At 40.8% G+C, this 117092-nt stretch overlaps 27 protein-coding genes across 27 annotated transcripts; 15 read left to right on the forward strand and 12 right to left on the reverse strand.

Moving 5' to 3' along the window:
- Positions 1-629: 629 nt before the first annotated feature.
- On the reverse strand, positions 630-1094 carry EAE97_004113 (uncharacterized protein; the record flags this gene model as incomplete). The annotated part of the gene is made up of 1 exon (XM_038874625.1): positions 630-1094. The coding sequence occupies one exon, from the start codon at positions 1092-1094 to the stop codon at positions 630-632; it is 465 nt and encodes a 154-aa protein (XP_038734069.1).
- Positions 1095-12917: 11823 nt separating this feature from the next.
- Positions 12918-16145, forward strand: EAE97_004114 (uncharacterized protein). Its single transcript, XM_038874626.1, has 4 exons — positions 12918-13091; positions 13294-13524; positions 13637-13997; positions 14076-16145. Exon 4 carries the CDS (start codon positions 14595-14597, stop codon positions 16089-16091), a length of 1497 nt encoding a protein of 498 aa, XP_038734070.1. The 5' UTR covers positions 12918-13091; positions 13294-13524; positions 13637-13997; positions 14076-14594; the 3' UTR covers positions 16092-16145.
- A 1414-nt stretch (positions 16146-17559) lies between these two features.
- On the forward strand, positions 17560-18872 carry EAE97_004115 (uncharacterized protein). The gene is made up of 3 exons (XM_038874627.1): positions 17560-17890; positions 17948-18163; positions 18218-18872. The coding sequence occupies exons 1-3, from the start codon at positions 17713-17715 to the stop codon at positions 18712-18714; spliced, it is 891 nt and encodes a 296-aa protein (XP_038734071.1). The 5' UTR covers positions 17560-17712; the 3' UTR covers positions 18715-18872.
- Positions 18873-19732: 860 nt separating this feature from the next.
- EAE97_004116 (uncharacterized protein) lies at positions 19733-21953 on the forward strand (the record flags this gene model as incomplete). The annotated part of the gene is made up of 5 exons (XM_038874628.1): positions 19733-19875; positions 19943-20673; positions 20733-20859; positions 20905-21066; positions 21116-21953. The coding sequence occupies 5 exons, from the start codon at positions 19733-19735 to the stop codon at positions 21951-21953; spliced, it is 2001 nt and encodes a 666-aa protein (XP_038734072.1).
- Positions 21954-22012: 59 nt separating this feature from the next.
- EAE97_004117 (uncharacterized protein) lies at positions 22013-23763 on the reverse strand (the record flags this gene model as incomplete). The annotated part of the gene is made up of 4 exons (XM_038874629.1): positions 22013-22216; positions 22276-23231; positions 23291-23405; positions 23494-23763. 4 exons carry the CDS (start codon positions 23761-23763, stop codon positions 22013-22015), a joined length of 1545 nt encoding a protein of 514 aa, XP_038734073.1.
- Positions 23764-24227: 464 nt separating this feature from the next.
- Positions 24228-25308, forward strand: EAE97_004118 (uncharacterized protein; the record flags this gene model as incomplete). Its single annotated transcript, XM_038874630.1, has 4 exons — positions 24228-24412; positions 24472-24769; positions 24833-24914; positions 24968-25308. 4 exons carry the CDS (start codon positions 24228-24230, stop codon positions 25306-25308), a joined length of 906 nt encoding a protein of 301 aa, XP_038734074.1.
- A 2799-nt stretch (positions 25309-28107) lies between these two features.
- Positions 28108-29586, forward strand: EAE97_004119 (uncharacterized protein; the record flags this gene model as incomplete). Its single annotated transcript, XM_038874631.1, has 1 exon — positions 28108-29586. The coding sequence occupies one exon, from the start codon at positions 28108-28110 to the stop codon at positions 29584-29586; it is 1479 nt and encodes a 492-aa protein (XP_038734075.1).
- Positions 29587-29755: 169 nt separating this feature from the next.
- On the reverse strand, positions 29756-31555 carry EAE97_004120 (uncharacterized protein; the record flags this gene model as incomplete). The annotated part of the gene is made up of 4 exons (XM_038874632.1): positions 29756-29920; positions 29975-30766; positions 30817-31156; positions 31284-31555. 4 exons carry the CDS (start codon positions 31553-31555, stop codon positions 29756-29758), a joined length of 1569 nt encoding a protein of 522 aa, XP_038734076.1.
- A 485-nt stretch (positions 31556-32040) lies between these two features.
- Positions 32041-36469, reverse strand: EAE97_004121 (uncharacterized protein). Its single transcript, XM_038874633.1, has 9 exons — positions 36252-36469; positions 36150-36179; positions 36006-36078; positions 35879-35950; positions 35111-35823; positions 33812-35054; positions 33529-33758; positions 32856-33421; positions 32041-32805 (listed from the first exon to the last, which is right to left on the reverse strand). Exons 1-9 carry the CDS (start codon positions 36315-36317, stop codon positions 32565-32567), a joined length of 3234 nt encoding a protein of 1077 aa, XP_038734077.1. The 5' UTR covers positions 36318-36469; the 3' UTR covers positions 32041-32564.
- A 2998-nt stretch (positions 36470-39467) lies between these two features.
- EAE97_004122 (uncharacterized protein) lies at positions 39468-40758 on the reverse strand (the record flags this gene model as incomplete). Its single annotated transcript, XM_038874634.1, has 3 exons — positions 39468-39910; positions 39965-40590; positions 40670-40758. 3 exons carry the CDS (start codon positions 40756-40758, stop codon positions 39468-39470), a joined length of 1158 nt encoding a protein of 385 aa, XP_038734078.1.
- Positions 40759-41676: 918 nt separating this feature from the next.
- Positions 41677-42751, reverse strand: EAE97_004123 (uncharacterized protein; the record flags this gene model as incomplete). The annotated part of the gene is made up of 2 exons (XM_038874635.1): positions 41677-42110; positions 42286-42751. The coding sequence occupies 2 exons, from the start codon at positions 42749-42751 to the stop codon at positions 41677-41679; spliced, it is 900 nt and encodes a 299-aa protein (XP_038734079.1).
- Positions 42752-44037: 1286 nt separating this feature from the next.
- On the reverse strand, positions 44038-45180 carry EAE97_004124 (uncharacterized protein; the record flags this gene model as incomplete). Its single annotated transcript, XM_038874636.1, has 1 exon — positions 44038-45180. One exon carries the CDS (start codon positions 45178-45180, stop codon positions 44038-44040), a length of 1143 nt encoding a protein of 380 aa, XP_038734080.1.
- Positions 45181-49241: 4061 nt separating this feature from the next.
- On the forward strand, positions 49242-50280 carry EAE97_004125 (uncharacterized protein; the record flags this gene model as incomplete). The annotated part of the gene is made up of 2 exons (XM_038874637.1): positions 49242-49352; positions 49408-50280. The coding sequence occupies 2 exons, from the start codon at positions 49242-49244 to the stop codon at positions 50278-50280; spliced, it is 984 nt and encodes a 327-aa protein (XP_038734081.1).
- A 3397-nt stretch (positions 50281-53677) lies between these two features.
- On the reverse strand, positions 53678-55713 carry EAE97_004126 (uncharacterized protein; the record flags this gene model as incomplete). Its single annotated transcript, XM_038874638.1, has 3 exons — positions 53678-54828; positions 54897-55198; positions 55259-55713. 3 exons carry the CDS (start codon positions 55711-55713, stop codon positions 53678-53680), a joined length of 1908 nt encoding a protein of 635 aa, XP_038734082.1.
- An 818-nt stretch (positions 55714-56531) lies between these two features.
- On the forward strand, positions 56532-57474 carry EAE97_004127 (uncharacterized protein; the record flags this gene model as incomplete). Its single annotated transcript, XM_038874639.1, has 2 exons — positions 56532-56751; positions 56848-57474. The coding sequence occupies 2 exons, from the start codon at positions 56532-56534 to the stop codon at positions 57102-57104; spliced, it is 477 nt and encodes a 158-aa protein (XP_038734083.1). The 3' UTR covers positions 57105-57474.
- Positions 57475-59941: 2467 nt separating this feature from the next.
- EAE97_004128 (uncharacterized protein) lies at positions 59942-63119 on the reverse strand (the record flags this gene model as incomplete). The annotated part of the gene is made up of 2 exons (XM_038874640.1): positions 59942-62854; positions 62949-63119. 2 exons carry the CDS (start codon positions 63117-63119, stop codon positions 59942-59944), a joined length of 3084 nt encoding a protein of 1027 aa, XP_038734084.1.
- A 5340-nt stretch (positions 63120-68459) lies between these two features.
- EAE97_004129 (uncharacterized protein) lies at positions 68460-71543 on the forward strand (the record flags this gene model as incomplete). The annotated part of the gene is made up of 4 exons (XM_038874641.1): positions 68460-68607; positions 68659-69034; positions 69086-71280; positions 71332-71543. The coding sequence occupies 4 exons, from the start codon at positions 68460-68462 to the stop codon at positions 71541-71543; spliced, it is 2931 nt and encodes a 976-aa protein (XP_038734085.1).
- A 929-nt stretch (positions 71544-72472) lies between these two features.
- Positions 72473-73316, reverse strand: EAE97_004130 (uncharacterized protein; the record flags this gene model as incomplete). The annotated part of the gene is made up of 4 exons (XM_038874642.1): positions 72473-72633; positions 72729-72802; positions 72942-73110; positions 73202-73316. The coding sequence occupies 4 exons, from the start codon at positions 73314-73316 to the stop codon at positions 72473-72475; spliced, it is 519 nt and encodes a 172-aa protein (XP_038734086.1).
- Positions 73317-74632: 1316 nt separating this feature from the next.
- EAE97_004131 (uncharacterized protein) lies at positions 74633-76439 on the forward strand (the record flags this gene model as incomplete). The annotated part of the gene is made up of 3 exons (XM_038874643.1): positions 74633-74691; positions 74774-76032; positions 76156-76439. The coding sequence occupies 3 exons, from the start codon at positions 74633-74635 to the stop codon at positions 76437-76439; spliced, it is 1602 nt and encodes a 533-aa protein (XP_038734087.1).
- A 1344-nt stretch (positions 76440-77783) lies between these two features.
- On the forward strand, positions 77784-79181 carry EAE97_004132 (uncharacterized protein; the record flags this gene model as incomplete). Its single annotated transcript, XM_038874644.1, has 1 exon — positions 77784-79181. One exon carries the CDS (start codon positions 77784-77786, stop codon positions 79179-79181), a length of 1398 nt encoding a protein of 465 aa, XP_038734088.1.
- Positions 79182-80507: 1326 nt separating this feature from the next.
- On the forward strand, positions 80508-81659 carry EAE97_004133 (uncharacterized protein; the record flags this gene model as incomplete). The annotated part of the gene is made up of 2 exons (XM_038874645.1): positions 80508-81499; positions 81560-81659. The coding sequence occupies 2 exons, from the start codon at positions 80508-80510 to the stop codon at positions 81657-81659; spliced, it is 1092 nt and encodes a 363-aa protein (XP_038734089.1).
- Positions 81660-83362: 1703 nt separating this feature from the next.
- EAE97_004134 (uncharacterized protein) lies at positions 83363-84039 on the forward strand (the record flags this gene model as incomplete). Its single annotated transcript, XM_038874646.1, has 2 exons — positions 83363-83627; positions 83768-84039. The coding sequence occupies 2 exons, from the start codon at positions 83363-83365 to the stop codon at positions 84037-84039; spliced, it is 537 nt and encodes a 178-aa protein (XP_038734090.1).
- Positions 84040-85968: 1929 nt separating this feature from the next.
- Positions 85969-87067, forward strand: EAE97_004135 (uncharacterized protein; the record flags this gene model as incomplete). The annotated part of the gene is made up of 3 exons (XM_038874647.1): positions 85969-86031; positions 86063-86662; positions 86717-87067. 3 exons carry the CDS (start codon positions 85969-85971, stop codon positions 87065-87067), a joined length of 1014 nt encoding a protein of 337 aa, XP_038734091.1.
- A 1567-nt stretch (positions 87068-88634) lies between these two features.
- On the forward strand, positions 88635-90084 carry EAE97_004136 (uncharacterized protein; the record flags this gene model as incomplete). The annotated part of the gene is made up of 3 exons (XM_038874648.1): positions 88635-88904; positions 88928-89197; positions 89456-90084. 3 exons carry the CDS (start codon positions 88635-88637, stop codon positions 89810-89812), a joined length of 897 nt encoding a protein of 298 aa, XP_038734092.1. The 3' UTR covers positions 89813-90084.
- A 122-nt stretch (positions 90085-90206) lies between these two features.
- Positions 90207-91634, reverse strand: EAE97_004137 (uncharacterized protein; the record flags this gene model as incomplete). The annotated part of the gene is made up of 1 exon (XM_038874649.1): positions 90207-91634. One exon carries the CDS (start codon positions 91632-91634, stop codon positions 90207-90209), a length of 1428 nt encoding a protein of 475 aa, XP_038734093.1.
- A 629-nt stretch (positions 91635-92263) lies between these two features.
- On the reverse strand, positions 92264-95965 carry EAE97_004138 (uncharacterized protein; the record flags this gene model as incomplete). Its single annotated transcript, XM_038874650.1, has 6 exons — positions 92264-93283; positions 93370-93705; positions 93751-94279; positions 94827-94834; positions 94988-95477; positions 95616-95965. The coding sequence occupies 6 exons, from the start codon at positions 95963-95965 to the stop codon at positions 92264-92266; spliced, it is 2733 nt and encodes a 910-aa protein (XP_038734094.1).
- A 9221-nt stretch (positions 95966-105186) lies between these two features.
- Positions 105187-108351, forward strand: EAE97_004139 (uncharacterized protein). Its single transcript, XM_038874651.1, has 2 exons — positions 105187-108089; positions 108144-108351. Exons 1-2 carry the CDS (start codon positions 105781-105783, stop codon positions 108175-108177), a joined length of 2343 nt encoding a protein of 780 aa, XP_038734095.1. The 5' UTR covers positions 105187-105780; the 3' UTR covers positions 108178-108351.
- Positions 108352-117092: the final 8741 nt, after the last annotated feature.

Raw genomic sequence — 117092 nt, forward strand, 5'->3', positions numbered from 1 at the left:
GATCCATCCATTCATACCGTGTGGTATATTCTCCTCCCAATCCAAACTATCGCTAACAAGAGATGAATTTGCTGATCAAGCGAGAAATAATCGAGAGAAAAAGGGCGCCCCTTCACCATAAAGTGAATCATTCCTTCCTTTCCAACAAATGAAATTGAATTGCTCCAACGCTGCCTATCCCATTGCTCCCATGCTTTCCCATAGTCTGAAATGACATCTTATATCCGTCCCATTCCTTCCTTATGCCCATGATGTATTAGAAAGAAAAAAAAGTGTAGTGTCGATATGATAATAAGAATGCGAGCTCCGCTCCTCGCTATTCTGAATGCTCCGATGCAAATGATGAACAACGACTGGACCCAAGGAAATTTTTTAAATGCCGAAGATTGATGAGAGATGTGAATTGTGTGAACGTATGATGTGATCCGAATGCCCAAATGATAACACTTTTGTACAACAACCGATTTTAGATCGTATATTGTGAGAAAACGCCAACTCCGCTGTAAGGATTTTAGAGATGAGATATGGGTATTTGTATCATGATGAGAGAAAATTTGTGCGGTCTGAAATAACGCCAATAAATGCCTGAAGTTGAGATGATATTGTAGTAAAGTTTAGGAGGTAGTCGTTTAATGGCTCCCAGATTGTCGTCTGTTGTTACGAGATTGATCGAATGAGCTAGCATATGCCCTCAATGCCCGTTTTGATTCCGCAGATAATTGTGCTGGTTCTGATGAGGTCGAGGAAGTGCTTTGCATGGAGAAAAGACTAGATTGAGAGCTCGAAGGAGTCAAGGTAGACTTCGCAGCTGGAGATGATCTCGAGGCTTGGTAGAAGGATGCAGTACTAGAGGGTGTTGTGCCGTATGGTTGTGCATTGCTGAAGTTGTATGCTGGCTCCATGTAGAAACCATTCGACTTTGAAGGCCAAGCAGCCCCATGAAGTGACGATGGTGAGGAGGGTGCTGAGCTGTCGCTGGAGGAAGCCTTTTCGTATTCTGCCAAACGGCAAGCCTCTGAACAGTAAACACTGCCATCTGTTTGCCTGTCACAGGCGAGGCAGAAATCTGGAGACCATTCCATATCGAAAGACATTTTTTATGTTGATTGCTTGATAGTAGTAGAGTGTGTAGAAGGAATTGGGAACGGTTGATGAGGATCGAATTAATTGAGGAAGTGAAATTTCCAAAATGCGAAGGATGAGTCTTCCTTTATGGATCTTTTCGTAGTAAGGAATAATGCTGTGTTGTCTGATTTTATGTCGTAGACAAAAGCTCGGTCAAGTATGCTATGGTGTGACTCGACGAAAGGCTCCACTCGCTACTAAGTGGAGGAGATCTTGTGCGATGAAGACTACTGCCGTAATTTCTAAAGTGGATGAGGTGATTTATGAATAAATAATAGTTGACGAATATGAGTTATTGTATGGTATCATTCCCTTATTTCGCTCAATTGTCTTGCTTGTTTCGAAAAGTAGATGTTTTAAAAGTCCTTGAAGTTCTGATATTGGTCAAAACTATGAGGGCGGAGGTCGAAGTATATACAGATTTGAGTAGCGAGTTGGGGTTGACTGGGAGTTGGCCTGTCTGGGTCCTGCAGATAGAATGCCTGTCTTGTGCAGATGGCTTTTTTTTTCGCTTTTTTGGCCACTTCCCCTAGAATGGTAAAGCGCAGAGATCAATTACAATTTGGGGGTAGAGGGCAGTGAAAATAGGCTGCTAGACGCTAGCCTAATGGTAGTCATGCGAAAATCAGTATCGTTACTAAGGAAAAGGTGTGTGTGCGCTTCACAATTACTGATTGGTTGTACAGACATGTATCGAAAGGGCAAGAATTTTCGGTGGCCTGCGGGAATTTTGATTTTTTTTCTTTCTTTCTCTACTGATATGGTGTGTTCAAGTGGTGTGAGTGGGTGATTTTGGTGGTGTTATCATGAGTACAAAGATAATCAGACTAATTACCGATTAGCGTCTAGTTGTTCATCATGCCACTTTCTGCTGACCCCTTTTGGTTAAAGTTAATCCTCAAATATGTACATATGCACTGTAACTATAGCAGCAATCAAGATATGGCCATCTCACAAAATGGCACAATTAATCCTTGAATATTCATTAGAAAGCTAGATACTAGCCGTGATGACTTTTAGCTGTACCATTTGAACTTATGACTGGTAGCAGCTGCATAGAAGTTCCCCACCTTTTGAACAGTCTTGGCTTTATACCATCCAGGTTCATGGCCGCTCTTCAGTCTTGAAGCAAATACTTCAACTAAAACAGCGACGTGGGATGGTGTTTGACTAGGCAAGACAAAATAGTTAGTGGTATACAGGGTCCAAGTTATCTTTCTCGCCCTAGTGAAGACCGCATTTGTGTCCCTGCAGTGTGTAGGGTTACTAGTAAATTTTATAGCAAGGCTTTGATGCTGGGGTATTGATTGGGATGAGAATAAAAGAATGGTGTGAGTGGAGAATTAGATTTTGAAAGGAATCGCGCACAAGGCGTTGAACGATGGCGTATGTTTTCTCAAACCCGTGCATCCATAAAAGGAGTGTTTGTGAAAACTTGCACAGGGCTCATTCCAAGCGTTCAAAGTATTGTTGCTCCATAAAATAAGGCTCATGATGGGATAATTTTGTGTTCAAACACCAGAAATATCGTCATTTTTAGAACCCAAAGATACCTAAATCAAGTCTAGCTCCCGATTTATCCTCAATTGTACCAGGTACAGGGCACATGATTAACTTGTCAAATCTCAATAGTAACCCAATTCAAGGCCTTGGTAACGAGTGAAGAAATGTAAATAATCAAAGATCCAAGGCAGGATCGTGAAAGGAAATTAATCATCGCGAACTTCGCGCGAAAGAATTAGATTCAGGAAGGGAAATGACTGATATTGGTAAAGTACTAGTGAGTGAGCACTGTGACTGTTGAAGCAATAGTTCACTCATCCAAGTAAGCAGAAGGCCTTACAGCCAAGACATCGCGAAATGGAAGCGAGGGAAATAAAACAAAAAAGCCATGATCAATCACCTGAGCTGGGCGACGAGTAAATCATCATTCTCAAGCTAATTTCATGTGATTGGTTACTGGCCGTGGCTCTGCCCGCTCTGCCCGCTCTGATAGAGAAATTTATAAAATGATGTGCGCTGAACAAAATGATGATGACAACTTCGGTTAATGAAGGAGTCACGAATGAATGGTCTCATCTGCCTATCCTGTTGCAATGGTACAGCGGCAATGGAAATGCAAGTGATTCATCAATCATGATTAAATTTCGCAATCTTTACCCAGCCTTAAAATCTTTTCGGAACATCAACATCGTCCTTCATACAAAATCCTACATGATTCGTCGATGATCATTGTCATAAAGTGATGTGCGTTCTATGCTTCTCTTGGCCGCTTCTACAGCAACGGACATCGATATCTAGTGGATCCTTGAGATTTCCCCTCATTTCATGATAATTGTATTGGGACAGCGAAGAACCTCGAGTGTCCCAAACTATTGACTTCCCGCTCGGCACCATCCGTTTTCTATTATGGCCGTATCTCCAAGAAACCCGCCAAAAAGAAAGATCGGCATTATCTCTCCATCACCACATTAGGTCACAGTAGAATGGTCTGAACCATGTTACACCACAAGGTAGACTGGGTTGACAGGTACTAAGATACTCTCCGAAAGCTGCGGATAGTATTTTTTTTTTTAGCATCTATATGCTCATGTACAATCGGATGTGGCTTTTGATGTTGGGACTATAGCCGTTGCCTTCGTCATCTCCATTGACAACGATTAACCGGATAGCCACGGCTTCACGGAAGCTCCTCGACGAGAGACCTTCAAACACGACATTACAAGTTTGTAACATTTTTTACGGATGAGCTTTACGGAGTACGTCACGGAATCTGGGCTGCTTCAAAACATCCAGGACAAGATTCCAAGAGCCACAGCCTCATGGGCCAAGATCTAGGGTATAGTTTCCATGACCGTGTTAGTACGTATTTCTCCACACTGGAGTCATTAGGCACGAAACGTGCTCCAAGATTAGGTCTTTTCAGCTCCTCGGCGCTTCAATATAACTGATGGCTTTCTATATGAAATAGCTTGTGAACTATGTTAGTAAAGTCAAGTAATAGATAGGTATGATAACAGTTAAAACGCTTGATGAGCCAGCCAGAAACCTTCTGAGACGGAGCCATGTAATTCTTATCGTTTTGTTGAGTGACGATTGATTGACAATTGATTGATCTGTTCCTTTACATCTAGTTAATGCCTCAATCTCCCTGTTCATGGATATTCACGAAAGGTTTAATAAATATAAACATTTTCATGGTCTTGAATTCGCTTTCTCGCTCCTAGGACTTATCCCGAACAAAGCGGCGTTGTAGATATTATCCACTTTAAACATGGGAGGCATTGTCCACTATCTGACCCCGAATAAAAATAGGTTTCAGTAGTGACAACTACGGGAATTGCGAAAACGGAGAAAAGTTGCGGAGATTATCCCAATCTCACTTCTTCGAACCGTGGTTCAATCATTTGATATCTGAGCTTCATTGATCCAATCAATTTCTCTTATCTTATAGCATTGGAACTACAAATGCATGAGAAGTACAAAGCGCTCACAAGCTTGATATGAAGACCAAATCCAGAGATTGTGAGAGGCGGCTGCTTGCTACGCCTTCTGCGCCCCTGCGTTGCAACGTCGTTGGGTCATGTCGCCGGTGCTTTCACGACAGTAATTCGTGGGGTTGTGGTTGCACATGGCTTGTATCCGTCTTATATTCAACGTCACCAAGTCATGTTATTAACCTCCTGCCACTATGAAGCAATACATAATTCGGGGTACAGCGACAACCAATTTGACGGTATGCACTTTTGAGTGCAGTCTTACATAGGCAAACTGGCCGTTATGACAATGTTCTGGTATGTAATTACAACATGCCATCTCCTATGAAGCAACGTACTGCATCTCTGGTACTTACCAAGAGACTGCAGACCCATGGAAGTACTATAACCCCATGTTCAAGATCCTCATTCAAAACAATATATCTCCCACAAACCAGCTGTCTCTTGAGAAATTATATCTATTCCACCCAACAATATGGCAATACTCATCGATCTTTTTGGTCTAGTCTCTCATGAGGCTGAAGAGAGCGATCTCGAGATTCATTTACGGTAGCCAATCTTCTCTCCGATACTTTATTTGAAGCGGGTATACAGAGTAAATGTGGTTACAAGATTTTGAACTAAACAAAAGGAATCTCATGCTAGTTGGTGATCACACTAAGGGCTGAGAAGTGAGTGGGGGTTCACAAGACTATCTCTAACCGACGACATAAGACGGCTTCGTGGACTCTTCATCGGACGGCTTTGGAGAAGCTTCGGAATTCCAATGATGGAAAAGTCTCAGCCCTAGTCGGTCGTACCGATGCCGTCTCTTACCAAAGAGCTGACTTTCAGCTCGTATCACCGTTATCACGAGAATTTACGTACTCTAGACTGGAATGTCATGTGGATCACTCATCAATTACTATTCATCGAAATGGCATGATAGTCATCATAAGCACACCATGAAATTTTACCAAAATGATGCTATCCTAATATTTCTCGAACAATCTTCATTATCCGTGCATAAAATCTTCTTTCCTTATTTTTTCTTGTTCAGCATTCCACGCATCCTGTGCAATAATCATCAATATCAGATTGCCTCCTCCAATTCCAAAACAGGGGGCGGACTAAAGGAACTATAATTCCACATAAACCATGCCTCTTTAGTTATCTCGCATAGCAACTCCGCATCATCAGTAATTGAGCTAGACCATTTTCGATTTATTGCGGTTAATGCGCCATAGTTGCAAAATTCCTCAATCCTGTCACACCTTCGAAGCCTCCTGAACGTCTCATATGTAGACTCACTAGATTGAGTTTTTTTGATTACTCGAATTAGTTTCAGAGGTATCTATCTAACCCATCACTTGAACACATAAAGTCATAGATAGCTAGATCTATGAACACATGGCTCGTAGCAAAGCCTCTCCACTTGCTGAAGGTGCCCATCTCGTTTAGCTAATCCGGTCATGGATTGTCTCCATATCGTTCTATTCGTACTAGTCTGAGCGTTTTTGGACATTAGTAGCAGCTGCTCTTCCAAATTCGATTTTACAACCGTTCATTCAAATCTTTACTTTTTCCCCACACCCACAATCCAATTGACAAGGGAAAATGATCGAATGCTAATGCAAGCACACAGACTAGAAAATGACCAGACCCCATCGCTAATCTGATAGAATTCACAGACGATTGCGATTCGTTATATCGCGGATCAACTGCACCATATTCTGTATTACTATTGGCTATAACTAGGATAACGCATATATCCCCTGCGCTTCTGCCTGTATCGACAAGGAACACGCAGCCCTCCCACGGTGTTCTATTCATTTGACTCTCCGTTCCAACTTTCGACTTCCTATCGCCTGGAATATGCAAAACTCCCCACTCAACGTGAAGTCGTCGTCGCCCCATCACAAGCTGACATACAATGGCTTCAACAGCGTTGCGGGGTCACCCTTCTCATTGGTTTACTTACTAAGAGGTGAATTTCCTTCATCGACGCGAAATCTTGCCGTTGAATTGCACTCATAGTCTCAGACATCCTTCATTCTTTTCAACTCCATCGCTAATATGCAGCCGTATCCATATTTGACACACATTGTTGCATTGAACGATCCTGATCGAAAATACACAACCTTTTGGGGCCTCAGAGTTTCATTCATTTTCGAAATCGGCAGTTTGAATCCCGATGGATGATCTATTCAAGCATCACCAGCCCCCTGGTACTGTTCCGGCATAGAATCATCTCTGGTTGACCTTTCACATGTTCCCAAAACACACAGCGGCATGAGAAACACCAGTCGTAATCGATATCAAGCATCTGTTTGAATACAACTTCATGGCGATCTCCGATCTCGAATTATCTGCACCCATGAGGCGCAAATTTTCTACCGTTCATTTCATAGTAGAGAAACAAGGTCTTGATGAATGGGAGAGGACGATTTGTTGAAAGTCAATCTCTTTCCAACCTGCAGGAAGTGCAGGAACCAAATCACATCTAGGTAGTTAGTAGACCAGGATTCTTCAAGATTTTGATGCATTTGCATCTTCTTGAGTTGCTTTGGATCCTTGCTGGCGTTTCTTGAACATCGCAACGATTTTCAAGCTTAGGTCCTGCAGCATTGTCCAATGATACTTTTCAGTGAGCCTATATAGGCATTATTGGTGACGACACGATAGGCCTCCAGAGTAAGCAATCTTTTTCAATTTTTATGATTGAATCATGACGCCTACCATGCAGGTGAAGACGAAAGTCGAATAAAGACGCACCTTGAACTGTTTCCCCGCATTCCAACCCCAACTTGCGTGTCACACATAGCGCTTTGCTCGTATAAAATAGAATGACAACCATAAACATGGATGGGAGTTAGCGCTCAAAATTTCACTGGTCAATATGTTCTATCAACGCAAGACCCTGGCACAGCAGCTTTTATTGACACATACATTGATGTTATTATCATCCGCTGCTTTGAAGATGTGGTTTCTGTGGTTGCCCCCAATTGACCAGCTATTGCATAACCTTACTGAAACGCAGCTCAATTTACCAGGTATGTTTAAGCGGCAGGTAGGCACACTCATTCGGTTGTCTTCCGTGAAAGGATCAATAGTGTCAAGATAGTAGTGATGAAACTAAATTAATTGTGCGAATTGACTTGCCGATAGCCTAATTCTATAAAACGAGGCTTTTCATAGATCGACGCAGACAAAAAAAGAAAATAAGGAAAACATGGTTGCTAATTGGTATGGCTGCAGGCTACTAGTGTACAACCGTTGCCAATGGTGTCGTAGTTGCCAGATGTTATCAAATCGCACATGAACTACTTACATCAATATCATTCATGCATTTCAGCAAGGATATCAAATGTTCTCACTGGATGATTCCAGTCTAGTGAGGCCTTCAAGGTGCTACTGCGGCTAGAATAAACTAGGGTGCCCGTCGATGGATGAATCAATAGGCATGTTTAGAGTGCATACAATGCCAAATTGGTAAAATCGTGCATAGAGGGTGGGATTGCAAGAGGTGGCGACCTCTCAAAGTTCGAAAGTCTGCCACCCTTTAATTACACCACAGGCCAGTGGCTTTCTTCTGTCTGAAGTTCGAATAAGCAAGGTATTTCGAAACCGCCCACGGCTTTCTCGCCACATACTTGCTTCGTCTCGTCCCGTTGACGATCGCAATGAATATGGACGGACAAGAGAATGAACAGTGCAAAGGGGCGCGTCGACTTGCTTGGATATGAAGCAAATCAAGCTTAACTCAACACCTGAACGCGAAATGTTCGTGGGGATAAACATCCGAGGCAAAGAAGTTTTTGCATTTTCGTTGCTACCACGTTGCACCACAGCCTGCATTTCGAGGTTTCGTTCATGGATGGTGCTCGAGAATATTCTTTCTATCTATCTTTCCCGGCTGATTCATATAGCCTATGCTGCCCGTACTGGGGACTATGCTGTGTTCATCTATCAAAATCTTTTCTGATCATGGTTGAGGCCATGGCTGAGGTCAATGCTACCAGAAATGCTTGGGTAAATGTTCACCGGTATCTAGTGCACGATATACAACATTTGCATACGAATCGGGGACACTCCAAGTAATTCCTATTTTGCCTTCAAGAACTCCGCGCCCTGCAGACTGTACATCCGGGGAGCCGGAGCGGCTCATGGGTGGTACGTGGATGCTGTATATTATCAAAGGTCAGTTCTAGGCTTCAGATAATAAGGGATTGAATTGGGGCATCATGCAGGGTGTCGTAGTCGGCTTGTCTTGATTTCGAAGCATTTGGAAGTTGAGGATAAATCACACATACTTACCTGCTTGTTTGTGTTACGGCAGGATGGTGATGAGTGTTGGATAACAAGAGATGCATAAGGGTTGAGATGATACGCTACAAAACCTGTGGTAACACTCATTTATTTTATTTGATGCTTTGCATTAGCTCCATATCTCGGTCCCGACATGGAGGATTGATGGAGATGAAGGTGAAAATGTGGCGAGGAATGTCTTCGGCTGTAACCGCATCTGTTCAATTTATCACGGCATCATCATCAATTTATCTGTGTTTCGCATAGTTAGCAATCTTGGTTAAATTCCTCCGAAAAGACGTCTGTATCGTGGGTATCTTTTGGTGGGGCACAGTTGAGAAGTATGACTATCTAGGTTTGAGATATGTCATATAGCACAGCACTGGCATATTGACTTGTTGAACTATATAGCGATGCACATAGCAAGATCATAGATTTCATGCTGGATTTTACTAATGCGTTGATCAAATCTCTTTTTCCCTCACATGAGATTATCGTTGCAGTGGGTTTGAATGCCGTTTTGGGATACCCCTTTCTCAAAGGCACAGGAGATGCATATTCTCATAATATCTCATCTCAACCTGCTGAACTTAGAATCATAAACTATAAGCTATCTAACAAATGCTCAAATACTAATATTTACACCCCCCCCACGTGGCAATCCATTTCTCCTCCCCCGTGCCTGTTTCCTTTGTTTGTGTAACGCATGGTGGCACAGTTATCTTTAATCCATAATCCTACAAGTATCCACCAACTCGTTGGTGACCCTCCGCATTCGAGCACATGTTTCCATCATATATCAATATTCTCCTCATATTTTCCCTTGTATATTACTTGAAAATTTGTGCAGAAAGTAATCCAATCTCGCTTACTTTCATTTCCCATCTCGTATATTTGTGCGAAGCTACCTAGGTATTCATCCAAAAACTAGGAGAAAGCGAGCGGAGCGGGGGTGATTAGGAGGTTTGATCTAAGGGTGGCAATGGGTCCGGGACGGTATATGGAGCACACGTGTTGATATTGGAGAAGACATGGGTGCCGAACGAGAAACGGCATAAATCCATTAGGGCAGCGGGCTCAATTGAGACACAAGCATACATATATCTTGTCGCAGTGCAAGTTTTATATGTATATATAGATTGACGGAGCATTGCACTTAGGTATCTTTGGACCTGTGGACAGCACGTGTTCGGCATGTTGAGAAGGGCGGGGTACAGAATATGAGATTAGTCTTAGACATTACCGTGTGCTAAAAATTCATATGTACTTCGACAAGTTCGATGCTTTCTACTTGGCATAGAAAGTGTTAATATTCGGCAACGGTATACCGAAAAAGTAGGGATTCTTAGACATTTCCGCGTTTTGTATGTACATTTTGACATTTGCAGTTGAAACCGGCATTGCGACTATTGTGAAAGCAAGTTTTACGATCAATGGCGATGGTGATTAAGATGAGAATCATCTATTTCTCGTGTTAGCAGATTCGTGCCGTTACAATTTACCAGGTAGTTTCCCGTGAATGGGTGTGCTGCAGTGATCACCAGATCACGAGATTGACGCTCCACTCCACCTTCAAATACCGCTCGTCTCGTATCCCATCTTCGGATACTTCTTCATATCTGGGAACTTGTCATCACACAAACCTTTCTGCTTATCTTTCGCAGCAGTAGCGAAGCTTCTACGTCACGAGGAAGAGTACCTTATCGCGCGATCCATTTCATCTGTCTGGAGTGGGTAGCCTCTCATACATTCATGGATATTTCTCCGAGACATCAAAAAGTTGATACCCGGTCTTGGTAAAGCAAGACATACATCGCTAGCTTGAAGGAGTAGGGTAGTAGTACTACTGTATGAGATCAGTCGAAGAAACATGGATTCTGATTTTATTATTCTCTAACATTTCGGGACTTGATCCTCCCCCACTTATGTCGTTTCGGCATTTGAAAACTAGATGAAAAATTGAAGTTTGATCATATCGCATGCTCCCCTTTTCACTCACAAGTCCACTATGGTCATTTATTTGGGTCGTATTGGTTCGCGAATTTGGCCGCGTGATTGATATTTAACTGTGTCCATGATTGCGATTTGTCACATTTAGCTTCAGCCACAGAGTTGTGGCTGTACTCGGAAGTGATGAGATGAGGATGAAAGAACAAATGGAAGAATCAAGAAGGAGATAGGAAGGGGTTTGTTGCATGTCTGGAATTCGATGGGCTTGAAATCGGTGAGACCAGATGAGTGTGAATAATAGTTTGGGTGGAGGACAGATGACAGATGACAGGCATTGTTATATGGAAGTAAGGTATTGGGATGGACAACTTGGCTTGGAAATTTAGAGAACTATTGATTTAGCATGAGTCGCCAATGCACCCTTAGACAACAGCTAGATTCTGATAATCCTCGTCAACTTCCTAGGATGAATTCGCAGCGAATGTCTAGACTGTTTTTGTCATCTACTCTTTGCATCATTGCTACCGTCAATCGCTGACACTTTAATCTCGTGTTGTTTAATCTTGTTTCACAACTATATCTAATACCTGTGTGAGCGTTACACATATTTTCAAGAAATCATCGTGAACATAGATTGAAAGTTCATGCGCCACTGCGCATGAACTCCTATTGTCTTTCGGTTCTTTATCTTCTAGGCTCCATGTTGGCATTGTCAAATTGACCGGTAAGTTAAGCCATGATTTACATCTCCATCTCGTGCGGAGTGATGACTACGTACGCGAACACTTGGATGCGCACACGGTATACCCCAAAGTTATGGCCTTTGAGCCTAATCCTCCGTGCTCACTGGTGTGATCTCAGGTCATTTTCGCTGGTATCTCCTGTTTACGCGATGCTCGAGTCAAACGAATCCCTGACATCATGAAGACTCACTGTCTTTTTAGTGTCCTTCTCATGGGTACTGATTGCAAACCTCGGCTTTGAAGTTACGCTCTTTGCAGAATCAGCTTGCTGAAAGATACTCCAGATATCCGGGAAGATAAGCTGTCAGCATCCGCTGACATACAATCCTGGGCACATTGTTTCAACAACTGCGCACTTCTCAAATCATCTCATCACAGCTAGACTCTGCGATCGATCTCTTGATTCCTATTGTGCCCCAATTAGGGGCTGTTTTCTCGTATGGTACTTGTTGCTAGTAGTTATCGATATCACTACTTGATAATCTTTCGTTGGAAGTAAATGCACTTCCTTTTGAACTCGTGTTTCGTCCAGCATATTGAACTACACACCCTCGTCTTAAACCATGTACCAAGTAGCTGATTGTTAGAAAGGCTGTTGGGCAATGTTTCATGATTTGAGATGACACCCACGAATGCAATATTAGCCAAGGAGCTCCTGGAGCCGTCCAGAATTTCTTTGATTTGCGATTGTTCTAAAGCTTTCTCTCAATGTATGTCCACAAAAAGTGGATTTTGTGATGCATTGAAGACCGTTGTCCTCGTCGGGCATGTTCACGATATTCACATGGCCAATGTGTAAAATTTTGGAGCCAACACTGTGGTACATTTCCTCAGATTGTGTTTGAAAATAATCGTTCATATTTGGTGAGGCCGAGTAGGTTCATTACAATGAGCAGGCTTATATTAGTAGAACTTCCTGACTAGACGAACGGATTCTCACATCGTTTGAGTTTTTCAATTCCAGTCTCACAGAAGTTTCAAATATACTTAACTGAATATTCTTCGCTTGACATAAAATTCGTTGTCTTGATAGATGTCATCCAATCATATCAAGATAAATATAGATATGGCTGTTATGCATAGCCGTAACGCCAAGGAATCCTTTTTCCTCAGCTACCCTTGGACCTATGCTTACATTTCAACCTCAGTCTAGTTTATACTCCCCTCACCACCATTAACTTGTTGGCGGGCCTGATCAAAAATTTGACCTCTTTTGCTTCCTGTCTTTTCTTATTCTTGCGCTCATCCAACTTTCCACCTCTCCGCTCTCCGTTCCGCTCCGCTTGCGCACTTTGTCCAAACTATCTCTTGTATAATAGTGCAAGCCCACCCCACTCAATGTCTCTAGATCAATGGGCTGCGACATGAATCCCTCTGTTCTCGTCACTCTCTGGTCTATACAGATACCCCTCGGAGCCTACAATACCTATATCGACATCAGCCATTTCGTAGACCTTTCGCTACGCCAACATATAATGCCACTGTCTTTGTACGTTTCATTTTGTCCCCAACTACATGTATATCACGTCACATGGTGATAAAACGTTCTTATTCTCACCTCACTTATTCCGCCTTTTCTTCAGTCTATGATCCCGCCCCATTCTGCCATCTTCTACATACTCCCACCTCAATCCCCCAGTCTCTCTACTCACCGTCATCTTCCTCACTTTCCCCACTAACAATAATTCTAGTAGTTTTCGCATAGTCTCTGTCACATCCATCATTGGCTTTATTCTCCTCGTCCGCAAACCTTATTTCCACTTCATATCCGTTAACCGCTTGCGGCCCCCTTATTATGCCCTATCCAATCTCTTCCGAGCCATCCATGTGGCTTTTCATTTATCAGTTATTTTTGTCACTTTACAGAGCGGCCGATGGTACCCTTCTGCATATTCTGCAAGGGCACGACTGATAATTTTGCTGTACGTACCTATTCATCTTGCCAATCGATCCCACAGACAAATAGGATCATCGCCCCCTCCTGTCCCTTTAATTGTCTTGTCATATCAGAACACTGATGTATGTGTATAAAAGATTTTCATACTGCACATCATTAGCGTACGGCTCATGGACCTGGTATCTGCTGTGGCGAAATCGTCGTGATAGCAGTGACAACGAGGATGACGATGAGGGTTCTATCGAACCGGGAATGAATCTTGTACCGCGCAAGATTCTCAGTCCATCTGATCTCACCTCCAGGAATAATTTCGTTATTAAAACAATGCTTTGGATTCATGCGCCGCTTCACATAATATCAAACGATCTTACCTCCGACTTCGAGGAAAGAAAAGTCTGGGGAAAGTTGGCGGTGATAGTCGTTTGGGGATCGAAAGTTCTTGGGTTTGGTTATATGTTTTTAAAAAGTCTCATTGGGACGCCCGCTCTTCTATTCCTAGTATGTATTTCCAGTCTCTGTTACTTTGCTAGAAATCAGACTGTGTGAGTGATTCTGCCGATTTAACTAATCTCATAGCTCTCTTTACACCCACGATTTCCCGGCGAACCCTCAGTTCAAATCACACAAAGTTCCCGCAATAAATGGATCTACAACCGCCCAAAACTAGGACGTCATGACCAAGTTAAAATACCTTCACAAGGCCGACAACCCTTTCTTGCTTCATTAAGAGAAGGCTCATTGCCCACAGATATCAATCACTTCGGCGAAGAAGCTAACCACTCTACTGATATTATGAGTCTTCACAGCATCGCTGATTACAGCGAGGTTCCCTCTCATCATCCATCTACATCGCTTAATACAAACGATGTTATGGACCGACAACTCGGCCCCTCTTACCTCTGTTTCTTAGACCCTTCCTCATCTACCGGCTACACCACTCGTCACGTATCTACTTGGGCTTAGTCACATGGAAACAGTTACCCTAACTCCATATTCATATCTTATACACGTCTTCAATTCTTTACCATCATTTCCGGAGACCCCAGTTTGCCATCTTCTATCAATGCTCGTCGACAGGCTGCAGCGGAGCAGGACATGAGAATGCTCATTCAGTTCGCGATACGTGCTACGAAGACCGCAAATATTGATGCTTTTTGGATAGATTATGAGTGTATACGTCCCGAAGAAGACGAAGATCCGGATAAAAGCATAGGAGAAGTATATCGAATATGTGATATCGTACGGGCATGTCACTCGATGGCTATAGTTGTTGGACCACGATTTAATTTTACCAATTACACTCATGATGCCACGGAGGACGGGTTAGACGATCTTTCAAATACAAAAACACAATGGCTACGAGACTGGGGAAGTCGTCTCTGGACTGTTCCTGAAGCTCTTCTATGCCCAGGCGAACACCGCATTTCAATTTACACACCTGGTACTGCTGAGCCCGAATTAGTCGCAAAACGAAATCTTCCAGGTCGTGTTTGGGATGATGCTATTGCTTTACGCCAATTGATTGATCACTATGAATCTTCAATCCATCTCACGAAGTTGGAATTGATCTCCATTGCCCTTGAATGTCTCAAGCGGCGCCAAACGGAGAAACGCATGGCTGGCGACGTAGCATATGCTCTGCAAGGATTGCTTCGTCAACGTCCTCGAGTTCTTCAATCGGATAGTGATTTCCAGGCTTTTGCAAGACTTTCTCTTGCCAACGATAGTGATATGCTTCTTGAACGACTTCTCTGCCTCAAATTGAAGGATAATCGGGCACCATCGCATGAGATGCAAGATGTTTGGGGAGCAAAATTATGGGATATCACGCCAATATGTCAGGTTTCTGAAGTGGTCGAGAATAACACTGTGATATTAGGAGATGCGAAAGGTGCGATGATCAATTGGGAGTTTCTTGAAGCAATTTATTATGAGTCTACACGTCCACAGAGATTTGGTTGGGGACTGCTGAGAGCATGTTCATATTTCAGTATGGTGTTTATAATCTCTGTGGTGGTGATGTCTGGTTTTTGGTCTCAGAGATCTGGCAGAAGGTTCGATACATTTTTCTCGAACTTCTGGAAGGCAGCTTTGGGTGTATTCGTGGCGAATGCCATTATAGTACCGTGGGTAGTCCGATACCTTTACAGGAGTTCCGAAGTCCATCAAGCGCAGGCTAGACTCTATGGCGTAGCTGGGCGTCCGGATTTGGGGAGGGTGGAAGAGCTGATGTTTGGATCTGATCAAGGTCGCTTACAGTGGATGGAAGGAGGGGATAGTGTGACTGATCATCCCGATGGTGAGGAGTATAGCTATGAAAGTGCACTGAGATCGTTCACACTCATAGATACATGCACACTATCAGCGATTCAATTCGAAGCCGAGCTTCCGCCATCAGTAGTTTTGGCAGGCGCGCGCGCTCGTGGACTAGTACGGATGCTTTTGTGTTCTTACGATGCAAAAACGGCGACATTGTGTAAAGAGGCGGTTGTGCGGATGGAAACTGTCGTACTTGACCGGATGCTAAAGTTGAATCGGGTGCGATTCGCTTTGAAGCAGACGAGGGATGATGTGATAGCAGATAGTAGATAAGCCGGCTTCTTCACTTTGTCTTGCCCAGATTTGTCTGGAGATAAAAGTCTGTTTAGCACTAGTGGAATATAAATGCTACTCTTACTTTCGCTCAATATACAATTTTTGACAACCGATTTTTATCACACGTAGCAGTTCAACAAGACTCTGATACTTAGACTGAATAATAGGAACACCAAAACTGTTCTTATAGACCTTCCACTCCCTCAAAAGAAGAGACATACTGACAGCTCCACCTAAGACAATCGACATATTGAGGCTGCTGAATTTAGTGAAGTGCCACTTTGGTATCCGAATATAGAGCAATCACCTCATTCTGTATGGTGAAATATTAGGATTGTCGACCGAGTACTTCATAGCCCCGTGTTTAGATTCGGCACAAAAGAAGTCTTATCGAGGGTCACAAGACTCTTTGTTGTATTCGTCACCTTTGTTTTGATTGACTCGTAACTGCATAGCCATGTAATACAATGGACTTCCTTTGTGTTTGTGTTGTTAACTTGGCGGTCCTACAACTTTTGAATAGTACATATTTTTAAAATCAGTCATCACTCACAATAATTGACGGATTATCTTCGCTCCTTTAGCTCAGTGGTAGAGCGGAAGATTGCAGTTTCGTACAAATATCTTCAGGTCAATCGTTCGAACCGGTTAGGGAGCTTCAATTGCTCTGTGTGAAGAGTCTGATTATTTTTGCAAAATTTTCCCATCAAGTATTATGGTTTCATCGCAACATCCTTCTTTTTTTCTCCAAGAAAAACTTGTCCTTCTCGTTCTTTCCGTAGGTACCGAATGATTCACGAAGCTTAGTCAGTCAGGTGGATATAGCCTTCGAAATGGTATTAGCTTCTGATCGTCTTAGCTAAACACGTGGAGATCCGGACGGAGATAATCATCTGATAAGTGGAAGCGAGATAACCCCTTCGTCTCTCCACTTTCACCGCATCACCAAGCAAAATTCACATCAACAAAGAACGTTAAATGTGATCCTTATCATCGTACCAATTGGAGTTTTCAGATGCTTAAACACGTCTAGTAATTACGGTAATAATAAGATCAGACTCTCGGCTTGAAGTTCACCGTGCGACTGTTGGGCATTGGCTGCCAATTGATGGTACGAAAGATGGTTATTTAACCACACCATCGGAGCAATATCTTCTTCCGGAAGGCACTTCTTCAAAGCCAGGGATTACACCGCGGCATACTACAGCTCTACTTTACTGGGAGATGGCGGTACTCTACAAGATACAAGCTCACAAGCTTTGTTCCCCTCTTGTCCATCTGAACTATACTCGATCTAATCACGAACACCTTACATTTTTTCACGTGCGCATGGAAAAACAATTGCTTGGCCTCACAGAAGGTGAAAAGTGACAGGTACCGTGCATGGGTCACATTCTTGTAATCTCCGCAATTCCACTTCACAAGGTACCAAGTCGACCCCGCTTTTTTGAGGTGAGGTGAATGGACAGTTACATTTCTCTTCTAGGAGTTTTTGTATATAATGGTTTGATTAATCCGGCGATAGGAGGATACAGAAGTTCCTCTCGCTGTCGCTTTCTAGGTCTCCAAGTCAATTGTTGAACCGTACACTCTTCAGTTCTGCACCGAGCCATTAATCATGCGTTTCGCAACTGCATCTTTAGCATTGCTTCCAGCTGTTGCGCAAGCGGTTAACATTGTTTCTGCAAACGATGATGGTTGGGCTGAGATCAATATCAGAACTCTGTACAATTCTCTGACCACTGCGGGACATGATGTTCTCGTTTCTGCCCCTGCAGAGAACAAGAGTGGTGCAGGTATGAAAGATAGCTTCCTTTAGCATCCTACGGAATAAATCTAATTATTACGAAAAGGTTCTCTGACTGGCACACCCACTGTCCTCACCGAGGCATGCGAATTTAATTCCTGTCCAAGTGGGAGTCCAGCAGTAGGCTATAATAGCTCAGCTCCTCAATTTAACTACGTCAACTCTTACCCTGCGACTGCGATGGAGTATGGTATCGAAACGTTGGCTCCAGGATACTTTGGAGGTGCCCCTGACCTTGCTGTTACTGGACCAAACGTCGGAGGTATGTATTTGATTGCAATTGAGGTTAATGAAAATGAAGACTAATGACTGATAGTCAACACTGGTGTTATTTCTTTCGTCTCCGGTACTGTTGGAGCAGCGATTGAGGCCGTAGAGCTCGGTGTACCAGCAATTGCCTTCAGTGGAGCCGAAGGATCCGCAACCGCCTGGAATGTTGCGGCACCGGCCTATGCCACTATCTATGGCGAATTAGGTGCAAAAGTAGTCGATGCCATCGTTGCTTCTGGTACTCCATATCTCCCAGACGAAACATTCTTGAATGTCAACTTCCCTGAAACTACCGATTGCACATCAGCGTCTGATTTCAGCTTCGTTCTTTCCAGGATTTATACTGCAGTTCCATTGATTAGTGGTACTGATGTTGTAACTTGCAACAATGGAGGTAGACTTCCTACTGAGACTAAAGTTGTTGGAACCGATGGATGCTATGTCAGTATCAGTCTTGGTGGAACAAACAAGAGGGATAGTAGTGCTGCCAACCAAGCAGTTGTTTTGAGCAAGCTCTCCAGTATTCTTACATGCTTACCTTAATTGAGAGGGATATTGGATCAACATCATGGGCGAGGAAATCAAAAAGACATTCCATCTGGATTTATTAAAATAGATATCCTAATTGAAACTCATAACGAATCAAACTCCTGTTTTGTAAGCTGTGCTGAGCGTGAAAGTGAACAGCCTGTTGTTAGTGGACATGAAATGATTGAAAAAGAATGGTACCTGATCTATTTGCAGCTCTTGTGTCTAGTCTCTACCACTCATGGTCCACATTAGGCCAGTGACTGTTCGTCGAAGCTAGAAGGTTCCTCCATAAACCTGTGCATGTATAATTCGGCAGCAAATGCGTACTGATCAAAGTTCTTAGTACAATGAAATACAATTGACGAGTCGTACCCCAGTAGTAAGATACAATTTCTGCAGGCCGGATAGTGTTGACAGCCGTACCTACTCTCCTTCCCTCGGTTATAAAATTCGAACGCTGCTGAGCTTTCATCCTAACCATAATATGGAGGACTTTTGCAGAATGTGATCCTGGAGTCTTCATTGGCTAACGCTTTGGTTAAAATATCTTAGTATTTTGGCTTGTGACTGCACGGAGGCTTGTGAAGATCGCAATGCATGAACCGCGACTTCGTTGGAGGCCAAATGGCAGGTCGTTCAAAATTAACATTAAAGACAACGGTCAATTGTGGATGGAAGGTTGACTGCTAAGTCAAGTTGGTATATGGTATCGTTTGATCTGTACACCACTGTCTCTGTGTGGGTACGCACATTACATGTTTCGGGATGGTACAAAGAATGGTCGTGCAATTCAAAAGAGATCACACAAAAGACTACGACACATCATGAGCATCGGTAAGGTCACGTGCTGTGCTTATCTTATCTTATCTAATCATCATGCGAGCCATTGAACAACTTCCATCACAAACAATCAAACTGTAGGCCAATTGACTTGCAGCATTTGAATCTGACAGCTCTGAATTCTGTCCGCAAATTTACTAATTATTTGATTGCACTCGAAAATTTCCGATCTCCCTGCCGAATCTCTCGCATGGATCACACCAAAAGAATCGACCTTGCCTGTGTTGAATGCCGACGAAGGAAGCGCAAATGCGACGGGAGAAAACCACAATGTTCCTCATGCCAGGCCCGGGAAAGAGAGTGTGTTTACGACCATGAACGAAGCAATCGAAAGTGAGAATGAACTTTGATCTAGTAATGTCAGGGCAGATTTAGAGCTTGCTAATCTATTTCTGCTCAGACGCAAGAGAGACCCAGAAGAGGTTGAACAACTCGAAGAACAGATTGAGATCCTTACACAAAGGGTAAAAGAATTAGAGAATGAAGCTTCTTCTGGTAGTTCAACGCGTAATAATACTTCAGGATCAGCATCTTCGCCCACAAGGCTAGGAATGGATGGGCTTTCTGGAGCTCCTTCTGACCAAGAAACACGATCGGCTTCTGCAGTCGACGAGGTAGGAAACTTGATGTGGAAGCTGAAGATAGATAGCAATGGAGATACTTCATTTATTGGCCCGTCGTCTAACCTCCAGTTTATATCTGCTGCTCAGGAATCAAGAAGCGATAGCCAGCTTCGAAGCAATCCGATAATCACGGCATCTGATATGCCTTCCTTAGACCAGTGTCTTGCGGATAAGGCGTTGCAACAGGAGCTCTTTGATGTCTTTAACTCTGTTGTAAACCCAAACAATCAATTTCTTGATCCGTTTTCTCTCAACAACTTCGATATTCTTTCTGCTGGAGCTGACTTGGATGAGATTTTGTTACGAACTGCAATGTTTGCTCTTGCAACTTGTTTTTCTACGCGAGAAAATGCTACTCATATTGGCGATTTGTTTTACAAGAGCGCTGAGAATATTGTCCAACGGTGTTGTCGAAGCTGTCCATCGCTTGTTACCGTTCGGGCGTTGGCAATGCTGTGCTGGCGGGATCTCACCTTAGACAATGAAAATTCGGCTTGGATGTATAATTGTTAGTCTCATTAAAAGTCTCAAGAGCATTGATCATTAACCAGTATCTTCTTTTAATAGGTATGGGCGCAGCTCTAACAACACAACTTGGCCTGCATGTGGTGGATCTGCAGAACATCGCAGGTATCTCACCTGAAAGCAAAGACTCACGTATCCGAACATTCTGGCTTTGGTTTCGTATTGACCGGTAAGGTTGGCAAACATATTCATGGATATCGACTGATTTTCAAAGAATTGCTACATTCAGCTTAGGACGACAATGCTGTATACCATGGACTCGTGTCAGAACTCCATGGTTGGAGAGTATTTTAACATCATCAGCGACGCTCCCAGAGCTCGTTTTCAATTACGAGTGTCAGCTCCTTTTTTTGTTCGACAAATATATGGATCAAATGTATGGCTAGCTAGGTATAGCATACAAGTTTTATTGCTAATAAGTGTAGTTACTCATTCCAGTTCCATGAATTGGCCAGCCAAAGCCGCAATAAACTTTTATTCGATGCCCGCGAAGCCTTATGCACCTTTTATAATGAAATGAATAAACAGCTATCGAGCGAATGGAATGGACAGTCTAGCACCACTATCAGTCTTCGAATGACATATCACATGTGCCTCATATTGGTGCAGCGACCTCTATTGCGCGAGGACTCCAATGGTGCTCTTTACCGCATGGCTGTTCAATCTTCAAACTCTTCAGCTGTCGCTATTACGAATTCACTCCGAGACTATCGAAAAGCCGGATGCCTCCGAACCGCTCCTTTTGTCGTAGTACACAATGTTCTTACAGCAGCCATTATGCATCTGCTTAGTGTAACCTCCTCGGATGGTACTTTGCGTAAGCGGTCAATTACTCGATTCAGAGAGTGTATAGAAGCACTGGGAGAAATGAAATATGCTTGGAAGCGATTACGAAAGGCCATCGCGTTGCTTCAAGAACTTGCGCATAGATGGTCTGTAGTATTTGCATTGCCAATGCGACTGAGCTATCCTCTACCCGCGCACTCCCAAAATGATATTGCAAGCCAACCTAAAGATCAGTCATCGATGGAATACCATATTACAGCTGCTTCGGGAGCACACAACGAAGACGACTATTTTGCAAATTCCTACTCGGCCGACAGGCTCGAAAATCTTCCTTCGAAGGAAGATCTTCGTGCAACGGAAATTAATGAAGGTAAACGTTTTGCAAGTTCTGACTTCACATTGGGAATTTATGAGATGGGTGACCCGTTTCAATTGAACGATATGAATTGGTTATTCCCTCCTATAGATCAACCTTAAACGACTATTTTTCTATATTTACGAGTATATACCTCGCTCTTTTCCAACAAAAATATACCTCATTTAGGTCCAGAGAAAGTTAACGCAGTTGTGGTATCCGCCCATGATCGTATTCTTTTTCCGAATATATACATTGGGACTGTCATCAGCATGATACCTAAAGTCAACGCCGTGAAAGTTGAGAAAAATACAAGAGGGCCGGCTGCAGTATAATAATCATTGAATACGAACGTGAGACCGAAAGCAAAGGCGCTTTTAATAATCTAAAATAAACATTAGACGATTGCTTCCTCATCTTGTCTTCAACGAAAAGATAGCTTACCATAGCAAGACCAAAGGCTTCACCAGATCGCCGACCGCATACATCGTTGGTGTAAGCAACAACGCCGGTGCACCCAGCACCAACCGCAAAATTCAAAATCGCCATAAACACACCGCACGTAATTGGTGAGAGGCCTTTATCAATGGCAGCTGCAAGGCCAAATCCACCAATAGCCATTGTGATAAATGCCGGTATAATGATAAGAAGACGAAACTCTGGCTCGTACATGCCACGATTGCGTAGTGCCAGATACCCGACTACCTTGTCGCAAGCCCACCCCGCTGTGAGTGTTCCTATTGTGGATCCAATCAAAGGTGCGATTCCTGCAAGGTTTCCGACTGCAGTTGTGCTCATGTTATATGGTTCTGCTCCGAAGATTTGAGAGACCACAGCACCGATTAGAATGATCCATGTAAAAATTACTGACCACATCAGACATCCCCAAAGAATTGCAGGGTGTGCTAAGAGGATAATCGGATCTACACAGAGTTTGAAGACGCGGCTTTGGTTGCGAAACTTTACAGCGCCAAGCCCAAAATGATATTTCCAACTCGATACTTGAGAATGACTCTCAACGTCTGAGCTTCTGATCTCATTATTTGGCGAACTTATTGTCGGCGCCAGTTGATCAGATTTCTCTTTTGGGGAAGCCGAGTTATCTCCGGAGGTATCGACTTCAACGGAGTTATCTAAGCTTGCGTTGCGGTAGAAAGTCGTCTCGGGGAAGCAGACGAAGGTTGCTGCCAGAATCACAACCCAAAGAATTGCCAGAAGCCAAAAGCTCCAGTGCCAGGACACACTAGAGATTAAATATCCACTCACAATTGGTGTGAGATTGTTTGAGATCATGACGCTGAAATTCCAAAGTCCAATACGTCTCCCACGCTGGTGCACAAAGAATATATCAGTAATCGAAGCGGTACCCGCCATTGCAAAAAAGCCGCCCATTCCAAGTCCTACGGCGATAAGTCAGCAGTGCTCAAATTCTTCCAGAAAGACTTTTGCGAGAACTCACCTTGTATTGCGCGTGCCGCCAACAGGGAATTGTAGGAATTTGCTGCGCCAGCCCAGCAACATCCAGCCACAATGATAACCGTCGTTATAAGGTACACCAATTCGCTTTCCGTATACTTCGGCTATGCAGGGGCAAAGGTACGCGCTCATACCAAGAGTCATGATCAAGCTGCCATTCAGAAGGGCCATATCAGTCAACTGCACATCGAGTAACATGGCGACTGTAGTGAAACCAGGCACAAGAACTGGCCCGAGTGACCCTGCTGCACATGCCCCGAAGACAATAGTCGCGAAGAGGAGTTCTTTTTTATATCGAGGCCAGTTCAATGGATCTAATGGCGACTCGGAGGGCTTTGGGATAAGGATGAGTCGCGTGTCGACTCCCTCAGGGTCTGATGCATTGCGCAAATTCTCTAGAAGATTCGTTCCAGATGGAACTGTGCTTGACACTGGCTCCAGAATTCCGAAAGCCATTTCGATTTTAAGTTTGAGGAATAGATATGGCTAAATGCCCAAAAGGGAAGCTGCTTCAACTTTCTTTCCAATAATGAAGATGATGAAAAGGAATGGATGCATGTTTCTAGAGCAAACCATTGTGGCTCCTTATATCTTAAATTCAGCCCAGTATATCTAGACTTCTGGTATCTGATACATGCCATTACTTTCATCTTATCAAGTGGCTTGATTGATGTGATCTTAGTCTTATCAAACAGTTAGGCGGCTTCAACATGCCGCCGCGATAGCTTCATGACTTGGCATTATCCGAGGTTCAGCCGATTTACAACTAATCATCCAACTCATCAGAGTCACCAATAAGTTACCATAGGGTAATATCTTCATATCTTTTACAACTCAGCATCTGACCCCGAGAAAAGATAGATAGCCAACTATTCATCTTTCCTCAAAAGTTTTGTATTCTCAGAAATAACACAGCAACAATGACCCAAACATCGATTCCACCCAGATATGTCCGAGTCGCAGTGACAGAATTTGAGCCTATTTGGCTCGATTTGCAAAAGACGGTCGATAAAACATGTCTTCTTATCAAGGAGGCGTCTGTGAATGGAGCACAGCTGGTCTCATTCCCAGAATGCTGGATCCCAGGGTATCCATCATGGATATGGTAGCAATCCCTTCAGTCTTACATCCTAAGTTCTCGCTAACAATGGATACCCCTTCAAGGACTCGAAGTGTTGATTTTGATCTCTCTACTACCTACATCAAAAACTCATTACGTATCGATTCACCCGAGATGGGTCGCATATGTGCAGCAGCGAAAGAAGGCAATATATCAGTCGTCTTGGGTTTTAGCGAGAATTGGAATCACTCTCTTTACATCTCTCAAGCAATTATCGATCATGAAGGCATCATACGAGTGAAATGTCGAAAGCTCAAGGCTACACACATGGAGAGAACTGTATTTGGTGAGGCATCAGGATCATCGTTGACGAACGTAGTTGATCTCGATGGCATTGGACGAGTGGGAACCTTAGCATGATGGGAACATGCACTTCCTCTACTCAAATACCACAGTTATAGCCAGCGCGAAACTATTCACGTCTCCCAGTGGCCACCGATATGGGAACATAGTGGAGGGCCTGATCTTTGGTCCATGTCCAGAGACGGTATGTCATTATGTTGTAATTTGGAGATGATTGAGCTAATAGAGTTTCTTTAGGAAGCCGAACCCTTTCGCAGGCACATGCCATAGAATCACAATCATTCGTCTTGCATACTACAGCAGTGCTTAGTCAGGACGGAATCGATAAAATGGATACTAGTAATGGTCTGGTTATGAACGCGCCTGGTGGAGGCACTTCTGCCATTTTCGGCCCAGATGGTCGAAAATTGTCCGAAGATTTGCCAGATACAGTTGAGGGTTTCTTATATGCAGATCTCGATCTGGATGTAATTCTGAAATCGAGGAGTTTCTTGGATGTCTGTGGTCATTATAGTCGACCCGATTTGCTCGCTATAAGTGTTGACGATATAGAAAGGGTTTTGGTGAACAGTGCGTAATATTAGTTGATAGACGATGTGTAATAGTTCATTACCTTTTACTTCTGCGCTGTCTCGGAAAAATATAAGTGTCTTGATGTGAACTTCAGTATACCCAATTTCATAACCTCAGATTCGCATTATTGTCTTAATTTACAAGAAAAATGCCGCCTCGTACAAGTTTCTCAATCATAAAGTCAATTTGATCGCTACTGGTAGCCGCGGGCAGATATTTCGTGCATCTCGTCATTTTGCACAACTATTATCGTTTCATTAGCTTTTTTCATCTATCACTAGAATTGAAAATCTGTATCAACAAATTTCTTAATCAATCATACTGTAATTAATTCTGTAGCCACACAGGATTTATCGCTGCGGTTCCAAGTCCTCCGATCATGATAGAATCCGAGCTCCTGAATGATCTGTCTAGTATCTTTCTCAAACGTACTCCGCATATGGAGTAAAAAGCCTGTCAAAACGATACTTTCCAGATAGAACAGTTAGCTTCTAGATTTTAATACATTGTCCATCTAAAGGGTGGGGTCTGCAGTATTCGCACTTGTTTTTTGTTATCCAGGCGGCTCCAACTTACCGCCTCCAAAGGCTAACTTTAAGCGAGAAGGGGATCCCTATGTATTGCTACTGACTATTACGATGGTTTATCAAAATGCTAATCAATGAAGATAAGATAAGGAGTTATAAATATTGCTAACGATCAAGATTGCAATCTGTAGATATGTGAAGAATATGTCTGTTTGATTTGACCGTACATATTGGAGCTTAAGGTATTACTCAATAAATCATCTAAAGACAAATGGGCTTACACTCATCCAAAAGTAGTTTAGCAAGGACTTTTTACTTCATTTCAAAGTTTAGTCTAGAATCGAACATCGTATGCTTATATTTCCACTCCCGTATCAATGTCGAAGTACTGTCATCCCAAACAATTAGATATTGATTCCTCAATTCAGCACTGAATCATCTCGTCTAGTAGATCCGAAAGTAAATTATCTATCTGCAATGTGTAGCTTGAATTCCAATATTTTTCATTCGGTGTTGAGGTCTAGATCAAACGTGGAAGGGAGAATTATCGCTTATAACATTAAGAGTTAGTCACTCACTCTACTTTCATCCTCGCTAAGCTATTGAATCATCTCGTCTGGCATCTGCGGATAACATTGCCCCCATCCGACTTGGAAGCTGAACTGTCTAGTCTGGTTTTCCGGATTATACCCATCCAAACCACGTTTCATATCGTCTATGGGAACTTGGAAATTTTCAGCGTTCTCATGAGCTTTTCTTGAACATTTTACCGGCATTTCATGAAATTCCGTGAGTTTTGTGTGCCATTTGGGATATCTCAATATGCCTACATGCCTCAAAACCCCGAAATAGCTGTATACAGCAACTGGAAGCTCATTTTAAGGTCACATGATGTGTCTTTATTCATGTAGACCAGGTCATACCTGTATCGTACAGATTTGAGATTTTTTTTGGTATAATTTCGTATTCTAAAAGCCCAGTGTCATGGGCCCGAGTACCAAAAGTTCGGTCTCGTGGATTTTTTCAAGTAAGTTTTGATTAATTTGGTTTCATTCGAAATTAGAATGCCATTCCTGGGTGCTTTCAGCTCATGCAAAGGTCATCGTAGCTCGCAAAAATATGATAAGGTACCCAGAAGTTCCTTTCTAAGGATTTCCAAAATATTTCCGACTCATTTTGACCAAAGCATACCTGAAAATCTATTCTTCAGCACCATACAGTGTATTGCTAGAGTCATCAAAGTTCAGAAGTGAATTTCTCAGTGACTTAAAACCCCCAATGATTCGAAGAACATCTTTAAGATGCTTTTGGATTACCCCCATTCAGTGACTGGGAGCCCCTAATGACTTGAAAAGTCCTACGTACTCGCCAATGTTACACCTCTTTTTAAGCAAAATAAGTGAATGAATGGCATCTCGAGGTTATTTCGACTCAAAGTATCCCATAATAATTATTTATAACCTTAGATCACTCATACAAATTAATATGAGTGTGAAAACACCACATTCTGAGGTGTTGTGATTCGAAAAGTCAACAGAACAATTATTCATTGCCCTGTATCACCCTCATTTTGTATTTGAGGTATGAATTTATTCTATTTCGAGGGCATTCTGACTCAAAAATGTACAGAATGCCACGGATATAGGGGTATATAGATGATTGTACGCTGTTTCGAAGTGTTTTTTTGACTCGAAATGTTTATCAAGTGACACAGGAATTCCTTGAATGACACAACATAAGAAATGTCTTATGAATTTTTATGACTTCCAGGCAATTTTGACTCGAATTAAATGATTCTCAGCCTCTATTTCCAGTCCCCAATTGTGCTCAAATAGGGCTGGCTTCCCCTCTTCGGTACCTTTTCTTCTCCCCTCTATATCCGGCATCATAATCTACTTACGGAAGAAGGCATATTCTTCACCAGGCAAGCTCTAAATACACCAGCGTGAAACATATTCTTCTCAAATTCACACCAAGAATCTTACCATCGCTTGAAAACCTCTCACTACATCTCCTCGCACGGATTCTTAAAGCTCCTTATCACATCGGGTGACCTCGTACACGCACGACTTATCCTTCTCCCTGTTGCAGAAAGCTTAGGTATTTTTGATTCTTTTTGACTTATGAGTTTGGTGGCTAAATAGAGACAGTTTCTGATCCCTCAAGGGTTGATATTACATCATACAATAAAAGGAGTCTAAATCCCACACTTATAAAGTATGTTCGCATGTGCAGCCCTCAGCCCAGGACGAGTAAATACTTACCAGTACGAGTAGTATGTCTGATCACAGGTGGCCCAAAGAATCCTTCGACGAAAATGGCAAGAGGTATATGAAATTTTGGGCTGATGGAGCATGGCATGACAGTCGTAATGTCCTTCAAGACTCATCCTCTACTTCTCAATCACCACAATACACTCGGCCCATACCTAACCCAGGCCAACCTACCGACTCATCGCCTTCTTATAATCAGGGATACTCAACTTCTCAGTCCTATTCCACAGGACAGAACCAGCCTACCCATTTTCCTGCCTCTACTCAAGGCTACTATGACACTAATCAGGGCTACTCTGGCGCAAGCCAAGACTATCATACCCAGCCCGCCCCTGAGGGTTGGATGTCTAGTATGAATGTCGACACATCATACACGCAAGGCCGCGCTTCAATCCCATCAGACAGCGATAGAAGAGATACAAGCTATGCTTCAGGCTCGGCTCCAATACAACACCAAGCCGGTTACACTTCCTCGCTTACGGGCAGTACCCAGATGTTTGAAGAGCCCGAAGAAATGGATTGGAGCACAAGCGCAGTTCGCTCGGAAGCAATCTTCGCAAGTAGGCGATCAGGCTCTGGTTCCGGTTCGGTCAGCTCACCGAGGCGCTTTAACTTTGATTATCAGAGTTCCATGGACAGTAACATACTTCGCTGTCCCTATAAATTACCGGTTGTTGATCCTATAACCCATGTATCTGACGGCAGTGGAGCAGAACGAACATGCAATGCAGTAGCGGAAAAAGGTATAAGATACTGCACAACGCATAGGGACGGTATGTCACTTCCGATGTATTGCCAGTCACTTTTAAGAGAGGAACAGGAGTATACTGAAGACTCTGCTGGAAATTTTATAGGCTTGGAACCAAGGCTCAAGACAATGGTAAGGCTACCATCGGGTGCTTTTGATAACCCACGATGCGGTAACCCAATGATCACCGAGCAGTTCTACTGTCTAAGCTGTCGGCCTCGTTTACTAAACTGTTCTTTTCAAGTTGCAAATCCAACTGTACCTCTATGCGACAGAGTAGGTCAACCAGAACATGATCCAGTTCACACGTCGGTGTGGCCTCGCGTTTACCAGAATTTTTGGAACTGTCCAGATCACAAAACGCGTCTTAATCAGGGGCCATACCCTTCTGCTCTTGCTCGAAGACCCTCATCTACTTCATTCGGAGATCCAGAGCCGAGTTTATATATGGAGGGAGTTGCGCCACTTCAACCACCCCCAAGCTCACGAAGGTCTGGAGCCGCTCGGGCAGAGTACTCTGGAGGAAAGTTTATGCACAAGAGTAGAAAAAGCGATTCAACAGAATATACCAAAGAGCAATGGAAGGAAGAACGAGACAATGAGAAAGCGGAAAATGCGAGGTTAGGAAGGGAGCGCGAGCACGGAAAACGAGAATCGGGACAACATAGGCAACCAAGTAGAGGGCAGGGTGGAGAGGCAAGTACGAGGAAGCATCGTCATCGACCTTCGAAATAAAATACCAGGCAAAATTGTAAGCTAGCTTGTGCATATTAGTCCGTTGCTTTACCAAATACAAAAAAATCGTTGCTTTTTAACTCTTTTCCCCTCTTTGAATAACACTCTATCGTATCACCCGACCCGAGAAACCACTTCCTTCTTTCAAACTCGCCTTCTAACTCCCCTTTCAAGCCCCATACTTTTCAGTCAACCCACCGACCGGAATCTTCACCTTGAACACCAGTGCCTGATTATCAAGATTATATCCACTCCCATCACTATACGTGAACTTTCCTCCCTCCAAATACCCATCTTGCGTGATAAAGTCGTTATCACTCAGACTGAAAATATACTATATCGTTCCTTCATTAGCAATTCTTCCTCTCTCCAAGAAATGAAAACATACCCATTCCCCGTCCGCGCCCTCTTTCCCATCAACAGGCACTACAGCAATACTTTCCCACTTCTCATTCAACAATCCTTTATCCGTCTTTCCCCCATTGTGTACTCCAAACCTCTTCAACTCATCATTATCATTGACATCCAACCACGCACAATAGGTCGCCGTTTTGATTCCGCTCCCTAGAACCCCCGTCGAGCTCGCAATCGCGCAAGTAGCACAATCGTATTTCGTCCCCTTAACATTCGTCGCGTTGCTAATATCGAAAATATCTATCTGTCTATAAATACTCTCCGTGCTATCCTGACCATTCCCTGACCCCGAATCTCTCGCCAGAATCAAGAATTGTCCATTAGGTAAGGCATGAATTTCAGACTGCGCAGCTACTTTTGGGTTTTTACTAGCTTTAGCCGTTGGGTCTGTCCATAAAGGAAGAGGGACCACATATTCACTCAAATATAATGGTTTTCCCGGGTTTGAGATATCGTATGAGAGAAAACGACTATAGCGTTCTGTTTGAGACTTCAGACCGCCTTCTTGATTATTTGCTGCTTGGAGAAGTGTGTAGAGAGTTTTTCCATCGGCAGATATACTGAGACCTTCGAATCCATGGTTGTTATCTCTACCAGTAGGGTTATCGGCGGGTGAGACGTCATCGCCAGAACCTTGGTCGGGATAATGGTATGGAGAGTCAGCGGAGAAAGATTCGCTGCCATTACGCATGGGAATGAAGGCATCTGGTGGTCGTATGGCGGATGTCATTGTGCCGGTAGAGTTAAAGTGATAAATATAAGGACCCTGGTGGATAGTTAGACAAGGTGAAACATTAGGAGACTGGGGAAACATACATATTCATCACTAACCCACCATCCTCCAGCTCCATCCAACACCAATCCCTCAGCATCAACCGATACCCTTCTTCCTCCCGTCCCGTTTCCTCCAAATCCATCGCCCGTATACGTCGCCACGGGCAAATCGGGGAACCCCGAATAACTCAAATGACCCGATCCATCCGCGTCCAGCCCTGTTGTTGGTGTCCCATCCGGTCCAGAAAACAGAACCGTATCACTATATTTGAACCACAAATTATTTACCGAAGGACTTTTCACTGTCGCATTAGCCGCTGGTGTAAAAATTATGTCGAATTTATGAACCCGTGTTTGAAAGTTTAGGGTGCCTTCTGTATTCCTATTATGTCCGTTAGAACCCTCAATTAACCTCCTTCCCCAAATAACTCAAGTATTCTAGCCGTATATCCAGGAATGGTAGATAAGTGGTAGATTGAGGGGGAAAAGGGAACTGAAATGCAACAAACCATCCCCTATCAGGCAAAGCCCACAAAATCCCCGTATAACTGCCATTCTCTAACTTCTCCCAACTCTTTGTGTCAATCGCGATCGCACTCCCAATCCCTCCAATTGTGTCCCCGAATTTATCACGTGCAGTACCTGGAATATATCCATAGCCTCCTAGTGCCTGATACGTATATGTCTTTCCATTACATGTAGTTTGATTAACGTATAAACTACTTTGAGCTGCTGCCAGCCCAAAGAGAGGGGCCATTGTGAGGAACGTTCTTAAAGACATCACTAGAAATCTTATAAACAGTACCAATGCCAACAATAAAAGAAGTAAAGGTACACAGGAACATTGTAGAGATCGCGGGGTAACATGGAGAACATATATTCCTTGCTTCGGGTGAAGCGGGTGCCAATATACACGAAATATATTGACGATTAAAGGATCCGTATTGCCACCGGAAGACTGACCAATGAATGATGCAACGTGCCTGAAGTTGAAGATGCGGAAGCTTCCTAGCTTTCTTACCCCAGGTACAATTTTGCAGTATGTTGCACTGAAGGATGAACTAATGACGAAGATTATGCAAGAAGGGAAGGTCACCATGACTTGTGGTTAAATACATGCACGTTGTAGTGTTGAGATTCTTGATTGGTCAGCTCACTCTGACTGGGATATTTGGCATGGAGTAAGTAATCTGTGCAATGCATGTCAATATGAAAAGTACCTACTAGGTACTTTATGAAGAATCGTCACATTAGAAAAATTCATAATTCCTTGATGCCATATTTATTGTGATATCTGAAAATGCTTTTGCATTTCTTTCATATGTCGTATCTCATTCCCATTTCATTTCGCCCAATGCCTTAAAAATTGCTCAGACTTCCTCCACCAACTAGCACATGCATAATGTGCCTCCTAAATTCAAAGGTATCGAGAAATGAAAAATTGCCTCGCAAATGCCTATTGTGTATCGCCTCACGATGTTCATCGGAGAATTGAATCTAAACAGAAAATTACTTTTTTAGATAACAATATCATTCTGATCCTTCGTAGTAACTCCACGTAGGTAGCGACATTGCTCCTAAGTATGTGATATCATTGGGCGAAAAAGTAAAAGAAAAAATCATTATCCAGATCGGACACCAGTTTGTCCTGCTAGATGTATATGGAAAGTTGTTCAGAGATCATAAACATCCCAACCATCAAGTTTATTGGCATTGTAGTTGATTCGGCGTTTTTGATCCGAGGGTGGGTTTTCCGGTCGTGCAAAGTCGATCCGTAGCTCCTCATCAAGTCACAACTCATCTTCATCGTCGAGTTCCGCAGGTTTAATGAGTCCTCCGACCTTGGACAGACGTTCACGTTCTGCGGCCTTGGCATCTCTTTCAGCTGTCTCTTTTTCCTCAGCATATAGCTCGGTATTGTCCCCAGCAAACTCCTTCAACGAAATTAAGAAATCCCGTAAGTTAAGTCTGAATCGATCTGCAGAATGGTTCAGAGTGAAGAGACCCTCAACAAATGCTTGAATTTGGGGTCTGAAATAGATTAGTAAGGTATATTGATAGAAGAAGTGGTAATGACTTACGCTTGAAGGTTAGGGAAAGCATTCTGCAACAAACTAGCCACAAAGTTTGTAAGGAAATCCTTGTTGCTTGTGTTTGGTGGCGCTTGGTCCTGGACATAGATAGGCATTTGAATCTTTGGCGCGGTACCATCAGCTGGGTGAACAAAGTAGAACATTCTTGCCAACAAAGTTGCTTGTGACTTGAATCCAGCTTTGTGATCGGTATCGGTGAGTACGAAGAAGACATCCTGGAGAATTGGAACGAAGAATTGCTGGAAGAAAGCACTGGAAGTGGCGGGGTCAGTTTCTGCGATGTTGGTGATCAACTCCAAACACATGTTGAGACCGGCATGTTCAACCTCTCTATTGTCGTGCTTACTAGCCCACATGCAAGAATCGATGACAAACTTGAACTGTCGGTTATCGAGTTTGAGGAGAGCTGGGAAGCAGTGAAGGTTGATTGCTCGGAGAAGGCTGAAGAATTCAACACGATGTTCTGGGAATTCCGAGAAATCCTTGTTAATCATTTCCAAGGTGCATTCGAATACATTTGACATAATGTTTGGCACTTGATCTTCCATGAGGCCCTATATTAGATGTTAGTAAGTGCTGGATGTATCTCCAAGGTAGGGAGGCTAAGATAAGAAAGGGTATGCACCACTGAATATTTCGAGCGATATGGGGTCCAACGTACAGAAAGTTTGGTTATAATAACAGACATGACCTTGAGAACTTCGGCATCACGTGCACCTGGAACATTGCGGTTGTAATCGATCAAGACTGCTTCAAGAAGGTTTGGAACAATGTTTGTTCGAACCATCTCAAGATCATCGGATTTCTCAACGAACGTTTCAATGAGCTTGAGAATCTCCTTCTTGATAGTTCTTAGACCTCGAACTCTAGGCATTTTGGTGGCAATTTCACCTGTCAAAATTTAGTATTACAAATCGTAAAAGCATTATGAGAGAACTACTTACCCTCACTTGCAACGGCCTCAGAAATCATCGTGCTGGTAGCTTTGTACATAGACAACATGTCAAGGTAAATGCGTCCAATTTGAGGATAGAAGTAGCTTCCGATAGAGGAACAAGCAGATACGTTGGTCTTCATGACATTACCAATGACCTTGATGGTATCTGCATCTTGAAGAATTTGGGGATTGGTGTTTGCTTGGGCAATAATGGCATCCCAAGCAGCGTTTGGATATGACATCAGTTCAGCAATGAGTCTTTCTTGGGAATTCTTTTGTGGTTGAGCGGCAATCATGTAGCCACATGCCTCGTAGAAAGTGTGCACTTGCTGTGGGGATAGATCGCAAGTAATCTTGCGCATGGTTCTGACAATCTCCTCGATGAATGGTTCAGACTCGCCAGGTTGTAAAGCAACAAAATGACGCTTACACTGTCTTGCAATCTTGATGAATGTATCACAAGCCATGTCTTGAACACCTTCGTGGGACTCGTGCATGAACTCGAACAGCTTGTTGACGACGGTCTTCAAGAATTTCCAGTGAGCCTTCAAGAAACGTGGATATTGACCAACAATATACATGATGTTACTGGCAACCACGGCTTTGTTGTCCTTTCCTCGTTTCATTTCAGTCAAGCCAAGCAAATCCTTGATGACAGTAACCAAGAAACGTTTCTCAGTCTCTTCGTTCATAGCAAGGGAGATGGAACCGATAGCCCAGCACAATGTGTTACAGTTGGCCCACGACCATTCGGTACCATCAACTTGTCGGGATAGCTTCTCAGTCATGATGTTCTCGGTATCGACTACGTCCAAATGAGTAAGATAGACCAAGCACTCTCTGGTTGTCTTGTACAACTGAATGGTGTCGCTCTCCTTGACGAATTCACGAACGATCTCACCCTCATCGTTCTCAACGATCAAGACTTCCTCTGGTCTGACCATCTTTTCAATCATAACCACTCGCAAGTTCGAAAGTACTTCGTTGTACTTGTGCTTTCTGAGAGGATAATTGGCGAGCAGACTTGGGTTGGGGGCACCGGGACTCGAGATGCCGCCGACGCCCATTCCGACAAGAGGGTTGACGTCTCCAATAGGTAGTGACTGCTGTTCATCATACAATTCTTGAACCAATCTAGTCCAGTACTCTAAGCAAATCTTAAAGATCTCTCGGTCCTCAATTTGGGAAATTCGGATAAGGTAGAAGTGACCGTGTGTGAGGAAATCACGGTTCGGTAGGTTCTCTATGAGCTGTTGGGATAATCAGAATGCATCGAGGAAGACTGAACGAGTAACAGGAAACTTACAGTAAGATGGGAAGAGAAAAAGTTACACAGGAAGAGGGCCAAATTCTGGATGAACTCCTGGTCCTTAGAGTTACTCGAGTTGTAAGTACTCTTGAGGTCGAGCGTCAAAGGAATAATCTTGGAAATTGTGGTCAAAACTTCGGTGAACATTTGAACTAGTTTCTCGTCGTAGTTGTTCCCAGTACCAGTTTGGAGTCCTCCAATCTCTGTCAAACACTTTAATGTGACATTTCTGAATTCGGGCATCTCCAAAAATCGTTCTCTAAGGGTATCGATAACGGTCGTCTCGAAGATATAACCAAGCGGAATCCAGTTAAAGAATCGGAGAAGGGTCTCGAGGGTAGCCTTGATCAAACTTTCTTGGGTGGCGCTATTCAGTACTTCGTTGCAAAGCTGGAAGATGGACGAAAACTCTGCACACATCGTCGTCTTCAAGTTCTTTGTCTTTGCAGAAGTCATCTGGTCCGCCGAGTAATCGAAAACTTCCTCCGATAACAATCTCAAAATCGACATATTATTCTCGCATATCGATAAACTTGTGTGGCAGGAGGATATGATCTCGTTGATGAAAGTGGGCCAGTTGTGAGGCCATTCTTGCTTCAAGATGGAAACGAGGACGAGGTTCAGCTTGTTCAAGAGGACTCTTTGGGACCTTAGAGACTCTTCCGATCCGGAACATTGTATGATGAAACCAACGACGAAATTTCGAATGCCTGGAACAAGTCAATATGGCATACTTTATTAAGGAAAGTAACAGAATCTATTTACCTTGGCACTGCTCTCTGGGCAGAACCTTCCACCTTGTCATGATAACATGATCTAGTACTTGCAAACCCAAATCTGATAATTTGTCAGCGAAACAGCATAGAGAGGGCGTTAAGGAACCTTGACCGACATTTGGCTTGCGGATATGTAGACTCTTGTAATATCTTATCAACTAACAACCACGCATCCGGATCCTCCTTGAACTATATAGTATATCAGTATCGATGGCGATATGGAACGAGAGAAAGATTTTCGGCGCATAAGGAAGTCGTACCTGGTTCATTGCAGCCTGAGCGGCTTTTTGCTACGGAACAAACGCGTCAGTAAGGATCTTCCGGTATGAATAGATTCATTTGGATATATGATATATACTCACAGCCTCACCGCGACCTTCATAGAAAGTCTTGACGGTCGCGTCAAGCTCTTCAATGGTGACAGCCATCTTTGCAGCTTGATTTAGGTATAATACCCTATCCTGCTCTCAATAGATAAGCAATACGCTTTAATACCCTTTTGTGCAGCTTGCGCTGTTACAAGAAACTTTATTAAAAGAAGTTGATGGTATGTTTGAAGAAGTTGTTCGAAAATGTCAAGTTGAAGATTGTTGGACCCAGCCGCATGTTCAAAGTGCTTTGTGCCCCACTAAGAGGAGGGATTCTCTCAGCGGGCCTTCAATACCGATCGGTAAGCCAGCAGGTCAGGTGATCATACCCAAATTATCTCACTCGGAAGATTTATCCGTAAGTGAATTCCTCTGATGTGAGTTAATTCAAAGCTTCAAGGGTGTTCAATCAAATTCCATTCAATTCATGACCTTGTTTCAATACGATATACCGCTGTTCTTTTCCTTGTTAGGAACAGATTGATCCACTGTGGACTATGATTACTTTATAAGCAATTACAGCAGAGTCATGGATGAGAAAACTGCATATACTCATCATACCCCTCGATTTTCTGTGCGTGGCGAACGAGGGAGCTGTATAAATCCAATTCTCTTCCATCATCTCTATCTTTGGCGGTTAATTTTCTACGTTTAATCTACCCACTCTTCAATACTCCTGCGTAAACTCTGCACGATCCGCAATTCTCTACATCAATGGCGAATGAGAAATTTACATCTAGTCGATGTGCCCCTCGACCCTCTCCGTCCTGGGACTACATCCGTCATTCTGCTCCTTGGTCCCTTGTCCTGAGACTAAGCATACCTCTTAATATACTCATCTCCTGTTTGTATCAATACTTCAACTCTTCATCTCGTATATACTCAGTAGTATGTACTCGCATACTCCTCATTCTCTCATACAGTCCCAGTCATTGCTCAGGTCTATGTCATATATCTCATTTTGCTCACAGCTATTCATACCTGCATCATGATAGCATTCATTAAATCAAGTGATCCAACATTATGAATTTGATATCATATTTAGGCATAGATTACCAGATCTCCCAGAGAGCTTCTTCCCCAAACACATTCATAAATCGAAATTTGATATATCACATTCTTGCCTATAATAAGTACCGATATCTACCTATCTATTGAATGCAGGATCTCGTGGAAAGCTGAGGCTTCCATACAATCTTCCGTGTTCCTTCTACCGAGTTGGATCTAAATTTCCGAACCAATGAGTTTGCGTTTGTTACACATGAATGTACTATCCAATAGGGTGTCGAGGCAAGATGGGTTATTTGTACGACCATGAAAGCTCGGGGGCCTAGAAGTTTCTTCTTTCAGTTGCTTTACCTTTCATGTTGAATCTTGGAATTACCAGTACTACACCAATCTAATGTCAGAGCAGAGTATCAGCAGCATTGCTTTACGAGCAGCGGGTCAAGAGAGATGAGAGATACGTCAATCACAAGCAAAACAAATTTGGATGCTTAGCAAACAACGAAAATTGACAAACTGATATAGTATAACGATCAAATGAACATAATAACAAGACTACAGCTCTACGCTCATGGCTATTATAATCTCTTTCAATGAGATGTGTATATCCACACGACCAAAGGTTACACTAGAGCCCAATGTACAGATCAACGCAGACCTAACTGCCAAAGAAAAAGCAGTCAATACCTACATGGCAATATACAGGCCTTTCAAGCTTATTAAAGATAAATTTCCTAAGACAAGACCAATCGATACCTATGAGGCCTAAGACTAGACAAATCTAGAAACATAGGTAATGTCAGCGGGACTTCTAATTACGTATTGACTTGAGGACAATTAATCAAGGACATGCATGAATATGATTTACAACCAAAACCAATCCTCCACTTCAACAACCTAAATTCTAAATCCAAACCCAGCTTCTTACTAATAAAAAACAAATGCAAACTCCCGAACACCAATACTTCTCCCAGAATTTCCCCCTCGCTTGTATAACCACATCTCCTCGCATTGCTTCTCAATTTCTACCACCCATACATCCAACCCCATACACAAGCCCCCTCAGAACTACACTTGCAATCTCTGATTTTTTGCTATACACATTACATATATATTTCCATATCATTTCGGGAAACAAACAATCACCATACTCCATACTCCATATCCCATCATCTTAGGTATAACGACTTCCCAAAAGTATTTTAAGGCTTAATCAAACACATCCCAAGAAAATTCACTCTCTTGAATACATCTCCCAACCCCAAATAATCACTATCTAGATACCTACATATGCACTTATCACCTCTACCGTATCCCCATCCCCATGCCTGTATTTCCACTCACACATCTCCCACTCAAATGTTCCGAATCAATCCGCGAAGCGAAGAGAGCTTATTCTACTCCTCCCCTCTCTCAGCTTCAATTCTACGATCCCTAGCAATAAACTAATATTGTGTATTTTCCATCCCCATCCCCTCTCCATCCCCTTTCCCTTCCGATTATCCATTCCCAGCATCCTCATCACAACATCCCCCTCACATCCACCCTCCCTCCCAAGAAACAAAAAAACAAAGAAACAAAGAAGAGAGAGGCAGAAGAGAGAGGCAGAAGAAAGAGACAGAAACTCAATAAATCAATACTCACATTACATTTATAACATCTACACACCTATCTACACACCTATCTACACACCTATCTACACACCTATCTACACACCTATCTACACACCTATCTACACACCTACACAAGAACTCCCATGCAACCCACCAAAAAGTCAACACCACCCATCAACCCCAAACCTTTGATTCCCAGACTAGGCAATCCATCTATCCATCTATTTCCTATACATCTAAGATATCTGTTTCTCACCTTATTGCCACATTCAAAAGTTCAAACATACGTATGTATGAAGTTCCTTCGTTTATTCATTCATTTATGTACCTAGTATATATATGCATTCATCCGTATTCGTCCATTCATTTTATGTAACCACCTAGAGAATAATTTTTGACCTCTCCAACCTATCTGCATTTTCCCACCCCCACCTAAGAGTGATTTTGAGTTCCCCTAAACCATTCCAAATATATCCACGATAATTTTTGAACAATGCTGATCTCTGCCCATAGCAATATAGAAATTACACATCACTCCGTCTCATTCCATTCAACACCGCTCCCACCCTTTGCATTTCTTCAAAGAACGCAACTAAGCCTTTTCATACCCTGCCTCCTTCAATCCAGTATCAAGTGCCTCAATAGCCTTCTCTACATCCCCTCTGCCCTCATCCATAACACTAACTCCCATGTGTCCCACCCTAACATACTTTGTCGCAATCTCTTTATGCAAGCCACCTGCAAAAATAACTCCCTTCTTCACCAAATTTGGCAATAACTCTGCGGCTTTGACGCCTTCAGGAAGATAAATAGCAGTCATACCATTTGCCTGATCGGCAGGATTAGGTGCCAATTGTTTGAGCCCTAGATCTGCGACTGCCTTTTTGATCTTTTGTGATGTAGCTTTGTGTTTAGCGAAACGTTCAGAGAGAGGAATAGAGAGAATTTGGGTGAGAGAGGTGTGTAAAGCGTGGACTAGTTGAGGAGATGGAGTGGCGAAGTAGGATGGCTTTTTAGCTTCGTAGTTTTGCATTACTATTTCCATTAGCATCATATCCTATACACCAAAAATGCAAATGTCAAACTTACTTGGCAACCAATTCTTGAATGAAGCAAAATACGATCCTGGAGGAGTCTTCCTTGCCTTGAATGTCTCAATCGCTCTACCACTATAGTACGAAATTGAAAGACCAGCTGGACAACCAATCGCCTTCTGACTCGCCGTGATGACAGCATCCAAACCCCAGCTATCAAATTCAATCTCCTCACATCCCACACTACAAACACCATCTACCACAACCAATGTCTCAGGAGAAACGCGATGAACAAGCTCACTCAATTTCTTCAACTCACTCAAAACTCCCGTCGAAGTATCCACATGAGTGACCGTGATCAACTTATATTTCTTCTCCTTCAATGCCTTTTCAATCTCGTCCAATTGAGGTCTTTCCCCAATCTTCGCCTTCAATTGTGTGGGTTTGACTCCATAAGTTTCAAAACAATCCGCGAACGAATCTGCAAAATAGCCAGTATGGAGGACCAATACCTCATCACCTGGTTCTGCCAAATTTGCAGCCACAAGATCCCATCCAAGAGTACCGGAACCAGAAATGACGAGGGGTTGGGAAGTGGGATCGGTAGATTGGAAGAGCTTGCGCAGCATAGAGAGAGTTTCGCCGAAAACTGCTACGAATGGAGCGCTGACGTGACTTTCACTGTTTTATTTGAGGATTGGTCAGTGATTTATCCTATTTCAAGACTCAAATCAAATTGCTAGTAATGATAGGTAAATACCTATAATGGCTCATAGACTGCAAGACAGCATCGTCAAACTCAATTGGGCCCGGAATGAGCAAAGTAGGGTGAGCTTGTTGAGTCGACATCTTGATATTATTTTCTTGAAGCTGTGTAGAATTGCTGAAGCTTCTCGATGGTGTTGTAGATACCGAATTGGTAGAGTTGTCAAGTAAATTGGGATTTATCTGTCGTGCAATAGCAGACAGTCTAGCTTGAGGAGCCACGATTTGAGGAATGGCGGGGTAAAACACCCGCCTGAAAGCCAGCTTGGAAATGGTTCCGTCCCGTTATTATCCGATTGGACCAATAATTGATGCTCTATTAGACAAGAATGAATAGTCTTGGTAAGAAAATGCTTAGGTTTGGGTGCTACAATCACTCGGAGTAATGAGAATGAGGGATGACATTGGGATTTATTTACCAAAAGAAGCGGTGATGACCGTCAATTGTTGCATAAATATTAACAGTTCGTTTCATAACTTCATAAACTTCATAAAAACGCACACCTAACCTCACTATTGTACTCCGAGGTCGGGGATTTCTTCGGGGACTTCCTACAATAAACTACCTAGACTCCATCAATGCCTTTACCCTTTACAAACCCCCAGCAATTTTACTTCTTAACCTCAAAATATGTATTACCATCATACAATAAGAGAAGAATATTCGATTTGATATCGCTTTCCCCTTCCAATCCAAAAGAACCTATCAATTGCTATCTATGCGTGCTGTGTAGCTTGTGATATATGGATAAAACACGATGAACTCCTTCCAATGCTTTTTCTCTTTTCACCATACCATACACTACCATGCTATGCTAATCGTAACATTCGTTCTCCATTCCCGTTCCATTTCAATCATGTCCTCTTCTTCCACTGTGCCACTTTCACGTACCCGTACCATTTTTCTTCATACATAATTACAGTAGAGTGAGATTCCCCGAACATATGTACCATACCCATATATACACTTCATTCCTTCAAATCATACCTTCCCTATGCTCTCTACTTCTTCTTCGTCTGAAAGACCTTCTTAACCTTCGTCCTAAGAGGTTTCGCCGGTTGAGCCGCATGTTTCACCGCTGCGATCTTCTTTGCCTCCTTGGTCGTTCTCTTTCCGATATCCCATCCCCAACCCCTCAGCGTCCTCACAACCTTCGGGGTCACTGCCGCCGTCAACGGCACTCTAATAAAAATAAACGATTTATGGATCGCGTAAGCGAGAGCCAGTTGAGTACCTAGACTAGCATCCCTTTTATTGCGCTCTTCTGCTTCTTCTACGCCCCATCCTGCCATTTCTACTCCGTCGCCGAGCTTGTCGGATCCGGTAACATCGTGCGAAGCTTTTTGCATGGCGACACGCCATTCGTGGAAAGTGGTTTTGATGGATTCGGGGATTATGGATTTTATGGAGGAGGTTATTGTATGTTCCCATTCACCTATGATAGTGTGTTAGCCGGCCACTTGGATTAAGCTTTGGAAAATGTTAGACAGAGGATAGAGCTCCGTCTGAACTATTCATGCATGGGATATAAAATCAAACTCCCGCGCATATGCAATTCCCAATATAAACATCCGACTCAATTCGAAAGAAAAAAGCGACATTTCACTTACCAATTCTATCCGTTCCCAGCGTCCTCACTAACAAATAGCAAAATGGAAAATCTGCCGCAGATAAAAATATATAAACTCCCACCACACTCCATCCGTATTCTCTGCTCAATTTCTTCATTCTCCCTGATAAACTGGTATCATCCCCCAAATTTTCAGGCTTTGCTTCTCCATTCCTCCTCGGTCTTGAATTGTGAAAGTACCTATTTGTTCTTGCGCGAAGACGTTGGAACAATGTTTCCGAAGACGATCTCGGATTCGAGGAGAATGTAAAATTGGCAGTCTGCGGACGGGATTTTGAGCGAAGAGAGTTTATGGGAGTAGAGGTAGATGTAGTTATAGGTCGCTGTGGCAGCTTTCGCAAAATAGCTGATCTTGTAGATGTCGTATTTTGAGTCGTAGTTCGATAAGCTGTGATGAACTGGCGCATTCCCCCAGCCCTCAGTCCTAATATCGTTGCGCGGAACATATTTGCGCTTTGGTGATTCCTCCTACCACAATGTGAATCGGATGTTATGTCGTTTTTTCTTTCACCCTTTTATAACTACCTCCTGAATTCCAAACTCGTACTCAATCGCGTTCGTTCTTCCTCGTCAAATATCCTCGCAATCTCAAAATGAGGGGTCCCAACAACCGGATTCGTTTACTATGTCCGGAAAATCCGTTCGCAAGTGCTGATTCCTGTATAGTTAATTGACTTCGTGATAAGCTGACAGGTCAATTAATAATCTCAGACTCTCATTCCTTCCTACAGTTCAGTAGTTCATCGCAATGTTTCAATTGACATGCGCTCTTCGAATCGTAGTTCATTCAATTGTCGACATATTCCACTAAAGTTTTGATGAGGGACTAGACTACCAAAATTTGAGACGGCAAATTCCTTCCACGCTTTTGACAAGGGAAGCTCCCGAATGAGCGCATGATGATGTAAAAGAATTACACATTACGGTGTTCTAAGAGAACTAGTTGTGCAATAAGTGGCTCAATTCTGTCTCTTATGAAATTTGTACATAATGACTTACGAAATTATTCTCGTCCCAACGTATTTTACTAGATGAGCATTTCATACCAACGGTTGTAAATACCTTGTATGTATCCTGTCTTTAACTAATGAAGTAGCAAACGCCGCGCCGGCTCTCCGGAGATTCATGGTTGGTGGGCGGGAGAGGTGAAGACAGAATGTCTAGAATGTTGCACGCTGGGTAATTCAAACATTCGAGCGCAGCGAGCCATGAGGGCTTGGGGGCCTGCCCCTAAATTGTTCTCTAAAGAGATGAACGGCATTCGGCAATAGGGGAGTCGAAGTGGTGAGGAAAATGTGTTGATAGTATATTGAAACACTCCTACCCCGCAACGTTAGCAAGCAACAACAAAGTCTCGACGTTTTTATGATCTGATCGTCGAAGTGAGCAAACCGGGGTAAGCTGGAGAATGGTGAGTTTGACTTCATGATAAACGGACTTTCGAACAGGATAAGGAAGTGATTATAGAAGGTAGAGTTTCAACAGTAAGAAATAGAAAAGATATCACTGGAACAAGAAACATTCACTGAAGAGCATGGTTGAAGATTAAAGTTTTGAAGGTAATCAAATCAATTCGATTACGATGGTTTAAACAGTCGATATGGACAACAGAAGCTATATTTACAAAGAACCCGAACACTGAGCGCAATCTCCTCCAACACCGTCCCCTTCCCCCTTCTATATTGTTCGAAAAAACCCTTTGCAGGGCTTATTCATCATGGTGTTAAGATGCTTAACACTTGACACCAGATGGGAGACCAGCGCACTTGGAGGAGGTCTTACCACCGGAAACGCTGACGTCCCAGGTCCATCCAGAGCACTTGGCGCAAAGAACGTAGACGTTGGTACCACTGGAAGTGACGGTACCCTTAACGTTGGAGAAAGTAACATCGGTAATGGGGACACCGGCAGTTGGCTTTCCGGTTGGGGAACCGTTTTGGTAATCTTGTTGAACAACAACACCGTAGGATGTAATGCCGGAGAGAGTGATGTCCTTGTAGGTAACGCCGGAGACAGATCCAGTAGCACCAGAAACGGTCTTGATGCGGACACCGTTGGCAGAGTTCTTGACAGTGGAGGATTCAATGGTGATGTCGGAGACAACGTTGTCGGAACGTCCACCGACAGATCCGATGGAGAGACCGTGACCACCGGAGCAGGTTCCACCGGTGAAGGTGATACCAGTACCGGAGTTGATAGCGAGACAGTCATCTTGGTTTTGAACGTTGGCACCGGAGATGGTGATGTCGCTGGAGGAACCAACATCGAAAGCATCAGTGTTGTGTCCGAGGGAGGTACCGGCAGAGTTGTCAATGTGGATGTTGGAGAGAGTAAGACCGGAAGCACCGTTGATGGAGAAGACTTGAACTGGAGAGTTCAAGATGTTGATACCATCGATGACGGATTTGCCCTTCAAGGAGTGGGCGTAGAAGAACTTTGGCTTGGTCTTTCCACCGTTGGTTCCCTTACCATCCCAGTACTTGGCTCCTTGACCATCAAGCGTGCTGCCGGCAGCACCCTTGACAGTGATGTCAGTTCCGGAGACAGAGAAGAGAGGACCGGACCATTCTTCGTAACCGAAGGTGGTGGTACCCTCGAAGATGACCTGGGTACCCGAGTTGAGGCCAGTCAAGTCAAGAGTGGTACCGGATGGGACAGAGAGGGCGCTGAGGACAATGGTTGCGCAGGAAGCCTTGGACTTGGAAGCGGCGGCGGCACCATTAGCTCCGGAGAAGGTACAGGCGGCAGCACGGTTCTCGATAGCAGCGAGAGCATCAGCTGGGTTTGGTGCTGCGGTTGGTGCTGGTGCTGGAGCAGCAGCGACGAATGCGCTCAGCGCAAGGAGGCTCGAGGCCATGGAGAGAATTTGAACCATATTGGCTAGTAGTGTAAAAGAATGTAAGTTTAAAGAGTGAATGTACTAGACAGTATGGAAAAGAATGTAAGTGATGATGAGATGAGGAATGAAAAGAAGGTGTTTGAAGCTTCCTTATATATGTAAAATACATAATGTTGAAATTCGGAGAAGCATCGAAGTGGAACCTGGTTGAATGGCGCCGTCGGCTGTTGATGCGAAATGTCCACAGCAGTAAACCTAACCCGCAGTGAGCCAAAGTATCTATCATGCTATGGTCCGCTTTTGACTCTGCAATGTAAGATCAAGGTCCGCATTTTGATCACAGCAATCCTTGGAACATCTTCCAACATAAGCTTTAAAAAAAGGAGAGATTGCCCGGTGGAGTACAAAATCTCACCACTTTCTTATTGAATGGCACATACAACAAGGGGGAACAAAAGTCTTGGAACATGAAACGAAGCAAAAGAAGCTTTAAACAAGCATAACAATCAATCTTGGCTAGACCCTCCGATATATTAAAATATCATCCCGAGGTAATTTCGAAGTACCGTTACTCCATAATTACTTGTCAAGGAGATGAAATTGAAGCTCTTCTAGACTATTGCCAGAATACAACAGCTCAATCAGTGTGATTAATAAAAAGCTAACCCAAAAAGCGATGCGGCGAAGTTGTTGGATGTTTTGAGTTGATGAAATGTCAACAAACGACGGGATGCACTAGAAATTTGATGGAAGTTTAGAAGGATGTGATTGGTGTGGTTAGCAACCCCTGAGATTCTGATTATTGCTTTTGCGAGGTAGTACCCTTCAATACGGCGTAACGTAGGGATTATGCTTTTGGAATTTCAATCTGACTGTTGAAAAAAGGTGGATCATCTGATGGCATTACAGAAGATAAGATGACTACCAGGCGAGCCTGGGTGGCTTTTTCCATCCCACAAAGTTCTTCCGTCCAATGATTGAGATGAAAGTGGACAGGTGCATTAATTCACGTTTCATCATTACAGGGAATCATTCTCCATTTGCTGGTACATCAGCCACACTTCCCATACTAAACACACCATTCGGACTTTGCTAACCATGTTCACTAAGATTAAGGTACGATCCGCGAACGGAAGCGTAACATTTTGAACTTTAAGGCCTGGTTATTGAGTAGTTAAGGTTAATTCTTAGTTTTATATGCAAACACGTGAGCGATACGGCCAGATATTGACTAGGTGACTAGGTTCAACGGTCATTAGAATTGTGATTGGAATGTCACTCATAGTATCCGATACGGCCCACGGCTGATGTTCGATAGAATGTTAATTTATATGAACTTTATCTATACCAAAGTTTAAACATTCCGTGATGTGCTATCTAAACCTTCCGTATTCTGAAGTGATATCGCAATTGTAAACTTTACCCTCATCTTCAAGACATCAGGGTCTCCGATGTTGTTGTCCTGTCATTGCAACTATGTTCTGGCCTGTTCTGGTCGGGTCTAGTCTGGTCTGTACGCCACATGTTGAAAGTCGTGCAAAAAAAAAGAACCAGAAAGATGTATCTACTTAGAACGACAGTCACGCTTCTTTGCGTCTACATGCAGTACCAAGATCTCCCCGAAGCTGCCGGCAGCAGAATATAGATTCTAAGCGTTGCTTGTTTACCGCCTCCAAGTGATCCCAATTCATATAAATCGACTTGGCTCCCCAGTACCCCTATTGGCGTCGCCTAAGCTTTTGCCAAGTTGTTGTAAGCCATAAAAGATAATCTATACCGGCGAGGATACCCATTGTATAATATATTAAAACTCCGCAATAGTCCGCACGTGTTCCGCAACGGCATTATAACATGATTAAACAAATCAGATTGTAAACCATTTCGGCTTTTGCAAGGTGCATCACACCTTATCGGCAAAAAGACAGAAAGTGGTGCGAGGGTGGACGAGAGTGGCTCGAGAGTGGGTTTGTTGGGGAACATGAAACGACTAGAAATTTCTTAGAAACTTGGTTCATCAATTTGCAGGAGATATTAATTCATGCATGTTATACTTTTATCACGTGTAATTACTAAATTAGCTTAGCTTAGATTGACTAATCCTGGGCTAATATCTTAGCTCTTAATATTATTCTAATTCTATATCTTTTATTTTATATATAAATCTTATAAATGATAGTAAATTCTACTTTGAATATAAAAATAGATCATTAGCATTCATATCAGATTATTTTCCTTTTTATAATGTATTTCTTATAATCAAATCTTTCTTTAAATCTTCTTAAGTTATTAGAAAATCTTTTATTTATAATGTTTAATTATTATTATAAATCTAATTATATTTTAATAAAATAATATATATAGTAATAGATATATAAATATAAAGTTTTATAACTAAATATTAATAAATAATAAATATTTAAATCTATTTAGATTTAATAATATTTGTATTTAAATTAAATATTATAATATTTTAAATAAACTTTTTAGAATTCTTATATTAATATATATTCTTAATAATATACTTGAGTTTTTCTAATTTTGCAAAAACTATATCTAATAATATATAAAAATAAATTTCAAGCTTAATATATCAATTCTTAATATTAGTTTTTAAGCTAGTTTGTATTATATTAGATAAAATAAAGTGTTTAATTATAATCTTTATTATAGAATAATTCTAATAATTATTATATACTATATAGACTCCCATATAACAAAATCTTATATTAGGAGTTATCTTATACTTTTGTTTTTAAGATTTAGATTATTTTAAATTGAATAATAAAATAGAAGTGTTTATTGAAATTGTGAATAATATTTTTGTTTTTTATAATATATATTTGTTTATTATTTATATAACAGTCAAGTTTTTAAATATTATTAAGGAATTATTTATAGCTTATTTTATTATTTTCTAATTTAGTTAATATTTATAAGAAAAAGCAGAATTATAATATATTAATAAAATATCTATAGTATTTATTATACTTTTATTATATATGATTATTAAATTAGCTTAACTTAGATTAGCTAATCCTGAGCTAATATCTTGGCCCTTGGTATCATTCTAATTCCACATCTTTTATTCCATACACAAACCTCACAATGCTGTTCTGATTACTATTTTCAATCTGTATATTGTTCTTTATTACCCCTCCTGTAATCATTACAAAGATCGAATGATGTCTCAATATATATAGGAGTTCTTCATTGGTGGCCTTATATTTCATTCCAGATGATTTATCATCCATCTATCAAGTATTTGCATTATATTTTGCTTTCAAAAAATCTAGAATACGCCGAATAGTCTATCCGTGCATCTACGCAATCTCACTCAATCTCTCACCCCCTTGCCATTGAATCCAATCCAGGTCAGGGGTGATTCGAGTCGTCTAGACTTTACTTGTATTTCGATTGGCGAGGGGCGTTTCATGTGTCTACAATTTTGGTGAAGAAGGGCTTTCATGAAGGATAGCTTGTTTCGTAGATCAGATGATCAAGCAGCCAAGCAGAAGAACTTTACTTGAACCATTGTTTGTGTTTATCTGATGAAAATATCCAGAAATAACTTGACAAGTAAGCTAGATGTGACGAATTGACTAGATTTGCTAACGTCATTGTTTTATGGCCAAGATTTATCTCATCAACATGAGCTCTCTTCTGCTTGTTGTGTACGCCTCGTATGGACGGAATAAGCACAAGCTCTTGGGCCGAACATACTAATGTAAACCTGGCGAGATGCCCTGTATAAAAGCGGTTATCCAGGCCTCATTGAGCGACCCCATCTCATATATGCAGGGAAGTGTCAGGGTATTCAAGTGTGCAAGTGTGGGGTTGGTAGCTCCTGACATCTATGGGCGAAACATTATTCACGGAATCCTATTCAATAGTCGTCTATCGAGAATTTTCCATGTTTCTCTACCCTCGGCGTTTATTTGGATTCTTCCACGAAGTTTTTCGTTTCTCAAATGCTTACGCACGTATGTCATGATTGCCCTAAAGTTAAATAGTCTGGCTTGGCCGTCGAAATTCGGTCTGTCTCAACCCACTCTATTCAATCATTCATCCGTATCTTCGTTCTAACTTTAATTGCCAAGATGCGTGTCCTTCTTACCCTCAGTTCTTTCATTGCTGCTGTGCTGGCCACTGCTCGTACGACACCCCCATCGGGTGCTATCACAGCTGGGTCCGGAGGAACCTACTCTACCGTATGTTGCTTAGAATGTATCCACAAGAATCCGCTTTTACTAACCAAGCAAATAGTTCCAAAAAGCCGTCAATGCTCTTAGCAAGACCACAACCTCCGCCCAAGTCATTTTCCTCTACTCCGGAACTTACTCGGAACAAGTTACCATTCCCGCCTTGAAGGGAAAGCTCACCGTCTACGGATACACCAAGGACACTTCCAGCTACTCAAACAATGTTGTCAACATCGTACACAGCTCTTCCCTCTTGAGTGGAGCTGCCAATGATGAAGAAACCGGAACCGTCATTAACTTGTCGGAGAACACCTCTTTCTACAACATCAACATCAAGAACACCTATGGAAAGGGTTCGCAAGCCATTGCTTTGGCTGCCTACAACACCGAACAAGGATACTACGGTGTTGGTCTTTACGGATACCAAGATACTCTCTTGACCCAAACCGGTAACCAAGTTTACGCCAAGTGCTACATCGAGGGTGCCGTTGATTGGATCTTCGGCCAACACTCCGTTGCTTGGATTGATGGTTCTACCATTGCTGCTTCTGCTGGTGGTGGATGCATTACTGCCAACGGACGCGCAACTTCCTCTGACCCATCTTTCTACGTCATCAACAAGTGCACTGTTACTACCAGTTCCTCATCGACTGCTGGTTCGGGAACTGTTTGTCTCGGTCGTCCATGGACTGAGTATGCTCGTGTTGCTTACCAAGAAACTTCCCTCGGCAGCATCATTGAGAAAGCCGGATGGTCCCAATGGTCTACCAGTGATCCAAGAACCGGTGCTGTTCTCTTTGAGGAGTATGCCAACACTGGTACTGGTGCTTCAGGTACTCGTGCTAGCTTTTCAAAGAAGTATACTACTGCCTACACCATCGGTGGTATTTTGGGAAGCTCCTACAAGAACTGGGTTGATACCTCTTACCTTTCTTAGATGGGTATCAGCATGACTCTGAAAGTAGGAATTGGGGATGGAAACTGAGGGATGTGGTTATTTTCTGATGAGGTATTTTCAATTGTATATAGCTATTTGAAGCTTACATCGCTTTCTGTGCATAAATATTATAGCTTTTTTGCTGCAACGAAATCTTATTATTTGTCTTGTTTTGTATTGTGAATATGTGATAAACTGAAGTTTAGTTGCGTTTTCGAATATCCAAATCCTGCCTACTGTTAGTACATCTTGATCTAGTACAACATCGTGTACATTTTCACGCCATTCATCACCATTAATCTCAAAACTCAATCACATCCTTTCCACTCAGCATCATTCTAATCATTCCTCTTCTTCAGAATTATCTCATGTATTTTTATTAAACCATCAAAATCTCCATCGCCATCATAATCATAATCATAATCAGACCTCATGTTATTTTCACTCATCCTTCTAAATTTCAGCAACATCACAATGCGAACAGCCTAGGTTTCAAACTCGAATGGAGATACCTACAAAAAAGAATGTGTAAGATTTCTATCTCCATTCTCACTCCCGTTCTCTTTATTTCGCACGAATTAAAGTCCTTGATCATTTTATTTTTCATAATGTATTTAGAATCTATACTCGTAGACAGAGGAAAGGGGTGTCAGTAGTTTGTAAAAAAATTAAAAAATTAAAGAAGAATACTATCCTGATTGAAAAATGAGGTTTATATTCCGCTAATCATTTGCTCAATAGCTGATCAGGATACTTTCCTGATGCTCTTGAGTAGAATGGATTTATTTGATAAGTGATAGACAGCTCTGAAGTGGTGTTGTATTGAGATATAACTGAGGGATTTCGTATATCTATCTCTGTATTATCTTATGATGAATCTATTATTCTACCATCTCATTACCTCCTCGGGTTCAGAATTGATGCAAGTACTCCTAAGAAAAATCTCAAATCAACTAACTCCTCGCTATTTACTTCTAGTCCTCTCTCCTCACCATCTCGCTTCTGTAAATTTACAGTCAAACAAACCTTCCCTTCATATCAATTTGGCGAAATCCTCTATTTAACACTCCTATACATCTTCTAAGAATCGCTGTAGTCCGTAGGAAGAAATCGTCTAATCAAAGTAAACTCTTGAACCTAGTATCATTTCTCAAATTATCTACTCGAGGTCAAAATTTCAAAATGTACTTTATACTGATCGGACACATCTTTCAAGTTCTCAGTAGCTAAACATCTATATAGACTACCCTATATATCGAGATATCATTTCCTCTGTATATCTTTACATACATAATATATCATAGAACTAAATTTCTCCTCTCATTATGTTCTTGAGTTAAGTAAATCAGGTTAGTCGAAGCAAAACATACTAGGAAGAAAAGCTGAACATCTATTACTCAGTCACACTACTTCTATTGAATACACACAAGTATAGATGCTATCTCTTTAAAACTCATACCCATCAAAATTCACCCTGTCCCTCATCTCTCTCACATTTCCCCCCTCCCTAACATCCATTTTTCAAAAATAGAAACAAACCGAAACCCAGCTCCCATCTCAACTCAAAAGCCTCCTTCCTCTTGAACTCCCTTCTCGTGGACTAAATCACATCACACACAATATCAAGATCCCTCCCAAGCCCAAACCACTTGAAAAACTCCCACATTGTTACTAGTATCTACTTACGCATCTAAAAATCAAAACTGGCGCCTTCATTCCAAATCCCAAAGTCCACATACTTGTAAGTTGAGTAGAGAGAACTTACCGGTTGGTAATGGATATATCATAACGAATCTTCATTCTGTGATTTCATATATAAAACTCTTTATATCAAATCATATCACCTCATATCAAGTTTGAGTTTGAGAACTTTATAATCTATTCTCATACTAACCTCAAAAGACTATCTTTGTAGGTACTATGTGTTTAATAGCCATAATAAGAATAATAACAAGCGACCTTCGGCTTTCGATCTGAATTTATTTCTATTTACTTATCCATCTATCCATCTATCTACTCCCACCTCATCCCATTCCATCCCATCTCTCTCTTTCTTTCCTTCCATCCATAAATACAATACAACCCAAATTCCACTAACCCCTTCACGTTTACATACCTTATATACCTCTTATCCCCCCTACTCTATCAAGAAATGTCCACACATATGACAATCTTGTAAGATAAACTCTCGCATAAACATATAAAAATATATATCCGATCTCTCTTCTCTTCTTCTTTTCTTTTCTTTCCCATAATTTCATCTCATCTCATGCCACCCGCATCCTTGATTCTTAATCCTCAATCCTTAATTCCTAACTCCAAGATATTAAACTTTTGAAATCACTTCTATATCATTATATCAAATCACCCTGCCCTCCTTCTCATCCTATCTCTAGCCCTCCATCCTCCGTCCTCGACTTTCAGTCTTTCAATCTTTCAATCTTTCAACTCCCCTTCATCCCACTCCCTTCATCCCACCCACAAAAAGCCCATCTAAGAAAAATCCAAAATCCAAAATCCAAAACTACAAAAACCCTTACAAAATATTATAATCAAAAATCCACTCTCACTTATATCTTCCCACTCACATATTCAACACATAATGTAATATGATATAATATAATCAATCAACTTACTATCTCATAATCATTATCTCAATCCCTATTTAGAATCAATTTCATTCCTCCTCCTCCTCACTCTCACCCCTCCTCACTCTTCACTCTCACTCTTCACTCTTCACTCTCACTCACCCCTCCTCACTCTCACCCCTCTCTCTCCTTACACTCACTCACAATCCCAACGAATCGCAATTCTCATTTTCACTCCTCACCCCTTAGCCCCCTCATCCCCCTATTCTCTATATCAATCTCAAGCTGAACCAATCTCGATACAACATCACCCAACACAACACAACACAACCTACACACCCCAAAAGTCACAAACAAAATATCAAGAACTCGATTATTATTTATTAACACTAGCATTAACATCAATCCTACCAATTACTACCAACCACTACACTATAACAACCACCACACATCTAAACCCCACCACTTCTCAAATAATATATACAAACAATAACCCCACTTTATTCAAAAAGATCATACGTATAATTAATCTATTATTTATTCATCGCTTAACTCTCAAACTCCTGGAAAATCCTTATTTCCCTCCTCCATGCTTTTCCTTTCCTTTCCATTCCATTCCTATCCTATCCATTCCCATTCAATCCTTTTATCCACTATAAAATCTACTTTTTCTTCATCCTATCTCCATGCAATTAATTATATCATGACATTAAAAACTATTGGTATCTTCATCTTCATCTTCATCTTCCATCTTTCATCTCCTCATGAAATCATAACCCATTCTCCTACACCCCGCTCCTTTCCTCGAATTAAACTCTAGCTTCTTCTCCCTTCTCCTTTCCATTAACATCTCGATCAATCTCTCCATTTCCATTTTCATTCGTACTCGTACTTCCTCCTTCCTCCTCATCCCTCGGAGCCTGCTGCGTGGGATAAACCGGCGCAAATTTACTCTTCGCCCTGAGCTTCTCTCCATACAAGTAAAAGCACAATGGAATCGGCACCAACACAAGTGCTACACAACCCAACAATGTTCCCGCCCAATTGACTCCCATGGCCTTGAACATATATTGTGAAAACAGCGGGAATCCCGCTCCTGCCAACGATCTCAACAATGTATTTGCCGCAATAGCCGATGCCGCAAACATAAGGTATGCATCCACAAGATAATTCAAACTCTGCAAAAAGATTGCCAAAAGTCCAAATCCTGTGAGTAAACCCGAAAGCGTGGGAACGATCCAATGAATATCAGCTCTATACCCCGACCAACCGAACCAAAAGAGTCCTGCTGCGAAACTCACTCCTCCGATAATCACCGGTGGAAGACGCCATTCAGGAACTGGAATACCGTTGTTTGCTGCTAACTTACGATTGTAAGATGGTTGAGTAAGAACAACGTAGATACCTGCGATTAACATTCCAATGATCATACCGAAATATGGAAGGCCACCCACGCCACCTGTGAAACCGTGGATCTGTTGGAAGACGATTGGATAGGCTGTAAGGAAGAGGTAAAGAAGACCGTAGATGAAAGCCATGTAAATCGATAGAAGAAGAACGATAGGTTCTGATGCCAAAAGTCTAAGAGGACGAGAGAAATTCTTGGTGACCAATTCACGGAAATCGATCTCGATTTCTTCTTGTTTGGCGTGAATACCCCAATTCTTGGTTCTTCTTCTGAGTTCGGCTGCTTTTCCGATCAAGATGACTGGTGGGTAGGTTTCGGAAAGGAAGAAGAGATCTAGGATGAATGCTGCAAAACCCATGATAGCAGTTAACCATTCAGTCCAACGCCAGCCGAGATGAGATTCAACGATAAATCCACCAATGAAAGGTGCTAGAAGAGGTCCAGTGAAAACTGTCATCGAGAATAGGGTAATAGCAAGTCCTCTCGTTTGATTATCGAACATGTCTGAGAAAACAGCTGCAACAACTGCTAAAGGAGCCGCACCAAACATACCTATTCATCCAATAGATTAGCCTTTGCCTATGCGAAATCTCGAAGCGAGAAAATAATGGTATACATACCACCCCAAAATCTACAGATCAACACTGTTTGTAAATCTTTCGCCGCCGCGACTGCAATCTGAAAGATCGAAAATCCAAACATAGAGAGAACAATTGGTAATCTTCTTCCCTTCAATTCCGACAAAGGAGCCCATAATATTGGTCCAAAAGCGAATCCTAAAACATAGAACGAGAGTCCTAACAATCCTACTTCTGTGGAAACATTGTATTCCGCTGCTACAACTCTGGTTGCTGTTGAGAAGATACTCGATGTAAATGATGATACTAATGTTGTATAAGCCAACATCACTGCCGTAACAAGCCTATTTCGATCGATTAGTTCCACTTCAATTGAAGTAGTAGGAAAACTCTTGGGAACTCACTTCTTTTTCATGGGCCAATTGACAGCATGAAGCGGATCATCTAGTCCATCAAATTCTACCACATATTCCTCCTGAGCCGGTAGCAATGGAGGATACTCCTTCCCCAGTCCCATCAATGGTAATGGTTTCTCCTTTGTACTAAATATCCTGGTAAGTCTACTACTCCTTCCCGTCGCCGTTCTTCCCACCGTCCCCGTGTGCTGCGAGCGCGCAGTTTGAATGCGAGATATAACAGTTGGATGACGCTCTAAATCAGCTTGTGTGGGAGCTCGAGAAACTGTAGGACGAATTGAGGCATCGGATGAAGTCGTCGAGATGGAGGATGCAGTGGGTATACGTTCTATTTCGTGGGAGGGATGGCGGGGTAGAGGGGAATGGATGGGAGATTCGACGGAGTAACGTTCTGGAGAGGCATCACGCTCAGCGCGTATTATTTCTCGATCTGCCTCATTCATGGCTGCGATTGTGATGTTGTGGTTGTTCTCAATTGATTATCGTAGTTGTGTTTATACTCGTCCGAGTAGTTTTCGATGTATAGTATGGAGAGATAAGCTTATCAGACTTGGACTCGTCTAGACCTTGTTTTTTTGACTTTGACAATGACGATGATGATTTAATTAATTGTATGTTATGTATGTATGGATGATGAATGAAAAAATAAATCCTCAAAATTTCAAAAAATGAAAGGGATCATAAGATACTTATTCTATTTACTCGAATCTAAAAGCTTTTTACATGGAACATAAAATCTTTACTGCCGAAGCATAAAAACCTGTTATATGACAAGATATCCATCTTAGCTGAGCTTGGTAAGGGGAAAAAAGGAGATTAGCAGAACCTTCTTGCCGAAAAAGTTCCCACCCCGATCTACCTAGGCAAAGTTTTAAACTCCATCTCCATAATCCGTAAAACGACCATGGACGAACTCCATAGTCGGGCAAATTGGGAGAGTTATACCGATTTTAATTTTATGCCGTTGAATCTGAGATCCACTCATACGGGTGGATTATCAATTTTTGACATCAATTCAATAATTTGACAATATAACAATTTAACAGCCATCTAGACGTTCCATCTGATCGTACTATTCAATTTGTAGCTAGACTCATAAACCCTTCAATCCATTTCGATTAATCTCCTATTGGCCAACTCGCCAAATTTCGTGCGTATGAAGCTAAGCTACTGTATGTATTATATGTATCACTTTTGACAGCACGTTTAATAAGCTCTTGTTCATGAATGTTCTTCTGCAGTATGCTTACCAAATCCGTATATGTATCTAACATCATGTACACTAGATTTATCACTATTGCACTTGCGTGTGCCTTCTTATGATGAAAGGGTTCAGATATCGGATCATATACACCAGTTGAGACTCGCAATCTCTAATTGCAACCCTCATTCAACCCTTGAATCTCTCATCATCATCATCCAATCTTCACGCACAATCATGCCATTGCTCAATCATCTTTCCTCCTTTTCGCGCTCATATAGTAAGCCTCCTATGTACATCTCCTCTCTCCGAAGTCACACACCACCATCACCATCACCCATTCTACCCCTAACATACGTCTAACACACATCCATAGACCTTAACACCGGTCCGCAACCTACATTGTCCGCTCCGACTCCAGGTCGAGTATCACAAACACACAAAGACAAAGCAAACTCAAAACTTAAAACTCAGCCCCAACCCCTACCTCAGCTTACGTCTTTGCCGTTACTTCCACCACACTTTGTCAGACTACAATCCATCAAATCCCGCCCAGTCGGCTATCGGCATCTACACACCCAAGTATCCCCACCCAACCCGCCTAAACCCATGAGCCGATCACTGATCAAATAAATAACCACACCGCAATAAACTCCAAACCTCCAAGCCCCCATGTCATGTAGCGGGACCTCCGTATTTTCAAAAAAGTTATGCAAGAACCCTTGTTTTGTTTACCCATGCATACATCAACTTTGAATTCGAATTCCGAGCACAGTACTCCGTGGTCACCATGTAATCACTCTCAGACACTTTCTTTCTACATACCATACTCCGTACTAAAATCTAAAAATGCCGAAATGCGTACCATCTGTTAAAAGCAAAAAGTAAAAATGAGAAATGACATAAGAGGCGTTGTAACCTTAATACCCATCCGTATCCACACCTTCAAACTCGATAAACCTATCTATTCCCATCCACATCTTCCATCATCCATTATATCCATTATAAAATCCTGCAAATACTATAACTAACATATATAGATACCTACCCAACACCACCAATCTCGAATCTTCCATCCCATCCCATTCTCGTCCTTCCAAGCGCTCGTTCCCTTTCCTTTCCTTTCCTCCCACTTCCACCCATTTTCACAATCCAACCCAAATCCAAAACTAGCCGCTTACCCACGGTTACCATCGGCATCTAATTCCATTCCATCCATTCCTCTGCATGCTCACTCTTCAACAAACAACGACAACAACAAGAATAGTTCCAGCTCTAGCTGCCGCTTGCTTCCCATGTAAAATTTCAATCCCAGGAAAGAAAAAAAAAGAAGTAAAAAGAAGAGATAAGAGAAATTTTTTTGCGTTCATTATTCTATTTTGTTTTAATTTCTCTCTCTCTCTCCCTCTCTCTCTTACCTACTCTTCAACAACATGAGTACTAAAAACTATAGCTAGCATCTGATGATGGAATCCAATACAATCTAATCTCTCTCTCTTCCCTCCGTCTCGCCTCTCCCTTCTCTCCTCCCCCCAATCCTAAACTACCAAAACTCAAATCAAATGCTAAATACCAAATCAAATCAAAATCAGATCCAAAAACAAGAATCAGAGAGAACTAAAAGGGAAAAAGAAAAGATACTCATATCTATACTTAAACATACACATATAATTAAACATATAAATACAATACAACATCCAACAACCATCTGAACCCCACCACTCAGCCACTCAGCCACTCAGCCACTCGCTCGCTACCCCTCTCTCCCCCTTTCTCCTCTCTTTTCATCTTTCCTCTCCCTCCCTACCTAAAAGAAAATACTTGTTCAAATTCTAATTCCAATTCCAACTCCAACTCTAATTTAACCCTTGAAGAATAAACCCAAATCCAAAATCCAACTCGAAAGTCCAAATGCAAAACCCAAAACCAAAACCAAAAAAATACATATAACTAACTATTCACCTAAATTCACTCGCTACTCGCTACACCTCCTCTTTCTCTCTCTTTTATTACCCCCTCTCCCCTCTCCCCTCCCTGTAAGAAAAAACTACAACTCCAACCCTACTCCCCAAAACCAGAAAACTTTCTCTCCTCTATCTTCTTCACTCCATTCTCCCCTCAAAGAAAAACTCCAGCTTTAACTCTAATTCTAATCTTGATTCAATTCTATAATAAAAAGCAGTACATAAAAGGATTAAAAAGATAAAAAGATGAAAAGATAGAAAGAAATTCTATTTATTAAAATTCCCCTTTTCCTATTTGTCGAATTCTTCCTCTCTCCTCCCTTCCTTCCTCTCTCCCTTCCTCCCTCTCCCCTCTCATCTCCTCTCATCTCCTCTCATCTCCTCTCATCTCCTCTCATCTCCTCTCATCTCCTCTCATCTCCTCTCATCTCCTCTCATCTCCTCTCATCTCAAAATCAAAAATCAAAAATCAAAACCGCAATCAAAACCGTAATCCTAATCTCAACCCCAACTCCAATCTCTGCACTATCCATATCACTATCTATATCACTATACCACACCATATCCCATATCCCATATCCCACCTGCCTCAAGCAAGCACTGCGCGCTGAGCACTGAGCACTAAGCACAAAGCTATTCAAAAGACAGAACAGAAATAGAATAGAACCAGACCATGCCAGACCAGACCAGACTAGACCGGCTGAAATCAGAGCCGAGCTAGAGCTCAATAATTCCTTACCATTTATATAATATCACATCCCAACCCATCCCAATCCAACCCATCACATCCCATCACATCCCATCGCAACAACACACAACCAAAACCAAAACCATCACAACAATCCAAATTATTTGAACTACCTACCTAGGTAGGTAGGTAGGTAGGTATATTTAAAGTTTCTCATCTACATTGATGACTTGGTACTTCATACCTGGTATTGGGTCTTGAGCTACACTACACTACAATACACATACCATCTACCATTCCTTGTATTGCATTGGTATCATATCATGCCATTGTATTTCCCATGATTTCCTTTCCAATGTCTTTCTACTTCCTTCCTCTCCCTTCATACACCTTCATTCACATATCATTCACCATCATGTAATGTGAATCCATCAACTTCCCTCTCAGGTCTCAAATCAAATGCCAAGTTTAAACAACGCCCCTATAACAATACGCCATGGAATCTTCCATATATCGGCATAGCACGCTTTCATCGCCACGCGAAAACCACAAGAAACGCTCATGTCAATAACCATGCAACCGAATCAATGAAACAAACATGCCCAATTCCTAACAACTCCTTGCTTGAATATAATAACAAACGCCATATGCGCCTTCCATGTCAAATTAACATGGTAAAATCGTGTACATGTTGAGAACGAAGTTCAACAATACATTTTCTGTATCGCTCCTTCAAGACATGATAATGAAAAATTTCAAAAATTGTCATCATGCTTCGGAAATGCAACTCTCATTCCCCGTCGTGATATCATATCTTTTCATGTCTCCAAATCAGAATGTTCGTCTACATTCTCTTCGACCGGTTCATCTGCCTCTGCTACCTCTTCCCCAGCAGGATCATTCACTTCCTCAAAATCTGCATCTGCTTGCGTCATTCCATTTTGACGTTCCCAAACTTCTCTTCTGATTCGTTCATCTTTTGCAACTCTTTGCCTTTCAACTTCCTCGAAACCTCCAGACTTCTTCAATTTTCCTGATTCAACAAAAGAGGTCAATTCTTTCTGCAGAACATTGCCTCGGCGACCCTCAAGTTCCTTTTGTCGAAGTTTTTCGGCACGCTCAATAGCTTCAAGACGATTCTCGTGATTTGGTTGCAAGGCACGAACTTCATCAAGAACACCTTCCTTTGCCGCGGCAGGATCAATTGGATCAATACGATTGAGTTTGGAAAGACTTCGACCGGTGCCGATGTGACTTGGGGATCCATCCTTCAATTGTTCTTTAGTAGCTTGTTCAACGAGTGCAAAAGTTTGTGCGGCCTTCTCCAAATCATCTTGAAGATCTGCTGCAAGGTCTTCTTGCATTGTAATCTCTTCACGATCATTGCAAACAGTCTCCAATTCCTTCTCCCAGATCTTGGTCCAGATTGGTCTCTCACGTTTCAAGAAGTCTTGCATCCTCTTCAGCTCCATTGTAGCTTGAGAAATATCCTTGGCAACAGTCTCCAATTGCTTAGGAAGAGGTCGTACACCACGCTGTACGACATCTTTTCGTAGATCTTCAACAATATCTTGAAGATCATCCACTTGCGCAACCAATTTATCGGAATCTTCGCTGAGGTTCTTCTTCCCACCATTGACATAAGAACGTCCAGAGTCACCATTGATATCTGGAATGACAGCTTTAACAGCAACACTTTTGACGGAGCTAGCCTTGGTGCGGATCAAAGCCATGGAACTTTGAATATCAGATTGGAAGCCAGAGTAAGTTTGCCTGAGTACTGCAAGATCGCGACGAAGGCTTTGAATTTCAGTAAGTTGAGCTTGGCCATTGGCATTCGATGGGCTGGTATTGATGCCATTGGTGATACGTCCAGTGTCGATCATTGACATTCTTGAAGAACTAGGTGGCGCAGATGCGATTCGAGCCATTTCCTTTGCAGCATCTTGTTGGCGATCCGAGACTCTTTGAATTGTAACTTGTTGATCATCCACTGCTGTTTTGACACTCTCGACCATCTTCTTCAATCCTCCTAGACTATCATCAATATGTCGCTTCACTTCATCTAGAACTTCAATATTTAGTACAAGTACAGAACGATCCTTAATATCTTGAAGATCTTCCAATTCATGACGAACACCAGATACCGGGTCTTGAATATAAATCTCGGGTAGATCAACACCATTGTTGTGGGTGTTCCAGGCAAACTTTTCAATGAAAGCTAGTTGCAGTCTTGCCATAGATAAATCCTTGTATCCATCAGCAAGGACAAACTTCTTAACCTTGGTCTTGTATTGTAAGAAAATCGTAATCTCTTTATCCGGTGGAGGTGGAGATTCTTCGGGTGTAAATTGTCTAGCTTGGCTGCCATAAGAATGACTTTCTCTTTTCGAAGGAGATCGCTTGTGTTGGGGGGCCTGAGGAGGTTCAGAAGTAACCTTTTCTTCATCTTGATCTTGATTGTCAAAGTTTGGAAGAACGTCAGGGGGTGGTCCATTGAGAGTTGCACTTGGTCCATCATAATCATTAATGGACTGTCTTAACTTGTCTTCTGGGGTCTTGACTATAGGACTATCATTCGATGGTGGTTCTTCTGGCTGCTGAATTGATGACTCTTGACTATCTTCAGCAATCACACTTGGCTTTCGAACTGGGGATGTCTCATTCTGAATCAAACGAGAATTTGTTCGACCGAGACGTTGATCACGATTTTGAACAGCTCTCAGAGACTCCCTGGCATCATTGCGTCCTCTGTTTGGTATTGGCGAGTTTTGTGGAACAGGCATCATTGGAACTCCATTTGGAGATGCACCAACCAGTTTTGAGATTTGATAAGCAGAATAACGTCTTGAAGCTCTTCTTTCCAAATCCCCCCCTTTTTGTAAAGCTACCAATGCAGCATTTGTCTTTGGTGGTGGCGGAGGTGGTGGAAAATTATCCACATTCAAAAGATCAGGATCATTTGGACGTGGCATTGGTATAGAGACTTCATCTCCAGGATACGGTGGAACAACAGGAATGCTTTGCATGGTTTGGCTTGACAGTGTAGATTGATCTGAAGATACTGAACCTCGAGATGAGTCTCTTGGTGGTCCAGCAGCTCTTCTGCTTGATGATCCTGAAGCCGAAGACATCCTCGGAGGTATGTTAGAGTCGGCTGAAAGTTGTCCTTTGCTTCCCCTATCATTTGCCACACCCGACTCCCCTTGAAAATTGTTTTCCAACCCTTGATTCAGTAATGTAGTCAGCCCAGTACTGTTACTCGCAATGCTACTGAGGCTTCCATTTCTAGGTATGGTTTCTCCATTCTGTGATGCGCTATCTCTCCCTTGTTTTTGCCGCAGTTTTTGTTGCTTCCGCTTTAAACCATGAAGAAGAGTAATGATTATATCTCTAATTCGAGGCAGGTATTTCTCCAAGCTCTCGACGCTTGCTTCTTGACTGAGCGTTGATTCGAGTATATGTCGGAGCAACTCTGGTACATTCCCCAAATCCGAAGTATCGACGTTTATTGCTGTGAATGCCCTACAAGCAATATTGAACTCATATCCCAAGCGCACGTAAACATCCGAAACTTGTGCGTCTGTCGCTTGATGTCGAGACCATTGTGTGAGGGTTTCGAGAAGTTGTTTCGTGGCGACCAGAAGATGTGTTACGCTCTTTTCGATCTGAGATAATGGTGGGGGGTTTTGACCACTCTGACTGCTACTGCTTGTCGGAGGTTGACCACCCTATTCAGAAATAAAAGCATTAGCATGCATTCCCACGGAACAGATCATTGTCGCAAAGGCGAATCAATTACATCAAGGGGAACCAATCACTCACATTTTGTCTTCTTCCGGAGTGACTGCTCTGAACAGACTTGGTCGAAGCCGTTGAATTCCTTGGCTGGGGACCCAAACTTGGAGATATAGCCCTGGCGGATATGGTCGGAGGTGGACCAGGGGAATCCGATGCTGGAGATCGTCTTTGAACGGGTCGTTGAGGTGCTTGCATTTCTGCGACCGATCTATTTATTGATATCCTAGGGGAAGTCGAAAGGAGGATTCAGCAAAGAGTCAGCGCGCCATGCACAAAAGTATCCTACAATCACCAGAGTTATTTGGCAAATCAATGCAATTAGATGCGCTCCTCTGATGCGAAGGGTAGGAGAGAATTTCGCGGCAAATTAATGTGAATCCTTCTTGTTTGTGGTAAAAGTTGTTTGAGTAGATAGGTATCAATTCGAATAAATTCAAATCAATTCAAATCAATTCAGTTCAATCAATCTACACGGCAGGTGAGTGCCTCATGCAAGTGTGCCAGATCACGCTAGTTTAGGCGAAAAGGTTTACTCAGGTGGTGAAACCTTTCTGACTGGGGAACGTTTATAAGAGGGTAGGTCCGAGCTTTTGGAGAGAGATTTACAGTGGAATCACATGTTTAAGGGTAGATTGAGGGCGAGGAGGGTTTGAATGAATAACGTGAGTGCAGTGGGACTAGGTCAAAAGGAGATTAGTTGGAGAAGTATGTACATAGCATGTAAGTAATGAAGTAAAAATAAAATACTGCCAGATACCTAGGTATGAAGTAGTGTGTTGATATTAACTTTTATAACTTTTATAACTTTTATATATTAGGTAAGATGCGAAAGATTCAATAAGTTACTGAAGTTGTCTAATATAAGACAACTTGGGCATTCAGACATCCAATTAATCATTTTAAATAAGTCCAGTTTGGATTTCCATTTTCAGACATTCAAATGACAAGGACCACCCCTGCCATTCCAATTTTGGGTTCCTTCTGCTCCTGTACGAAAGCATTTTATATTAACAGACCAACCTCTTTATTTTAACAACAACCTGGGAATGGTGATATGGCGAAAGGTAGGTACTAGGTAATCTCATGAAGAAAGCGTGTTCTGACAAATGCAGGCGTTCTTCATATACTTCAGACAGAGACGAAGCACTAGAAGAGAGTTAGAACGCAAGTCACATTTATACATATCCCTAGTAGCTTCTAGAAGTCAAACAAGGCGAAACAAGCTCTGAAAGGGGACCGCTATCACATTGCTTGGTCTCAATGTGGATGAAGGAAGTAGAGCTACACCAACATTTGAGGTTACCCTCAAGCCCAATTGACATTGCAGATATGAATCGGTCTTGTGAAAGTTTCCTGCTATATGAACCTTCCGTCAACCATGACAACTACAAATTACTTCCCGAAATCAACAATCAAGAGAGAGCATTCCAGACTTAAGTCTACTGTTTGAAGCTTATCAAGCACCGGTACTTTACTGCTTACTATATAATACCCATCACGTATAATCTAGAGCAATACCCACAACCAAGGTCTCAGGTACCAGGTATCACTGCGCTCGAGGTACAACTCGGGTATTTCCATACCGCGCGGCAGTGACAAATATTTAACAAATGCAATCCCGTCTAGGCCGCATCCCGAGGCCGTGGAAACATGCAAGCCTTTTTCCTCTGATTGGTTGTGAACTCGAACCTGGTGCAGATGAAGATGTCCGAGAGAAAGGAAAGGTACAGCAGACAAACATCAGAATTACCTAGGAATCCTCAACAACTTTGCATAGGATTCGTTGATCGTGAGGAATTACTGGGTGGGATGAAAACAACGGCTTTCTCTCTCTATCTTTGAGATGCTCGATGATGTATTCCCCTCTAGATAATCATATACGTCAAGCTTTTCCTTTCTTTCCATACGAGGTCCCGACCTATGCGACGTCATCCATAATCTTTGTAACGTGGCCGAGTACCAAACTATCCCAAGTCCGTTCGACTGTATGGAACGTGAGAGGATAGAGCTATAGGTAAGATGCACGAAAAGGTCCGGTCGTATTTGAATATTCCATGCAAGTGTCCCATCCATGTAGGGATTCGAAGCTCAGGCCTGTGTTACCTGACATTTCAATATACCTTATGAGCTTATGAAAGCGCTCGGGACCTTGAAGAAGAAGATGGAAAAGCATCTTAAGATTTGGATCGCCTGGCCTAGGTAAGATCAGACCATTCCATAATGTAGGAAGCGCTTTTACAGCTTGGGGGGATTTTTTTTTTTCGAAGAATGAGAATCCTTTGATTGATTGCCTGGGTAACCAGCCGATTGTCTATGGGCTGAGTTGAATCTACTAAATCATCGTAGAGTAGGTATCTGATGATTGTGTATCGTATATTGAAGCGTTGTATTTTAGACCATTTTATTCAATACTTTTATCGTTCATAGGAATGTCTATATCTATATATTTATGCCTGACTACTAGATACCTACTATGTAACTCCCCTTGGAATAAATATAGAATATTCCTCGTTCATCATCCACCATCCACCATCCATCATTCATCATTCATCAGCCATCATCATGCTCATCAACTTATACCTATGCAAGTAAGCCTGCGCACCAAGGAAGATTCTTGTGCAATGGTTACAGCACGCACATCTCCTACCAAGGTCAAAGGATGTCTTGTTCGTATATGTGACCCGAGAGACCCAAATGGACCTTTCTGCCCCTTGCTGAATGGAAATATTGGAATTGCATCTTTGCATTTACGATACTTACTCAGCCTATCTGAGAAGCCTCTCTCAGTTGGGTCTTCACTATCTGGGTACTCCGTTATACATTATTTCTTTTTTTCCTCTCCTTGTAAAGAATAAAAATAAAACCAAGCCCCTTTTGTACCGTTAGTCAACCTTGGAACCCTCTTGAATTTCATACTTGTTATTACTGTATCTCAATTTGAGTTCCCCAATTGTGATGTGACTAAACGTTTCATTCGTGTGGTTATGATGATGATGATGATGATGATATCTACAAGGCAGGCACACACACACACACACACCATTGACATCCCATCCCATCCCATCAAATCCCCATTCGGAATAACGCTCCCGTCTATCGACACTAGGATATGATATCTACCGGATCCCCGAGATATTAATAACATGGAGAGGGAAGAAGGCTTGACGGACGATTGTTAAATTGATTTGGGGTCGTGGTACAGCGAAGTTCCTTGTAGGATGGTCGGAGTAGCAATGAGAATCGTGGAGTAGAGAAAATACTAGGTAGGTAGATCTTGGATTGATATGTTAACCAGCAGCTAATAACTTTGTAATAAGTAGGTAACCTTGGATTCTGCCTCGAGGGAAGGAAGAGACTGGATCTGGATTGGACTGGATTGGATTGGATTGGATTGGATTGGATTGGATTGAGACGTGGGGGACTGGTACGGCTGTCATATTATATCATATCATATCATTGATTGATTGACAGATCAATCTTCACTTATTGTCAGTAATCCCTTTGCAAACTTCATCCTCGAGGTTGAAACTTCGACTTTGACTTCTTTTTGATTTTTCTTCGTGGGTATCTTGTCTTTTTCTTCTGACTTCTGCTTCTCGCCATACCTAGTCGTCTCTTCAATAAGGAGATAGTTTATGAATACGAAAATTCGAATAATTACCTAGTACCTACTATTACCATTAACAAAGATTCGAGATATCAAAAAACGGCACCCAAGTCATTCATCCATCCATCCATCCATCCATCCATCCACCGTACAACCAAATATCTCTCCGGACACTGGAGCAAACCTCCCTTCCTTCAACAGACAATAGGAAAGAAATTGAAGCTTATATCTTTTTCTCTTTATTAATATCTTATATTATTTCATCTCGAGATGGATAGAAATCTTACCTAATTCTTGATTCCAACTTCATTCTTCTCTTACCGTAGAAGTACTAGGAACTTTACTACGTACGGGTGGGCATTCTAGACTTGACATTATTTTAGTCTATTTAGAACTACGTTCTAATTACTTACTATTGTCTTTTTTTAATCTATCTACCTATTTACCTATCTACCTACCTATCTATTTATCTATTTATCTATCTACCTATCTATCTACCTACCTATCTACCTATCTATCTATCTACCTACCTACCTACCTACCTACCTACCTACCTATCTACTTATCTATCTATCTATCTACCTACCTACCTACCTACCTACCTACCTACCTATCTATCTAGATAACTATTAGGTCCTTATTACTTTTTCTGAAGAATTCTTTTCTATCAAGAGAGACTTTATGAGAAAACGAGAAAGGAGATTTAATACATTCTACCTAGGTATGTATCTACAGTACTCTCTCTATCACATTACTTTCCATTTACCTACCTACCTACCTACCTACCTACTTATTACCCATCTCTTGATAAACCCAAGCCAAAATCCCCTCATTCGCTTGAGTACATACATCATTTCCATCACCCAACTTTAACCTGGTGAACTACCCAAAACTAACACTACTGACACTCCCTCCTTCACCCGAACCACCCCTTTTCGAAATTCTTATTAACATTTCCCCTCTTCTGAAGGATCCAAAATAACCAGCACCACCCAATTTTCCCCCTCCCAACACTCACAACTTTCCATGATTGTTTGATCTGTTACGATATACTGTAACCATCTTCACTCATCACGAAAGGGAGAGCAGTGGAGGTCTCTTTGATTTGGATTCCATTTATTTTATTTCATTTTATTTTATTTTATTCTCTTCCCTTCTCCTCTCTTAATTCTTTTGACCATACGAGGTGAGACAAGATGCTTCTTTAAATTCCCTCTACACACACATACATCCATACATACATACACACACGCACACACGTAAAAGTCATTATTAGTAGTATAATAATTATTACTATTATACACTTTTACAACAACCCCAGCCTTTCTTTTGGACACGATTGATTAAGCTTGGAGCTTTCGCTTTCGCAATCAACTCAAACCACCACCACATACATCACAATTTCACTTCTTTAGTTACTGCAATTGTGCATGACATTGCATGTATGCTAACCACATTCCTTTTCCATTTAGAATTTTATCTTCGACTTGGGACCAGTTCCTCATTGAACCCCAGATTATTCGCGAATCCTCCAGCCTTGACACCACCACGCACATATTGGGCGCGATTTGAGAAGATCATAGGAAGGGTGTGTTTTGGAGATTTTCCATTTGTGTGGTATGTATTGAGCCATGTCCCCTCCATCTCTCTCTTCCCCAGCTATGATTTTCTATCACTCACTCAGCCATCGATTGCATGCATGGTTGACGAAGTGCTTTGCGCATTTATTGTGCGTTGTGTAACCAAAAGCCGAATCACACTCACATTACCTACCTACCTACCTCCAACATTCACCTTCAAATCTTATATTCACATGGATTGGGTTACTAATTTATTTTCTCTTCAGATATCTCTTCGAATAAATCATACACATACCACGACAAAATTCAAGAGAATTGAGATACACATCTGATCATCAGTTGTTGAATATGGTACAACAAGGAAAAAAGGGCAACGACCTTCCCAACGGCGGCACAAAGTACCGAGAGCAATCAGGAAACATGACGTCGCAAAGAAAAGATATGGGAGATGCTCGAGGAAATGGTAATGGAAAGGTTGATGGCAGATCGCAAAATGGTTGGTCCTTCTACATTGTGTCAATGACATCACAAATGCTAACCTTCGCAGGTAACTCGAGCTTTTTCCGTACAGACACTGCGATTTCTGGCAACCGAAACCAAGGAGAGCGTGTGTTGCAAAGATGGGTTCCTGACAAGCCCGCCGATAATGATGGTGGCTTGGAATCAGGTCGAGGAGGAAGAGTGGCTCCTTGGGATCAATTCGCAGAGAATGAGCGACGATTTGGCTTGAAGACAGACTACGATGAGAATATCTACACAACCCAGATCAACACAAGTCATCCGCAGTATTCGCAGAGAGTCGCCGAGGCAGATAGAAAGGCAAGAGAGATTGAACGCAGCACGGCAATGAACTCTCATGTTGCAGAAGAACGTATTGCGGACCACACCGGACCAAATGAGAATGGATTGGATGAAGAAGACAAGTGAGTTTCTTAGATTCTGTCCCTTGCATATAATTGCTAACATATTGGCAGATACAGTGGCGTTCGCAGACAACAGGATTTCCCACCCCTCACCGCATCGAAGGGTGCATATCAACCACCTGGAAAGCGTGCTCCAGTTGACCGCGCACCCGCAGCTGCCCCAGTTGTTACTCCAGTTGCTGCTCCCGTTGCTGCTCCAGTAACAGCTCCGGTTACAGCTCCAGCTCCGGTTACAGCTCCAGCTCCGGTTACAGCTCCAGCTCCAGTTACGGCCCCAGTTGCTGCTCCGGCAGATCGTACTCTCGTCGACTCAGCCATCATGTTTGCAGGAGCCAAGGCCGATAAACCCGCAGATAAACCCGCAGATAAACCCGCCGAGAAGGCAAAACCAGCTTCAGCCGCGAAGTCAACAAAGCCAGAGGTCGCAACTCCACCTGCTACCACGGATTCGAGTACCACTCCCACTCCAGAGCTCAAAAAGACTGTGGCTCCTGCTGCAAGCCGCACAATTCCCCCACCAGTCAAACATATGGGTGGGCCAAATGCTACTGCGACTGTTGAGGCTGATGTTTCCAAGGCTTTCAAGACCTTTGCTGCAACTCAAAGGAACAATGTTTCGCAAATTCGCGCCAACAAGATCAAGAATGATAAGCAAATCAAGTTGAATGACCTCAAGAAATTTGCCAATGACTTCAAGTTGCATACTCCAGTTCCATCGGACCTCGTCCCTATCATTGCTAAGGATCCAGCAAAGCAAAAGGCGATCCAAGAGAAAGCACAACGCAATGCTGAAGAAGCAAAGCTCAATCCTACTGATTCGGTAAAGCCAATTACACCAGGTGCAGACGGAGTTTCTGCACAACGTTCCGCTACTACCACCTCTACTCATACTATATCGCCACCGCCCGTTACGTCTGGTCGCCAAGCCGTCAATCGTGGACCTTATCCTCAAGGTTCTCACAGCTTCACACAAAATTCTCGAGGTGACAGACCTGTTCCAGCACAGCAGACCATGCCCCGAAGTGGCACCGCTGGACACTTGGCCCAGCGATTAAGAAATATCGAACAAAATAGACCAGCTCAAGTTCCATCCAATGTCATGCCAGCCCACGAAGCCAAACTTCCTCCTACTGGTCCTTCGAACACTGCCGATCCAAATTTCTCCCGTCGTTCAAGTGGCGTGGCGAGTGCACAAGGTGGCCCGAGATTGAATGCGAGCGTCAGCGAATTTCGGCCCAATGCATTCGCAAAGGACTTTAGTCCCGCTGGTCCAAGCAGTGGCTCAAGTCCTCGCTCAGCAGCCAATGCTCCAGAAGCTTCAACAACACCGGTCGCACGTTCCTTGATTCGCCGTAAACCAATGGCTAAGAGCGCGCGTCCTTCACTCAAAGGCAAATATGATGCAATGGAGCTCATCAAGAGTCTTAAGCCAGGAGAGGGGAAGAACTGGCTAGCAAATGGTGGTTTGAAGCCAGCTTATGATACTCACTTGCTATGGAAACTCACTGCTAGTGATGCACCAACGGAGTCTTATATACAAGTCTTTGAAAAGGCACCATTCCCTACTACCACACCCGTTGTATCGGAGCCACACCCACCACAAGCAGCTCCACAAGTACCACACCAACATCAATTGCCATTCCATCTTCAATCTGGCGTTCACAACATGAATGCTAGACAATCCCCACGTCAACCACCTATCAATATGCATGGAGCTCAGATGGGTCATCCTGCCCCAACATTCAATGCTGATGAGTTACGTATGATGCCATCGCATTCTGCACAATCCTTTTCGTCACCAAGAATGCAACAGCTTCCAATGGCAGCCTTCCATTCTCCCATGGGGGGAAATGCTCAATTGGCTTACAACCCACAAATGGTCTCTTACCCTGGGGCACCTCAAATGCCACCATTCAGATCCCTTTCTCAAACTCATCAATTTATGCCACAACAAGGTCATATGGGTCAACCAATTATGATGGCTAACCCTGCAGGTGGATTCATTCCTCCACAAACAATGGGACCTGGTCCTCAAATGATGTACCCACCCGGACAAGGTCAATTCATGCCACCGAATAACGGGCATCCTCCAGCTATGCCAAATGGCGGTTACCCAAGTCCTGGCCGAGGTGCTCCAATGATGATGAATCAAGGTTCTCAACAAGGTCACCCACAACCTATGTATGGTATGAGCCCAGTCCCTCAATATGGAACACCCGTTTTCCCTCAACCAATCCCAAATCAGAGTAAGTTTAGAAGTTCAAGAAATCTTTCAACATATTCTAATACATCAATAGTGCCAATGCGAGGTGGTGCTTATGGAGCACCTAACCAATACGCTACAAGCCCTCAGAATCTTCAGGGGGGTCCAAGAAATCAATATAACCCAGATTTCAATGGCAGTAAACAAAATTTCCGACACAACCAACACCCACATGGCCCACCCAACAACCAAGTCCCTACTGGCCCTCAAGCTCAAACCAATCCTGGAGCCGATGAGAGTAAATGAGCGAAATTGCTCTGACTTTGGAAAAATATATTCATCACGTCGATGCTTTAGCATCATGCATTTTGACAATATGGAGGAGAACAGCATCAAGTCTATGATCTTTATTTGTCGCATCTTTATAGTGATTGCATCAGTATAGTTCATTAGACCTTATTTGGATCATTGGCATCAATAATCCAGAGATCGAAGCAGTTGGATCCATCCCACCGGTTTGATCTCAAAATCAATGGTGGTTCATTGATACAAATTTATTTTTTGCTTAGCTGTGTAGTATGGACAATTATATACTGCCTTTGAGATGTATATCTGATGATTGTATCAGAAGATTTGGCCAAATGGATGATGGATTCGACTGCTATTAAGTTTATTGGACAACTCACAATCCAACTGTACAGTGGGGTGGAAGGAAGGGAACCATCTGCGTGGAATGTTTTTATCTTCAATGAAATAATCATTCATTAAGCATTTGGTGAGCTGGCCAGAATAGCAGATGCGATGCAGGATTCCATCTTATGAGAGATGGCTTGATGAAAATGTATACATGGAGATATGATGGAAGGAATGAATGAATTATAAAGATTTTTTTTTGCTGATGGGGTAGTGGATTATACTTTTCTACTGCCATTGTGGTTATGTATCTTACATAGCTTTAGATTTATATGCATAAACACCATTCCATCACCATTTTGAGTTTTCGATATGATTGATTTGATGCGATGTGAGGCGATGTGCTGAGTTGAATGGTGTTTTCGATTTTAATCACAATCTCAGCGACTTCCCAAGCAAACCTCACCCATCTATGCCATGCACCTTTTCATTCTGCCCTCTCCGAACCTGGTTTACTATACGATGATTGATATATACAAAGAATTGGTAATTTTATAAATCAAGAAACGAAACAGGAGAACAATTATTCTTCTACATCATTATCATTCTTCCGCATCACCATCACCATCACCATCTTCCACACCCGCATCCGACTCCGACTCGGAATCAGAATTGATAGGTGGATCGAGACCGGCGGCTTCTTCGCTTGGCAGTTGACGCGGAAACCAGCCGTAGGTGGAGAGGGAGATGTGGTGGGTGTTTACTATTTTGGGAGGAGGGAGGGGGTTAGTTAGTTGGGAAGAGGGGAGAAGGGGAGAAGGGGAGAAGGGGAGAAGGGGAGAGAGAGGGGAGACATACAAGCATCAGTCGTCACTTCGACCCCTTCACTACGTAGAATTGCGGCTTGGTTTTGGGCGCCCGAGGGGTGACTGCTTTTCGGGGGTTAGTTTGGAGTTTGGAGTTTGGAGTTTGGAGTTTGGAGTTTGGAGTTTGGAGAGAGATGAGGGAGATGAGGGAGATGAGGGAGATGAGGGAGATGAGGGAGATGAGGGGAAGTACAAAAATACATACCGTGGACTTATCCCCCCTTTTGCATTAATCACTCGCTGCCAGGGTACGTTTCCGTTGTGGAAGAGGGGATTAGACGTGGTACTCGATGTAGATGTAGAAGAAGAGGCAGAAGCAGAAACAGAACTAGGAAGATGCTTAAGACAAATTCCTACTTGGCGGGGACGATTGGCTGGGTGGGAGGAGAGGGGTTAGTTGTTAGTCATATGTTTGAAGGATTTGTTTGAAGGATTTGTTTGAAGGGAAAAGAAAGAAAAACTCACGTGTTCCTATCAGTCGCGCGATATGTCCGTATGTCGTTACTTTTCCGTGGGGAATTTCTTGGATGGCAAGGTAGACTGAGTGGTAGAAGGTGGTTGCTTCGTCGGTGCGGGGCATCGTTTGGGGTTGTGGTGTGTTGTGTTGTTTCCGCTGGGTTTATTGGTATGGGCACCTACGGGTTTTATCGATGGGGGGGGGGGGGGGGGGGTTTGGTTTATTGTTTGGTGAGGGATTGGGTTGGTGAGTTGGGTTGATGGATTGGGAGGATGGATTGGGTGTGGGTGTGGGTGTGGGTGGGATAGATATGGATATGAATATGGATATGGATATAAAATCAGTCTTTACTAATTAATACGTGATTAATGAAATGAGGGGTTCATGTCATTGGTGTCATTGGTGTCGAAGTATGCAGGGTATAGCTTGGCGCAGCTCACCGGGAGCGGGAATAGATGTATAGGTAGACAGGTTGCTGGGTAAGTATGTTTTGGTATAAGGGTATTATCTAGTGATGATCTTTTGTTATTTGAGGGGAATGGGATTTATGGATTATGGATTATGGATTATGGATTGAGTTTAGAGTTTGGAGTTGGGGCATTTAATTCTTATTTTTTATTTTATTTGTATACTCGAGTGTTTAGATTTCGATTCTGATTCTGATAATGAAGAATGTTTACTTTGGTTGATATATATGTATATGCCTCAGGTATATATACTTCTGCTTACAAATGCGTGCGGGTAAACTCATATTCATGACAACATTAAAAAGGGAAGCAAATGCGGAGTTAACCTTACCTAATACCTACGTGCTACCCTACCCAGGCGAGCCAGGTCAGGTATTTTTAGATTTGAGATTAAATTAATCATACAACACAACATCGTTCAACTATCCATGAACCAACTAAAAAGTATTTATACACACAAATTTGCACGTCTTCTCCTGAAATGCTTTTCTTGCGATCACCTACTATGTTTCTCCAAAAATGGATATTCCATCGTGCTCATTATGTGATAGTCTAACTCTGCCAGCTCTGGAATGCGAATCTTCTATGCTTCAGAAAATTCGTGAGAAGTTCTTTCATGAACCATGCGCAACATGCGACTCGGAAGAAGACCAAACTCTTCAGATTTGTGAAGTTTGCAGGCATCTTCGTTTACAACATTTGGTTTCTTGTAGTCACTCTTGGTTTGCGAGTGACAATCGCAGTCATTTCACCAAAGCTCTAGAGGACATTCAGCATGCGGGGAAGGAACTATATGGATATTAGTTGGGGAGAAATGATAGGGGTAGATTCTCCAAAATTACAGAGAATATTCAACAGGTGGTGAGGAAATTGCATGAGGAAGGATGGTCATCGGATATCGCCATCGAAATCGGATTAGGCATGGTTAATGAACTGAAGGGTCGGTCGAACTGTAAGCTTTGCTCTGAAATTATGGAATTCTTTGATTTTCGATGGAAAAATAAAGATTTTACTGAGGATTCGTTGGACAAGTATGTTGTCACTGCCACCAAAACTTCACAGAGAAAGGGGTTTTCTATCGATGTGAAGCTTGAAGATAGCTACACGGTCCAGATCTACTCGAGGATTTGACTTTACGCCATCCCAATTGTCCCATGCAAGGCAGACTGATCCTGTCAGATCTATGTCCCGGAAGCCAATTAATTGGGATCAAATTGAGGGGTGGATTGAAGAATACGACAGCAAATTCAACCACCTCATACCTGAACGCTTCTTTGTCCTTCCGAAACAGTTTCGTGTTATAGATGTTGAAAAAGACAAGGTTATTTTAGCACCTGATCACTGTGACTTTGTCGCGCTGAGTTATGTATGGGGGGAGATAACCAGCGACCTGATGCTGTGTGTCAGCAACGTTCAGCAGCTTGCCAAAGATTTTTCTATCTCTAGAATAGATATTCCAGCAACTATCAAAGATGCCATGATAGCCTGTGCAATGATTGGCAAAAGATATCTTTGGGTCGACCGCCTCTGTATTGTGCAGGATGAGAGTGATGACATCAAACTGGCTCAGATAGAGAGAATGGGTGATATCTACTCATCTGCATTCTTGACCATAGTAGGAGCGTGTGGGAACGACGCAAGAAGTGGCCTAGCAGGGATTGATGGCAAGACCCGGACCACAGCACCCTGGGTCATCTCTTTGCACAAAATAGTTTTAGTAGAAGCTGTGTTTCATCCATTCCGTGGAGAACCGGAGGCAATTCCAAAATGGTACACCAGAGCGTGGACTTTCCAAGAGCTTGTTCTCAGCTCTAGATTACTTATATTCACAGAATTCGGAGTATATTACATGCGCAACCCAAAAGATAAGTTCAACGGTAATGATGAGAGTACTTTTGAATTTCTATCTAACGGTTTTTTGAGTCTTGAAATATACGAATTTGAAGCTCGCAATATCCACAGGTTAATAGAGACATATTCAAAACGGTACTTGACCTATGATGCAGATAGAATCCAAGCGTTCTCAGGGATTTTTAATCATCTTGGAATTCGTCATCAATCAGGAATGTCTTGGAATGAATTCGATGAAAATATTTTTTGGCGGCCGTGTTTGTGGAAGCAAGCTAGTCAAACTCTCGGTTCTAGTGAAGCTACTACATCATTCCCAACTTGGTCATGGAGTTCAGTCGCCGGACCTCTTAGATTTGGTAGACATTCTCACAGTGTGCCGGTAACGACTTGGGCTCATTTCTCACTGGCAGAGGGCAATTTTGTCATGTTGATTCCACCTAAAGTGGAACGCTACGGATGGCACCAATTAGCTCATACAGAAAGGTTCTATAATCTCGAGCACTGGATCAATCTTCGTGATTGTAAGTGCAAAAGCTTGAATCAAGAACGCTGCGAGGACTGATGCCTTGATAGTCACCCACCCGTGTACGAATGGATATGCAGAGAAGAACATCGGTTTTTCTCAAAAAAATTCTCCGATGAAGATACCAATGCAGCTCTTATACCTGGACGTTTGTTGCTATTGACCCAAACTGCTAGGTTACGTTTAGAATGTTATGGCACATTTTCTGGCGAGCCTGAATCACCAACTGAGTTTTCTCTATGGAATGAAGATGAACAATGGACTAGGATAGTTCAGCTCTCGAAATATGATGCGGAAACGGTCATGCAGATGTGTAAAGGTGGCAACAAGGCTTTCTTTGACTTTGCTTCTATTTCCATTACCGGTATACGGGATGGTCCGAGTCCGCTTTACGGATTTTTTTGACAATACACAAGCGAGTGAGCATCTGTATCAAGCGCCTTTTACCCGAGAAGATGAAGTAAAGTTGTTTCCTGAGTCGAAGGAGAAATTCTTCCAAGAAGTAAGATACAAAGGCTATGATAAACTACGTCGCGACTCAATCGTTGCCGATCTACCGGTTTTGAATGTGATGCTACTACATTGGCGTGGAAAGGTAGCTCAGAGAGTTGGTCTTGGGCAAGTTTGGGTGAGGAGATGGGCTCAATCATACCCGAGAATTAGTCCTATAGTTTTAGGATAAGATGTTCTCGAATACAACAAATTTTGTGGACTAGTGAGAAGTTTGAGTGACTAGAATGGACGATATATTTATTCTTTTGTTTGAAGAAGTATGAATTGAAAATAAATCTAATTTTAGAATGAATTTTGGAATTCTTGTGAAAATATGAAAGTGGGTTATAATTAGAGGTGAGTATGTAAGCTATATCTGAAGGGAAAGTGAAGCGAGTATACAAACGTATAGGTATCTATCTACTTATTAGAGTACTTTGATATTTCCTATGTTTCCAAGGTTTCATAAGAAAGAAACCATATCTAGATGCTTTGTATTGTAAGTAGTAAAATTACAATTATGAAATGAGTTACTCTCTCTTAAGAGGGCCACCTAGTTAATACATGAATGATCTCTACTATTACTATTCCCTATAAACAAGTTAAAGAAACATAGTCATAAAAAGCTCAAGTATATTTAAGCAATGTGATTTCTCAAAGTACAAATTTGAAGCATGTTTATACAGTAGCAAAATATAATAAATACTCTACTAATGTCAGGAGTATCTATTCAAGTATAATATCATTCCTTCCGCCTCAATCTAAATCAAAGTAAACAACTCATTCATTTGCTACCTCAATATTATTATACTTGTGAAGATTTTGAGCCATTTTTGAAGGGTATCAAATGTCGTGTGTTTGTGTTTGCTACTCCATCTCATTCATAAGTTCGCATCCCAGCCACCGGAGATTTTTATTGTCTCACTTGGTACCATCTAGCTGGTGAATCAACCCCGTTTTAACCCTTGATTTCCCAGCCTCGTTTCTTGCGCGCTTTTAGGAAAGTTTTCTTTCCTTTCCTATTTCCACTACTACTACATACTTATTACTTGCATAATCCTTAAAAGAAGCTTCTTTTCCATTTGTCATGTCAATTTAATTTGTCGCGACTTTGTATGCATCACTGCATTGCCTTTGATCTACCGAATATAGCTCTTTAGCTCTCGAAAGCTGATCCTAGTATTCATATCGATTAGGCGGTCTCCACTCTGCTATCAATTTTTAGATCGGGAGCTGGCTGGATAAGCCATTCTCGAAATGCGTCTCTCGGCGAATATTTTAGGTCTTCCAACTTCGATTTTGATATTGTTGATTTCGCAGACACATTCGGTACAGGCGGTCGACATTGATAATAATCGATTGTTGGCTCTATGGCCTCGCGATTGGATACATGTTAAGGATTGGATTTATGGATCTGCGAGGAGGGAAAGAGGTGAGGGGTCGGAGGGGAGCGATGTAGTGGCTGCGAAAAGTCCGGTTGGGATACTGAAAATGAGTGAGGATGAAGGAGAGAAATTCTACATGGGATATTGGAGATTTGGAAATGAGGATACGCACATGAGTTTGGATGGAGGGGATAAGTTTCTGAGGGAGAGAGATTTGAAGGAGGAGGCTAGATCACTTGCGAATTCGTCGATTCCTATTTCTTTTCGAGCACCATTTGCATTGCATACGGAAGATCACTCAGGACTCTTGGATTATGAAAAAATTCGAGCTCGTAGAAAGGATTCGACTGCCGTGTTGGCTATACTGGAGAAAAGAGATTTTAGATGTCCTACGGGAACATCGAATTGCTCATCAATCGGATATCCAAATAGTTGTTGCGCAACTGATGAAACATGCTTTCAAATCACAGATACTGGATTGGGACCTGTAGGATGTTGTCCTAGTGGAGGAAATTGCGGAGGAACTATCACGAATTGCGCTTCGCCAAATACACCTTGTGCTGCTGACGTAGGAGGAGGTTGTTGTATACCAAATTATGTGTGTGCTTCGATTGGATGCGTGATTAATCCATCACTTGTGGTGGTTGTTACTACAACCCAAACTTTTACTGTTGTTTCGTCGACTCCAACGACCACGATTCAAACCACTACGATTACTAGCACAAAATCTTCAAGCGTATCGAGTACTACCTCTCAAAGTTCGACTCCTATTAGTACAACTACATCTGCTTCAGGAGTCGTCCCCGTTCGTCCTACAGGTGATTCTTCAACTACTACTACAACTACTTCTTCAACAATCACTCAAGATACATGTCCCACGGGTTTCTATGCCTGCTCAGCACATTATCAGGGAGGATGTTGTAGAACGGGCAGAAATTGCGATACGACATCCTGTCCCGCAACATCATCAACGACAATAGTGAGTAGCGGAATCACAGTAGCGGTTCCGGTTGGATCGGCAGCAACTATTACTTCGGCAACAGGAGCGTGTGCAACGGGTTGGACGAGTTGCGCGGCGAGTTTGGGCGGGGATTGTTGTCCTAGTGGGTGGGCCTGTGGAACGGCTAGTTGTGAGAGTGTGAGTGTGCAGGCGACGGCTACGACTACGGAGGTGCTTCAGAAGGAGGTGCCGGGGATGGGGGGAAGGCTTAGGGGGTCGGGAGGAGGAGTGCTAGGTTTGGGGGTGCTGGTTGGGTGGCTGGTTTTGTGAGGGAGGTATGTTGGCTGTGGGATGATTTATGAGCTATGAATGATGATGATGACGATGGGTTATGAGCAATGAATTTATGGAGCTTTAGATTTATTCTAGGGGAGCCATAATATTGGTTTGTATACTCAAATACAATCTAGGCGTGCCGTGGCCCTCGTCGATTGGTGAGCATATTACAACGGGAAATATCACGTGATCACGAAAGCTATCGAACTCAGCTTTGCGGTCATCGACTTGTTTTAGTTGACTTGTCGATTTGTAGAGTATGGAAGTCTATATACGGAATTGAGACTCCATTAAAATGCAGAACTTTGCGCGTAAGATCAACCATTACTTTTATAGTATAGTTACGAGAATAGCAAACTTATTGATATTATACTACCTTAGCAACCACCTACTTGAAGTTTAGTCTAAACCACCTCGAGATCAAAGTTCTTACTACTTTCACATAACCCAAAAGGCTGTTTCCGTGACAGGACAATCATGTATGTGTATTCCCAAGTTGGGGATATTCCTGCTTCGTGCGGTTGCCACGTTGGGGACTCTTTGCAGGTTACGAAGGCCTCTTATGTACCCGACATTGATCAAAATCAAATATGGTAGATCCTCACGATCGGAGGAAAGACTCGAGGGAGGGAGGGTATAGAAGAGAAGGAGAACACGGTGGGTTATGGTTATGTAAAGGCTTTGGTACCTCAAGTTATAGTGTCCGATGCTATAATGTCCGATTCCGAATGGAACGATGCATCCGCACTCTTCTGTACTAATTACTACATATACGTATGCCTTTATTGTATAAATTGTATTGAGAAAAAGCTTAACTTCACGTCCCATATAAAGGTGATACGAATCATGAGGGGATTTTCCCCAAAGGGGTTAAATTAATATTGTTCATATTGTGACTTCACCCCTTCATGCACTGTTGATCAAGTACAACTCTTGTCACCAGTCCGTACGTATATTGAGACATATTTCTCTTACCCAAATAGAAGAGGCATATCAACCTAGATATGTCGACGCCAAGTAAATCAAGTCCTCTTTTGACTCTTTTAATTTGCAAAGCCTTGTCTGCACACGTCGATGGCTGCGTAACACCGGTAGGAACGTTTCTTGGCTGTCTATGAACAGTTTCTACATACCATGAGAGAACTTCAGAGCAACAAAATTTTCATTATATAAGGAAGGCGATGCATGTTCTATCGATGTTAACTTCAAGACAGCTAACTACAGCTGAGTATTTCCTTCCCGCTTGCATCTTCTACTTGTCTTCGCTGTTAATTCTTGTCTACTCTTTTGAATCCGTCAAATCAACAAAAGGCTTCTACAATGCTTTTCGGACTTTCTCTCCTTGCTTTGTGCACCCTAGTGCAATCACTTCCCTCGAAGTCGCACGTAGCTAGGCAAGCCGACGATGGTACTGCCCAGTCGATGGCCATTGTCGACGCTGCCAACACTCTCCTAGGCCTTCTTACCGCGGAGCAGAATGCATCACTGGTGTACCCTTACGAAGCAGCCGGGAATGCAACCCCGGTTTACTTCGGATCCTCGACCAGCGGCGGCATTGCCGCTGAGCAGTTCGGTCAGTCAGTATGGACCAACTACCCCGTCGGCATCGTGGATCGCGTTGGGTTGGCCCGTGACAACTTCACGGACACGCAAGAGGAAGCGGTTCTGAACCTGCTACGCGTCATGTTTAGTGAAGATGGTTACAACAAGGTTCAGGAGATCATGAACGCCGACCAAGTCGAGGAGGACCGTGGTGTGGACTATGAAGCTGGATTGGGAAGTTACACGCTAGGCTTTTTCGGGCAGCCCAGTTTGACGTCTCTTTGGATGATTCAGTTTGGCGGACATCATCTTGGGATCAACATGGCCATGTACGGTAGTAAGGCCGTCATCGCTCCACTGTTGACCGGTTGCTTGCCAGCCATCAATAACGTCACGAAGCGCGTGCTGGCCGCAGAGAACGACATCGCATTTTCTCTCGTCGGATCTCTTGACGAAAGCCTTTTCGCTCAAGCCAACATCACTCATGATGTGAGCACCCTCACTCTTGGACCTGGTCACGATGGCGAAGAGTACATCACAGAAGGTGTCAGTGTGAGCCTTTTCAGCGAAGCCCAGCAAGCATTGGTTGTCGACCTTGTCTCTGAATGGGCTGGCCTTCTCAACCCAATCCACTACGCGCCCCGCTTGGCTGAGATCAAAGCTGGACTGAACGAAACTTACTTTGCGTGGAGCGGTCCCACCACAAAGGAGGATAACCAGAACGGCAAGTCCTATTTCCGCATCAAGGGCCCAGATCTTTGGGTTGAATAGTAAGTAACATTTTACTCTCATCAATTCGTGTTTTTGTGTTGGAAGCTAACATTGAGCAGCGCACCACAGACCAATGATGAATACGGTGATTTGAGGCTTCATGCATACACCATTTATCGAGACCAGTTGAGAGGTTATGGACGCACACTAGAAGAATAAGCTATTGTATACAGGACTTATCATTATGTCTATGAATAAGTGCTAATTGTCTAACTCTTATTCTAACTATTCTTCCCAGATTTTTCTTAGTATTTCGAGTTGGGAATTAGATGTGTTAATTTGTATTTATTTGAGTATTTAGAAGAAGATGAAGGTATTATTAAACGGTGATTTATTGTCTTTCACATCTCGATAAAGCTTTATTAGACTAGTAGGTGTACAGACTCAAGGGGTAGCTTATTAGTAAGATATAAATTTATATCCAAAAAGATAACTATAATATTAAAATTTAGAGCTTGAATTTGAAGTATTTTAGTTTATTTTTTTAGAATTCTAAGATTATTTGAATACTCGATAGATCTGAAGAATCATTTTGAGTAATATTCAATATAATATCGAATTTTATTTTATTTTTGAAATTGATAAGTGTTCGTGTAAAATTGTACTTTCTTTTGAGTGTTTTGTAAGTGTTATAAGTTGGTCCACTCACTAGTGGAAATATTATAGCTGCCCAGGTGGAGAACTAAATCAACGACGCCACAGATAACTAGCCAACCTTGGAACTCACCGCGGGCGAATCTATCAGCAGCGCAATTTCAGCCCCAGCCTCAGCCTCAGCCTCAGCCTTAGCCTTAGCCTCGGATATTTTTGTAGGAGGGGTTGATGATGAATAATTTAAGTGACTGGTTGATTAACATGACATGGCATGACATGACAGAAGTCTCAAAAAGATACAGATAAAGTTTAAATTTTGAGTTTGAGATCTAGAGATCTAGAGATTTGCATACGTGGGGCTGAAGATTAGGGTTTGGATTAAAATCAGGATTCTTTTGAGTTAAGATACTTTTTGCTTCTTTCACTTATTTTGGGGGATTTGAGTGGTTGTTTGACGTGTTGAGTTGATAGAAGGACAAAAGGATCGAGAAGGATAAGAATAGAAATAAGGAGAAGGCAACGATAGAGAGGAGAATAACTTCAGGAAAGAAAGGGGGAACAAAAGTGTAGGGAAGAATCAGATCACTTCAATACCTACACTCGAGGACTTGAACTCGTCGCACATCTCTCGAATCCGAAGCTCGAAGACAAGGACAAAGACGAAGTTGAAGAAAAGAGCGAAAGAATTATCCGAATAGAGAGATTTGTGTCGCGGATTTCGAAGAGAACTTGTGAGAGATTTGGAAGAAATAGGGCGAGATTGTACGTCTGTGTCTGCGATTGCGTGTACGCGGTTCTGAGACTCTGCGACGAAGATTTATTGGGTGAGAGATACGACGGAGGGTGTGATTTGGTGGGATACGATACGATACGCCACGTTACGACACGACGCAATATCATACGATAGGAAGACGAAGACGCGAAGTTAGATCAAAGATCTTGGGATAAGGAAGATTATCGAATACCAGCAGACAGAATCAGATTCCTGAGAGACTTGAGAACCCTTGGATTTTCGAAGAGAGAAGATCGCGAGGATTTTTGAAGTGGGTTTATTACGACACCTATTTATCGCGAGAAGTAATAGTAAAGACGAATAAGGAATAAGAGGAAGGAGAAAAACAAGATATCTGCGAGTAACCTATATTCAAATCACCTTCTGCACCATCATCGAAATACATCCATCTACCTATCTGCCCACCCTATCCCGATATACAGCCCCCTTCACCCAAAAATTCTCTTCCAAATAATTCATCGACCCCGCCATAACAATGGCTTCAACTTCTACCCCTCCAGTAGGCCGAACACAGACCCGGATTCAAGGACAAGCACAAACTGCTCCACAGAATCGCGGAAGTCTAACAATCACGCAATCACAATCGAACACAAATACACCGGTTTTACGCCTAAGGGGTGCGCCAAATACAGAAAGCGAGAGTAGTGCGGATGGAGAAACGGGTTTAGGAAGAGGTAGGAGGATTCAGTGGGCGGAAGATGTGGTGGATAATGAAGGACTGGGGAGGAAGAAGAGTAAAGGTATTTTGCTTCATTTTTCTATTCTTTGGAGTCTTTGGGATTTTTGATTGGAGGATCTTGCTTCAAAGAAGAAAGGGAAGAGGTGGAATCTAAATGGTTGATACCTTTCTTGGAATGGTGAACTAACGAGAATTTGATAGTTTGTTGTATATACCACGCTCCTCGACCCATCGATGAATCGTCGGATGAAAGTTCGAGTGATAGTGATGATAGTAGTAGTGATGATGATGATGGGAGTGCGAAACCTTCTGGAGGTGGAAGAAAAGGTGGTGGACATGATCATGATCACGATCATCAACATGGAGATGGATGTGGACATGGAAAAGGAAAAGGAAAGAAGGGTAAAGAAAGGAAAAGAAGTCCGAATGCTTATGAGAGGCAGCCGAATTATAAGGGGAAGGGAAAAGGATGATTATGAATAGGCTGGGAAGGAAAGGGGGACAGAGGGGAGGAAATGGCAGTCTATTGAAGTCATGATCTGATGTGGTATCACTCGAGAATGGCATGTTTCTTTAATAGAATATGGGTTATCGGAGTTATTATTCGTCCACTTACATAGTACGCATTGGGGTTCGATGTTTATATGTTTAGATGTATAAGTGCATGGATCTTGGACTAGGGTATAGAGAGGAATAATAAATGATAGACCTGGAAAGAACAGAACAGGTGAAGAAATAAGGAAATGAGTCTATGATACTTGAGCAAATTTTCAGTGTGAGTTGATTTGATGTTGTTTATTGGTTTGATGGGCTTGGGAATGCGTAGAGCGGATGGGATGTGTGTCGTATGTGATATAATGTAAAGTGTTGTGGATTTTATGTTTAGGAGTGATGAAGAGGGGAGGGGATGGAGGGGAAGCGAAGGTTGGAGAGAGGAGAAAGAAAGGAGGTAGGGGAGGGACTAGATTAGTATTCGTATTCATATATGTATTGGGCTGAACTAAATCATTATGTTGGAGATGTTCTGTATGAAAAATTTGAGTGAGGTTGTGCATCTACCTTTGTTATATAGAGATGAAATGGGGAGAATGCGTAGTCTCCCTTATGTATACCTATATATGTATGCAGTGGATATAGAAGCTTGTTAGATGTAGAAACAATCTCTATTTATTTGTAGTGTAAAAGTAGGATTGTATTGTAAATGAAGATGTAGATATTATTTGTTTACAGAAAATGAAGACATTTGACGAGGGAGGGGATACAGGTCGAGAAGAGTCGACTTACTCATGATTTGATTAGTGCTACTTGTTAGTGTATAAGTAAGTATATTGATTGACACATGATTTTATGGCTCATCTCTGGAGTTTTGAATACCTCTGATTATGTCGTATGTATGTTGTCCTATACTATCTATCACATACTGGGTATATCTCTGTGTTTCTTCTTCCACTGCTTGAGATCATCATCATCATTATTTGATGTTCCATCTTTCCCACTTGGAGTTCTAATTTTAGATATATACAGAGACATAAATACTACCTTCATCAAACATATCATCCGAATTAGTGTAGGGGTTAACATAACTCGCTTTCATTATCACCCGATAACGTACCGAGTAGCCCCGGGTTCGATTCCCGGATTCGGAAAGTTCATCTTTTATTTTTGGTTCTGTTTTCCCACCGAAAGCAGTGGTTTTTGGAGCGTGTAAAGAGGAGAAGTGTATGTATGGGCTGAGTGGTGGTGTTGTTTTTGAGGTGAAAGCGAGAGGGGAAGTTTTGCTGGAGCGGGGTATGTGGGGTATGTGGGGTGAGTTGGTGGATTTTGTTTTGTGTTTGGATGGCTTGTGGTGAGTGAGTGAGTTAGTGATCCACTGTTTGGTGGGAGGATGTGGATGGAGTACAGATGCACCGGTATTTGTTGTTTTATATGTAATTCCTGGTGAGAGAGTATATACAATTTATATCGTGGGTGGAATTGAAGATCGCGGCAACTGGGAAGATGTAGACTCGAGGTAGAGAAGGAGAAAGAGGTATCGAGGCGCTTTCTACAGAAGGAAAGGACTGTAGATTGAGCGATAGCCAATTGGATAGTTTCATTTGCACAAAATCTAGCAGGTCGTTGTGAGCCTCTTTGAGATCGCAATCGTTTTTCATATATATATAGAGAGAGATGCAATCTAATGTTGACCTTTCCCATATTTTAATTTTTCTCAAGTTTAACTTCGAATCACCTATATTCACATAATCGTTATTTTCTAGTAGGGTTTAGCGCTTTCTGGTTTATCCAATATCACCTGCGTAATCAACTAATCAATAAATCAATAGATCAATGAATCCAAAGCCAACCACTTCCCCTCTTCGTCCCCAAATGAATTAATCAATCCCTCGTATATTACAATCATCATGTCCAACTCTCCAATTAAATCAAATCTCGTGCTCCTTGTCCCTGGGCTTCTCACTGCTATTGTCTCCTGCCTCCCTTAATCCGGATCTCAAGAGCCTTCGTTTGACGTGCAGGGCTCTGGGCGAGAAAGCTTATTTCGACAGGGTCTTCTTGTCTGCCAATTCACGAAACATTGAAGTTGCAAGAGCAGTTGCTGACAACAAAAAGTTCCGCAAGGGGGTCAAAGAGATCATATGGGATGATGCTCTACTTGCCCACGATATAGTGAGGCCTATTGAAGCAATTCATATGCTAGCAGAATCTCCTCGGGCAGAAGATGACCCATCCACCTGGTTCATACGAGCTTTCAAGGACAATATTGAGAATTTAAGAGATCTAAAAAGAGACAGAAAAAGGCCAAAGACGCGAGAGGTTTTGCCATTTTTTGAATCATGGAGTTACTACGAGACACTTTTAGAGCAGTGGGAAAAAGTGCTAAGATCTGGGGCTCATATTAATGTATTGACGTACGTCTTGGGGCGCTTTCGATCACTACGAAGAATTACTATTACACCCGCCGCTCATGACAGTTTGGATCGACCGCTTTACGAAACGCCTATGTTAAAACTTTCTCCAAAAGGTTTCAACTATCCAATCCCACGCGACTGGCCATCTTCTGGGGCATTTGGACTTTATATCTTGCCTCCAAGGACGGTTAAGAAACAATGGCGAGGGTTCTATATTATCACTAACATACTTGCAAGATAGAATGACCGCCATATCTCAGAGCTAACCATCGATGTTAGAGAACTCGAAACAGGACTGAGTTGTCGTATCTTTGACGAACCATGTGAGGAGTATGATAATCTTGTTCATCTACTTCAACAGCCAGGCTTCCGCCGCATAGATCTCGCCCTACTTGATGGTGAGCAGGATCATGTTGACGACTGGCCAAGTTACCGCGGTGGTTACTTGAAAAAGATGTTCGAGGCAGCGCCCAACTTGGAGCATGTTAGCCTCCGAATAATGGCTGATTACGATCAAATTTATCCCGATTTCGAGGAATATTGCATTCCACTTCAGACCATCTTTCCCGTTGATCGATGGCAGAAGCTCTGATATTTTGGTCTTTCCAAATTCATCGTAGATGGACCTGATCTACTTTCCCTCCTCGGTGCGCCTCCGACGACACTGCGATTGTTGAACTAAGTTTTTTGGAAATCGTCGGTGATCGTGGAAAATACCGTGATATTCTCCTTGATATACGCGATATCCTTGATTGGTATGACCGAGCTGCTAACGCAAGATCTAAGCTTATAGTCCATGTCTACAAATCAAGCATGCGACACACTTCAATGCGGTACCAATGTGTAGATTACCAAGCGAGCGGGTTCATCTACGGTGATAAAGAGAACCCATTTGGCGACAGGTCAAACGGCAATGTACTGATACACAAGGTGGGCATTGAGCGATCTCAATTCGGGTGTTGTTCCTCGGGATGAGGAGTTTGAAGCATGAAATAATTACTCAGTATTCAACATACCCACGCGAAGATCGACGGGAATTGGAAATTGTCATGACCAAATGACAATCTGTATACAGGAATATTACGTAGTGAGCTATCTCATATATACACGGTCTGATCTTAGTAGCGATCAAAATATCGAAATTCCATATTGTTAGTGGTGGGTACCTAGTTATTGCAGAGAATCGAAAGGTAAGTGCGGCTGGGTGTTGAAAAATCTGCCTCTTAAAATGGAATTCCAATGTTCGATTGGGATATTGTTGCGAAGCTGACAATCAGATGCATACGCAATGGCACTCAAAGATGCTCATGGTCAGATTATGGAGTATATCCTACACTTTCTAACATTTGCTAGTGTACACTAGCACCGAGCCCTGTTTGTACCAGATACAAACTATTTTGATAATCTGCTACAGAATAATTAGTGATTACCTAGACTTGAGATGTAGGTAATGTGTTTTCATGTTAATGAGGTATGTCATTGAGAGTTCGATTGATGTCTGTATGATTCGAATTGAGCGAGAAGGATAATATGGAAGATAAAGCATATCGATTTGAGCTTCAATCGGTTGGCTTTTTTTTAGGGGGGTGGGGTATGAGGAGATGCCATGTCCAACTTCCTGATGTACCATCAGAAAACTTCACGCCACCAACAGATTCAAACAGTATGTTATATACCCTAATACTTAGCTACATACTCTGCTGTTGGTTTTGTTGGTATTATTTACTTACCTACTTACTCACCATTAGCGGTCCAATCATACCAGATTGGTTTTCTCGTTTATACTCGGATGTATTTATCCATGATTATTCATAATAGTATACCTAGGTAGGTATTCAACGGTTGGTAAGATGTGGATTACTTGGGGATGTTGTGTTATATTGTGTTATGTTATGTTGTGTTGTGTTATATTATGTTATGCAGATGCTTATGTATGTATGAGTAAATGAATAGTTGTTCAATATCGCTCTAATATTTATAGTGAGATATAAGAAAGGGTTTTCTCTCCTCGCCTTTTCCCTTCCTCTTTGTTATCCTTTTCTCAACTCTCAAGTTTCAGGTAGAGTATCTATATACCAAGCTCACACCTCAACCCTCAACCTTCACCATCCCATTCCCACTACCCTCACTTCTCCCTCTCACCCCTCTCCCCTCCAAACATGCCCCGCCCCCCCCCCCCCCTCTCCACCCCCGTCTTCATCCTCGTCCCAGGCGCTTCCCAATCCCCCGCGCACTACGACCTCCTCATGCATCTTCTCCTCACTCGCGGCCACCCCGTCTACTCCGCCATTCTCCCTAGTACTGGGCCCGGAAATGCAAAGAATGTAACCGCGCAGGTAGATGCGGAGTATGTGCGTGAACATATGTTATTGCCGATTCTTGATACGGAGGGGCATGATGTGGTGATGGTTATGCATTCCTATAGGTGTGTTTTTTTCTTCTTTTTTTACAGTTCGAGGAAACAAGAGGGAAGAAAGCAACAGAATATGTAGATCACAGGGGAAGAGAAATGAACAAAAAAGCTGACACAAACTCGCCACAAAAGCGGTATCCCCGGCAGCGCCGCCGCATACGGACTAGGCAAAAAAGATCGCGAAGCAGCGGCAAGAAAACATCTGTTCTGGGACAAATATATATCGCATCGTTATTGGTGAAAGGAGGTGATGGTGGGAATATTGTTGATGCGTTGGGTGGATTACTTCCGCCGCATATCACGCCTGATGTGAGTTTTTTTGCTGGTTTCTTCTCTCGATTGTTTTGGATTCTTGGAGGTTGTTAGGGGTTTCTCTTTCGGTTTTTAGTATCAGCTAGGATAGAAAAGTGAGGAAGTATCTTCTCATTTTCACAACTACTGAGTGGTAGATGAAAGAACCATTATCACACTTGGTGGAGAACTGCCGCCCAGCTGTACCCCTAACTTCTGATTCCTTATAATCCATCTCCTCCCTCCATCTCCAACCCCCCCTGACATCCCCACCAGGAACCCTCCGGCATACTCACCTGCGCCGACCCCGGCCCTCCCCTCTACTCTGACGTCACACCCATCGTCTTCCAAAACGCCATCGTAAACTCCACTCTCTGTCCCAGCTACGCCTCCTGGCACTCACCCTGTCCACGCGCCTCCTGGGATCAAGAATCTTTCAAGGGAAAAATCGCATTCATTCGAACCCTCAATGATACGGGTATCCCGTTGCAGTTCCAGGATATGTTTATGCAGAATACGGGAGAGGAGTGGATTGTGAAGGATATGAATACGGGTCATAGTCCGCAGCTTGGGCAGCCGGAACGCGTCTGTGATGTTTTGATTGAGTTGGCGAGGGGCTTTGGAGGGGTGTGAGGAGCGAGTTGAGAGGGGGATGAAAGGGCTGTCGGTTTGCGTTGTTTGATGAGTGATTATTCTCCGGCAAAGTAAATATGAAGACGGGAAAAAAAATCTCAAGCTTTCATATCCCTTGTTTGGATGGATCATGATGGTTTGTTTGTTTCCCCTCACTATTCAACTCTCTATTAAACATGGAAACAAAAAGAAGAGTAGAATCCTATCACTTTCTTCCTTGAATCTTGGCTCAATCTTGATGATTTGTCAAAATCTCAAAGTCGTACAATCTCTACTTCAACCCTATTAATAGTAGTCTCAATATTGAAGATTGGGGATATTTAGAGCAACTCATATATCCTGGGCGTAGATTAAAATTGATTTTCTCTACGGAAAAATATTATTTTTCTTTTCTCTACAAGATTCCACTCTCGGCCTCTTTACAAACATTCAAGAAAACATCATCCATGGATGGTTCTGAAATCGTATAATCCCTCAACACCTTCGACACATGTCTCGCACCATTTCCTGGCCCTACCTCGCCATCAATCCTCCTCTCAATCCCCGGCACACCCTCCTTATCCATCATCAAAGTCTCCATACTCAGCATAATCCTCCCAATCATCTTCCTCTCATACGGCAGCTCAAACTCCACCTCGCTAAACGCACACTTGAGATTCCGCACTTGCGTGCCAAACATGACCCGCAGAGCCGCCTCCAATTCCCTCTCGCTCCCAACCTCATAAGCCGCCCGCACGCGATAGAACCCTCCAAAACGCGATCGCAACTGCGACGTCGTACCCGAAGCTAACATTTTCTTATCGACAATGGCCACTTTCGTAGCCAATGCTTCCGTCTCCTCCATACTATGCGTGGTAATCAAAATCGCGCGATCGTTACTCAGCGAACGCAAGATCTTCCACAAAACACGTTTGGCACCGGCATCTTGCCCGGTAGAAGGCTCGTCCAGCAGCAGCAGTCGCGGGTTCCCGAGGATGGCGATCGCGACCATCACTTTCCTTCTTGTGCCGCCCGAGAGCTTCGTAATGAGGCGGTCAGCGAAGGTTTCTATGCCGAAGGCGCGCATCACGCCGTTTACATTTCCCCTGACGTCTCGTAGACCTTTGATACTCGCGTAGAAGCTTAGGGTTTGGCGGACGGTGAGCTCGTCAATTGCGTCATCTTGAGGGCAAACGCCAGTGTGAATTCGTGCTTGTTGAGGAGAAGCGAGGACATTGATGCCATCTATGGTTACGGTGCCATGATCGGGACTGAGGAGACCACGGATCATGTTGATGGTGGTTGTTTTTCCAGCACCGTTGGCACCGAGAAGTGCTAGTGTTTCATTTGTGGAGATGTTGAAAGATATTTCTTGTACTGCTAGCAGTGACTTAAAAAATTTGGTTATCTTGGAGAGAACAAGGACAGTTGCATTACTTTTCCCTTTGAGAGGCTTGAGAGGGATGTCATCATCATGCTCTGCCGTTGGTGCGAAGTTTGGAGACTCTCTTCCCTCGATACCAAAGTCTAATTGTGCTGGAGTCGCTGGCATCTTTCTCTTTGGAAGAAGCTTGAGAAACCATGCTGAGCTTCCAGTTTCGATAAATCTAAGCACAAAACTACAGAACATGATCTGTAGAATCAGATTAATGTAGACACCACCATAGAGTTGAAATGCTATGGGATGCAAATCATACCACCCTGTCTCGCCGCAGGTGATGCCGAAGTTATCGGTTGCTACAAAGAACGTTCGGAGTAGGTTGGCTGCTGGCGAGGTGAGACCAAGTACGCCTTGAATATCGAGGGCTATGTCGAATGCGTTCACAGGGCTCTTGGAATCCATGATGAAATACTGTTTTCTATTAGAATCATTCAAAATAATGAGGATGGTACTTACTACGACGAGATAAACCACCATTAGCATGATGTGCACGCCAACTGCAACTGCAAACGCAGCTCTTCTGAGGAATAAAGAGCAGAGATAAAGCCCTGAGTAAGTCGCAATACAGAATAGCAGTATTGCAAATAGGATGAATGTTGATCATACCAGATCCGGCTGTTGCCGCCCGAAAATATAATTACCCATGTTACGACAGACGTGATAAGTCCAATGTGCATGTCAAAGATCAAGTAGGCTGTCCATAGTGCTGCAGACTATTTCCATGTTAGACAAAAGCACACCGTGTTCAGACCGCTTGAAAAACTTACCGAGAATAAATTTGAATACTGCAAGGCTCTGACATTATTGATCCTCTCAAACACTAGATACATGATGCTGACACTTGTGCTACATATGAACCCAAGTGTTATGAACATCAAGATTGGAATTGACAATGGGTCGGGAGTAAAGTTGACGTGTCGGAATTTGCGGTACGTTGGCTTGACCTTCCTTGCCGTTCCAGTTTGTGCTGAGGAGTTCGCAAGTCAATTTGTGATGATGTTCATACCTGCCATGGAGAATTCTGGGTAAATTCAATGAACGAACGTGATATCGGCCGAGTCAGCAAAAACACCAAATGCTGGCTGACCGTGGTGATCTTTGACGATGGAAATCATTTCTGTAAGTGAAGACGCATTGCCACGAGTAGCTAGAGCCTTCTGTTCCCCAGTAACACCCTCTTTTTCAAGACTGACTGACCCAAAATATTGTCCCATGTTCTCGACATAAATTGTACTTTGAGCTTCGCCATCAAAAGCAGCCGGTGGTCCAGCAATGCTAGAAATCGCATAGTATGCAAGGTCCTCAGCGCTGTAGAAATCAGGGGTCTCCAAAGGACCGAGAACATCGTAAGTATCAAAACCCTCTCCCAGAGACATGGACTCTGCTATGCTTGCATTTCGCATGGTAACATCTATTCTATGTGTACAGTTATCGAAGCTGTCGAATTTAGCGACCGAGCTGGCTAGTGCACCGGCAATGACAATTGGGATTATGAGAGCGATGCCATAACTCATCCAGCTGTGCCGCGCTAGAAGATAGCGTTTCTTCAGGATGACTAGAGTCTCGAATGCAGTTAGGACGAGAGTCAGGCCGACGAATTGGCAACTTACTTGGTGAAATAGCTTGGTTTGCTTCCCAACTTCAAGGGTTACTCCCTCCACAGTCCCTGGGTTCAGTTCTTCCAGCTCAGTCTCCTGTCTAGATATCTGATCACCAAGTAATACATCTCCGTTGCCATTACCATCGATCAGCGATGAATTGGTGACGTTCAAAAAGACTTGCTCTAGCGTCGGGAAGGTAACTGAGTATAGACCACCTGATAGCTCTTCCAATTCGAGAATCTTCTTTGTTGCTTCAGTAGAAGTCTTCATGTTCCACGTAGGCATTTTTTCTTCATCATTTTCATCTTCTTCGTAACCTTCGTCATCTTCGGTCGCAATATGTCGGATCTCGAGGTCCAGTCCGTAGTTGGCTTTCAGTGAAGTGGGGGTACCTGTGCACACAAGTCCTCCTTTGTAGATGATCGAAATATTATCCGCAAGAACATCTGCCTGAGAAGAGTTAGCATTAGAAGTAGAATGAGATCTGGGATTATTTCTTACCTCGTCGAGGAAATGCGTAGTTATCAAGACGGTACGGCGCGAGTGACAATTAGAGATAATGTTCCAGATATTGCGTCTTGAGAGAGGATCTTAAAACCTGTCAGCAGTGGTCGAGACTTTGGAGTGGCTGTAGCTACCAAGCCACTGGAAGCCTCATCGATGAAGCACATTGTGGAACCGCACACAAATGCGATGGCAAGCTGAAGCTTCCTTTGCTGGCCTCCAGATAATGTCTCCACAGCTTGGTTAGATTTTTTCAAAATACCGCACTCTGCAAGCACATCATCTTCGCTTCCAACCGCAGTTGCTCCAGTTTTAATCTTTCTCCAAATTCGGACGTGTTCGGCAACCGTCAGTCTCTCCCAAAAAACCTACAAATGTTAACTCGGCACATAACTGGATGGAGTGATATTTACATTATGCTGAGGGCAGACGCCAAAGAACGTGGCATTTTGATTGATCTCCAGTCGAGAGCTTTTGTCCGCAGATATGATGCCGGCGATACATTTTAACGTCGTCGTTTTACCTCCTCCACTTGGCCCGAGCAGGAAGTTAACTGAACCTGTCTTTAATTCAAGATTCAAGCTGTTAACAGCAAGATGGCTGCTTCCCGCAGTGCTCCATGGCCAGTACCATCGACGGCTCGCTTCAAAAGTCTTCGAAAGTTCTGTGCAGCGTACTGCAATGTCACTAGACGAATCAATCTCAACGTAGCTTCTTTTCACACTCCATTTGTAGTGGTCAACTGCAAAACACGCAGCGGTGTAAATCACAATTTGGGCACAGAGGAACACGATATACAGGTAGCCAGTGACTTGCGGAGTGAAACCTAGACTACCAGAGGTGGTAGTGGTAGACTTCAGGAGCGAAAAGCTGGCGAAGTGCGCCTCGGCGCGCGCAACATCGCCGATGAGACTTGCGTAGGTGAACGGAGGAAATAAGGCGCTTAGTATTGCAATCGTGGTATGAGATGGGGTGTCACTGAACACGAACGCTACAGTGCCCAGTGTAGGCAATAGTATACTACAGTGAAACTGTGGCGTGTATTAGTATATTGATATTGCAGCTAGTATATATAAAAAGAAGGCTATACCACTTTTATATATATTCATATATTTAGAGAATATTAGTAATATACTGAAATATTAGAATTCAATATAAAATATATATTTCTATTTAAATTAAATAGGAATCCCTTATTTCTAATTTAATTTGGATAGGAATGTATATTTTATATTGGATTCCAGTATTTCAGTATATTGTTAATAGTATTAAATAACTAAATGATATTGAATACTTTCAGTAGTATTGAATTCTATACCATATACGTATATATTTCGAAAAAACTCGATACGCACTACTAAACTAACCTGTATACGAAATACGGGAAATACTATTGCCTACACTGACAGTGCCGAAAGCTAGCGTGAATGTGAGAATGGAGGCATAAAGTCCTGCTAGCTGGGCTTTCCTGAAAAAAGAGGATAAGAACAGTGACCACTGTAATAGTGTTAGCAAAGATCATAGAGCTGAAGCTGGAACTGAAAATATGTGTGTTAAAAAATGCATTCAAAAGAAGTAGATCTTGAATTACGTTTCTCAAGTCTGAATCCCTGAATTTTTTTGATGTGATGATAGGAAACATTTGCTTACCACAGTGAGAGATGTTCCAGCTATTAGTGTGAGGAACAGAAGAAGGGCATCCGAGCAACGCGTGAAGAGAAGCTGGGTCATGAGAATAGAGCAAATAAACCATCCTGGCGAATAAATTGCAACAAAAGAAGCAATAGTGGAAAGAATTCGAGGTGTTTTCGTGCATGTTTGTGCACCTAGAAGTTCGGCCATTCCCAGTTCTCTTTCTGATGCCACAAATAGACTGGCATGGTAGACAACACCAATCAAAGCGAGGAGAAATGTTGGAGCAACGAAGTAGTAAATTACCACAAACCAAGATGCGGTATCAAGCTGTGAGCTTGTATCCGTTGCTTTGTCTTCGAAATATCCGGACCAGGGAAGTTCCGATGGCGGAGTCGTTGTACTGAAGCTCCCAATGCTAGAATCCATAGCCCATTGCAGTGGCAGGAGGCGGTCGTTGCTCAAAGATTCATGCTTTGCAAAGTCAGTACTCGATAGGCTTGTAGCACTGTCGGTGGCGATGATATAATCAACATTCGTAGCATTGACTGAGGTGAAGATGACAGCAGCGAAGCAGTTGGACATGCCAGTCCGTGATTGTAGGCAATTGTAATACAAGTCGTCCACATCGTCAATAGTAACTCACCTGTCCAAACTGAGGCCTTGTACCGCAGTCTCTATAATCGAATTGACTTCCGTTCCATTGAATCCATTCCGGCACAGAACAAGTTTCTTGAGGGGAACCCCATCCAGCGCTTGTTTCAAGCTTTTAATCTGCTGTGAAGAGTCGGCAAATCCGCCGTCGGTCGGCGTGGATGAAATATTGGAGAGTTTTCCACCGGAACAGAATAGTGCGGTGAAAACTATTGGCAGAATCAATGCGCGAAAGAGAGTCGCCCACGGTGATCTGAGAAACAGGAGGAAGTTTTTCTCAGTCAGTGCTAAAGTCTGACGTCTGACACGGTCACGCCATTGAGCAGTTGGAAGAAACGCCATTCTTTCCAGACAAGCGAATGTAGTATGGGGAAGAACGCACAAGTACCAGATCATCTTATGTATAAGGACTACATTGTTTAGGTTAATCCCCGCTTCCCCCCAAGACGATGCACGTGCCAGTAATGAAACAGAGTTGCACAAATCGCAATTTGCACAGCCATAATTCAATCTAAGGGTCAACAAGCTCAATTTGACAGTGAGATGAGTAACGCGGCAGAGAATGTGCCATCGCGGGCATGGAATAAGGTAATGAAAACATGGCTACCGGCATGTTTCCCGTATTGGGTGGGGCAGGAAGTAGGCAAGGGTTCAGCCTCTTTGCAGAGAAAAATCAGATGAGATTTGATCATTCAGATATCTATTGAGAGCTTCTACCTTAATTGAATAAAAAATCAATCAAAAATGAATTTTATACAATCAAAAAAAAAAAAAAATATCAATCAATTATTAGTTTCTTATTGTTTAGAGAATATTTTGAAATTCAACCTTATATAATATTGAAGGGGAATGATCGATTTATAAAACATGTTATAGAACGGTCGAATACCGCCTGTTTTATCCTGTGAATACCTAGGGGTGTTTCATCTTGAGTCTAGCGTCGCAGAACTTTATGGAGCGCATACAAAGATCCCGCTTGATGGAGAGCAGTGACACTCCGCCAAGAAACCTTCAATAGTTAATTGGGACAACATACTTGACTTTAAGCTTCAAATACAGGCTTGGCATCTGATGATCTATTTCGGGGCTCATAGGGTGAAGACTCCACCGGCCGGAAAAAAAACTCCGGTGGAAAATTGTAATGCTCTGTAGATGACTTCGGGAAAGCATTATGGGCAGTGCTAAGACAAGCGAAAATTCTCCTTTTCGAGTCTGATCACCTTCAAAGACATTCGAACGTTTGACCACTCGTTACTGGTCTATTATTGTACTGAAGTCACGTTCACGACCAAATCTGTGGTTTTATTAAACACGAAAGATTCAAACATCCACCTCATAGACGTTGGTAATTCAAGACCCAAAGCAATATTTGTCTCGGGCGGCTCTATTATCTGCCCCATGGAAAGCACGCCATCCTGTTCCTCGCTTGCATTGAAGATGAAGACGAGGTAAGCCTCAGCGATCCATTGTAACCTCGTGAGGCAGCAAAGAAACCAGCATTTGCTCAATTCCCATATACTTGCACTCAAGCATAGAGTGATTGAAATCTTATGTCTGGATCAACACTTGCTACATCGATAAGAGAATCAGCACGGAACTCACTGAGGCTATCAATTAGATGTACATATGGCATGAGTCAGAGGCTATATGTTATGCTTTCTTGTCGACTTGCTTGACGATTGTCCAAGATTGGTCGAAACCCACACACACAAGGCCGTCGCTGTTTGGTATGGGCACTACGCTTTACATGGTACCGAACCGTTACATTCACCCTGAGTGATCCCAGAAAACCTCGTAGATCCATTCCCATCCCATCCCTTCAAACCTATTCATCTCCCATGAAGCCCGGAATCTACTAACGCCCACGCAATTGGTAAAGACCATGAACTCAACTATGAGCTTCTTCTCGCCAAGTTCCATCATCCCCCAGATATGAGAAAATGCATGTTTGCATGTCCTTGCAACTGCAACCACTTACAAGTATATCAAAAGCGTCAACAGAGAGGTATAATCCAGAAAGCAGTGAGATATCAAGGAAAAAACCATTACGCACAAGCAGATCGACACGCCTAGTCAACACCAACCAGAGCGTGAAAGATTCCGGCATGTAGAAAAGAGCAACAACAAATGTCCTCATACATACAAGAGAAAAACAACATCGCCAAAACATGCAATCCACACGTCGTCCTCGAGATCTCGTAGACGATGGTATTGATTGACAATGACACATCTCTTAGCAGAAGAACTACGACATCTACTCAGACATCATGGTTCATTCAGACACACCAGTGGGTGCATGGATTGATGGGAGACTTCCCACGTATTGAAATTTATAACAAATTTATTCTTGATTGTTTGATCTCGGAACTTATGATGTAATTGTATCATCTTAAATAAATGCTCGTAAGGATTCCCAAAACATACAAGTTGATATATCAAGAGGTATTTTTAAGTTCATTTTTGCAGTGTCCCATCAGTCTGTACACCCACTGGTGGCACAACCCAATCTGTCGGGACATTGATCATGTGATCCAAGAGGGCACTGTATTAGCTAGCGTCGCGCTAGCGCTTCCCTATATTTAGTACTAGCTTCCCATAGATAATAATGATCAAGAACAATACAACCACCATAGAACTAAGTACTTACACTTATCAACCAAGTTGATACCAACACAATCTCATCCCAAGAGCCCAACCTCATCCCATCCCCTCAAAAGCCCAACTCCCAAAACCCCCCAAGAAACCCCCAAGCCACAAACCCACAACAACCAACCAAGCCACCGACGCGAGCAAACACAAAACACACCAAACAGATCCGACTAGCGTCCGCTCCTCACCCCAAAAATAACAACCCCGATACCAACATGTCGATTCGAAACGCAGCAAAAACAATGAAGAATAAGAATTTACAAACGATTTGGTGAATCATATAGTGAGGAACGCTTTCTCTGAAACTGCCCACATGTGCTATTCTCGCCCGAGGGACCCGGACCAGGAACAGGACGAGCTGGACAGATATAAGAAAGTGTGATGAGATTAAAGCCGAGTTTTTTCACGAACATAGAACTTTTGTATCGCACGTGGATATCAAGTGAATCGGCTAAATTTGAATATGAACTGAGCCGACGTTTGTGCAGTGAAGTAACAAGTTGCAGTGTTGGAAAGTTACAACATGGGAGCCAGCTGCTGCTGTTACCCTCGCCAAACTTGGATTCTGATAATCCTGAGTTGGAATTGAGAAGGTCTCAGGAGAATAAAAGAAAAACTCCCTTTGAAAACTTTTTCCTTACTAAATTGAATTATGACTAGTCATCATCATTCAACCGTTAGAATCATATTCGGTCACAATGAAAACCTTTTCAGGGCTTACATCCCATACTTCATAATAGTTTAAACGAACGGTATTATAACTCCGTACTCTATCTCCGCTTGTGTATCGTATAAACTGTATGTTGGTGGCGTTGAGATTATGATAGTAGAACATTGAGCGAGCTTTCTCATTCCAACATGTGGATTAATGGACCCTAGATGATCTATCGAATATGTTTCTCCTGCTCTATTTGTACATACTTATGTGTTGCATCTTGCGAGATCGATATCGCTATATCAAGAGGATATTTAACGAGTTTTTTGAATTTCAGTTGATTGAGGTCTTGTGATTGATCGTAACATGAAGACATGAGATAAGAGGAATTGCAAAGTAAAGTATTACTCATGGAATAATAGGCCAACTTTGAATTAGGCGACGTTGTTATCTTTGAACGAGAAAAGTAGACACTTTTGAAAATATATAAAATATTCCCAATTGGCAGAGGTAAGGAGACGAAAGAGAAAATTAAATGAGACTGAACACTAATTCAAGTCACATTAACATTCAATGAGAATAAACTAGTCTCCTTTCTATTTGAAGATAAAATGAAGATGAAATGAAGGTGAAATGAAGATGAAATGAAGATGAATGACGCTCCGCTGGCCCTCCGGGGGCCACTGCCGTGGAGGCAGACTATATACAAATCGATCAAAAACAAAAGACAAGAGAGTATCTTACTCTATCCCCGGATCTTCATTCTACCTTCTGATTACCTCCCCATTCTGCTGTCTCTCCTGTGTTAAAAAGAAGAAGAACAACAACAATAACAAAAGAATCCACCCACTGCTTCTCCAAACCCTTCTCCAAACAGAAAAACTCCCCTCGCTCCCCCAACCAAGAGAGAGAGATAGACTACAACCCATATTCAATGCGACCTTTCAACAAATCCCCATCATCATCTAAATCCACATCTATCTATCTATCCAAGAACCCATTTCCCCTCTCAAAACACAACACGCACTCCCATCTCCGTCCCGTTCTTATCACGTGACTCTTAATTTTCATTTTTATTTTCATCCTCAACCTCACCCACATTCATTTCCATGCATCCGCACCTAAAAATAACCGCCGGCCATTCATCAACCCTAATCCAACCCAGCAATCCAATCCAATCCAATCCAATCCATTCCATTCCATTCCCAAGCACTTACTCACCTACCCAGTACATCTCCAGCCATCCCCCCCCACCACCACCACAGAATCTCTCCTCCCAAAATATACATGAAACCTTGTTCATTCACTCATTCAATCTTCCATTCGCATTCGCATTGATACTACCTAGGTAGGTATATATCTAGCCAGAAATTTTCATTTTCATTTTCATTTGCTTCAGCTTCAGCTTCACTTCGTAGAAAAGTACTTATTAAGAAAGGATAAAAGAAAGAGTAAAGAACTCTCAACCCGTGTGCTTGTTTCGAGCTTGTGAGTAGGTGAGAGAGAGTTTCGGTTTTGTTGTTGGTTGGTCGGTCGTTTGATGGGTTGATGGGTTGGAGTGTGTAGCAGAGTAGATTGGATTGGATTGGATTGGATTGGATTGGATTGGATTGGATTGGATTGGATTGGATTGGATTGGATTGGATTGGATTGGATTGGATTGGATTGGATTGGATTGGATTGGATTGGATTGGATTGGATTGGATTGGATTGGATTGGATTGGATTGGATTGAATTGAATTGGATTGGATTGAATTGGATTGGATTGAATGGGATTGAATGGGATTGAATTGACTTAGATATCCCACATTCAACTGTACGATACGATAACAAGAAATAGAAATAGAAATAGAAATAGAAATAACACAACAAATAAATAAATAAAAACCCTCTCATCTTACCTCTTGATGCTTACCTCTTACCTCTCACCTCTCACCTCTCACCTCTCACCTCTCACCTCTCACCTCTCACCTCTCACCTCTCACCTCTCACCCAATCTCCATACCTACCGGTACAAGCCTACCTCATATACGCATTGAAGAAACACAGAGAGAGAGGGATTAAGAGTTTGAGGATTGTTTGATCGACGACTCCTCGTAATTTAGGGGAGAGTACAAAGTACAAAGTACCACCATACTAACGCTTGGGGAATATCATTATCATTATCATTAGGTATCATTGGTGTGCTCGTACTCGGGGTGATTTGTCATGTGATGGGGTTGTGAGTAAGTAAGTATACTCTCAGAGTAATTATGTGTGTGATGATTTGATTTTATATTTATATAGATAGGTAGGTAGGTATCTAAATAGAATCTACACATAATTCAAACGATAATTAAATGAGGAATCAATCTATCTATCTCCCGAATGCTGATACTAGCACAATAAGAATGAAATAAATTGCAATTGATTCATCGCAGATACCCTCCCTACCTAGTATACCTATAAAGGTATATATTTATGAGAACTTATACCTTTATAGGTATAAATTGGAATTGGAATTATGAATCGCTCGCTGGTGGGCTTAAGCTTAAGCTCGAGTTTTCGGGGTCCGGGTGTCGGGGAGGGTTATTGGTAGGTAGGTAGGTAGGTAGGTAGGTAGGTAGGTAGGTAGGTAGGTAGGTAGGTAGGTAGGTAGGTATGGGAATTGGATGGAATAGAATATATTGAATAGATGGATAGAATAGAGTAGAGGAGGATAGATAGAATAGGATAGATAGAGTACGATATGAGTTAGATGCTGTGTATTGGACTGGACTGGATTGGATTGGGTCGGAACTTAATGATGATGAATATATCCACGTGTGTATATTTCATCTTGTTTAATTTTGTATAGAGAGAGAGAGAGAGAGAACCTTCAATTTGATAAATCAAGTGATTAAATAGATACTAGGTAATTACTGGTAGATGGAAGGATGATTTTTGAATGACATACCACCTAAGAGGCTGTGCAGCGAGCGAAGATTACGAGTTCTTTTCTACGAGTAGATATTTTGAGGTATTTGTTTTCCTTTGCCTGTAAGGTTACTTGCTTGATAAATTTGATAGACATCACATCGTAGATATGCTTGGTATGCATGGCATTCTTGGTAGGTGCTAGGTGCTAGGTAAAATGGTGGATCTGCCGGTAGATTGGGGAAGAGAATTAGAGGTAGAAATGGATTGGAACGGAATGGGAGGTGGTTTGTTGTTAGTTTGGATATTTTGGATGGGTGTTTTTGGAGAGAAGTGGGATTATGTATCTATGTATGGTGATCGAGTCAATACCTAGGTAGGTAGATAACTTTGATGTGTTTTGTCTAGATAGTATAGAGATAATAAAATAAATTATAGAATAGAATTTAAAATCATTTTTTAAATACCTGTCTACCGGTACCTAGCTACAATATCTAAAACCCAGAGTTGGAGTTGTAAATCGATACTCTGCAAATACTACACGCCTGGCCGGTTGTTCTATAATTATATCAGTTAGATGCATAACTAGGTTGGTGGTTGGTTGGTCTAGAAACCGGTACGGAACTGTACACGGATGTCATGATGCATGAGGCGTTGCATGCGGATGGAGATGTATGTATGGTGATGTGATCATTTGGTTTGGTTGGCTTATGGCAAGTGATGTTTGGCGGTTTGGATGGCGAGGAATGTCAATTCGAGAGGTTGGAGTGTGTAGGAAGTTGGTGTGAGATGGTGTGAAATGGAGATCAGATGAATATTAATACGACGTTGTAGATATTGAAGGCAGAGAGGACTGGATGCTTTTCTTGGATTGGATTGGATTGGATTGGATGGAATATTTAGCTGAGTAAGGTAGGTACTGTATGCTGTATGGAAATCTAGAAACAATGCCAAGATGAACTGAGGGGTGTTTACTCGTAGGGAGATTTATTGAGGTTTGATAGGATTGGAAGAATACGAGAAGAATACCTGAGTAAGTATCGGAGGCGTAGGTACTAGGTGAGGATGAGAAGATGGTTTGATTGGATGAAATAGCATAAAATAAAATGAAATGGGATAATATATATGGATGGATGGATGGATGGATGGATGGATGGGTTCATTTGATTCATTTGAGGTTCTTGGGATTTCAGCTACTTCCTTCCCTAGTAAGAACATGAACATATATATATATATATATATATCCAAGACACACAAGTATGAAAGAAAACCATCGATACACATCTGAATTCAATATCACTCTTCAGCTGTTTGCAGTCTGGAGTAATTTGTTACATATCACACACATCTGAGGGTGGAGGAGTTAGAGAATTGAATCCTGGGTATTATTTGTCCATTTTACTCTACTCGTATGTCCTCCATAGCAGAAGCAAACCTCTAACACATTATCCACGTAATCGTTGAATCAGACTTTCATTCCACATCACATCTCTCATCACATCAACAATGAAATATTGAGCAGCAATTTCATTTTCTGTTTCAATTTCTCCCCATTCACTGCTTAGATCTCTTGATACAGATACTCCATCTGTTTGCTACCCAAGAAGCCCTGGATGGAGGACCCAAATTTCCAATCCATTTTTCCTTCTCCATTCTTTTCTTAGAGATCTCCATGCGCCCAGAGTTTCGTTGCATCTTGCATATCTTTGCCCCTGTTTTTTTATTTTGGGTGATTTTATACATTACTAGGTGCTGGGTACTGCTTCTAGAGCCCTGTTGATGTTAACCCCTGGAATCTGGGATTTTTGGGGTGGATTCTGAGAAAAGATCCCCATATTCCGCGAGGGAGATTGGGTCTAGACAAGGGAGAGTTGGTGAGTGAGTTATTACATAAGTGAGAAGAGAGGGAGAGGGATGGGAAGAAGAGGGAAGAGGAGGGAAGAGGGAAGAGGGAAGAGATGTGAGAAGATCGTAGGTAATTATACGGCAGATGGAAAATAGGAAAGCGGGAAAAGAGATTCCGTATTATACTCTTTGTAATTCTGAAAAGGGATTCGTGTGAAATTATATCCTTTTTTGATATTACGACAAAGTAAACACTATATCGATCTATCCTGTAGATACAATATACACATCCTATTCATAACCAGGAAATACTTTCAATCTATCCTTTCCTATCCGATGCATCCTTCATAACTTCAATCAACCCGGTCGACGAATTCCGAAGTTCAAACACACATAGGTATACGCGCAATATACGACAACAGCATACGATACCTCTCATCTCATCTCAATCTTATAATATCAACTCAGCCACCTCTGATTAATCACTCTCATTACTTTAACTTTGAATGGAAAGAAGGAGGAGAGAATGAGGGGGAGAACGCAGGAGAGAAAGAAGGAGAGAGAGATTGTACGGAATTCACGGATACGGAGTATCTCTTGGGTAGAGTAGAATGAGTGGTTTTCTCTTGGATTAATTGACTCTCCGGTTGAAGGTTAGGAAAGTAAGTATTATAACTGGCATTCAACAGGTAGTCAGTCTGTTGGATCTAACTGGAAACTGGAAACTGGAATGAATGAATGAATGAATCAATGAACAGGAACAATAAATCAAGTAAATACTGTAATAATTGATGATTCTTATAACTAACTATACTTATTCTTATTATTCACAATACCAATACTCATAGTCATACTACACACTCACTCGCATTCTCATTCATACCTACTCCCACTCGTACTCGTACAAACCTACCTATTTTGCTCTTCTGTTGATTCATTCCAATACGAGGTTTCTCTACATTACATTTATGACTTTTTACATTATTACTATCTAGTACACATTTTCCAAGCTCAAAGGCCTACTAACTCAATCCATTGATTGGGTATCAGACCCTTCATTCCTCCCTTTAATAACAATTCTTACTCGTCACCACTTGGGCGTCTCTTACATATTACATATTACCATAAAAAAAACGAGAGAAGAGAGAGGACAGAGAGAAGAGGGAAGAGAGGAAAAGAAAGAAAGAAAGAAAGAAAGAAAGAAAGAAAGAAAGAAAGAAAGAAAGAAAAAAAGAAAAAAAGAAAAAAATATGACAATTCGACCATTCACTTAATTCATACCTAAAACCTTACTAAACCTTGAAACTTTATTATCTTTCACCTCACTCATTCACTACCTTATTACGATTACTACTCTTACTACTCTTACTATTAAGTTACTATTATTATTATTTTATTATCTTACCTCACACTATACTAACTCTCACTACTACCAAAAACTACGCCTCCACCACCTCCATCCTCCTCCACCTCTCCTCTCCTCCATTTCATTTTCCTCTTTTTTTTTAACCTTTTCATCAACCACACCACCACCACCACCACCACCACCACCACCACCACTACTACCACCCACCCACTCCTCAAAATTACCTCTCCTAAATTCACAAATCGACGACCACCAACAGGCCAGGTCATCAACCTAGTCGTCGACCTCCTTTCGTTATTTCTCTCTTCTTCCGACAAACAACTCGTCGTCATTTCTATCTCTTCTCGCAGAGATACCATTTTCCCTCGTTTATCAATAAAAATATCCCTCGTGAGCTGGATCTACGAAATTACTTACGGTCGCTAATCATTCCAAGTCTGTCAATGATTCAATAATAGAATCTTTGTCGGCCTTTTTGGAGTATTGAAGAAAGAAAACAGTGACGAAACCATTCCTCATTCACCCATTACGATATCTACCAACACGATCAATCAATTGAAGTATCCCATCGAAAGAAGGTCATACACAAAGGGGTTGCGATTCAGGAAACATTGAACGAAGGAAACACATTTCATTACGCAGTACACAACTCCTCTTCGCACAATAACAAGGCTTCGGGTGTTACGGAATTCATTCTTCTTACATTAAAGCCTGCAGAGGCTCCTTTTAATATTGCGATTCTTCAATATGCGACCGGCATTCTCATCATCACCATGGGTCTTATTGACTTCATTTCTTACTCTCTTATCTTTCGCATCGGCATCCACTCGATTAATTGAATCCAAGTCCCTGAACGCGTGTCAGGACAACTCGAGCTTCACGGCAACACTGTTCGATGTCGTCTTCACGCCTGGAAATTTAACCTTCACATTCGATGTAGTCGGTGTTTCTTCGATTCAAGGAAACGTTACTTTCGATGTTGAAGTCACGGCTTATGGATATCCCATTTTAAACAGGGTCATCGATCCATGTACTGCTGGAATCTCTGGTCTCTGCCCAATGAGTACTGGTCAAATCGATATTAAATCTAACATTGTTGTCCCTCAATCGACCGTTGATAGTATTCCATCAATCGCATACGGAGTACCGGATTTGGATGCGAATGTTAAAGTTATCATCAATGGAACAGCGAACCCAGATGTGAGTCTGGCATGTGTCGAAGCTCAATTATCCAACGGACAAACCGTCGACCAAAAGGGCGTGGGATGGGCAACGGCTGTTATCGCTGGATTGGCTTTGGTCGCTTCTGCTGTAACATCTGGATTGGGTCATTCAAATACTGCTGCTCACGTAGCATCCAACGCCCTGTCGCTCTTTGGATACTTCCAAGCCCAAGCTATGATCGGACTCACTTCTGTTCCTCTTCCACCTATTGTTCAATCGTGGACTCAAAACTTTGATTGGAGTATGGGTATAATCGAGGTTGACTTCATGCAAAGTATTGCAACCTGGTATCAAAAGTCGACTGGTGGAACTCCAGCCACACTCTTGAACACTTTAACCACTACCTCCGTGCAAGTCGAGAAACGTTCTATGGAAAAGAGATCAGTCGAGCACACCATCAAACTTCTTACTCGAGCACACGAAATCTTGACGAAACGAGCCGATGCCACTACAACAACTGGTTCATATCTTGTCAAAGGTATTAAGAGAGTAGCATTCCGTGCCGGTATTGAATCGACCAATTTATTCTTGACCGGTCTAGCTTTCTTCTGCATTTTCATTGTTTTCACCATTTTATTTGTTGCATTGTTCAAGGGATTCTGTGAACTTGCGGTTAGAATGAAGTGGATGAAGTCTGATAAGTTCCTGGATTTCCGCAATGGATGGTTCACTGTTCTCAAGGGTATCATGTTCCGCATGGTTCTTATTGGATACCCTCAGATGACCATTTTGTGTCTTTGGGAATTCACCCAAAATGATTCGCCCGCCGAGATCGTTTTGGCCATTTTCTTCTTCTTTGGTATGACAGGTACTCTCGCTTGGGCAGCTATGAAAGTTGTTCGAATCGCCAAACGATCAGTCTTGATGCACAAGAATCCAGCTTACATTCTCTATTCTGATCCTTCGGCTCTCAACAAATGGGGGTTCCTTTACGTCCAATTCAGAGCAACGGCTTATTATTTCATCCTTCCAACATTGATTTACATTTTGATCAAGGGAATGTTCATCGCATTTGGACAAAATGCATCTACCGTTCAAGCTATCGCTCTTCTCCTAATTGAAGCAGCGGCTTTAATTGGCGCTAGTGTCATTCGACCATGGATGGACAGAAGTACCAATTCTTTCAACATTGCCATTTGTGCTATCAACTTCTTAAATACTATTTTCCTGTTGGTTTTCACGGATATATTCAATCAACCAGGTATCGTCACTGGTGTTATGGGGGTTGTCTTCTTCATCATTAACGCAGTCTTCTCCTTGGTTCTTCTCATTCTTGTTTTACTCGCGACGATCTACGCTTTTATTCGCAAGAACCCAGATAGTCGTTACTTGCCAATGACTGATGATCGCGCATCATTCATCAAGTCAAACACTGGCTTAACTACCGAGTTGGATGCTTTGGGAGCTACTGCTAGAGGCGATAAAGCTGGATACAAACACAACCTCGATTTGGATGATGACAACGATTCATGGTCCTCGGATTCCATGAGGAACCCAGCAAGCACGCCACTTCCACCTTCTACAGCCGGTACAGGAGCCTACAGAGATACGAATCCATCAGTCAGAGAAGCACCTAATTCACCTATCGATCCTTCCGTTCCACTTTTCCCAGCAACTGGCTCCCGTGGCCCACCACCAAATTATCAAGACGGACGACCAAACAGCAATGCTCCTTTGATGTATGGAAATGATAGATCGAACAACGCATCGCCAGCTCCATATAGAGATAATCAATCGACATCGAATTTGTCGACAGGATATAGATCACAAAACAGTGGTAGTCCTGCACCAGGGGGGCTCAGACAACAGAATCAGAACCAGAGCAATGCTAGGTAAGAGTTTTATATTGAATTCAAGATGTGGACATAAGCTAATTAATATAATAGTCCTTGGCAACGTGGAGCAGGTTATGATCATTAATGAAGGGGCTTCATAAAAAGGCGTTGAGAATTGAAATATATTGGTTGATAGATGGCAGTTGGGAACGTGTTTACACGTAAAACAAACACCATCAAAGAGGAAATCTTATGGGGTTGGAAGGTGTTATTTTGTAATTCAGCTGTTCGATTCGTTTTTTTTTTTTTTTTTTTTTTTTTTTGCATTAAGATCATAAAGTCTTAAGTGACATAGTACTCTTTTCAAGAGTGGATTTTCTTTATCTTTGCCTTGCTTTTTGGTTCAGTCTTGCAATTGGGCTTTTTCTTGTGTTGGGAATGGGACTCGGAGGGAGGTTATTGAATTGGTCTGTTTCATTTGTCCTTGTTGGATGGCGAGGAAGAGGTGATATGGTGGACGAATGGTGGAAATGGGAGAGATGTCGATAAAGGTGTGGATTGCAGTGGTGGATATATGTGAAAGGATAGATGGAGTTGAAGGAATGGATTAACTAAGAGAATAGAGCGGAGGGTGGAGAGGAGGTGAGAGAGGGGAGGGAAGATAGGTGGATGAATGAATAGGTGATGAGAGGATTCCAGATGGGAAGGAGAATAAACAAACCTGTATAAAAGAATCAAATACTCAATACACACACATACAACCAACCAATAATTGTAAGAAGTATGACGATCAGAATGAGAATATGAATAAATTATGTGAATAGACTTCTGTTCTTAATTTTGTGAGGTGTGAAGGGCTGAGGAAGGGGGCGTATATCTATAGAGGAGGAGAGACGAGGGAAAAACTGAGCTTGAGAAAAGATGATGTTTCGATATGTGTGAATAGAATCTCAGGGACATGGCTCGAACTTATCTCAATATTCAGAATCTTTTTGTTAATAAAATGTTTTTAATTAGAATTCTAAATAATATTTTGATTCTTTTTATAATAATATTATGGCTTATTAATAATCAATTTTTTTTTGGTTGATTAGGGATCGGGGGGAATATTTATCTTCTTGAGAGTCTAAAAGCTTTTGATTATGTTTTTAGTAAATAATTCAATTCATTTGATATAAGTACTTCAATAATATATATTATTCTTTCCATTATCATTTATGTCGTAGGTCATAGGCTAGTAGTATAGTATGGAAGCTGGCTCAGGTTAACGACTAAAATGGATTATATAAGCAGTGTGACACGTGATATTAAAGAATCTGTATTGAATAGTTATTGCTCTTATTCTACATTCAAGGGGAAAAGGCCTCTTTTTATGCTTTTTCTTTCTAATTCAGTATTTCCGTTTTTATAAATCTTTTGTAGATCTCTTCCTAATTCGTCCATTCTTTCGAAATAAAGCCCTTTTTCATATTCTTTATTTTATATCCGTTTTCGGATTTATGGCCGTTTTTCGGCTTAATGATCGTTTTCGGATTAATGGTTGCTTTCGTAAGCTTTATAAGCGATGATCATGTGATCTGATTATATAATATGCCTATATTTGATTGAATGCTTATTAAAAAGGTGTATATATTATATTATTTTTAATTAAAACAATAGTTCTATTTAATATATATCATCTTTTTGTATTTTTAATATATATATATTAGCCTCATTAAAACCTTCTTATTTTAAAGGAAAAAGAGTATCAATATCTCATATATATATATATATATATTAGTTTTATTAAAAATCTTATTTATAAAGAAAAAAAGAGTACTAATAAATATATATTTTTATTTTTAATAATAATTATTAAAATTTTGAATCATATCAATGAATCTTGATAATTTGATTCTATCTAATGGTTTAATTAATTCATCAATTAGTTGATTTTCTATAGAAATCCATATTAAATCTAAATATCCTTTATTTATAAAATCTCTTATATAATAATATTTAATATCAATATACTTACTCCTATCATAATATATAGAATTATTTGATATAGTTTTTACTGATATATTATTTATATATAATAGGAATTTATTTTGATTATATTGATTTAATTCCTGTAATATATATCTTAAATATATAGTTTCTTTAATAACTAAATTTATAGCAATTAGCTTGGATTTTGCTATATTTTGTATTACAACAGATTGTAATTTAGTTCTTCAGCTAATTGGACCATTAGTATATATAAATATATAACCACTAATGGATTTAGTAAAGCTTTTATTTCCTGTATAATCTGTGTTGCAAAATTCTTTAATATATTTATTATTATCTTTTTTATACATGGTTTTAAACGTTTTAATCCCTTTTAAATATCGAAATATTCTTTTCATAGTTATTATATAGTTCTTACTAGGATTAGATATATATCTTGCTAATTTTAATATAGAATAAGCAATATCCCATCTAATTCCTAATACTAAATATAGTAATTTCCCTATTGCTTTTTGTGCCCATTTGATTTTGTCTAAATCGGCTTTATTAGGATTTATTTTTATATTATTTTTAGCAATCATAAATGTAGCCACAGGGATGCAATCTTTTAGTTTTAAATCCTTTAGATATTTATTTATATATTCTTCTTAATATAATTCAATATATTCTTTATTTAAATTGATTTGAATACTTAAATAATCTTTTATTAAACCTAAATCTTTTAGATCTAAATAATTTTTAAGATTTTTAATAAAATCTTTAATTAGAATTTCGCTAGAGTCTATAATAGTAATATCATCAATGAATATATTTAATATTAATCCCAAATATTCATTTATAAATATATATTTGTCTAATTTTATATTAATAAAATTTAATTTATTTAATATGCTTTTTAATATAATATACCATATTCTAACGGATTGTTTTAATTCATATAAAGCTTTATTTAGCTTTAATATTATATTATTATTATGATATATCTTAGGGGCTTTTTTATATATATTTTTATCAATATCACCCTATATAAAAACTAGAACCATATCTATTTTGTATATATACCACCCTTTATTGATTGTTAGTGCAAATATCAATTTCTAGGCTATTTGCTTTATTACATTAGCAAAAGTATTTAAATAATCTAATCCATATAATTGTTCAAATCCTTTAGCTACATATCTAGCTTTAAATTCAATATTATCCTCAGATAAATATTTAATTTTATAAATCCACTTTGTCTTTAATATATTTAGCTCTTTTATATTATTATTCTTCTTTTTAATAATATTCTAGGTATCATTTTTTTTAAGGGTATTTATTTCATATTTCATAGCTTTTTCCCAATATTCTTTTTGATCAGAATTTATAGTTTGTGAATATATTTTAGGAGTTATTAGATTTTTATTATAAGGCCTTTTTATTATTACTTTTTCATTAGTTTTTATATTGAAATATAATAATATATTCTCTTTATATTGATTGTTATTAATATTATTTAATTTAAATTTATAATTTTGATTTTCTAGTTTTATATATTGCAAATAAGCGAGATTATATATATCTAATTGCGGTTCTACCCCTCGCGTACGCTCAGATTGCTTAATAGGGGTAGGCAAATTAGAATTAAATGGTATTTCAATTATTAATCTGCTTTTATTAATATTAGAATCTTTAGAATCAATATTTTTATTTAAATCTTTATATATATTATTATGTATATCTACTTCTTCTTCTTGATTATCAGTATTAGAATCTTCTTCTAATAGGTTCTTTTTAGTAAGATTGCTTTTAATATTATTATTATAATATAGTATATCTTTTTTAATAATAAAATCACTAGAATTCATTATCTTATTTCTATTTGGAATATAAAATAATAAATTCTTAGAAGATTCAAATCCTACTAAAATTCCTTTTTCTGATTTATAATCAAGTTTATTCTCTCTTTTTTCTTTATATTTTAATATATATGCAAGAGATCCTAGAATTCTAATATATTTTATATTAGGTTCCTTATTATATAATAATTTAAAGAATAAGCTTTTTATAGTTCTATTATAATGTTTGTTTTTAATATAGACTATTCCCTTTAGTATATTAGACCATAAAAATATAGATAGATTTTTATTTTTTATAAATACTAGTATTCTTTCTACTAAATATCTATTTATTCTTTCGGTTATTCTATTTTGGGAATGGTGGTAAGAACTAATATATTCTAATATAATTCCTTTTGATTTTGCGAATAAATTCTATTGATTGGAATTAAATTCTTTTGCATTATCTAATCTGATTGCTTTTATTCTAATATTAAATTGATTATATATTAAATAAAATACTTCTTTTAATATATTAAAAGCATCTGATTTAAATTTTATAGAATATACCTATATGCCTTGTGTAGTTCAATTTGTGAAAGTAATAAAATATTTTTCTTTTTTTAATTTTGGTGTATTAAATAATCCACAAATATTAATACTAATTTTATCAAATTTATCTAATTTCAAATCTGATAGGGATTTACTAATATTTTGAGTCATTTTATTGTATATACAAGCTTTACAATAACTTAAATCCGTTTTAGAATCTTTTAAATTTAGTATTTTTATAATATAATCCTTATTTATATAATTTAAACATTTGTACTATAAGTTTAAATCTTTTAGATTCGTATTATTTGATTCATTTTTAGGATTAGATTCCTTTTTAGATTTATTTATTTGATCTATTTTAGAATCTTTATTATTATTATAAATAATAATCTTATTTTGATTTAATAAATCATAGTTTATATTGCATTCTAGGTAAAAAGCATTATTAATCTATTTAGTATTCGCTTTTATATTTAGAATTTTATTCGAAAATTTATAAATATTGCCTGGAGGTAGAATTTCACTAGCCCACCCCTTTTTTATGGCTTGCTTAGTACTAATTAGAGTTGATTTTAATGATGGAATATGCTTTATTATTCGAATGAATATTTTCTTATTATTTATAATAATAGGAATATCCCCATACCCTAATACTAATATAGATTCTCCATTAGCTATATTTGCATGTTTTGGGACTTTATATTCTTTATAATTTATAAACCAATCTTTATTTGGGCAATAGTGTTTTATAGCTTCTATATCTATTATAATATTATTTTTAGATTTATTAATATGATTAACTAGTATGAATATAATTATAATATTATTTTCCTATTCAGAACTAGATGTTACGTTATAATCCATTGAAAAAGCCTGATTTATTTCTTTAGTTTCAAAGCTTTTTTTATAATTTTTATTATTTTTATTATAATTTTTATTATTTTTCTTTTGTTTTTGATTGGAATTTTTATTATTTTTGTTGTTTTTATAGGTCCTATTGGATTTTTTAAGATTGTTTAATTCTTTAGTGATTTTATAGAGTTGTTTTTTAGAATTATTTTTATTATTTGAGTTTTTAAATCTTTTATAATCTTTATTATATAATTCTGAATGTTTTTTGAAATATTTTTCTTTTAAATACCTCTTTTTATTGCAAAATATATAATTTGGAATAGTATTTAATGGTTTTATAACTTTATTAAACTCTATAGAGCCTTTCATTCTTGATTCTTCAAATATTAATTCAAATATTAATTTATCTAAATCAATATTATCATTATTATTTAAATCTTTTGATATTTTTTCTGTTTTTCTAGATTTAAACAAATCAAATAAGTTATTTAAACTATTAAATACAACTTATATTATATAAGCCTTTTGCAATTCGAATTTTAATTCTTTTAAATATATATATAATAATAATATATAATTTGTATATTTATCTATATTATTAAAATCATTATAATTTGATTCTATTAATTTATTAAAATATTAATCTATTATATTGAGTGAGGTTTTATTATAAATTTTATTTATAATATCCCAAAGCTCTTTTGGATTGGTTTTTTCCTTAAATCTTTTTACTAAATCCATCGATATTATAGATTTTAATATTACTAAAACTCTTTTTGATTTATTTTTGTATTCTTTTATTTTTTTACTATATTTGAAGCGAATCTCTTTTAATATAGACATATTATTTTCTTTAAAATATAGTGATCGATCAGGGCCTGTATCTGAATCATCTATATAGGATATAAATTTATTAGTTTCTAAAAAGAGTTTAGATTTTGTATACCATTTTATATAATTAGAACAACTATTCAGTTTAGGACTTGTAAACTTGATTCCTTGATTTATATTCATTTTTATTTGATATATATATAAATATTTTATTATAGTGTAGTAAGTACTATATAATCAGAATCTTAATATAGCTTTTATAAAGTTTTATTTCAGGAAGTAATAAGTTTTTAACTGCCACCTTTTGATATAAACCTATATAAACTCTTATATATAAATCTATTCAAGTTAGAGCACCTTTGTATGAGATATAATGCTATATAATCCGCTATGGATAACGTATATGTATATGTATAGTTTCTAGAAACCTAGTTTTATTCTTTAATTAGATTTAGTCTTAGGGATATAGGCTAAAAGTAGATTAAAAGAATTTAATATATTAATAATTGATATATATATTAATATAAAGAGATATATATATAAAGAGATATATATATATATATATTTATATATATAAATCTATATTTACTGATGATATCATATGAGTATCAGGAATGTGATATTTCTTTAATCTATCGAATTCTTTATTAAAAATATTATTTATAAAATCAATATTTTCGGATTCAAAATCGAATAAATTAGAATTCGCTCCTATAGTACTCTTTATAATGAAATTCCTTATATAATAAGGTAACCAAGCTTCCTATTGTGTAGGATTTGATGCAATAGTTTTTATATTATAATTATATAGTATAGAAATACTATATATTGAATCTCTAATACCTAATTAATCTAATTCAACTTGGATTTCATTCTCTTATACTATTAAATAATATTTTACTATTATTTGAAACTCTATTTTAATAATAAAATTATTATTATTATAGATTTCTTTTTTACTTTCATATTGGAGCATTTTGTATTCCTTATTATTCAATTTCTTTTTGAATCTTTTGATAATTCTTATAGATATATATTAGCCTATAAAATCCATATAATATATTGATTTATATTGTGATATGTGATATATTTTTGTATATAAGGATTCAATATGATCTTAGTTGATTTATTTTTTTTCTTGCTAATCTGAATATTAAATTGATATTTTGATTTTTGATTTAAATCAGATCCAGATTTGTATTTATTCCTTTTTCTATAAAAGCACTCTGAATATATATCGAATTCCAGACTTCTTTGGTAGTAAGAGTAAAGTTTCTTTTAAGAGCTTCTATATCAAAATTATAATATATAGTTATACTATAATTAGAATCTGGTATATATATTGAATCCAAATAGACTTGGCTTTCAGTTCCTAGAGCTTTTGGGTGGTATTTAATCTTTATAGAATATATAACAAAATGATATAAATTGTTTATATATCTTTCCCTTCTTTTTTTGTATTAAATTATATCATATTCCCTATTATTTAGTATTCTTATATATTCTTTTATTATCTAATCCAGGAAATCTTCAACTAATTCTATATATATTATAGAATCAACAATATATATAAGATTCGCAAATATATATAAAAATCGATAAGATATATAGAAAATGTATATAGAATTAGCAGATCTATATAATAATCAACAACTGTTCGTTTATAAACAACAATTAGCTTTATACCTCCAATAAAATATAATATTCGATTCTACTACACCCAGTGATATATAATATTGATACAGTGAAAGGGCTGGATCGAGTGAATTTCTTCGTATTCTTCGCTTTTAGATACGAAGTCAACTGTTTTTCAGCTTTTTCACCCTTTCCTTGCTTTTTCAACGTGTATTTGACATACTATTAACATGTATAAGCTTCTTTTTAGTCATATTTATGAGTTGCCGGGCTCATAACCTATCGTAGATCATAGACTAGTAGTATAATATGGAAGCTGGCTCAGGTTAACAACTAAAATGGATTATATAAGCAGTGTGATACGTGATATTAAAGAATCTGTATTGAATAGTTATTGCTCTTATTCTACATTCAAGGGGAAAAGGCCTCTTTTTATGCTTTTTCTTTCTAATTCAGTATTTCCGTTTTTATAAATCTTTTGTAGATCTCTTCCTAATTCGTCCATTCTTTCGAAATAAAGCCCTTTTTCATATTCTTTATTTTATATCCGTTTTCGGATTTATGGCCGTTTTTCGGCTTAATGGTCGTTTTCGGATTAATGGTCGCTTTCGTAAGCTTTATAAGCGATGATCATGTGATCTGATTATATAATATGCCTATACTTGATTGAATGCTTATTAAAAAGGTGTATATATTATATTATTTTTAATTAAAACAATAATTTATTAAAAAACTAATTAGAATATTTAAAAGAGTTTAATTAATATTAATATATAAATCAACTTCAAATTAATTGAATATATAATTATTGTGATATTCGATTAAAAAGAATTTTTTTCAAATTAATTAAATTATTTTCAATTATTTCAAAATATCGTTATTGATAATAAAAATAATATTAATTAAATTATTTTATTAAATTAAATATTTTATAAGCTTTTTCAATTGTATTAATAATACTAGGATTATATTGTTAATAGAGATTGAATTGCTTTTTAATTTGAAACTTAAAATACTTTAAGTTTAAGAGATTTAATTTTTAAAGTCTTAATTATATAATATTTAATCTCTTTGAAATCAATAATTCTAATTCTTTAAAATGAATTGAGGTATATAATAAAAATTAGATTAATTAAAAGATTTTTAGAATATATATATTATTATTAGGAATAATGATAATAATGGATTTTGAAAAGAATAGGTGTTTAATTTAATAAAATATTAATTTTTAAAAATCTATATTTTTAATATATATATATATAATTAAATAAAGTTATTATAATAAAAAATATATCAAAATAATAAGAAAATCTATCTATATATATTAAAACTACATTAAAATAATATAATTATTAAATGATTTATAATCTTTAATTGA

This window comes from Botrytis byssoidea (genome assembly GCF_014898295.1).
Source record: "Botrytis byssoidea strain MUCL 94 chromosome Unknown BBYS_007, whole genome shotgun sequence".
NCBI classification, from domain to species: domain Eukaryota; kingdom Fungi; phylum Ascomycota; class Leotiomycetes; order Helotiales; family Sclerotiniaceae; genus Botrytis; species Botrytis byssoidea.

Coding starts and splice junctions, on each gene's coding strand:
- EAE97_004114 (XM_038874626.1), top strand. CDS start 14,595: ATGAGAATGCTCATTCAGTTCGCGATACGTGCTACGAAGACCGCAAAT.
- EAE97_004115 (XM_038874627.1), top strand. CDS start 17,713: ATGCGTTTCGCAACTGCATCTTTAGCATTGCTTCCAGCTGTTGCGCAA. Junction 17,891..17,947: donor AGAGAACAAGAGTGGTGCAG/GTATGAAAGATA, acceptor TATTACGAAAAG/GTTCTCTGACTGGCACACCC. Junction 18,164..18,217: donor TACTGGACCAAACGTCGGAG/GTATGTATTTGA, acceptor AATGACTGATAG/TCAACACTGGTGTTATTTCT.
- EAE97_004121 (XM_038874633.1), bottom strand. CDS start 36,317: ATGGCTGTCACCATTGAAGAGCTTGACGCGACCGTCAAGACTTTCTAT. Junction 35,824..35,878: donor GCCCAGAGAGCAGTGCCAAG/GTAAATAGATTC, acceptor GACTTGTTCCAG/GCATTCGAAATTTCGTCGTT. Junction 33,759..33,811: donor TGAGGCCGTTGCAAGTGAGG/GTAAGTAGTTCT, acceptor AAATTTTGACAG/GTGAAATTGCCACCAAAATG.
- EAE97_004139 (XM_038874651.1), top strand. CDS start 105,781: ATGCGACCGGCATTCTCATCATCACCATGGGTCTTATTGACTTCATTT. Junction 108,090..108,143: donor CAGAACCAGAGCAATGCTAG/GTAAGAGTTTTA, acceptor TTAATATAATAG/TCCTTGGCAACGTGGAGCAG.